The 117,062-nt window shown below is 34.9% G+C and overlaps 2 protein-coding genes across 2 annotated transcripts; one reads left to right on the forward strand and one right to left on the reverse strand.

Moving 5' to 3' along the window:
• The first annotated feature begins 16,886 nt into the window (after window positions 1–16,886).
• LOC132553549 (alanine--glyoxylate aminotransferase-like) lies at window positions 16,887–33,071 on the forward strand. Its single transcript, XM_060217804.1, has 12 exons — window positions 16,887–17,189; window positions 19,977–20,055; window positions 21,228–21,341; window positions 21,753–21,817; window positions 22,193–22,293; window positions 24,950–25,020; window positions 25,651–25,735; window positions 29,050–29,145; window positions 30,255–30,324; window positions 31,305–31,400; window positions 32,345–32,427; window positions 32,912–33,071. The coding sequence occupies exons 1-12, from the start codon at window positions 16,887–16,889 to the stop codon at window positions 33,069–33,071; spliced, it is 1,323 nt and encodes a 440-aa protein (XP_060073787.1).
• A 6,545-nt stretch (window positions 33,072–39,616) lies between these two features.
• On the reverse strand, window positions 39,617–111,399 carry LOC132553522 (rootletin-like). The gene is made up of 32 exons (XM_060217769.1): window positions 111,316–111,399; window positions 102,340–102,621; window positions 78,101–78,289; window positions 75,393–75,473; window positions 70,867–70,952; window positions 68,506–68,671; window positions 68,108–68,320; window positions 67,823–67,944; window positions 66,216–66,785; window positions 65,144–65,395; window positions 63,201–63,328; window positions 62,791–62,954; window positions 62,232–62,355; window positions 62,002–62,108; window positions 61,565–61,886; window positions 61,234–61,403; window positions 60,576–60,755; window positions 59,693–59,889; window positions 58,990–59,165; window positions 58,676–58,861; window positions 58,050–58,294; window positions 57,492–57,924; window positions 56,783–57,009; window positions 56,240–56,360; window positions 50,494–50,657; window positions 48,889–49,068; window positions 47,266–47,406; window positions 46,552–46,821; window positions 45,126–45,326; window positions 44,361–44,530; window positions 41,980–42,121; window positions 39,617–41,606 (listed from the first exon to the last, which is right to left on the reverse strand). The coding sequence occupies exons 1-32, from the start codon at window positions 111,397–111,399 to the stop codon at window positions 41,262–41,264; spliced, it is 6,438 nt and encodes a 2,145-aa protein (XP_060073752.1). The 3' UTR covers window positions 39,617–41,261.
• Window positions 111,400–117,062: the final 5,663 nt, after the last annotated feature.

Genomic DNA, 117,062 nt, shown 5'->3' on the forward strand with positions numbered 1-117,062 from the left:
ACACGCCCCTACTATTTTCCTTGATATTAAGTTTTTCTTTCCAAACTTGGAAGCTATGTGTAGTATGGGATTTTTTACCCCTTAGAATATCATACATTTCCTTGTTACACATATTTTGCAATGACTTTGTTTTGCATGTTGTTGTATTAAACACACAAACATCCTTCCATAATATCTGAACGACCGATTTAGATTTTTCACTATGTAATTCTTCTATCCAACATCGTGGTATTGCTTGTTTTACAGATAAAATTTCAACTAACCAGTTACTTTTACAATGCAGTTTATCATATATAAGATTATCATCTATTTTTCCATAAATTCCCACAATATCGTTTATGTAAATCAAACCAGAATCTATCCATGTTTTAAACCATAGAGCCTTTCCACCCAATGTTATTTGTTTGTTGCCCCATATCACCTGTTGTTTTATTTCCCTGTAACTTTTTATATTACGATTTTCCTCCTGCAGTGTAAACCACGAACTAAGTAAATCAAAATAAAATTTCGGTAATTCCTGATATTTTGGCAGGAGTATAGTTGAACATGTATTCATTTTAAAAATTAAATTATTTGCTCCAAATTTATCATAATAATAGCGTGGCAAAATTTTCCAATTGGCTTCAGCGTGGTTAAGTAATCGCTTAATCCAAGAAATACGTAAGACATTAATATGACATTGGATGTCTCTTATTTTTAGCCCGCCATTATCAAAATCACAGATCATAGTATTTCGTTTTACTCTATCAGGCTTCCCATCCCAAATAAAAGTGTAAATCATCTTTTCTAAAACCTTAATCGTGTCATTATCGATTCCAATTGCACTAACGAGAAAAGTAATCATTGGAATATTTCCAATTTTTCATTAATTGGTCTATTGATACAATTTTGTCTTTCCAACAAAGATTGGAGCATACTTTACTGTTCATACCAAAGTGAACACCCAGTGATTTTGCCGTTTTCACCCATTTGATACCTGCATCACAATTGTCTTTATTTTTATTTGATCCAACAAAAATACCCTCTGTCTTATCCTTATTCAATTTTAATCCTGACATTTTTCCGAATTCCTCAACTAATTTCAATGCCCTTTTAACCTCACTATACCTCATGAACAATGTAGTATCATCTGCTAACTGGGATATCTTTACATATTTATTATTTAACTTTACACCTTTAATATTTGTATCAGAACGTAGTTTGCATGCCAAAATTTCTGCCGCTATGACAAATAGTAAACAAGAAAGAGGACAACCTTGCCTTATTCCACGTGATATTTTGTAGCTTCCGGTTAACCAGTTATTGTTCTTTACACAGCCTTTGATATCCGTATACAAAGTCTTAACCCACTTAATAAATGAGTTCCCCAAACCGAATTTTTCTAAACAAGTAAACATAAAATCCCACTCAATTGTATCGAAAGCCTTTGAAAAATCTAGAAAAATTATACATGAATCAATGTTGAACTTTTCCGAATAATCAATAATATCTTGAATAGGCCTGATGTTATACCCAATAAATCTATTGCGTATATACCCGTTCTGATCAGTATTTATGATTTTTGACATTACTGGTTTTATCCGATTAGCCAGAGAATAAGCAGCAATTTTGTGATCAGTATTGAGTTAAGAAATAGGCCTCCAATTTCGTAGATTGAGAGCATCATTTTTTTCATAAATTCGAGAGACGATTCCTTTTTTTTGAGAAGTACTCAATTCCCCCCTCCTGTATGAATCATTTAAAGCTTCAACTACCGTTTTACCTATCTTATTCCAAAATGTTTTATAGAATTCAGCCGTCAGCCCATCACTCCCTGGACTTTTATTTAATTTCATGTTTTGAACCGCGTCTTCGCACTCTTTCAAAGTTAACTCTCCTTCGCAACGGTTTTTCTCCTGCTCATTAATTACATAATCTATTTTGCAGTTTTTAATATACTCTTTTATACCAATCTTGTCAGGATTACATGATTTGTAAAGTTTTGAATAAAAATGTTCAATCTCTTTTAAAAATTTTTCATGATCCTTTTCTATTTCCCCATTCTCCATTCGAAGTTTTGTAATTGTATTTTTGACTTGTCTTTGTTTTTCGAGCCCTAAAACTAAAAAATATTTGGTATTCTTTTCCCCATTTTCTACCCAGTTGACCCTTGCTCTTATTTGAGCTCCCTTTGCTTTCTTTTGATATAACTCATGTAACTGATTTTCTAGAATATATTTCTTTTGTGATTTGGACTTATTTTTCGCAAAATAAACTTAAGTATTCATCTATTCAACTTTCTTCGAAAAGACAGCTCTCACACCATGAGGAGAAAAAAATTTTTTTTCCAATTAAGAATGGTTATTGGCGGTGTACAGAGTGAAAAATATTCTTATAGAAGACATGTTTTAGGAAGAGGGCGTGGAAGACTGGTCAAAAGATCTTCGGTAATTATATACATCCACATACTATTAATTCGTCTCCTTGACGACACAGTATCACAAAAAGACTTTAACCTACAGTTGCTAAGTACTAAGAATGTTATAGAGAACTTTTGACAAAGGTTTGGTTGAGCAGCTTGACGAGTCATTAATAAAATTATGTTTAAACTGATACTTTTAAAGTTTAGAAATCCGTTACAAACGAGGAAGGTCCGTATCCTTTTCATTAATTTGTCATCTAAATGGTTTTAATACTGCCGCATGGTTAGTTTAAGTTTTATATCTTAAGTTGTATTCTACTCGACATAAACGCACTGGAGCACTAAATTTGCGATGTAAAACATAAATTACATTTTATTATGTTTACCTTTTAACTCCCAAATACTTAATAAATAGCTTAGAAATGCTACGTACCTTGCAGGCTGAAAATTGTCCAATTATAACACTAATAGCGTTGCATTGAGAATTTGTAAGAACAGCCACTCCATTATACTCTCTTGTAAGTGCATTTGAAAAGCGAACTTAAAGCAGACTTAAAAGCAGTAAATATATAACAGTGTTTCTTCTTTGTCAATAACAATTACGAAAACGAAATATCTATCACAACAAAAAAGACAGACATGTTTTTTTTATTTTTAGAGGGGGGGTGTGTGGGGGGGTCAGGGGGCTGTGATGGGTAGTCAAGATTGATCACATGCCGTTTTATTCTGCGTGTGCAGGAAGCAATACTTACTTGTAGTTCGTGCAAAACTTGAAATATTTGAAGAATCTTTCAAATTCACCAATGTTGTCAGGTCTACGTAGTTTTGATGTATATATACACTTCAAAGTTAGTAGGTCTGATATAAAACGTTAAATCTATTGTCGTTGTTATGTCTACGTTATTGTGATGTATATGTTAATGTTAGTAGTTGCGATATAAAAGTTAAATCTATCGTCGTTGTTATGTCTACGTTGTAGTGATGTATTTATCACTTCAATGTTAATAGTCGCGATATAAAATTCGGTTAATAGCGTCAACAATTTCAACGTTTTTCCGGTTGCTATGGTACTTCTCTTGAGTATAACTCTGGAAGTCCTAAAAAGATTTCAACAACATTTTGAATGAATTATCACCACATATCACAGCTTTCAAATTCGTGAATCATGACCTGGTGACTATTTTTTCTGATTTTAGGACCCAAAATAAAATAGCAAAGAGACCCCCCTCTTTTTTCATCGAGGAAGGTTTCCTAAAAAAATTGCCAAAGAAAACATTAATGTCATTCAGGAACATTTCCTTTTTTGTGGTCTTTGTGCACATTTTAAAACTAGAATAAAAAATGACAATATTTTGACGTGTTGTTTGTTTAATGCCCAAGTAGCATAACCTTTGTAATGAAAGGTTAAAAAGGTTGCCGCGAATATAACAAAAAAAAATTCTGCTATTCAGGGAAAAAATGATAATGCTATATGGAAATTAATTATTTCCTTTTACACGTATCCTGACGCCTATACCAGTAAAAACAGTACATCAACATATTGATTATTTTGGCTTTATATCTGCTTTCTAAAATTTAAAAAAAAATCTGGAAAAAATTCATTATTTTTTAACTTCTCGGAGGAGCACATCCTTAAATATGTAATTTGGAAACGACCTGGACTATATCAATATACTACTGGTTACAACAGTCAAAAAAAATAAAATAAAGTGAAACAAAAATAGATTCGAATGACTGGATGTATCGACCCAGGTTTTAGATCATATTGTCTTAGCATGACTGGATGTATCGACCAAGGTTTAGATCATATTGTCTTAGGATGACTCATCCGGGTACCTCAGACAAAGACTTTAATACAATGATAGACCCCCATCAAAAAAATAAAAAAGATACTTAGGAATTTATCACCAATGTCGGTAGCATTTGCTTGATCGTTGCCAGTAATTCTATCACCTTTGTGTCCCTAACATACAGCTCATTTTCATTTTAGAATTCAGGAAATTAAATTAAAGAAAACTGAAGACGTTGCATTCCTACTGCGTATAATTTCCATGATATTGGTTCATATGTCACTGAAATGCAGTTATCTTGCTCCCTTTTAAATCAGACATTGTGACAAAGTCAGCTCTGTCCTGTGGATAAAACCTAGTGTATTTTCAATGAAATTATATTTATAGGATTAAAATGAACATGAACTGCTTTTTTTTTAAATATCGATCGTGTTTAATTCGATATGTGAGAGTTAGCCCCAAAACAAGTTATTTTCGAGCAAGAATTAGATAAAATATCGTTAAATAATGAAGTATTATGGTCCATGCAAACCTATTGCAGTGTCTACCACCTGCAGTAAAATGCATCATACAGTAGTCGAGGAATCGTTACTGAAGCTAACGGCATACTATATCATTTAATTAAGAAGAACCATTTTGTGGCATTAGAACACCTCCTAAGTACTCGAGAGTTGGAACTTGGAACTTCCGGAGCAAAAGCAGTTCGTAAACACAAGGCAAAAGCACCACAGTAACATAATTTTAAAAAAGCAACGCTGAAGGTGTATGGTGAAGTTGTTTCATCCACACTCGTCAGTGATGCTTAAGGACTAGTAAGCGAATAACGAGACTGTATCAATTTTAGACTGTAGAAAGGTTGGTGAATAATAAATATGTTGCGCGAAATTCAAACTCGGAATATTTTGAATTGAAAATTGCATTTTTCAATTTTCCCGTAACGGGTCTTTAGAACATACTAATATCAAATATAAGCTAGAGTAAGCTACAACTTAACATCAGCTGAACATAAAATACGGCAATTCAGCCTACTTTCCATTTGTTTGGTGGTCTAAATTACTATCTTCTTGCGTAAAATGTTTTCATTTCAATTGTCAAATCTAGTGTCATTGTTTTATACATTAATCTTTGATGAACCAGACCTTTTCATCCGCGAGTTTAATGTTTATCCGTTAAAATAAGATATCGAGGTAACTTTGTAAAGTCACGTTCGATTGCCCGATACGTCGAGGTAAGAAAGTCTGTCATATATGTAAACAATATTGCAATCTATCCTTAAATTATAAGGATTTTTTTTGTTTTGTTTATACCTTTGAACAATAATACAAAAAACGGAGTTTATTGTTGTTATTTAAAGTACACAATAACATTGATTTAATTTAATTCAGTCTAAAAATAATCCCATATTTTTTAAATGATAAATTTCATACATTAATGACATTGACTACCTATTTTTTTTTTTTTTTTTTTTTGTTAAATTAAGTGGATTATCATCGTTCATCAAAATGCTTATTTTAACTGATTTTTTTTTCAAAATATCAAGACGTCATTGATTCAGAAATAATGTATATATATATGATATACTAACAATGTCATTTAATACTTAAATATATAGAAATGAAAATAAACAAACATAATATGTACAATGTAAATTTTACTCATAATGAGTATATTATGTAAAAGGGACATATAGTCATGATATGGGAATAAATTTAGAAATTTACAAGTATGATTTTATCTGGTATGCGATTTAAATTGCGTGTGTCAGGGATGAAATAGACGACGATAACCTTTTTGAACACCTGGTCTTATTCTCCATTTTACTGCGTGAGTTTTTATTTCCTTTTTTTATTTAACAGTAATACTCTGTTATCTTGTTGATATTCTTGTGGTAGATGTAAATTGGAAATGTGATATGCACATGATTAAAAAAACAATTACTGATTTTATCAAAATATTATAGGTACTATACAAATATTGCCTAAATTGTAATTGATTCAGAGAATGAAGTTTAAGAACATTTTCGTAAAATGTTGTGAGCAGGATAATGGAAATTACCTCATGAATTCCAGTAGATAATAGGTTAAATTCCATTTGTAACTTTTTTTAAGTACTCACCACCACCTGTTGACTGAAAAACAGCAAGAAAATACCAACATGTGAACATAATCATAATTCAAACTCAAATTCAATTAAATCAGGGCAAAATAAGAACAAAAGAAAGATTTACATGGAGACGCTTGGAAAGTACAAGGGAATTAGACCTGATGTTCCGGAAGAGTAAGAGTCATCTGCTTCATAGACAACATCCGCCATGTAAATCTTGTTTAAATCAACTAAAGCTTCTTATCACACAAATAAATAGAATATTTCTCTATGAGATCACCATGACGAACATTTGTCTTTAATTGGATAGTCATGAGTTCGAGTTTTAGCGAAATCAGAGAAATAAATGATGAATGAATTTACAAATTTGCTCCGCGTGTACTTCTATAGAAGGATTTTACAACATAAACAAGGTTAACAGTACCTTTCAATACAAAATTAGCTTTAGATACAGCAAGATCTTCCTACAGATGTGTCGTCATTTAGGATTCGTAATTGATGCTAAGAGACTAGAGACAATCAGCAACAGAACAAACATGTTACAATTACAGTTATTTTTCAACATATCTTATAGAGATTAATGGATACAGAACGGATTGATTAAAATTAGAAATTATTTTGAAAATTATTGACGCCCGAGGAAAAATTTCCTACTCAATTAAAAACCGCTCCTCGATCATTTTTATTTCGATTCACTTGTTTGTTATGATCAAAATCTTATTCTTTTACAATGACTTAACATTTGCCCATTGTCACAGTATGTCGAGGTTATTCATCGAGAGTCCATTAGTTTTTCGTTCTTCCATTATAATAAATAGGGGACGAACAAATAACACAGTATTATCGTTCAATCGCCACATTTTGTCACAAAAATATTGTTTTATCGAAGCACTTATTAACGTTGATAGAGTGAATTAAACATCATTATTGTCTTTTTCTGTTATTAAGAACCTTCTATATTAAACCCAACACTCACTTTATCAAACTCCATTATATCTGAAAAGAAATCACCTACTAATGTAAACCTGAGAGAAATAGGAACGACATCCATAAATGTAATATAATTATATTTTCAGGAATTCTAGTTATAATCAGAAAACTGCGTAATTTAAGATTGCGATGCCGAGAGGCTTGTTCGATTACGTCAGTAATTGTTAGTTCTGAGCAAATAAATATAGCCATTCCTTGAAATCAATAATTCACAGGAAAAGGGACGAGTTAAATACATGCAACAAACTCATAAATGGCTTTTTAAATCGTGTTAAATACTTCGTATTAAGGTTAAATGCACTATACTGGCAGGTTGTATGTAAGATCATGTCCAATGAGGACTATTTCATTACTAGCGATCCGCTCTCCTCATAACTTCGGCTCTGGATATTAGCTTCAAATATTTTAAAATGATAGGGGTGCTATGGGTAGAGCGATTCCTTGATAGCTCATATCGCTTTAAAACATATTATAATCCACGATTCTTATTAATCTAATTGTGTTTGTAATTATTTCCTGAAAGCTAAAATTCTCAAGAATATTTACATTTAATTACTTTTTCATTCCGTATTTCATAATAATAGTTCACGAATTGAAGTTTAAGAAAATCTCTGGATCAGCTAAATGTTTACACTAATAATGGAGACATTTTTTATTTACAAGTTATTCACAAGAACACAATGGCATCGTTCTAGACAATTCAAAATATCCTGAAATGACACTGGACACGAGACAACCATGTTAGGTTTCACCGTGTCTCGTGTTCCAACGTCAATCATGTCGCTCCAGAATAACAAAAAGGTATAATAAGGGACGAAATATTTATAGCGAGATCACAACATAGAGACGTTAATCTCATTCATGAGGTTGTCAATTAAAATCATGTCGATAAGTTACTGACGCCAGCTTAGTCCTATAAATACCAGACTATACTGGAATGTTTGGACAATCCATCAAGGTATTTTATTTATAGGAATTTTAAGTCCCGACATCTGTCACTAAATCACAACTTAACTAGGGACAAGGGAGTGTTGTTATTTGGTATCCTGGTGTCAAGATGTATAGACGTCTGTTAGTTATTGCTCCCATAGCTGCGACCCGTCTAGACTCGGAAAAGCCCCATTGTGTGTACTTAGAGTTCACTTCCAAGAAATAAAACAAATATACCTCTTCACTGACAGGACTTGTCTGACATAATGTTAACAAAGATTCACGTAACTTTTGAACAAGTAAAAACAGGCTAGTGATAGATAAAATTGATTGATTGACTGATTGATTGATTGATTGATTAATTGATTGATTGATTAATTGTTTGATTGATTGATTGATTGATTGATTGATTGATTGATTGTTTGATTGATTGATTGATTGTTTGATTGATTGATTGATTGATTGATTGATTGATTGATTGATTGTTTGATTGATTGATTGATTGATTGATTGATTGATTGATTGATTGATTGATTGTTTGATTGATTGATTGATTGATTGATTGATTGATTGATTATGTAGTTATTACTTGCTTGAAAATTTGACAAAGAAAAAATCTTGTTTATGAATTTGATCTTTGAATTACATTTCTACTTACAGGGAAAAGTTTCTAAATTACATAAATGTTTCGCAGACATGTCATGCCATCGAAAGCCTTTCAACATATCTGCAAAAATCTTATATAGAAAAGAAAACTTCAGGGAAACCAAATCTATTCTGTCGCCATAAGGAAAACTTATAGCAGCACATATTGAATCTGTAGCGGTGTATAAGCCTTTTGTCTGCACATGACCTCAATGAAGCCAAGCTGACTCGTAAACACGGTCATATCTTGATTTCACACAGAAGAAACCCTTATGTTGTAAATATCTTATTGTTGGCTAAACAAACCCTCATTTACTGATCACATGATCGATATTTTGGTATAAAACATGTATTGTCTTTTTTTTTTTTTTTTACATTTTATTCAGGTTGGTGATGTCAAGAGAGTAGAAGTTCTTATACCACAACCAGCAGAAAATTTAAGTGTGAATTTGCGATGACTACACGGCCATCTTCACCAGACAAATGACCAGTTTGAAGCGTACTAGCACTGACGTATGCAGTGTATGAGATGGTACGGAATTGACCAAACGTAAGAACGCATTGCACTTACACAATTTGGCAAGGACAGATCTATCATTATTACCTGCTGACAAGGGGATAGCCACAGTCCTAATGGACACTATCAAAATATCAGACAAAGTCGTAGCTATGCTCGAAGACAGCAAAAACATATTAAAACTCAAAAGCAACCTTAGGCAACAGCTGTAAAAATTCCTGGGAGTTGTCTTATCAAAACTAAAGCAAGGAAATTATATCACTGAATAGCAAGATCACAATGTTGACATATGTATCCCAATGTATCCTAGAATGAACTGCACATCCAATATCTACAAAGAAAGGAACCCATTACATTTCATCGATTACAATATTTCCAGGTCACTAGCAGATCTTCTAGAACCCTTGGTGGGGAAATCAGAACTTCATGTTAGAAAACCTGAAAGACCTTGGAGAAAGTATGTCTATCCAAAACAAACAAGAGTTCATTTCACACGATGCAGTGTCTCTTTTCACCAACACGCCCACTGACTAAACACTTTGTATCATGTGGAGCCGACCAGGGAAAGAACTGTCATGGCAAAATATTATCAATCTCCAAATTCTCTATATTCAACCGATTATGGTCAACTTATTCATAGAACACACGGAGAAAGAGGCTTTAGTCATGGTCTACGTATATTACAAGCCTAGATTGTGGAAACGATATGTTAGTAACATTAAGATTTGGACACACATACCGTATATACCATCTACAGCATAGATTCAACTGTAAGACAAAAATCGCATTCTACTATTCCTTGACACTCTTCTTGTAAAGAAAGGTGACGGTACTCTCAAAGTTGGTCAATGCGAAAAAGACACCAAGGGACCAATACCTTACCTTCCAATCGTTGGGCGCTGTATGAACTTTGCGCAAAAGATATGAAATGATTGTCACAGAAAAACAAGAACAAAATCACATCTTTTGCGCTTGATTGGGCAATCCAGATTCTAATGAATTTGGTGAAAGCAAAGAAAAGACCAAGAAATGAAACACCAAGGAAAAGAACAGAATTAAAGGACATTTAGTCATCCCTTAAATCAAAGGCTTGTCAGGAACTTTTCCAAGAACTTATCCTGGTCATATTAATATAGCCATGAAACCCTTGTCTATGAAATAGCCAGCTAGTCCACGGCAAACGGTTTTTAGTCAGGTGCCTGAATGCGTTAACAGGTCGGTACGACTTGTTATCTTTTATAATAATTTTTTTATTTGTTTTTTCCCCACCATTATTTCACATTTAATAGAGGAACATAATTTCTGTTTGTCAGGCCCTGACCTTCTGAAGCTTGATGTTGGTACTGATATCACTGTATACCAGACAGAAACAGTTCAATTAGGCCGGGTGAGTAGCGGTGAACCGTTAGGCATTGTACATGACAAAGACATTTTGCCTCTCTATCATGGAGATAGTGAAGTTTAAAGGGTCTCGCGTTGTCTTATCTCTACTACATATTCATGTGATTGATTTTCCTGTCATGTATTTTATAATTTTCGAATTTCGAGCACGGAAGCTGTTGATGTCGATAGCGACAGGTCTACCGAGGCCGCTTATGTGTGTAAAACTGTTTCCGGTAATATTTCTTCTCTTGTAGCTGACGAAGCATTGCTCGATGTTATGAAGAGTGCCTTTAACGAGGGCATGTCGCTACCTGTGGTAGGGAAGATCGTTTGTTCAGCGAGACTAATTAAGGTATATTTAAAATGGTCAAGCAATTATAGAGGTTATGGAAAATAAGTGAACGGTCAATGTTATGTTGTCAGATCCTTGGGATCTGCCTAAGTTACAATGCAATGCGTCTGATTCAGAGAGCTCTGATTATATTTAGGTGATTAATAATAACAAATAGACCACCAAGTTAGTGTTGGCAAAAGACAAACTCGTCGGAAACGGGCTTGTAGTGATGCTAAGTTTTAGTGTCATTCCGATGCAATATTGGCGATATTGAAACATTTTCAGCCCGTTGTAGCTATATCTTTGTAAGAAAAGAAGGTAACTGTGGGCGATCAGCGAAGGTTTGAAATGATGATTTAATCAAACGCCGCGGTTGGTTACTGACAAGTTCTTATTTCATTGATTGAATTTTTCTAAGAAACTGACTTATTTGCTTTCTGCTAGTTATGTATATAGGAACTCCTAGAGAAAAGCTGAAAAGTCAGTTCGGGGGAATTTAATGGGCCAATGTTTGCCTGGATTTGTCAATATTTCCGAGGATTTTGGAGATATCAAAGAGTTATCCCCACGGTTTTTCCGATGATATTAAAAAAAAATAGATCAAGTTTTCAGAAAGTTTCTGTAGTAGGACAAATTTCACAAGGGTTATTGCATGTCATATACCAATTGTTACAGTTGGTGCTAGATATTTGAATGTCTCAGTATTAAATGATTGCATTTTGCGAGATATTCATGAAGCTAAAGAGGTGGTTGATGCAGTTTAATACGATATATCACGTCCATGTAATGTAGATAGAAATCATCACGCCTAAGAGAAACAGTATTTCTCAAAAATGTTTTTTTCCGGTTTAGATACCCTTTAGGGTAAAACAAAGTAGAGGCAACAAGGTCAAAGTTCATACTAAAGGAGAAAGTGGGTTTTCAAAATATCAGTGAGTCCCACAGGAAAAGCATGAATCCGTGGCTCTGCGTTAGTCCCAATAGTCACCGTTACGTGATATTTGATATATAGGCCTGGCTGTAAGTTTGATAAGGTCCAAACTTGCGTTTTATTTGTCTGTCGGTATTCCATTCACTAAGAGTGAGATTAACATTTCAAATACTAAGATGTCAGGGTTTTTTTCCCCATAATGGTATGATTCACCACTCTACAGGAACGCACGGTTTGCATCAAATTACTTTCTCGGGGAGCTGTGGACGATTTCTTGTGGTTGTATAGATATTTAAGTCTTGACAATGATCATGAATAGCCCTTGTTTATGAGGTCAGAAGTTTGATCGGGTTGTTCAGTCCGTGTTAGATAGACAGGTCACAAAATGCTGTCTGACATGATAGCTGAATCATAACACTGAAGGTATGATTACCTTAACCAATCAAAGTCCTTCAGAGAATAAATAGTATATGTATTTGTAGTTAACTTGTGTAGAAAATAAGAACAAAAAATCATGTCAACATAATTATAATCCAAACTCAGATTCAATAAAATTAAGACAAAAAAAGTACAAGGAGAATAAGACCAGGTGTTTCAAAAGTGTAAGTGTCTTCTGTTCCATCGCGACAACCGTCATGTAAATTTTTGTCAATCCTAGTAAGTAATGTTACGTTCTCAAATGAGAACAATGTAAACAACAACAGAACTAACAGGAAAACTAACGAGAATCAAACACGTCAAGCTTCACATCTTGCAAAAAAAAAAAAAAAAAACAGAATTTTCTTAATGAGATCTCTATGACGACCGTAAAACTTTCTCATAATTTCTATCAACCTGCATCTTTTAAAAACCCTGTGTTACGAGTGTGTCCGTCTGTTGACGATTAAATAGCTTTCAACATCTGACATAGTAATCTTGACGTCGTCTGGGATGCTGATGTATCAAGGTCAGCTTTGAAGCTTGATGGCCCTGTGATTATAGACAATGTGATATATGTATTGTTGCTGGAGTGACACGGTTATTGATCTCTAATCATTGTGTTCTTCTTCGAGAGATGTAGTCACATAGTACCCGTCAGTGCTCTCAATATGTATGCTGTCCCTTACATGAATAAACTATCTGTGAACTGAATATATAGGATTGTGATTAGATGCTGACAGTATCTCCCTAGATAATAGAAATCTTAAATAAAATGTAAATGGATTTTTAAAAAAAAATCCGATGCTGAGTAAATATTAAAGTGGAAGGTTAGACTGGTGCTTTGGGTCATCATTAAACATGGACAGTTTTTTTCATTTAATGTTTTCCTATACTGCAGACATTTTCATAATTCCCCTCTAGTGGGACCAATCATGGTTACCTAAATCATTAAATGTAGCGTTGGTAGATGGAGCAAGACTAATAAAATATCTTACCTGTAATTAAGCGAGATCGTAGTATCTCAGTCTCGGGCTAAGATCCTCAACAAAATCCCAAACGAGGTGTTAGCCGAGGTTAGGATGTTACAGGATCTAAGCCCGAGATTGAGATACCCCGTCTCGCTCAGATACAGATAATAGAATTTTTTTCTCGCACCTACTACTCTGATATTAATTCAATATTTCATCGGAGTTTTACTTATCCCGTGGGAGTCTCAACCTACCCACACAACCTCTTCACTTTTACACAACGTTTGGATAATGCCGCGTAAACAACGTATGCTGCACTTACAAAACAAAAACAACACATTTTACAGTGGAGGTTTTCTATTTTATTTCAAATATGATTAATTAGATAGAATATCGTTGAAATTTTAACAACGACATAACCTACGTTTTTTTTTTGTTGAAATGTTCAGGTGTAGGTGCCACCTATGCCTACATGCGAATGAATACATCGATGCGTAAAAATCCGTGAAAACGCAGGTAAGGGTACTAGACAGATCGGGCGAGATCGAAAAACCTAGGATGGGGAATTACGTGGTAATGGATAAGTTTTTTGTATGGGACAGACTTAGGTAGAGTTAAATATTTCCTTGATCGTCGTTACATCCATCTCCACAGAGACTTGGGCTGGATGAATGAAGGAGAAGAAGAGTCGGTACAGATTTTCAGTTTGAAGATCATCCTGTCCTTAGCACAGCATCACCTGTTGCTGCTGCTGCGGACGTGTACATTATGGTATATATAGATGTATGGAAGCTATCTGTATCATTTCTTATTGTTTCGTATTCTTGTATCTAGTAAATTTATAGATATTTGATTTTAATTTATGATTTGTTAAGTCATTTTGTCCTTTGTTTTGGCAATCACTTTGAAGTTGATTATTTAACGTAAACAGTCAGAGAACTGAAATGAGAGAGAGAGAGAACCCCCCCCCCACCCCCACCCCCCCCCCCCCCCCCCCCCCCCCCCCCCCCCCCCCTCTTATCGGAACATCTCTGATGTGATGGATTAGAGGAATCTTAATAAAGCCCGAAAGCTGGAGGGTTAAACACATTCCCTCCGCCGCTTGGCTCTTTCAACTGTCAGCAAAGCTTGCTTTTTGAAGTTGCAAGTGTTGCTGTTTGTCAGCGTTTTTATTGACATGAGTCATTTCCATGGTCGCTGTCTCGTACTGGTTGGTATTTTTAATGTCTTGAAAGATTAATGTCACGACATCGTAGATTGAGAGCTATACTCCACCGCTTTGTATTTTTCCCCAGAAATGTTCACATAAATCCGTTTAACTATCAAACACACAGCTTGCACTAAATCAACAACTTTGTGTCGTGTATTGGTGGTATTTATTTATAAAAACAGAAAGTAAATATAGGAAAGATTTCTTTACATGGTTATCCGGATATTAGTATATGGCGTCGGGTATTTCTATTACATCATATTCTTCTTATATGCAATTAAGACAATGAAATGGTAGACAAAACCGGCCAATCAACACAGAGAAAGACATTCGGACCAAGTAATGGTAGATAACACAGGCCCATTAACACAAAGACACAGAGAAAGACATTCGGACCAAGTATTGGTAGATAACACAAGCCCATTAACACAGAGAAAGACATTCGGACCAAGAAATGGTAGATAACACAGGCCCATTAACACAAAGAAAGACATTCGGACCAAGAAATGGTAGACAAAACCGGCCAATCAACACAGAGAAAGACATTCGGACCAAGTAATGGTAGATAGCACAGGCCCATCAACACAGAGAAAGACATTCGGACCAAGTAATGGTAGACAAAACCGGCCAATCAACACAGAGAAAGACATTAGTACCAAGTAATGGTAGATAACACAGGCCCATCAACACACAGACACAGAGAAAGACATTCGGACCAAGAAATGGTAGATAACACAGGCCCATCAACACAGAGAAAGACATTCGGACCAAGTAATGGTAGATAACACAGGCCCATCAACACAGAGAAAGACATTCGGACCAAGTAATGGTAGATAACACAGGCCCATCAACACAAAGACACAGAGCCCATCAACACAAAGACATTCGGACCAAGTAATGGTAGATAACACAGGCCCATCAACACAGAGAAAGACATTAACACAGGCCCATCAACACAGAGAAAGACATACGGACCAAGTAATGGTAGATAACACAGGCCCATCAACACACAGACACAGAGAAAGACATTCGGACCAAGTAATGGTAGATAACACAGGCCCATCAACACAGAGAAAGACATTCGGACCAAGAAATGGTAGATAACACAGGCCCATCAACACAGAGAAAGACATTCGGACCAAGTAATGGTAGATAACACAGGCCCATCAGCACAGAGAAAGACATTCGGACCAAGAAATGGTAGATAACACAGGCCCATCAACACACAGACACAGAGAAAGACATTCGGACCAAGTAATGGTAGATAACACAGGCCCATCAACACAGAGAAAGACATTCGGACCAAGAAATGGTAGATAACACAGGCCCATCAACACAGAGAAAGACATTCGGACCAAGTAATGGTAGATAACACAGGCCCATTAACACAAAGACACAGAGAAAGACATTCGGACCAAGAAATGGTAGATAACACAGGCCCATCAACACAGAGAAAGACATTCGAACCAAGAAATTGTGGATAACACAGGCCCATTAGCACAGAGAAAGACATTCGGACCAAGAAATGGTAGATAACACAGGCCCATCAACACAGAGAAAGACATTCGGACCAAGAAATGGTAGATAACACAGGCCCATCAACACTGAGACACAGAGAAAGTCATTAAGATCAGGAATTGGTAGACAAATTCGCCCCATCAACACAGTCATTGGGGTCAAGAGATGGTAGACATGCTCGCTCCATTAACAGTCATTGGGTCAAGAATTTGTAGACATACTCGCCCCATCAACACAGTCATTGGGGTCAAGAAATGGTCATTGTTTCTGATATTTCGATTTTTGGATTTCCCTGTTAATTTTTATTTTCAAAGCATAGAATTTCATAATTTTATTCCATATTGGAAATAGCAAAGAAATAATTTTCGAAAAGACAGTAACGCTCGTTCACCACCACTGGAAAATCAACATATATTCTCCATGGTTTATAACCCAAGGTTGTTTGTTGTAACAATATTGTACAATGTAACAGCCTCGGTAAAAAAACAGCCTACACTCCTAATCTAGATTTGAGATGAGAAAACTTACTGTAGCTAGAGACCCTCTGTATCTTCTTACCTGTCAACGAAATTTGATATCTGCTGTTATCAATTTTATCCCTTATCACGGGTCACCATACACCTGTATATCTCGTTTAAAATAATACACGGACACTATCTGCCAATGAGTGACCCATATTATGCCCACTATCTCCAGGAGACAGTAAGTTAGGAACTTAAATATAGTTGTCCGGAGAGAAATCAAAAATGGAGTCACTGAGATTTATTAGTATGCCTCGCACATACTCCGTGATGCGGAAATTGTCAACACGTCACACTACCGTATTCCGACATGGACTGCTGACCCCAAACAACCCTCAATTACCAGCAATTACTTGGATACTAGGGGCCAAGATGAGTTCCCTGTCAGCCCCTCCAGAAAGCCTTCTCCATCCAATGAATTTTCCTCGGAAGTTGCTGATGGGACCTGGTCCCTCAAACTGTCCTCCAAGGATTCTCAACGCCAGCGCCCTACCCGTCCTGGGCCACCTCCACCCGGAGTTTACCAAGGTGAGAGAAACGATACCCCTAAGATTGGGGGCTTTACATGTCGGTCAGTTAACATCAAATATTGACATATATTAATGGAAATTTGGTCAAGACGCATATTAAGCAGTTTAAGCTATTGTAAGCATATCAATTAATTGATATAATTATGGAATGTAATTTTTACGACCGAGGCGATTCAATAATCCAGTAAATGTAATTTTCTTTATTAATCGGTTAGTAAACATTCGAATGACGAGATTGAAACCAAATTCGACATACTGCAGTATATTCGTGATGTACAAGTATTATGTGATAATACGTTTGTGTATCTACTCGGATTTATTCATAAACACGAAAGTTTGAATCCGTAAAGCATTGTTATTCCCGCTTTGATTATTAAATCAAAATGGTATATAAACCTCTGCACTCAAACACTAATGAAATATAATCATGTACTCAATGATTGCTCATTTTTTCTTACCTGTCAAGATAATCTTGTAAACATGTTAATAATTCCTCTGTATGGCTGGCAATAAAGCATTAAGCTTACCAGGCATTTCGACAATGGACTCCTGTTGTTGACAGTGTCACGAAAACAGTCTCCTTCCAACAAATACTTCTGGATACGCCTTTTATTTATTATTGTTTCAATTTACAGATTTTATTGCAACATTTATTTAATTATACATTTCCCGAACTTTGAGATTATGAATGCAATGCTTTAATACTTGAATATAATATCGGTGGGAATGATGCACACCGTGGATGAGGGTAGCCACCCATATCCCTCGATCCACGCATACATCTCCACTCAACTGTTACCGTGGCCCGGCTGTTCGTGAAAACATTTTCAACGATAACTATGTCAACAGATTTATTTACTTACATGTAGATAAAGTTGACACAAATTTATGCACCAAACTTGAAGTTTATATAATTTGATACTTAGCAAAGTTGCCGTAAGTTGTAGAGAATCTACCCATGCAGTGCTTTTTAAGCTCAGTTTCCATATCTACCGTGTCGTATTAGGTTAAATCTTTACAATGTTTGACGTCATTATGAAAATAGGTGGTTTGCAGGGATTGACGTGTGATATACATTACCTACTTAACACAATAGGTATAAGATGCAGGCTACCCAGAACAGCAATAAGACATATGATCTGTTTTCATCTGAGAATAAGGATTAATTTTTCCTTGGGAATTAATTCTTTAGAATTACAGTAGAGATATGCAAATAAATTTATCATAATTTTAAAACAGTTTTAGATATCACCAAACCATCACACTCAGCTGTCTGTTTACAATTTTGTACAGAGCTGCCTACAGCTCAGTGACCCCAGACAGCAAAATATCGTGGCCCATACGCTTTGTGTTTTTAATGTATCTGTTGCTGAGGAGATAGATCAACCTACAAACTCAAATGGCTAGAAAAGATATTTGTTAAAATATCTAAACAAACAACATATCACTTCGAAATAATTGCTGGTCATGGAATGCTTTTTTTTTTAAAAAGATATGTCTCCACTGCCTTTGTTGCATTAGATGAACAATAATGAAAGTAAAAAAAATATGTCAACAGAATTATAATCCAACTTCAGTACAATAAAAATAAGACCAGATGTTCCGGAAGAGTAAGCGTCTTCTGTTTTATCGAGACAGTCAAGACAGTGTATTAACAGTTCAACAGAGAAAGCCACTTCCTAATTACTTGATGGATAAATGTATAAAATTTAGATTATGCTATCAGGAAAGGATATTGGTATGGAGAAAACGACGACGAAACAAATCCCTGTTTTGAGGACAAATACGTCATGACGGGATATTTCCGAATGTAAACAGAATGGTTGAATACCAGGTTGAAGGCTGTACGTTTCACAATCAACATGTGAATAAGGCATTGAAATTAAAAATAATATAGAAATGTTTCGTTAAGAATTCAAATTAAAATCAAAGGACTAAGCAGAATATTTTCATGTTTAATATAAGGATTGAAATGTTAGGTAAATGGAAATCAATGCACCAGGCAGAAATTTCAAGCGTCGAAACGATTGTGATGTTATTATATGATTGAAACAAATATTAATGGACTGAGCAGGATATTTGAATGCAAAAATAATGATTATGAATGAATGTACGTCTTGCGTTCTGAAATATAAGTATTTAAACGTAAATTGAAATATTGAAATTTAAAGATAATGGCTTGAATGATCAAATATTAGGGCTGAGCTGCATGTATATTTTATAAATTGTAAATTGAATGAACACTGAACTGGTTACTTTAAATCTTTTTTAAAAAAAAAACTCGCCGCTTTCGTGTTTGAAATGTGTATCATGATTAAAAAATCAAAAATATATCAAACTAAAAAATAAAGGAAAGATAATGGCATACCTACACCATCGAGTAACGGATACAGGTAACAAACCGTGAAACTATTGTTCAATATAGGATGTATAAATGTATTTATACGTGTATCATGTGTGGAATGTATTTCCATAGTAATGGCATTCTATCATTACGTATTTGTATGAAAATGTATTTGAATAATGTAGCTTTTGTTTGGCTCTCAATGAAAAAATGTGTTTTTCCTTGTGGTATATAATAATGTTAGATGTGTGTGATGCTTGTAAGTGTGCATTGTGTTTTCCATTCTCGATATGTCATTATTTGGAGTGACCTAAATTTACCCTGTATGTGTTGTCAATGAACCAGCAGACGCTTATCCTGCTGGAACACCTGGTCTTATTGGTGTCAGTGTATGTTACACTCACTTTATGGATCTTAAGTATCAACATGTTATCTTTTCAGATAATGGACGAGGTTAAAAACGGTATCATGTATGCCTTTCAGACCAACAATAAGTGGACAGTGTGTGTATCTGGGACAGGTAAGTTACCACTGGTTATAGCTACCACCATGTTTTGATGATCTAATTATAATATCAAATGTGTTGAATGTGTCGTTCGGTAACTTCCTGTCACCTCAAAGGATTGCTGTTGTGATAAGAAATGAGATGTTAGGTTACATGCAGGTACAGTGTTTAGTAACATTAAGTTACCGATAAGCATTATTATGTCCCGTTAGAGTGATAAGTAGTAATGAATTGTCTATATCCCGTTAGGGTTACCAGTAGTAATGAATGCTCTATATCCCGTTAGGGTTACCAGTAGTAATGAATTGTTTGTATTCCGTTAGGGTTACCAGTAGTAATGAATTGTCTATATCCCGTTAGGGTTACTAGTAGTAATGAATTGTCTATATCCTGTTAGGGTTACCAGTAGTAATGAATTGTCTATATCCCGTTAGGGTTACCAGTAGTAATGAATTGTCTATATCCCGTTAGGGTTACCAGTAGTAATGAATTGTCTATATCCCGTTAGGGTTACCAGTAGTAATGAATTGTCTATATCCCGTTAGGGTTACCAGTAGTAATGAATTGTCTATATCCCGTTAGGGTTACCAGTAGTAATGAATTGTCTATATCCCGTTAGGGTTACCAGTAGTAATTAATTGTCTATATCCCGTTAGGGTTACCAGTAGTAATGAATTGTCTATATCCCGTTAGGGTTACCAGTAGTAATGAATTGTCTATATCCTGTTAAGGTTACCAGTAGTAATGAATTATCTATGTCCTGTTAGGGTTACCAGTAGTAATGAATTGTCTATATTCCGTTAGGGTTACTAGTAGTAATGAATTGTCTATGTCCTGTTAGGGTTACCAGTAGTAATGAATTGTCTATATCCTGTTAGGGTTACCAGTAGTAATGAATATTCTGTATCCTGTTAGGGTTACCAGTAGTAATGAATATTCTGTATCCTGTTAGGGTTACCAGTAGTAATGAATTGTCTATATCCTGTTAGGGTTACCAGTAGTAATGAATTGTCTATATCCCGTTAGGGTTACCAGTAATAATGAATTGTCTATATCCCGTTAGGGTTACCAGTAGTAATGAATTGTCTATATCCCGTTAGGATTACCAGTAGTAATGAATTGTCTATATCCCGTTAGGGTTACCAGTAGTAATGAATTGTCTATATCCTGTCTATGTACCATTGAAGGTCATGCAGCCATGGAAGCAGCGTGTTGTAACTTACTACAGCCAGGGGAGACCACTCTAGTAAGTGTCAACGGCCTGTGGGGTGATCGCTTTGCTGACATGGCAGAAAGAAGTGGTGAGTGAAGACCTCATTCTTATTGATCATACTACACATGATGTCAGAACTAAGCAATGCATACCTAGCTCTCATGCTTAAAACTTAGTTCATCAGTCACTAGACGGCACAACATCTGCAAACAATCATCCTTTATTTTAGCCAGGCAGGTGAAGACCTTAAGACATGCACATTTGGACTAAAAGCAGATTTAAAATAATTCCGAAGTCGAAAATACCCTGTAGGCGGCCATGATTGTGACCTGTCATACTTATATTACTGTAAATTCACCGTTCTCGTATTCTTTGGGTAACCTTGATACAATCATACCGAGTGACAATTATTTTAAAGTTATCGCATTGTTAAAGATAGCCAAACATCATGGCCAATTAATGTAACGAGCATTGTGATGTCTCTACATCGTATTTGTAGGTGCTGTTGTTAAGAAAATGCACAAGCCCATGGGGCAAGTATTCAGTCTGGCAGACATTGAGCAGGTGAGGACAGTTACTCTACACCACAATAAATCTCACACTACCATAACTTACGTCAGCTAATGGTGACACTTCACAAGAATCACGAGACAGAATATGTAATGCCAACATGTATCATTATCTCTATAAAGCTTCTCTGTCCCTGAGAATTCATTATTTGTCTTACTCTAGCTAATTATCTTTCTAATGGAAGTTGATATCCACCTGTGTATCATTTGTACAATTTTCTATAAATAACGCAGAATACATGCGATGTTTTCTATACTTACTTAAGCATTCTAAATGTGTTTTCGAAACATCTAATAGATAAACGTTTCAGAGTACATTCCCTTAGAGATATCCAAAACTCAAATTCAAATTCTGAATTTTTTTTAAAAGGGCTTGCAAAAATATAAACCGGCGTTGCTGTTCATTACCCATGGTGAATCATCAGGTTCCACGTTACAGCCGCTAGAGGGCGTAGGAAAACTTTGTCACAAGTAAGTCTCATTCTTATATAGAGCATTTCTTCAGATAGGTATAGATGTTGGTATAGTCAGAAAAAAATACATATTGCTAAGAAATGTGGTCTATTTCTACAACTTGGACTGTCATTTATTCAGCAAGGCGAGTGCAGTTTAGACCAATCGACTCATCAGCTTAGTATAAAGCAGTTCTCATACACCATCCACTCTATCAAACAGTTTTTATAAATATCCGGAAGAAACTCTCCAAGAATACATTTTTTTTATTCTATCGTTGCTATTTGCATAAGTAGAAATACATGTAATGAAAACAGCTCTTAACTAGAGGACGTATAATCATTCTCACAAATGTACCTTGAATGACATTTTATCTAAATTAAAGAGCTTTGTTCCAGTGGAGTATGTACTTCAGAATGCTAATGTAGCACTGTTATCGGAAATTATTTGTACTGGGTATGGGCGTTTGTTACAATACCTCTTCACTCGATTGTCATGGTAACAGGGTAGTGACGCTGATGGTGGCAATACCAACTTCATTATTCCTGTTATAATTATACATGGGCTGTCATTTGACGATAATTTCGTGATATGATAAGTTTTTGTTACAACAGACTATTGAAAATTTGTCTTCATTATCATCAAATCCTATTTTATCAAATGTTATACTGAAGTCACTTACTGGTCCTTACTCGACTGCACCAACTGCGACATTTCAACACGAGGCTTGTTTCCGCGTCAGATTGTGGCAGTATTTGAACCCTTTTAGAGTGCAGATTCATGAACATAAAAAAAATGCCAACATGCCAAAAGTATTTACACGCAGATCAGTGAAAAAGCACAGGAAGAATCAGACCAGGTGTCCGTAAGGTAAAGCGTCTTCTGCTTGAACGAAGACACTCTCCATTTCAATCTTGGTCCATTGATACTGTCAGATTCCAAAAGGATTACAAGTCAATAACAACATCATTAGACAACAAGCATCAATCACGTCAAAACTTCATATCGTACAAGGACGTAGAGTGTTTCCCATTGTATCACTGAGTTTATCTGCACGAAAATCTGATGATAGGATCAAACTCTTGATTATCGACTCCTGCGCCTACCATAGTTGTGGACGCGGACATGTAACTACCAAGAAAAAACAACTTTCCAGTAACGTGAAATTATCACACTTATCAAACAGCTTGGAGGGGGCACCTCAATTGAAGATGTCTTTTAAAACCAATTCGGCGTATGTATGACAGCTCGTTTAGTATTGACTGACTTCAATAGCGTTGCTGTGATAATATTTAAACCAAATGTATGTAGCTACTATGTAATTTTCTCTCGAAAAATGGACAAAATGTATTCTACGTCTTTCAGCGATACATTTACGGCGTCAATACCAATCACGGCAAGTTCTGACAAATGAAAGGAAAGTTGACGAAATTGAAACTAAAGTATATTATTTCACGATAACTTTTTGAGTAGAGATTAGCATTTCTGAATTATAACATCCAATTTTAAGACAAGATTGTTAGGAAAATCTCATGGATTTATTTTTTTTTTATCATTTTATTTTCAAAACAAAATATCAGCCATGTCAAAATATCTATAGCAATGGCGTTGGCTGGTGTTGTCCTCATGATTTTTCTTCCTTTTTTATTATCGATCTGTAGAATTTACACTTGACGGTATTGGACGTGACATTTTCATCATCCGATATTAAGTTTAAGTCTTATATAATAAAAAGGAAATATAATACGGAAATCTAGACAGCCACATCGGTAAAGACCTGGGGCTATTTCCGGAAAAGAAAATGTCATTCGAAAATAACTCAATTTGAATTCCGGATCTATCATGCGACGATATGTGTACATTAATGAGGTGCTATTGTCAGGTCAGGTGGACGCCACAGATGAGTCTTTCACTTGAAATATACTGTTTACCTCGACAACATCTGCATCATACAAAGGTCAAATTTAGAAATCGTACTTGGCGAACTAGGTGTGTCTGTGGTCTTTTTCCATTTTGATCAGGTGCATATTTAAGCAATGAGAAAGGTCGACTTACCACTAAGATTAATTAACTTCTATAAAAGCACATAATTGTCATTCATTTTCTGTCTGACATTCGTAATGATAATACTCAGATACATTGTTTGCTGGCGAAACTGTTCATATTTCATACAGTTTCGAGAACACTGATCTTCGATAATGAATACATTGATAACCAGAGGGTCTGACTGACCTATCACAATCGTGCCTTGTCCGTCGTTCTGCGTGATTCGCTTGCGCCGTCCGTATACAAGACACTCCTCCAACACTCTAGGTTGAATCCCCTTAAGAGGAAATTCTAATACTGTACTTAATTTGCTACTCCTTCTAAATGACTGGCTGGATTTCAAACACATTTGCGTGAAACATTCCGAAATGAAGTATGATTCCAATAACAAGGTTAGGAGAGAAAGCTTGCTTTACTTCCTAGTCCTACACAACATTGTCTAAAATATCACTTTGGCAATATTTTGCATAAATGATGTTGTTCTGGCCAGGGGGCTGGAAGGGCTAGCCCTAATGAAATAATGAGCAATGACATTCGTCTTTAAGTTCTGCTTGTCTTGTTTATTGTTCAGATGTAATGTGGTTCTTCAATGTTCGGTTTTAATTCAGTCTTTTTGTTTATTTTTCAGATACAACTGCTTGCTTCTCGTGGACTCCGTGGCGGCGCTAGGTGGCGTCCCCATGTACATGGACGATTGGGGTAGGTAGTAAAACCCAAAGACTTACGTCACTGGTCAATTATATATCATTCCATACTTATAACAATCTTCCTTGAGTATTCGGTATTTTTGTAAAACTGATATGATATGATTAACCTGCGTTGATACATTAATAACTGTAAAAATAAGACTGACGAGGTCAAAGTTCATTAATGTCTGGCAAGGGCCTTCGTGTACTTAGATTTCCCATAGGATGATATTGAAAAATTTAACGAAAATGTCAGCATTTCTCCTGAACTCAAATAACACTTTCATATCGACAAGTTTATCAAATAATTTCCCGAATTCAGAAAACGTCCGTGCTACTGGGACAAGACCGTTTTGACATGTGTCGTAAACGTTATTTTACTTTCCAATCGTAAAAGTGATGAGACAGTGCAAATTTCTGTTATACATGTTATTCCTGTCACAACACCACTCTCTTGATAACGGATATGTTTTTTTTTCTGGTGAAAGTGTCTCTGTGATAATGAAGAGATACATTTAAATAAATAGCATTATGGTTACCAAAGGAAGCACTGATTGTGTTACCATGGCTGCCATGAAAAGGGTGCTGCATATCAGACGTGCTCGGAAAGCAAGCTAATACCGCCATGTCACTTCTTATTTAGAAATTGACGTGTTGTACACGGGATCACAGAAAGTGTTGAGTGCTCCCCCAGGAGCCAGTCCGATCTCCTTCTCGGAAAAGGCCAGGTACGACCCATGGTTATCTCCCTTATATTTTCTTCTGTCTGCGTTCATTCCTCTATTCACAATTTACCTGTCTGTCGAAATTTGCAAAACGCACACAGGCTTTCAAAATCCACAAAACATATTTTAGCTTCCTAAATCTACACAACACATATCAACTTTGTAAATCTAATCTACAAAACAAATAGCATCCTTCTAAATCCACAAGAAACATATCAGCTTTCTAAACCTGCAAAACATATATCAGCTTTTTAATTTTAAAAGAAATATATAAGTTTTCTAAATCTCCAAGACACATATCAGCTTTTAAAATAAAAAAAAAGTCATATCAGCTTTCTAAATCCACAGAAAACATTTCAACCTCATAAACAAATCTGCTTTCTACATCTAGAAAATACACATCAGCTTTCTAAATCTGCAAGAAACATTTCAGCTTTCTAAATCTACAAGAAACATTTCAGCTTTCTAAATCTACAAGAAACATTCCAGCTTTCTAAATCTACAAGAAACATTTCAGCTTTCTAAATCTACAAGAAACATTTCAGCTTTCTAAATCTACAAGAAACATTCCAGCTTTCTAAATCTACAAGAAATATTCCAGCTTTCTAAATCTACAAGAAATATTCCAGCTTTCTAAATCTACAAGAAACATTTCAGCTTTCTAAATCTACAAGAAACATTTCAGCTTTCTAAACCTACAAGAAATATCTCAGCTTTCTTAATCTGCAAGAAACATTTCAGCTTTCTCGATCTACAAGAAACATTTCAGCTTTCTAAATCTACAAGAAACATTTCAGCTTTCTAAATCTACAAGAAACATTCCAGCTTTCTAAATCTACATTCCAGCTTTCTAAATCTACAAGAAATATTTCAGCTTTCTTAATCTGCAAGAAACATTTCAGCTTTCTCGATCTACAAGAAACATTTCAGCTTTCTCGATCTACAAGAAACATTTCAGCTTTCTAAATCTACAAGAAACATTTCAGCTTTCTCGATCTACAAGAAACATTTCAGCTTTATCAATCTACTAAAAACATTTCATCTTTCTAAATCTGCAAGAAACATTTCAGCTTTCTCAATCTACAAGAAACATTTCAGTTTTCTAAATCTCCACAACATACAAATCGTCAAAGATTTGACTTGGGTTCATTAATATATTTCTATTGTGTACCGGCGATATCCTTGCTTACAAGAAATGTCCTTGTTTACAGGAGATGTCCTTGTTTACAGGAGATGTTTACATGAGATATCCTTGCTTACAAGAAATGTCCTTGTTTACAGGAGATGTCCTTGTTTACAGGAGATGTCCTTGTTTACAAGAGATGTTTACATGAGATATCCTTGCTTACAAGAAATGTCCTTGTTTACAGGAGTTGTCCTTGTTTACAGGAGATGTCCTTGTTAACAGGAGATGTCCTTGTTTACAGGAGATGTCCTTGCTTACAAGAAATGTCCTTGTTTACAGGAGATGTCCTTGTTTACAGGAGATGTCCTTGCTTACAAGAAATGTCCTTGTTTACAGGAGATGTCCTTGTTTACAGGAGATATCCTTGCTTACAAGAAATGTCCTTGTTTACAGGGGATGTCCTTGTTTACAGGGGATGTCCTTGTTTACAGGAGATGTCCTTGCTTACAAGAAATGTCCTTGTTTACAGGAGATATCCTTGTTTACATGATATGTCCTTGTTTACAGGAGATGTCCTTGTTTACAGGAGATGTCCTTGCTTACAAGAAATGTCTTTGTTTACAGGAGATGTCCTTGTTTACAGGAGATGTGCTTGTTTACAGGAGATGTCCTTGCTTACAAGAAATGTCCTTGTTTACAGGAGATGTCCTTGTTTACAGGAGATGTCCTCGTTTACAGGAGATGTCCTTGTTTACATGAGATGTCCTTGTTTACAGGAGATGTCCTTGCTTACAAGAAATGTCCTTGTTTACAGGAGATGTCCTTGTTTACAGGAGATGTCCTTGCTTACAAGAAATGTCCTTGTTTACAGGAGATGTCCTTGTTTACAGGAGATGTCCTTGTTTACAGGAGATGTCCTTGCTTACAAGAAATGTCCTTGTTTACAGGAGATGTCCTTGTTTACAGGAGATGTCCTTGCTTACAAGAAATGTCCTTGTTTACAGGAGATGTCCTTGTTTACATGAGATATCCTTGTTTACAGGAGATGTCCTTGTTTACAGGAGATGTCCTTGTTTACAGGAGATGTTTACATGAGATATCCTTGTTTACAGGAGATGTCCTTGTTTACAGGAGATGTCCTTGCTTACAAGAAATGTCCTTGTTTACAGGAGATGTCCTTGTTTACAGGAGATGTCCTTGCTTACAAGAAATGTCCTTGTTTACAGGAGATGTCCTTGTTTACAGGAGATGTCCTTGTTTACAGGAGATGTCCTTGTTTACAGGAGATGTTTACATGAGATATCCTTGTTTACAGGAGATGTCCTTGTTTACAGGAGATGTCCTTGTTTACAGGGGATGTCCTTGTTTGAAGGAGATGTCCTTGTTTACAGGGGATGTCCTTGTTTACAGGATATGTCCTTGTTAACAGGAGATATCCTTGTTAACATGAGATGTCCTTGTTTACAGGGGATGTCCTTGTTTACAGGGGATGTCCTTGTTTACATGAGATATCATTGTTTACAGGAGATGTCCTTGTTTACAGGAGATGTCCTTGTTTACATGAGATATCCTTGTTTACATGAGATATCATTGTTTACAGGAGATATCCTTGTTTACAGGAGATGTTTACATGAGATGTCCTTGTTTACAGGAGATGTCCTTGCATACAGGAGATATCCTTGTTTACATGAGATGTCCTTGTTTACAGGGGATGTCCTTGTTTAAAGGAGATGTCCTTGTTTACAGGAGATGTCCTTGTTTACAGGAGATATCCTTGTTTACAGGAGATGTCCTTGTTTACATGAGATGTCCTTGTTTACAGGAGATGTCCTTGTTTACAGGAGATGTTTACATGAGATATCCTTGTTTACAGGAGATGTCCTTGTTTACAGGAGATATCCTTGTTTACAGGAGATGTCCTTGTTTACATGAGATATCCTTGTTTACATGATATATCATTGTTTACAGGAGATATCCTTGTTTGCAGGAGATGTTCTTGCGACGAAATCTTTTTCTCCGGAAATGTAAATCTACCCCTTTCACCATCACTTCCCCATCCTGCTCACTTCATTCGTCGTCAATTTTTCCACGTTGATATCTCATTATGTTCATTACCAATGAAATTCTATGATAGCAAGGTAGGTGAAATGTTGTTTTTAATCTTAATATGTTTTATTTGTTTCTTTCCCAGAGCTAAAGTGTTAAGTCGAACCGTTCCTGTGAGATCATTTTACTTCGATATGAACCATCTTGCTAACTACTGGGGGTGTGACGAGGGACCCCGAAGGTATATACAGTTTCAGTTTTCCGAAAGGATTTAGTTCTTGTGAAGTACATCATCAGATGGTTATTCGGCAGAGTAGATGAAAGAAAAGACATGAGGTTATTCACTGGAAAATTCCTCACACAGAATAAATCACGCATGGTTCCATTTGGACGAACAAGAGTAATTTCTATATGTCGATATAAGTCATGTGACAATCTTTGTAAACTAGGTTTATAGTGTGTTTGATTGATTGGTTGGTTGGTTTTACTATAGGAAACACTATTAAACAGGTCGAATATTACATTTTCATAGTTTGTAATTTACCTTTATATTTTTCTCTGTATATATACTCTATACATATATAACCATATGAGGAGAAATCAAATAGGGCGATAATAACTCAAAATTCTAAATAAAAGATGGATAACATCAAAATATCAGTTTGAGTCAAGTGAAGAGGATATCCTTAAATATTACATTACATAGCCTTAACTATTATATTACATAGCCTTAACTATTATATTCATAGCCTTAACTATTACATTACATAGCCTTAACTATTATATTAAATATCCTTAACTATTACATTACATAGCCTTAACTATTACATTACATAGCCTTAACTATTATATTAAATAGCCTTATCTATTACATTACATAGCCTTAACTATTATATTAAATATCCTTATCTATTACATTACATAGCCTTAACTATTATATTAAATATCCTTAACTATTACATTACATAGCCTTAACTATTACATTACATAGCCTTAACTATTACATTACATAGCCTTAACTATTATATTAAATAGCCTTATCTATTACATTAAATATCCTTATCTATTACATTAAATATCCTTATCTATTACATTAAATCCTTGTCTATTACATGAAATATCCTTATCTATTACATTAAATATCCTTATCTATTACATTAAATATCTTTTCCTATTACATTATATATCCTTATCTATTACATTAAATATCCTTGTCTATTACATTAAATATCCTTATCTATTACATTAAATATCCTTGTCTATTACATTAAATATCTTTACCTATTACATTATATATCCTTCCTATTTACATTACATATGTTTACCTCTAACGTTGACTTATTCGACCAGGTATCACCACACAGGCCCTATCGCAAGTGTGTACGCCCTGAGGGAGGGTCTATCCCGATTGGCTGAGGAGGTAAGATTTGATAATCTTCTGTCCTCTTGGTCACTGATTATACTACCCTTCGTTGGTGTGTGGGCGCAAAACACGAACAAGTTTCATACGTATTTGTTGTTGTGTTAGCTTACAACTAATATGTATTGGTCGCTGATTTCTTTAATTCTTCCTTCACCTAGAATTATCCCAAAAACAAGCGGAATAAAGATATTTTTGATTGCCTTCCTAGAAAAAAAGTCGCTAGCAATTTATAAGTGGAAAATTCGTGTGATTTGTGTGCTATGCATTCATCTGAAGAGCCCCGGTGTCGTGTTTTCTATTGATATAAAAACTATATTAAAATTTAATGAAATCAAATCATGCACATTAAAACAGCAATGGCGACCGATGTTTGCCCTTCTGTCGAATGAGGACACGTGCATCAGTTCACGTGAATTTGCATGACGTTACCATAGAAATCGCATTGTTTGCACGGAGACATCCGACTTTCTGTATCACAGGGAAAAGAAAAAAACTCGTCGTAAACAACATTTGATATTAGAATTAGATCATTGAGAGACGTAGGAGAAGCAAAGGGTATCAATTTCGTAGTAACAACAATGCTGATTAGAGTCTAGACTAGTTAGGGTTTCTCTTCGGACAAGACATCAATCTGAGAAAATCCTCGCACACAAATGACTCGAAGACTTGATTGTATTTGTCATTTTTCATGTCCTTATTTTGCCAACTTTTGTCGATTTTTTCAGTTTGATTTACGAATGTATTTAACATGTATTTATTTGTTATCTCATATATAAACAGTCGACAAATAAATGGACAGTCTGGGCAGGGAGAGATGATATCTATAATATCGTCAGCTGGTATATACTGAATTGATACATATATAGATAAGATGTTAGGTTCTACAGCTCAAACATGATGTATACTTCGGTTTTGTAATAATCTTTCTTTTGGCCGCCGCTTCTTCATGTTGTATGTCGCTACATATTTTGTCTCAGGGGTTAGAAGAAAGCTGGAACAACCACAAACGATGTGCGGAGATGTTACACGATGGCTTGGCTAGTCTTGGTCTAGAACTACTCGTCACAGACAAGGTAAAATGTTAGTTTGGTTCACCCTGGTCTTGAACTGTGTGTCACACACAAGGTAAGATGTATGTGATGTCTGTTGAGTAACACAAGTTTTGTCCACCCTGTCCGAGAAGTATGTGTCATATACAAGGTAAGATGTATGTGATGTCTGTTGAGTAACACAAGTTTTGTCCACCCTGTCCGAGAAGTATGTGTCACACACAAGGTAAGATGTATGTGATGTCTGTTGAGTAACACAAGTTTTGTCCACCCTGTCCGAGAAGTATGTGTCATATACAAGGTAAGATGTATGTGATGTCTGTTGAGTAACACAAGTTTTGTCCACCCTGTTCCAGAACTTTGTGTCACACACAAGGTAAGATGTTTGTGATGTCTGTTGAGTAACACAAGTTTTGTCCACCCTGTCCCAGAAGTATGTGTCATATACAAGGTAAGATGTATGTGATGTCTGTTGAGTAACACAAGTTTTGTCCACCCTGTTCCAGAACTTTGTGTCACACACAAGGTAAGATGTTTGTGATGTCTGTTGAGTAACACAAGTTTTGTCCACCCTGTCCCAGAAGTATGTGTCATATACAAGGTAAGATGTTTGTGATGTCTGTTGGGTAACACAAGTTTTGTTCATCTTGGTCTAGAGCATGCTGTGTCTGATTAAGCTCTATCTTAATTCTGTGCACGAATTGGAAGACAGGGAACAAGTGAGATTGACATTGTGAATAGAAAATGAATCCTTGTAGTAAACATATTGATAAAAATGTTCATAAAGCAACATTGTATTTAAAGTAATTAAACTCTCAATTAAGAGTGATAATATAGAAGAAGTACTTCGGGATGTATTAAAATAAAGAATCTATTTGACTTCAGCGTCCATATACCTCCATCAGTGTCACCATCAGTGTCGCCATCATTGTCACATTAATCTAGATTTTTATATTCTATTTCTGCAGTCAGTTCGCCTTCCCTGTGTAACCGCTATCTGGGTTCCCTCTGATGTCAATTGGAAGCACGTGGCAGATTACGCTATGAACACGTGAGATTATATAATATTGATACGTTTACAATAATCAAGTTATCGACATCACTACTGAACAGCTGTCTGGTGTAGTTTAAATTAATCAGTAGACTTGTTGTATCTTATTCTAAATTTGTGTTGAAAGGTGACATTATGGTTCTCATCTTGTAATATCTTTTTGCATATGACAGCACACCATGGCAAGGTCGCCTACACTCGTAATAAGATTGAAACTCTCAACTAAAAATATATGATGATACACTGTCCAGATAGAGCTCAGCATCCAGTGTTTAACTTCCTATTTTCGATGATAGACATGCCATACAAAAAAAAGAGGAGCCAGTTTTTTTTTTTTTTTTACATGGCTACGAAACCCGTTATTTCTGCAGACAGAAATACAATAAAGTTTCACACAAATTATGTGACAAAGCGTCTGAAAGATTTGAGTGTATGATCGTAAACCTTGTATACATGTATATATTTTTTCTGTGTTAACCTACAGGTACAGGGTTGAGATATCCGGCGGACTCGGAGATTTAGCCGGGAAAATTTGGCGAATAGGAATCATGGGATACAATGCTACCCCTGACAACGTAAAACTGGTGCTGCGGGCATTGAAGGAAGGGATCCAACAGGACAGACAGAAGCAGTCAAAACTGTAATCTCAAAGATCAAAGAATGTACTCTCACTAAAAGAGAGCGATTTGTGCCAGGAAAGTTAGCTGTCTTTGGCACATAGCTGTAACAATATTTTCTGTTGAAGATATTTGATATATACTGCAGATTAGAGACAAGGTCTTGGCTAATTTCAATACGGTATCATAGCAATATAAAATGATATAATACCTCACAGTAACTGAGGGGATACATGTACTCATATCCACATTTATATGTATTGTATTACCCTGACAACAAGGTAGTTATGGGTGTTATCACCCTGACAACAAGGTAGTTATGGGTGTTATTACCCGGACAACAAGGTAGTTATGGGTGTTATTACCCTGACAAAAAGGTAGTTATGGGTGTTATTACCCTGACAACAAGGTAGTTATGGGTGTTATTACCCTGACAACAAGGTAGTTATGGGTGTTATTACCCTGACAACAAGGTAGTTATGGGTGTTATTACCCTGACAACAAGGTAGTTATGGGTGTTATTACCCTGAAAACAAGGTAGTTATGGGTGTTATTACCCTGACAACAAGGTAGTTATGGGTGTTATTACCCGGACAACAAGGTAGTTATGGGTGTTATTACCCTGACAAAAAGGTAGTTATGGGTGTTATTACCCTGACAACAAGGTAGTTATGGGTGTTATTACCCTGACAACAAGGTAGTTATGGTGTTATTACCTTGACAACAGGGTAGTTATGGGTGTTATCACCCTGACAACAAGGTAGTTATGGGTGTTATTACCTTGACAACAGGGTAGTTATGGGTGTTATCACCCTGACAACAAGGTAGTTATGGGTGTTATTACCCTGACAACAAGGTAGTTATGGTGTTATTACCTTGACAACAGGGTAGTTATGGGTGTTATCATCCTGACAACAAGGTAGTTATGAGTGTTATTACCCTGACAACAAGGTAGTTATGGGTGTTATTACCCTGACAACAAGGTAGTTATGTAATGGGTGTTATTACCCTGACAACAAGGTAGTTATGGTGTTATTACCTTGACAACAGGGTAGTTATGGGTGTTATCATCCTGACAACAAGGTAGTTATGAGTGTTATTACCCTGACAACAAGGTAGTTATGGGTGTTATTACCCTGACAACAAGGTAGTTATGTAATGGGTGTTATTACCCTGACAACAAGGTTGTTATGTAATGGGTGTAATCATCCTGACAACAAGGTATTTAATGGGTCTTATTACCATGACAACAAGGTAGTTATGGGTCTTATTACCCTGACAACAAGGATGTTATGTAATGGATGTTATTGTCCTGACAACAAAGTAGGTACGTAATGGGTGTTATCACCCTGGCAACAAGGTAGTTATGTAATGGGTGTTATCACCCTGACAACAAGGTAGTTATGTAATGGGTGTTATCACCATGACAACAAGGTAGTTATGGGTGTTATTACCCTGACAACAAGGTAGTTATGGGTGTTATTACCCTGACAATAAGGTAGTTATGGGTCTTATTACCCTGACAACAAGGTAGTTATGTAATGGGTGTTATCACCCTGACAACAAGGTAGTTATGTAATGGGTGTTATCACCATGACAACAAGGTAGTTATGGGTGTTATTACCCTGACAACAAGGTAGTTATGGGTGTTATTACCCTGACAACAAGGTAGTTATGGGTGTTATTACCCTGGCAACAAGGTAGTTATGTAATGGGTGTTATTACCCTGACAACAAGGTAGTTATGTAATGGGTGTTATCACCCTTACAACAAGGTAGTTATGGGTGTTATTACCCTGACAACAATGGTAGTTATGTAATGGGTGTTATCACCCTGACAACAAGGTAGTTATGTAATGGGTGTTATCACCATGACAACAAGGTAGTTATGGGTGTTATTACCCTGACAACAAGGTAGTTATGGGTGTTATTACCCTGACAACAAGGTAGTTATGGGTGTTATTACCCTGGCAACAAGGTAGTTATGTAATGGGTATTATCACCCTTACAACAAGGTAGTTATGGGTGTTATTACCCTGACAACAATGGTAGTTATGTTATTGGTGTTATATCATTGATAACAGGGATGTTATGTAATAAATATTTAACATAGTGGGGGGGGGCTTTGTATAATTATGGGAATCATGTTTAATAAAATGAGAATTTTCTGATGAAATCATAGACATATCAACATTTATACTGTATGATGTTTAGTGAAGGTTATTTCAACAATAACAGCATCCTACCAAAGACCGCCAGCATAATAGCCTACAAAGTAATATTGTTACGTCATGTATATGCCATTACGTATGAGGAATATATTACAAAGTTCTATATTTATATATTTACATTATTCCAGTGCTAACTGCAGAATTTGTATTTAACGCAAAAAACAGTAACAAGAAGTTTGTTTAATTATATAAAATACATCTTCTGATGATATATTTTGTTTCAAAATTTTGAAAATGTTGAATAAAACTTTTTTGAATGATCAATGTCTCATGTTGTGATGCAGGAAAACACAGTCGAACGTTACTAAAGGGAGATAACTCTTATAATTAACCTTGTTCGAAGGTAGCGAACTGATGAACCTTTATAACTGCCAACGTCGGATGAACTAAGATGTTCTACAAACATGAACAATATCATTTTTCCATGTAATTATCAATTGAATATTACTAAAGGTCTGTCCTTTTCCCGACCTTGGGAATGTTAGGTAAGTCTAAATACATTTATAAGACAAAAAATTGAATGTTATTGCTAAAAATTGCATTCATGAGAAATAAATAAATAAATAAATAAATAAATAAATAAATAAGCTGTAGCACGTTCTGCAGCTATATCGCACATCTCCGATTCTATCATGGTTGATATAAATTTAGAAATGACTGAAGATAAAAATTTCACACGGTCAGAACTTTATTTTCATTACTTCTGTATTATTCTAATTTTTCAATCATTTGTCAACAAAAATATGTATTAAGGTACATATTAATTGTTGTTTATTATACGGGGGACCTAACCGGTACGGGTCTGGAACTGTCACATATATACCCGTATACAAATGATTGTGTTTTTTGTTACTCGAGGTTAAATGGCGGAATGTGAACAGTTACATGATGCCAGGAACTAGAGAAAGTCTGGACATTGTTAAAGCCGACTGTAAACAGACTTACAGATGGTCACTAAAATGATATCAACACCAGCACCTTACTAACAATTAAACATTAACACTCCGTCCGTCGGATGGGACTTAAATTGAAGGTCCGTCTGAGAATGTCCAAACTCGCACGATAAAGATCCCTCTGCGGTTCTTCGAAAAAAAAAAAGCGGGCGTGATAACGCCAACCTAGAGGTAAGGATTAAATAAGCAATATGGACTATTTATTAAGTAATTTTTATGGACTTCCAAAATATTATAAACATATCGGAAGATAGTCATATAAAATCGAGATATTTCTGCAATGTTCTACACAGGTCACTGTCTTCACCGATCTTGCTAGTTCCTATCATATTTCTAGACACATCGACCTGATTTTGGATATTGTCGACTCCAATAGTCGGTATTAATATATACAGTAATTATTTATTCTTGTTGCTCATACATTTGTGTGTACCGGATAATCCTGAAAATCCATAATGGCAATCTGATTCCTTTACGTGCTGAACTTTACGGTAGCGAAAAAATCCAATTTACGATATGTTGTAAGGTTTTATCATGGGTTCATTACTCAATACCAATGCCAGTGGCAATCTCTTGACTATAAATTACTGGCGTAAATGGTACATTTATAACAAACTTCACTGATTTGATGGGAGATGTATACAAAATACCGGTAATAGTAATCTTCTATGATAGAGTTTGATTGCTTTGCATGTCATGGATTATATCTCACGTTTACAGTTACAAACATTATCAACTTGTTAAGCCTTTTTCAAAAATTTCAGTACTTTGATTATACCAAGGACCCTGTCCAGCGCCATATGGACACAGTCGCGAAAATTTTGTGTTTTTCAATGTCCATTTTATACTAGAGGACCTGCCCAGCGCCATATCGACAAAGTCGCGACAGTTTTGTGGCTTCAATGTCCATTTTATACTAGAGACCCTGCCCAGCGCCATATCGACACAGTCGCGATAGTTTTGTGGCTTTCAATGTCCATTTTATACTAGAGACCCTGCCCAGCGCCATATCGACACAGTCGGGACAGTTTTTTTTGTGTGTTTTTCAATGTCCATTTTATACTAGAGACCCTGCCCAGCGCAATATCGACACAGTCGCGATAGTTTTGTGGCTTTCAATGTTCATTTTATACTAGAGACCCTGCCCAGTGCCATATCGACACAGTCGCGACAGTTTTTTTGTGTGTTTTTTAATGTCCATTTCATGATAGAGGTCCTACCAACCCCCTTATCGACAATTTAGTGTTATGAAACAATTGGACATTTTTCATGCTAGGTCTTCAGTTTCGTCAGACTTTCTGTTACTTCCTGTTACCAACTCACGTCCATACTTGGTGAGTATTGGGTACTATTTCCTTGTACTAGTGTTTATCAAGGGTTGGGTGAGGTGGGGATGGAAAGGTTATTGTCTGGGGTTTTTGGGTGTAGGTTCAACATGATATTTCAGTGGGGTAGCACTATACGTTGGAGCTTTCCCCTTTAAACGTGTTAAATTTGTTTACTCACATTTTACCAGATCACTGCTGGTTTATTCAATGGCTATATTTCAGAGTATAGGATAGACAGAGATTCTCTCCTCACGCACATTCGAGCTTAGTACAAATACAAACCACACGTCTGTACATTGTTGTAGGTCACATAGCGCGAGCTATCATATCAGAACTCTCGTCGATCGAACTTTAAAAAGAAAATTTCAGCCATAAATTAATAAAGCATAACGATCTTTTAATATGATATTAGGTCTTTGATCTACTTTTCGGCTTCGTGCTGTATGTCATCATTCAAGATTGTGGATATGGAATGTATTTATAACTAAGTTTGGTGACTGGTTAAAGACGATACATGAGCGATGTTTGAGCCAGAACCACAGAAAAAAAACGCTTTGGTCTCGATTATATCAGAGACTCGACACTCAGCAGGGAGATATTTAAACACATTTCTATTTATCATTAAAGATATTTTTAAAAAGTTGATTTCGTTCATTCAACAAAATTTTAAAAAAAGCAGTTACATTAGCTATACTGTGCTGGTACAGACAATAGATTTATAATGCTATGCTAACTTAAGTATCTTGCTTAAAGTCGAACCGCTGTGAATGTAATACATTGTCTGATCTGTCCATGGTTATCTGCAGGCATGTGAGTGGTATTTTTTGAAAAACATACGAGCGCGAAGGCGCATATATCAGAAAATTTTTGAAAATATCGGGAAGCCACAGGGGTAGATATTTTGGCATGCATTTCTTGTTTCTTTTTATTATGATTTTGATTTAGGTGGGAAAAAAATTGTGACGCTTGGTGTCACAGGGGAGACAACTTCTATATGTCAAGTATCCAAGTCTGCATATGGAAAGATCTCCCTGCCAAAATTGAGGTATTTTTCTTTTATTTATTATTTCCTCTATCTGATATGACTCCAATACCGTCTTAAAACCATTTAACTCTTCCAAAATACATCTTCAAAATCTCCAAGTAATATCGTTTATCTATGACAAAAAGCAGTTTAATATTGTATATGAAAGTAATTTCAGCACCGCTTAATACAGAGTGACTTAAGAATTATGAAAATTATTCTGACATCTCCAAAAATCATTCTCAGTCCCCATAGGCTATCAAGCTTATCACTATACCATCTGACAGTAAAATGAAGGACAGTAACTCTGGGAGATCAGAACGGTAGGTATTAGTGTTATATATAACAATTGTAACATGTATATGTATCGAAACGAGTTCCATACCAAACAGCTTTAATGAATAGTAACTTTACTAATAAAACATAGTTAAATGCTTTAGATCAGTGACCTTAGTTAAGTGTCTCAGTTTTGATAAATACAATTGCTTTAATTGATTAAGGGAGATAACTCAATCTTGTAAGATTTTTTAAAAGTTGTTTGAATATTTTACTCAATCCACTGCTAAGAAAGTGCTCATTCTTACCATTGGAAAATTTTATAATTTAAGGGCAGATTAAGGAATTTAGATACAATTAATGAATAAATTTAATACATAGTTAAATGTTTAGATGTTGACCTTTTTAAGTTTCTCTTTTGATAAATACAGTAATTGATTAAGGGAGTTTACTCATTCACCAAAAGATTTTTTAAAAGTTGTATATCCTGAATCCACTGCAAACACAAGTCTGACACATGAAAATTTTATAATTTCAGATTAAGGAACCAAACACAATTCTGAAACATTGAGAGTTTACATGTTGTTTTCCTTTCTCTTCTGTCATCAGTAGATAAGGGTTCAGTTTACTTCATTCACCAAAAGTATTAAGGTATATCCTGAAGGTCACCAAACACAAGTCTGACACATGAGATTTAATGGGCTGCATACGTTTCCTGAAGGTCACCAAACACAAGTCTGACACATGATGTTTAATGGCATGCACACGTTTTATTCATGTCATTTGTTTGTGATAAGATACAGACAGTGTGGGTCACAGTGTGATCAGTGAGAAACTCCACATAAAAATTCTAGAAAGAAAAACAGTTTTCTCCATTATGTAGAAATTATAACTATTATAGCAAAAACAGCAAAACAAACAAGCTCGGTGATAAAAAAAAAACTGATACAAAAATTTGTCTGGACGGACGCTGATATCTACTAACTTGACTACAGATCCCAAGTGGAGGGAATAACTCATCACAGCTGCTTATAATAATAAACATCATACCATTAATGTGTAAACACAGAAACATCTACTCCTCCCAACACACTAACAATAGCCTGAGGGCCACGCCCTTCCTCCGAACCTGCCTACACCAGACTCGCATGGTGCTGTAGGGGGCAAAATTATCCAAGAAAAAAATAACATCTATCACAGAAAAATCCTTCTACCCCACGTTTTCCTAATTGTTTGTTGTTTTCTCAATTAAGATGTGGACAGAGAGGAGGAAGGGCAGGTATGGATTATAATCACAATAAATTAGAGGTTGTAACAAATCTAGTTCATTAAAGCATAATATCTATGCATACTAATGAAAATATGGCTAAATTTTATAAGTCAACAAATAGGTTAAAGTTCAACATAGAAAAAAAATCCATAACATCAATTGTGCCATCATGTTTTAAGTAGCATTATGTAGCCAACCAATCAGTGACATTAGATCACAGATACTCATGTTCCTTGGTTTCCATAATGGACACTTATAGCTGGGGACCTAGACCCTTGTGGGATTAGAAATAATCTGGATTTACTGTAGAGAAAACAAAAAAATCATAAACCATATGACCTCACGATTTCCTGTTAATAATATGTGATAATTATCAATAACGACATTCACACTCATATAGATATCACAGCAGTGTAATTTATCTGGTGACGTGGCTGACACACCATTCACTGTACAAATAATACTGATACCTTACGGTAAACACTAAACATGTAAACACTAAACTAGTAAATAGAATTTGATTTCTTCGGTATGAACACCAGTAAACACAAAAGATATCTAGGAAAATTTCCAAAATCTTTGGTCACTGTGTCAACCTTGTAACCCCACACACAAAATAAAAAAAAAACAAACAAATTGCCACATTGCCATTTAAAAATGGACACTTATGATAATAAAAATAGTGTGAATTATTCATAAAATAAATATGTAATATATATATACCTCTAACAACATGTATTCTTTCATCACTAGCTAATCATCAAATACTACATGATTATATATTGTAAAATCGCAACTTTATAGTATAAAACTGGTGTTCCTTTTCTCCACATGCTGTCTCTCACAGACTTATGACTTATCTAATGCTGGTAATACAGATGGGAATGTTCTGAAGCAATTGGAATGAAATTGAAAATATAAATAATATTTCATCACGCAAATCAACATTTTTTTTCCTTATACTCTAACTCACAAAAGTAATTCCAAACTTTTTTTCCCCAAATGTTCTTGTAAAAAGATGATGTTGCATAGTTCACTCATGATACTGAATGTCTGTTCTTTTCTGTATTGGTCGTTATATGCTTCCTAAACGACCAACAGCTGTAACACGCAGCTCAAGGCAGTAGTGTACAATGTTAGTGTTTCTGTGCAATCTTTTTGCGGAGAGATAAAGGACTCATGCTCCGTCTGAGAGGGGTAGATGTCTGGCCACCGTATCGGGTGCGGCCTGGGCTACGGCGACGAGAAGGTTGACCTGCGGGATAAGGTGAGGTGGAGCGGAAGTCCATAGAGTCATCCAGCTTGCGGGTCTCAGTTTCCAACAGCAGGGGGTCAAGGGATGGGTCACGGGTGACTGCAGTCAAGGAGCTGTCAAGTATATTTCTAATGTCACGGATTTCATCTCCGGTACGGCTGCTGCGAGAAATATACTGTTGGCGCTTACGCATCTCAGTGGACAGTTGGTCCTTTAGGGTAGCTACCTGTAATCATAAACATTATAGTGAGTAAGACATGACTCGAGAGAATTAAGAAGAGTTCTCAAAAGTTATTGTGTTATATCTTATCATTTTTCTGTATCATTATAATACACAAAAATTAATCACTATTCAGGTTGATCATGTAACAATCTATAATTTAGTCCAAGTTTCAACTTCACGTGAATTTTTTCTCAGTTAAGTGAAATGGTACATGATTTTTTGTATGCTAGTATATAATAACATGATTTTTTGTATATATAATAACACGATTTTTCGTATATATAATAACATGATTTTTCGTATATATAAACTCATAATCAATCTTTGATGTTGTAGCTATAAAAGACTTTACTTGAATGTTGGTAGTTTGACTTACCGTCTCCTCAAGGCCTTTCACCTTCTGTCTATGGGCTCGCTCTCTAGCCTCCAGCATCCTCTCTGCCTGCTGCTGGGCTGACCTCAATCTCTCAGTTTCCATCTCAGTCTCAGCACGGTGACGAGTGGTCAGATCAATCAGTCTAAGACGTAAAAGTTAGTCGATTAGTATCACACCACAATTCAGCTCTAAAAGGTGTAACGTACATCATATAACAATGAGATGTTTTAAGTGATCATAGAAACACGAGTCCAAGTGGCCTTGTAGAGCTGTTCTAGACTTAACTTGTATAAGACTATATAAAGTTTAGTTCATTAAATCACACTCTTGAACTGATCCTGTCACAACATTCAATACTAGGGATTGTTGATACCAAACTATAGCCAAAGTGGACCAGTTTCCAACAAGACACATGAAAATAGATAATCATTTTTACAATTATACAACAAGTATGTCTAGTCACACATGGATTGGATTTCTAAGGTTTCTTCATGCACTAGATATATAGGGTTGAACAACTGTAGTTTTAAATGATTCTACAAAATGTGGAAATAACATGACATGCACTGGTATAAGGTAAGTTATATATATCCCAACACCATACATCTACTTTATATGTACAGATGAAAAACAGATGTTGGTAAATTTAGAAAATAACGTATCACACATGTATACCAGGTACATATTTTAAGTTTATACAAATCCTTGTTAAAAGTAGTACACAAATGGTTATATATTTAGTGTGATATATCATTTACTTTGTCACATTAATTTTGAATACAGTTTTAAGAATTTTATCATTAAACATCAAAGCATTATCAGAAAGATGTTTAGTTCCTTATGAATTAAGACATAGAACACCTACATAAGAACATGCATTGTCTCATTACTGTTACAGATATGTTGTAATTCTGGTCAGTAAGTATTAATATATGTATTTATAAGGACAAATTAATCCTGATACATCTACACTAAACTTTCTTACATGCATATATTATAAATATATTAACTAATTTCCTTATTTTTAAAAAAAATACAGAAAATGCCACGTATTTTTACCATTTATCTTTTTTTTTTTGTCTCATATCCATGGATACAAAGGATATTTCACATTCAAAAATTTGAATAAAAAAGTGTCGTAAGTTTACTATGAATCAGGATATCCCATACAACAGTTAGAAGCCACCAAGCTGGTAGTATACCGTAGTAGAGATTTGATGGAGAATACAAATATTAACTGTGACAAATACCAAACCAGGATATGTACCTGGTGTTACATTGACGGGTAACTGATAAATACTAGGTATATACTAATTAATATTACAGAGGTAAGGTATCAGTGATGATTTCAAACAATATTCATTTTTTTTTCATTTCAAGGCACATTTCTCTTAGAGTTTGTAAAAAAATATATAACTAGAAAAAAATTATCAATATAAACAGAGCTAATACAAAACTATTAACATTTCTGGTTGACATACCGATACTTATAAGACATGGAGGTTGATATGATGCTAAAACAAAGATATAGATATCCTTAATGGGGCGTTAATGACAGAATGATAATCTCACAAAGGCAATATTCTATGTATACTTCAAAAAATAATTGATAACCTCCAAACCTAATAGTTTCAGAAATATTGTTCCTGCAAATTTTCTAGATAAAATATTAAGAAATGAATAATGTTTGACAGGATGAGGTAGGTAAGGATATTAGAGTTACAGCCTGGCCACCCCGTATGTCCACAACAGAATGACCACAATGAATATTCTGGTCTAGCTTATTGTGCACGAAAGGGGTGGCAGCTCCTTATACACACCTTCGAATATGTGACTGGTGTACAGCGTTAAGTCTGATTAGTAAAACAAGGAAAATTGGGTGTTCACCACACGCAATAAACTTTTAATAAAACAACTACCGCATTGACGATGAAAGATGAGGTTAAAGATTTAAAAAAAAAAATTATCCCATCAATAGCTAGACTACTGTGACTAAAATATCATATTACCTTTTTGTATTTTTAAATTAACAAAACAAAACGCCAATTAAAAATCTTCATACAATATTGAAAGAAAAAAACTGACTTATAAAAAACAATATATAAAAAATAACAATACAAGCTTACAAAATTTTTGTATTTTGTTATCTAATGTATATACTACCTAACATAACTTCCCTGTCAACAAGTTCAAACATTTAACTATTTATTTCTTAATGCATAGCAAAACATGACTTGAATCTCTAAGGTGGACAACTGTAAAGATTCTTACTTAATGTGACAAAACCAATAAACAAACACTGGGAAAAATACATAACAAATTGAGGCATTTCCTAATTGGTGGGAGTTGTCTCCCCTGTTGTGAAGAGTTGTGCCCCTTACCTCTGGGCATGCTGCTGTTCAGCCTCTGCAAGCTGAGCCTGGAGCTGCTGGCACTGTTTCTGCATGTCAATGTTATCCTCATCCAGTTTCTCCAATGTGCGGTCAAGATTTGAACGCTCATAAGCTGTCTTACTGGCTATCTCATCTGACCTCAGCTTTTCTCTCTCGACCTGACACAGAAATCAGTGAAGAATAGTATATTTTATCATCCATTCTTTTGTATAAAGACAGGCAGGAGAAAGTAGTTTCTTTTTATTTCAGCCACATTTTGCCAAGCTAGTGATGTGTGGAGCCTCTATCTACATACCATTATTGCCTGGCTACACATACTTACATTCAATTCCATCTCCTGTGAGTGAATCACATTATAAGATAAAGGTATTTCAGCAATAAAAAGATATATACTCTTTTTGTTATTTCTTCAGCAAAGTTGTTCTCTTTAAGTACAGTAAATTTATTCGGTATGTACACATTGTTTTCTGTCTTTTTTCTCTTAGAGTGAATTCAATTTTCAGTTTCATTTTGAAAATGTATCTCATCATCTCCTCTTACATTTTAAATCTTATATTTAATGGAAACAAGATAATGTATACTTGATCATATGTCAATATGTCTAACACTAAGATCAATCCCCATCATTCCAGTACCCTTGAACATATTTCCTGACTGCTCCATACATATAAAGTATCCAAGCATTTCAAAATACCAATTGACCTGAAAAAAACCTGTTTTCAATTACGACTGCCCTCCTCAGATAAAACCTACCTTATCCAGAGTTTTCTTAAGGGCAGTCTTATCCTTCTCAAGTCTTATCTGAGATCTCTCAATCTCACGCTTCTCATTTTCCATTCCTGCGAGCTGCCTGGACAAAGCCTGAACACGTTCGTGTAGACTCTGTTTCTCAAGCTGGATCTTCTGTATGGTCTGGTTCAGCTCCTGTTCAGCCTCCTGTCTCTGAACCAGCATCTATAATGGAGAGGCAAGACTCTTACATAATGTAGCAATTAAGATTTTTTTATCCATGAGTTCAGACTAAAGACAATCTATCATAGACCTAACATCTATCATAGACCAAACATCAACATAGACCCAACATCTATCATAGATCCATCATCTATCATAGACCAAACATCAACATAGACCCAACATCTATCATAGACCCAACATCTATCATAGACCCAACATCAACACAGACCCAAAATCTATCATAGACCTAACATCTATCATAGACCAAACATCAACATAGACCTAACATCTATCACAGACCTAACATCTATCATAGACCTAACATCAACATAGACCCAACATCTATCATAGACCTAACATCTATCATAGACCAAACATCTATCATAGACCTAACATCAACATAGACCCAACATCTATCACAGACCCAACATCTATCATAGACCTAACATCTATCATAGACCTAACATCTATCATAGACCTAACATCTATCATAGACCAAACATCAACATAGACCTAACATCTATCATAGACCAAACATCTATCATAGACCAAACATCAACATAGACCTAACATCTATCATAGACCTAACATCTATCATAGACCAAACATCAACATAGACCCAACATCTATCATAGACCTAACATCTATCATAGACCCAACATCAACACAGACCCAACATCAACACAGACCCAACATCTATCATAGACCTAACATCTATCATAGACCCAACATCAACATAGACCTAACATCTATCATAGACCTAACATCTATCATAGACCAAACATCAACATAGACCCAACATCTATCATAGACCTAACATCTATCATAGACCAAACATCAACATAGACCAAACATCAACATAGACCCAACATCTATCATAGACCTAACATCTATCATAGACCTAACATCTATCATAGACCAAACATCTATCATAGACCCAACATCTATCATAGACCAAACATCTATCATAGACCCAACATCTATCATGGATATTACAACAAAACTTATTGTGTTACATGCAGCAGCTACAAAGATTATCAACTTAATTTTTTTCAATATGAACTCTATTTATACTCATTATTTGATAAAGATCACAAGATTTACACTTGGGGACACAACCAGTGCAGGACTTTTTATTCACACGTACATGTGTACAAAAAACTAGCTTTCTGACATAAAGAGTAATTTGTTTAAAGTGACATGTAAGTATAAAATCAAAACTTACAGCATGTGACTGTCTCAGTTGACCTTCAACTTCTGACCTCCTGACCTCTGTGTCAGAAATATCATTCTGCATGCCCTGGCAACGCTCCATAAGGCTGTGGTTCTGTTTCTTAGCCTCGTTCAATCCTGATCTGGTTGTGTCAAGTCTCTCCTGGAGAACACGACGGTCGTGCTCGCTGCTGGTCAATGCACGTTGCAGCTGAGAAATACGTTCCTGGAGTTCACTAATGGTGGCATTGGTGTCTGACAGAGTCATATTCAGGGCCTGAACCTAAACAAATAAACACACAAATATTCATTAGTATAATTTTCAAATTACTTGAATGGTTTGGATAAGTGATATCATCTTGCTCTACAATAAACACCGGTCTACCATGTCTAAATATACAAAGTAGTCTCTATATTCCTTCTAACCATAAACAAAATCCACTTTTTTCGAATAAATTACTACACAGACCAAAATGTGATATAAAATTATGACAGAAATTACTTTAAACTGTTTAGAAGTATAGTTTTGAAGACATAAGTCATATGGATATTTGAAATGAAATACTTCGAGTCTAATCAGGGATAGACACCTTAAAATATTAAAACAGGCAAAAAAGACTTAGTTAGCCAGCCTTATTTCATATTGGAATAATCCTGGTCTAATTAGTCATACTGATAAATGAAAACGGACTGTGATTACAATTTACATTCAGGAAAGACAACTGACCTTGTCCTTCTGCGAGTTCTCTTCCTCTTCCACCTTGGCAAGGGCCAGACTGAGGCGGTCAATGGTCAGCTGTAGGGACTGTGACTTAGAGTCCAGTTCCTGTACCTGTTTCACAAGGCCATCCACACGATCCTGTAGAACCTAGAACACAAAAAAGGGGGGAAAATGGAAATCAGAAAAACATTCAAGAAACATGATAATGGCCAAAGTAAAAGTGTTCGTGAGGATGGAAACATTAGTCAGTACAGCTACCTACGTTTATTATACTGACTTACCTGTATTAACCAAATAGGGACAACCAACAAACTCTTATCAAGACAGGTAAAAATAACACCAAGGATAACCATTAGTTGCCAGAGTGAAGCAGGTCAACTCAGATTAAACCACTGGTGTTTCAAACCCTGAATGTTGCCAAACAACAAGATATAACGGCAATTTTTACTGTCAAAGCTAGATTTGTGAAAATCCCTTTTTAACACTAAAATGTAAACTTATGAATCTGTTTTCCTTAATGTATCTTCAATTTCTTATAAGTAACCAATACTTGACTTTTATATTGTTTTCTCACCTTAACAACTTTACTTTCTGAAAAGGATTTATCACCACTGTCAACCAGAATCATCTGAAACTGATCTTTTCCGAGATGTTTAAACATAATGTCCAACATTGGCTGTTTCACTTTGTGTTTTTTCTCAGTATTTCCAGAAAGATTGGACTCCATTTCTATCAGGTCTTGTGATTTCTCACTTATATTTGAATCTATTTGAGCCTTTTCTACAATTTGTGTTTCTAATGATCTGTTCTGATTTTCCATGTGTGCCTTGTACATGTCAATGTACGATGAAGACGATGACTTTCTAGATGACACAGATGAAGATATATTCCCATCACTGCCTTTTCTTTCTACATCATTCTTTTTCCCATTTGCACCACCCTCAAGACGTAACGAGGCTGATCCATTATTTTGATAACTTGTCCCATTCACCGAGTTTTTGTCAGATTTCTGTGAAACTACAGACTGGCTATCAGAAATTTGACTGTCTTGTCGCCTTTTACTCATTTTGATTTCTCAAACAGAAAAATCCCCAAATTACAATTCATGAATTTTGTGGCCACAATTTCTCAAATATTTTCTGCAATTTCCAAAGCAGTAGGAACTCACTTCACTGTCACAATAAAACACAGATAATTAGAATCTTCTAAAATCTCCATTCACAAAACAATAGCTATTTTCAATTTTCCAACAATACATCCTGAATCCAGTCACAAAAAGGTGTCCAGCAAGTGTATGTTATCTCCCAGACATGACCCTACTATCTTGGAACGTATGAAAAGCATATGGCTAAGCCCTCATCAATGTGGTTCCAACAGTAACATTACCTCTAATGAAATCTACTTCATAATTTATTCATCAGTATCTTGATTAAGGCTACCTCTAGTTGTCTCCCCTGGAGAATTACAATATGTTTTATAGTACTCTTAACAATGAATTTGAGGGTAAAGTGTCAATAACATCTTCACATCCCTTTATTATTGTATTAGACCAACCTTTGCTCTCACATGGACTGGTCCATTTGGTTTCAAAGGTTATTATAGCTCCTTGAGCTTTCTATGGTTCTGTACCTGGTTTTCTGTCTCCTTGTCATTCATGACAAGTTTGAAACGCTGCAGTTCTCCTTCGAGTGAGCGACGGGACAGTTCCAGCTTGGTGCACCTGTTCTCTGCCTCATCCAAGGCCATCCTAACTCCTTTTTTGTCTTCCTCAAGCTTGGCCTCTGTCTGCTTCATCTTGGCAAGTTTCTCCTGGAATAAAGGTCAAAGGTAAATTCAAACAACTTAATAATGAATAATGAAAGTTAAAAGTCAGCTTGAATCATTTAGTGTTGGCCTTATTTGAATGATAAGTAACAATTAAATAACCCTTAAACTCTGTAAACTATGAACTGAATAAATAACATTCTTATTTCAAACTTTGCAAATGATGAAGGTAAATTGTTGATTCTGTAAATAAGAAATCTACAGAATCATATTATAAAAATTTGAATTTAGTAGAAAATTCTGGGACAGGAAAACAACAATGTTAATCTGAAATCAACTTTTGTCTCCAACCTTCTGAACTCCCATTTTTCTTCCAGTTTTTAATCTTTTTTGTTGATAAAAGAGCACATAAGTTCCAAAAGCAAGAGACAAAAAAATACACTAAGTTATGCTTGATACAAATATCATATAACAGAGATAACAGAATGCTGAAGTAAAACTTTATCCACAGGTTACTTGAATGAGAGATCATCAAGTGTAAACATTGCAGGTAAATAGAATTTACCACAATCTGATCAAAAGGATAGGTCACAGAGGAAGCCAGGTGAGAATAAGTAAATATATCTATATTGGAGATAACTCTGATTAAATTACATTATTTTGTTAATTAAAACTATTTTAGGTTATTGATTCAATCTCATTAACACATGTGACCGCCAGACATTTCTGTACATTACAGATAAGCCCACTACATATAGTCATTACAGAAATAACTACAACAACATTCCCCAGTGACCATAAATCCTCAAGGTAAATTTTCTAGTTAAGGTATATCAAAGAAATATTTAATTGGAAATCTTGCCTTGTAGTATGCTATAAAGTATTGGCTATAATGACTTCTGGTCAGGTTAAACACAATCGATGAGAGAGTGTTCTGATTCTTCTCTACACAACTGATCAACCTGGCCAGTACACCGATCTAATGACAGCTGTATTACAGAGGCTCAGAATTACATCCCGTCACACACAGGTGGAACTCTATTGATTAAAGTCAGCCGACATGTAAATCCAGCTAAGTCATCAATTATTGATGAGGAAGGTATGAAATAACACCTAGGATAACCATCTGTTTCTATAGAAAAGCGGGTAAACCTGGAAAAGACCACAGGTAAATCTCAGGTATGACATAAAACCTAGGATAACCATCTATTTTTATATACAAGCAGGTAAACTTTGATTAAACCACTGATAAATCTCAGGTAAGATATAACACCTAGGATAACCTTCTGTTTCTATAGACAGGCAGGTAAACCTCAAAAAGACCACAGGTAAATCTCAGGTATGACATAAAACCTAGGACAACCATCTTTTCCCATAGAGAAGCAGGTAAACTCAGACTTAACCACAGGTGACTCCATCTCTGAATGTTTCATACAAGAATTCATCAACCTGTTGATTAACCTGTCATACCTGCTGTTGCCTCTTTTCTGTCTCATTGGCTGCTACAGTGCGTTCCAAGGCAAGGATCTTGTCTGACATTGTCTTACGGTCACGTTCATTACGTCGGATTGTCTCCTCCTGCAGCATAAGAGCAGTCTGGGCACTGGCAAGACGTCCATCAATTCCACGCTTGTCTGGAAAGATGATTGTTATAAAATATTAAATATACCAGAGAGTTTGTTTGAATATAAACAAAAGGAAGAAATCTATATTTATACAAAATTTAATCAATTTCAAATTTCCCGATTATCAAGACACTTACATTATAATTATAAATCACAAACTATAAGAAAGATCTGAAATTCTTAATTTAAAATTTTATAAAACCTTATCATGTATCTCCCTGTCTCTGGTAAAAATATAATCACAAAATGTTTTCTATTTAATTTGAACAATAGCAACATGGACATTGTGGGTAAACTGTATGTTCGTTACAAGATTAAGATAATTTCATAATGTGTTTGTACTTCATCTGCATACCTAAAATTTTACAATATGTGTAAGTAACAAGTCCTTTTCAAACCAAACACAATACAGGATCTACACAATACTGTCGGGTAAACAAATCCAAGGTTTTACAACTGAATGGAGACTAGGTATGTGTATGTATACAAAACACACAGTTCTTGTCATCATTCAAATGAAACATAAGTAAAATATTGTAACAAAACCAATCACAACCCTTCAAAGCTATTGTAACCTGCCGTTATAAAAATGCTGGGTATACATAGGGAACCAAATGTCAATTACAACAATACAAAGGGCAGCAACTCTGTCTATAAAAGACTAAAAATGTATTAAAATAGAAACACATGTAAAAATAAACCTAAAATTGTAATTATACTTAATCATATAATTTTGACATTTTTCTTCGCTAAATTAACAAAACATATGAACATTTCTTTGACGTTCTGTAAATATACGTGTACAAAGTACATGTTTATCCATAAGGAAATATGCTGACATATGTAAAATAAAAATTACAGTAACAACTTTCACGCCTATACAAGATAGCTGCCAAGTTCCATTGTAAAGCGATCAACTATAAGTTAACATTGTTAAAATGGTAATGTTAATTAAGCCTATTAGAGTAAATCCACTGTTTGAATACACAATGCACCCTTTATAGTTGAAAAGTTGAGAAGGATTATGCTCTTGGCATTCTTGTTTTTAATGAGCGCCCTCCTATATGTGTATATGCACAGTCATGTACCCAGGGCCTAGATCCACTAGGTAGTATAGAAGCTTTCACTTTTCCACTGTAACAAACACTGACACAGGGTCATGTGATTACTGACCATCCTAAACAATGACACGGGGACATGTGGATACAGAGCCTGTAGAGAACTAACCATTGTCACTGTTGTCGAGGATGTAGGAGGACAGAGATGGGGTGGCAGACAAACAAATCACCTCACACGACAGCTTCTCCTGCTTGGAACATGATTTAGCTGGTGGCATATATATTCTGTAGGCCATCTCAGCAAAGTGTCACCAAGACATGAAAGTGCTCAAAATCTGATGACAAGACTCCAATGAATGAGGGGCCCCAATGTGGGGCGTCGTTAAAGTGGGCGTGTCCCCCACACTGAGATTCTAAGTTCCTTGATAGATAAGCACCACAACTCCTACAGACATGCTACCATGCTTGCTGGAATGTACACAGCATGACACCAACAAATCGGCCACACTCAATCACTCCCTACACCTGAGATATATTGATTGCTGACAGGAATTTTTTACAGGTTATGACACGTCAGAGTTGTGCGAGGGAATACACAGATCGGATACATACAATATACCGATCTCAATTCTTCTTAAGTCCCAATAAAAGACGAGCTTTACCTAATCTCCTGGTCGTATAGATAAAAATAGGATCAAGTATCTGACAGTAAACATTCAGGCTAGTATGTAGCGTCGACAAAAAATCTGATTAGTTGGTCATTTATCATGTGACCTATATCTTATCAAATATCTAGTCCACAATTTTGTTGAGCGGAAAGTTTTTCTTTCAGGACTTTGATGAGGTTGTTCCGGTTGTAATGGCCAAGAGAATTATAGGGGACATTTAATGCTATTGAAGTCACATCTACTATAATAATGTCAATAATTCTAACATCTCTGGGTATTTTAAATACAATTGAATGCTCCAGGTCTCCAGTCAGCCATTCATTAAGTTGTAAATGTTGATCTATCACCATTTACATGATCGTGACGCCCAGCCTTTAAAACTCTCTGGGTTTCCCTTTAATCAAAGTCATAGACCACAAGAATAAATAAATCACAAATTATTTAACATTGCCGAAATCTAATTGTACATGTTATATATAATCTGATGTCAAAAGAAATCAATTTACTGTATCATAAATCTTTGCTTATTAAAAACCTGTATTTTGGAGCAGACCTTTCTATTTGTGTTTGTTGTATAAAAGTCAACCAAGTTTCCTTTCCAAGTTCCAATGTTTGAAATTCAATACAATAATCAGATCTTCAGCAGAAATTCTACCTTTAAAACCTTTCAGTCTTTGTAGAAAGATTTTACTGATAAATCTCAATATTTTATAAAATCTAACCCACATTTGAAAGTGTATTCCTACAGGGCACTGTGGGCTAACCCAGCACTGTTACAGTGTGGTACAATCAGCAGACTTACTGCTCTTCAACACACCATGTCACAACATGTATTCAAACTTGTCCAGGAATTAAAAAACTCAACCAGCATGACCCCCAACATGATCAAACAAATGACGTCTTTATTTCTCAAATTTCTGACAAAATTCATGTATACAGAAGTTGAGAATCCGATTACATTTTAATGTTGACTGTGAAAATATAAATATATGTTCATCAACAAATTTCATGTTGTGTTAAAATATTTCAAATTATTTACTAATCAACTTATTAAAATCTCTCAGAAAAGAATTTTCTATATACTTCTCGATCTGGTTGAACTATATCAATGGTAACTGCAGACTCAGACTCATTGCCTGGTAACAATCAACTTTAAACAGATGGCTACATTTTACATTCATTATACAGGCTAGTTTTTAACTGTCTAGACACTTCACTGCTGTTTGTTTCATTAAAACATGTTTTAAAGATTTGTGAAGGTAATAAAGAACAAAAGAAAATCTGAAAACAGTTTACAATTTATTTATAATTAATTATCATTCACCTTTAACCTAGGGCAGCAGACGAGCACCGTCCCTGTCCCAAGATATATACCAAACCCTATAAAATTATAACAAGTCCTTTATATGCTACCATTATGATAAATAATTCATTGTCACTGATCAGTCCTTAGAGAAGTCGCTGTAACAATGGTCAGATATAAGTAAGTAGCCATTTGGGATTACATCACTGATCCTATCAGAAGTGAATAAATCCTTTATCAGTCAAATACTGGGACACACAATAAGTGTCTGTATTAGCTTATTAACCCATTGATGTACATTTTAAAATTTCAAAAGTTGTATACCTTATTCAAAAGATATAAATAAATATTCATGGCTTGCACCTAAGAGATCAAAAGTACACAATTTAAATCTGAACATAAAACATCAATGCTAAGGTACCTGTTAATATCCTGGTATTATGGTGAAGGAGAAATCCTGGTATTATGGTGAAGGAGAAATCACAGTAGGTTGTTTGTAGAGAATAATTTACCCTATCTTAACCAACAGTAACCAGGCACCCACAAAGAGTACAAACCACTGACCCTGTCATTCCGGGGCAGTTCAAAGGAAGTGCATTAAATACCAGATCTTATTACCTAAGTATATTACTTTTCACAGGTACTTACTGGGGTCTACATCTAGGTGTTATAACATTATCTAGCAGAATATTGGTTCTGCAGCTGTCAAATGAGATAGAGTTATCTCCCTTCAAGAACAAGTTAATACCTAGTTTGACAATCAAACATTAATATTTCAGGCCTAAATTGTGTTGGAACTGCACAGGTAGATACATGCCTGAAAAATGTTTTTCAAGGCTAGTCAGAAAGAATAATATTATAAGTTTGTAGGATTGTCCTTAATTTACAAACAAACAATCCTTTTCCAACCATAAAACCAATAAATTAAAATATCCCAAGACCAAAACAATTGTTTCTCATTCCTATCCTATCTTAATTTGTTTATATATATATATTGATATTTGTACCTGCGTATATCCTGGTATTATGGTGTGAGTTTTAATTGATATAAAAAGAACACCAAAACATATTTCAATATTCTATTTTCAATCCCAGAAAAGTTCCCATTTTATAGAATTAAAATTGCAGTCATTACTAGATTATCTAACGATAATTAGTGGTTATGTGAGTATATGATGATAATGGAAGTAAATACATGAAGGATGTATGTTAAATACATGAGAGGCTCAAGCTTGTTTACAAATTAATTGTCAATGATCACAGACACCTAATAATGGTAAACACTTCATAAACCAAGATTCAATCACAAACAAATTGTCATCATTTTCATAATTTAAGAAAAATGTTTGTAATTTCTGACAATCAAACCCATTTTTCATATATATGTACAAAGCAAGAAAAACTGGTATTAAAATTTCTGAAGCATTTTGCTCATCCTCACTATCATCCAATGTACTTTGTACCCTATGTATCTATTACGTTCATTCCATAAAAAGATTAGAGTTCCTTTTATGTCAATAATGTTGACTTACAAAATAATTTCAGTTCCTCTCTGACGTAAGACAGGTTTACAGACACCCTAACATTACAATCGGTTCCAATGAAGGCGGATAATCAATTAAATTGAAAATAAAATTTTTTTTCACCGAAGACAAAATACCAGATCTGTGCCATACACATGTAGGCATAGTTTCCACTACCAGTTTCCCCATTAAGAAACTATTTGTATAGAAGACATGTATCCTTCACCAAACGTTGGTTAATCTTATGCATCAGATAATTACGAGAAGCAGAAAAAAACCCTGCTTTACTAGCCCAGGACAGTTATAAGTCCATTTACACTGAGAAAGTTATAAGTACACAAACATCAGACTGTGTTGGGATATGATCCTTTATCTTCCCAACCGGAATAGTCAGAACTACACATACACCAGCCAAGGATAAATATTATACACGAATGTTACCAGTCCATACTTACATCTATAATAGTAACTGCCATTATTATATCCTTCCACTGAAGTTAGAATTACCAAGTAGTAGATCTAGTCAGGTTCTCACATTCACAATCTTATTACGGTTCTAAAGACAAAGCTTTTTAGTTATATTACATTCTCTAACATGGGTGTGTATTGATGAATAAAATGCTAAAACTACCATCCAGTTAAACCTTGTTATCTCAAACTTGTATAACTCAAAACAAAAACTTAATTTCGAGCATTTCATCGCTCCTGACCTAATATAACTTTACACAAAACATACAAACTCATTCAAATCAAAGTTTCCCCCATGGTCCCGCCAAGTTCCAGATAATGAGGTTTGACTGTATGAGGAAGTGTCAGGCAGGTGTAACTATAAGCTTGAGCCAATCATGAATTTATTCACTGAACAATTCATAAAATGAATCAGGTATTTTTGAGGAAACTGATATCAAATTCATATCAGTTAAAAATTTAAAACTAAAAACTTAATATCTTTCGACAATTTTCTTAAAAGGTCAGTGAATAATGAAGTGATGAAGATGATAAAATGATGAAGTGATTTGTGATATGAAGAGTTATCTACCTTCTTCAACCTCTCCAAGAGATTTCTGGAGTTGTCCGTGCCTGGCCTGAATCCTCTCACGTTCCTCTTCAATTTCCCTCAGCTGGGTGGCAAGTGATCTGTTCTGTTGGATAGCATCGTCCTGAAACATACAAAACATAAAGTTTAGGGAATATTCTGCTTATAAACACCACATAAAAAGGGAATATTCAGCTTATAAACACCACATGAAAAGGGAATATAGAGCTTATAATCACAACATAAAATGTATACTTGAGTCTGACAAGCAGAGTATTTCTGTTTACCAATGGCAAGGAACTTGACTGTGTGCTGTTTGTGCATATGCATTAACTGCATGTGCCGTTACAATAAGTGCATTGGTTCTTTGAGACGGGCAAAATGCCTTTCTTGAATGTAACATGGTGGCTACTAACTTAGCTCCATAAATCTTCAAATTAGTAAGTATGAATGGACTTTGCATAATGTAACAGTGTTCAGAGGTTATCTAACTCAAACTGAAAAGTTTTCCATGTACATTTGATTAAATAATGAAGCTAAACTGACCCTCTCACGCTCAGCTCCAGCCAGCTGCTGTACGAAGTCCCTAAGGGCCATCCTGACTGCCTCAGGATCCACATCGGTGGGAGCCACTTCTCGAGAGTACTCTAACCTCATGGGTGAAGCCCCACGGGAGCCAATACGGGTGGGGCTGCCCATACGTTCTGGGGATCCAGTTCTAGGAATGGGACTGCCTCGGCCTTCTGTGGTGGTGGCAAAGGTGTTGTCAAATCCTGTAACAGAGAGAACTTGTAGGCCTGAACAACAGGAATACCATCACAAAATCATTCTAACACCATCAGAATAATTATCAAAAAATATTTAATTGTATATGATGATATTGTAAATCATACTGGATCATCTTTTTTTTCATGGTCTTAAAACGATTATTCGATGACTTTACATTGCTATAATACACAAGGAAAGTAAAGTTTGTTTTCAGCTGATCACAAAAAACAAGAGATTTCAAATACGTATTGTAACACATTCAAATGTTTCATAGTTTCTGTAATATCAGTAGTAAAACTAGAAAATGTTTATAAGACAGGAATGGCTCAAACACACATGTCAATGTTAAATGAATTTACACAATATATAAAATGTAAACGGAAAGTCAATTTGTTGGACATTTTGACATCTTGTAATTGCTTGAATGTTATGTGGAAGTGAGAAGCAAGGAATTGGCAAGCAATTGTTTCAAACATGAGTAACTTACCTTTAGTGGGTGAATTGGGCCGAGATCGGCGAGGGCTTGGTGTACGTGATCTGACAGGGCTGCGTGCACGTGGCATTTCCTGCCGGAATCCAATGGTCCTTCGCAAACTGGACACAATGCTGCTAAGCTTGAACTCCACATCACGCTTTGCTCCCTCCAATCTAGCCAAGGTTGCTTCAAGGGCATTTACCCGACCTTCAGCACCGCTTAGCCTCAGTTTCAACTCAGCTTCATCAGCGTTGCTTTGCTCCAGGGTGATTTCCAAGTTACGTGCCCTGTCCTCAAGTTTCTTTTCAGCACGTCGACTGTCCTCAAGTGCCATCTGGTAATCCTTTTCCTTCAGATGAGTCTCGTCTGCGAGCTCGCCCATCTTACGTTGAAGGTTGGCAAGTTCTTTACGTAGGGCATCCCTACTTGCCTCTGTCTCTACAACCTGTCCACAGATATGCAAACATTCTTATCTCAAATGGAATTGTACTTATCTTGTTTTACTGGACAATGGAATAATTAAGACATTATATTTCGATATTTACACAATATAATCTATGTTTGACCTACCTTCTGTTTGAGGTCGAATGAGTGTCTGCGAGACTCCTCCTCCTTCTCTTCATCACGGGCGACCCTCACTTGAAGGTCAGATACCTCATTTCCTAGTTTATTTCTCTCACCGTCCAACATCTTGATCTGGCGACGTAGATCCTGTAACTCACGGCGAGCCTCCAAACGAGCTCTCTCAACCTCACGTAGACTGGCACGTAGGTCACCAGCCTCCTTTTGGACAACAGCCTTCTGTTCTTCCAATACTGCATCATTATAGATATAACATTATAATTTTACTACTTATGGAAATTACACTGGTAAATCAAACATATCCAACTTCAGGAAATTTAGTAATTTAAAGGTTTTCTTTTCTTCATGGTTTTTAATTGCCAGTTTTTAAAAAATGTAGATGTCCCTGAAAACCCTATGAACTGATGCGATAAAATTGATCATTTTGTAATATAATTTGTAGTATTTTAACCTCTAAGTAATGCAAGCCTTGCATATACATTTTTTATAATTTACAAACTTGTGATGAATTCAACATTCCAACCAAAGCGAAAAATAGGATAAATGAACGCAAAACTTCTCGAAGGAACACAAGAATTAATGCAATTTGTTAGAGTACAAGGTTGAGTACTTACCTGCGCTCTTCTGTCTCTGGTCACAGAGAGACCTGTTGAGCTCAATCTTGTCGCATTCATTCTTCTTGACGGTGTTCCTGAGATCTTCCGCTGTCTTGATGACAGTGTCCTTCTCACGGATCTCATCATTCATATTTCTCTTCAGCTCTACCATGTCCTTCCTCATCAGCTCCTTGATCTCATCACCTGTAATAAAGAGGTCAAGGTCAAGTGTTGTATACAAAGGTCAAATTTGGGTCAAAGGTCGTAAACAGGGGTTGAACTAAGGCCAGATTTGTACACAGGAATCAAAACAACTTCAATTGTTCTCTCACCCTCTCTGATCTTCCTGTTTGCATCAATGAGGTCCCTACGAATGTTGTCCCGATTTTCTTCCACCAGTTTCAGTTGGGTCTTCAGCTCTGCTACCTCACCCAGGGCAGCCTCTCTCTGGCGATCCAGATCGCGGATAGCATTGTTGAGGTCCTTCACTTCCTTCTCATGTAACTCGCTATAAAGAAAATCCCACCAAATTTTATCAGGCAATACACTAAGAGTAGATCAGCAGCACTATTTTGTGAGAAAAATGATCATAACCAGTCCTATGTAGACACCTGAAATTCCTTGAATAGGTGATCACATCATCCAATCAGATTACCTGATTTTTCAGATTATCTAATTTTAATACTATATAAGACAGGCTAGGAATTAAGAATATACTTATATATTTACAGTATAAGAGATTACTTTGACCAAATTGTTATATTTTTAAGCATTTTTCCAGAATGAATTAAATCATAAATAATAAATATTTTGAAAATACAGAGACAGAGATATCCATCGATTTTTCTGGACTTCCATGATTGATACACCCCTTTAAACTTCAACCTTAAAAAATTTGACCCTTTGAAAAATTAAACCATTCAATAAGGGTAAAAACATGATCAACTACATGAGAGTGAAGAAATCTTAGGAAGCATTTCAAGGGATTTCTCAATCACATAATGGTTTAAAAAAGTGTAGTGAAAAGGACCTTACCACTTCTCCTCAAACTGAGACCTGAAGTTCTTGAGCTCACTGTTGAGGGCGTTGATGTTGGTACGGTCCTGTTCCTGTCGTGACTGATGTTCACGCTTCAGACGTTCATACTCAACATTAGCAGCAGCCAGATCCATGTTGAGGTTGTTGTTCTTCTCAGCCAGAGTGCTCTTTTCTTGTTCCAGTAGGGACATAGTCTGTAAGTTTAGGAATAATGTATAAACAGGTTACCTGATTTTTCTCTTTGAGAAAAGTATTATAGGAAAAATAGAACAACTCTGACAAATATCAGTAAAACATCTGAGAATCCATCCTCTCAAGAAACAAAGCTAAGACAACAAGGCAGACAATTTTTAAGGCTAACAAACATTTTACACTATTTTTTGATTTGGCACAACTTAAGATAGTAATTTTTTGTCAAATCACATATATGTAACAACCTGACCATGAACCACAGTCTATGCTGAGTAGTGTTTAATGATAGTAAATCCTATTTTGATACACATAAAATACACATCAGTTCAGTTGTGTGTACACAGATTTGTTCTTCACAGTAAGAATTAGCATTTGAAATTTGATATTCTTTAAATTAGAATCCAAATTTTCATTTTGTTATGTTACTTTACATAGAATGTCTATTTGGTATTACGATTGTGTAACAATGTGCTTCAGACATGAAATGAGAGCTAACATTATTCTGATGTTTCATTCCAATGACAACCTTCTGAAAGTTATTATTGGTCTTGCCATTGCTTAGAAAGTGGATATTATTTAACTTTACAATTTTTCCTGAAATTTTCCAATCAAAGTATTTGTATGCAGAAATATTGCAATCTTATTGGCAACATTGATTCATAAAAGCAGACATTGCTGAATCCTTTACCTGCTGTTTGTCATTCTCGGCCATGAGTAGGGAGTTATCACGGTCCCTCTGAAGGTTAGCCAGTTCCTCCTGGAGTTCTTCACGTTCACGGTCATTTCTCATCACCTGATCTTCTTTCTCCATGGCGTGTTGGTGAAGCAGTTCATCACGCTCGTTTTCATACTCCTGGCGCTGGACTTCCTATAAAACCGAAATCCAAAAATCTTTAAAATGAAATTATATAAAACAGTTGAGGTCATTCGTTTTCTAATGCCTATCTACAGAGACTGTCAACAAAACAAAATCACAGGTGCTATTTCCTTTGCTTTTAAGTTCTCGGATGTTAATAACTGTAAATCAAGACAGAGATATTAACGTTAGCACAATTTAATTAAACCTGTTGCCAGAGAGTCAATTACCACAGATTTGTTATGGTATGGAAATCATAAAACTTCAGAGCAACAAAAGAGGATTGGTTTTCGATAAAGTTCTGAACCTCTGCCTCGTTTGACTAACATTCCTTTGGAGGAACCAAATAAAATTTCTCCCTAACCATGTCAGGGGGAAGTTAGCATTTCATTAAAACAAAATATGTAAATACTCAGAATATACTGGGAATTATAAACATTTGTACTATATTCAAGATTTCTACACCTTTAGCTATAAAACCTAAACCTACCCTTTCCCTGGTGAGTCTCTCTACGTCCTCCTCGTGAGTCTGTTTCTCCTGTGTCAGAGCCATCTGCATGTCACGCTCCAGTTGTGCCAAACGCTTGTTGAGCTCCTCTTTCTGGTGTTCGAACTTCTCGATATCTGCCTCCTTCTCCTTCATCAGGCGGTTGATTTCAGCTGGAATATTTTGTACACAATCGTCAATTTTCGAAATTGTCAACTGGGTCACAAAAGGTGAAATCATCACAGGAATGCAGTAATGCCAGAAAGTAGGTATAAACAACACAGATGTTTGATTTTATTGTATATATTTACATTATTTAAAACATTCTGCCTACCCTGTAAGTTCTCCTTCCTGATGATGAGTTCCTGGTTCTCACCCTCCAGTTGTTCCTTACGGGCGTCCAGACCCTGAGCCTGCTGGGTCACCTCGTACAGGGCACTTTCTAAGCTGTCCTTCTCGCTGCGGAGTGCTGCGATCATCTCGCTCTGCTGGCGGTTCTCGCGCTCGGTGGCAGTGACCTGTACAATGAGTTCTCCCTTGTCTTGTGTAAGGATTTCCTTCTCCTTTGCTACGCGGACATAGTTACCAGTCTGGCGTTCTACCTCTTTCCTTGTAGCTACCAGTTCTTCAGCCAAAGCTTGCTTCTGTCTGCTTGTCTGTAACATAAATTCCAAACATCATAATTATCTGTTATAATGTAATATGCATTAAGTCAAAAGACACAAGTAATTTCAATGTGTTACATTATTGCCAACTCAATACATGACTTACAGCGTTAAGGTTTTCTGTCACCTCTCCCTTCTCTCTGTTCAGGGCTCCAATCTCATCCTCTAGCTGTTGCCTTGTCATCTCACTCAACTCCAAAGTCTGGTTCAAGCCTGAAATTGTCAAGGTCAGATTCCAATCATCACAAGAGAATGGAATCAACAGTCGTCTACCTATGTAATCGGTATTAAAACATCTTCTAAATAATTAGTACAATGAATTAAATGGACGCTTACCCATCTTCTCGGTGTCCAGATCCATCTTCTCCTGTTCCACACGAACAAGTTCCTCACGGATTCCTGTCTTTTCTTGCTCCAGCAATTGTTTCTCTCCAGCCAAGCTTGCCTTCTCAGATTCCATCTGTGATGAATGACATAGTATATATAGAGAGGGCTTCTGGACATAGTATGCATAATCAGGGCCACAGGACATAGTATATATAGATAGGAATTCTGGATAAAGTATACATTATCAGGGCCTGAAGACATAGTATACATAATCAAGGCCACAGGACATAGCATACATAACCAGGGCCAAAGGACATAGTATACATAATCCAGACCAGTGCACACAGTAGACATATAGTCAGAGCTAAATGAAATAGTATATATAGTCAGGGCTTAAGGACATCGTGTACAGAACCAGGGCCTAAAAGACAACATACACATATAGTTCATATATATAGTCTGGGCCACAAGGACACCACATACATGTTGGAGAAATAGAACATTGCTAACATTCAGGCCCTGCTATATCATCCCAGTAGCTGTCATGTATAAGTATATAAATTCATACCTGCATGATGATTTTGTTGAGCTCAATCTTGTCCTGACCAAGTCCTTCATTAAGAGCCTGCATCTTGAGCAGGGCATCCCTGAGGCCGGCATCCTCTGTGTTAGTACGGTTAATTTCTAGCTCCAGGTCTGCCTTCTGTAACTCTGCCTTGGACAGAGTGTCCGCTGTTATGACAGAAAGATTTCTTATCATCAGTGCTTATTTAATAGTGAAATCATATTTTCTCATTCAACCTTACCTCAAAATACAATTAAACTGACATTTCAGAATGTATGCATGAATATTCTTTAAAATCTTACTGCTCTCTTTAATCTTCAATCATCTATCATGGTTAATCATTTTTTAAAAAATCATATTTTCCCTTCAGTTTTATTTTTAATGAAGATTTGAATACAAGATGTGCCACTCACAAATTTCTCCCTTCTGCTGCTCAAGAACTTCTTTGTCCAGAAGAGCACGGTTCAGTGCTTCCTTTGTGGAAACCAATTCTTCCTTTAGTGTACTGTTCTTGTGCTCCAACTGGTCAATCATACGGTGACTGTAATTTCAAAAGTTCATTCTGTTGAAGTTCAAACTCAATGATTCGAAAATAAGTTTAGAATGCTTATAAAAGAGTTATGTTAAACCAATTTCTGGAAGGTTCTTAAAATTTCTTGATTTCAGATAATTCAATCATCTGATTTAGTTAGTAATTCATTAACTTTAACCTAAATTACTTTGTAATCATAAATGTAAAGATCTGCATTATAAAACTTGATATTGATTGCAAGCAGCATTCATATACATAGCAGTGTATAGATTTTTCTTAAAGGAAATGACTCAATGTGAAATACAAATCTGATTACATAGATTTGTACACTGTGAACCAACTTTCATTTATGTGTAATTTACTGTATGAATTTCACAACAAAAACAAATTTGCCAATTGTCTGTGATGTGAAAATCACAAAAGCTGACAGCTGCCACAGAAAATAATTTAACAGCACTGGTATTTTACACTAATGAATCACACTGACAATTATATCATTACTGATCGTAAAACATACAGATTGATTTACTTTACTTCAGTCCAAAACATAATGTGTAATATTTGCATTAATCCAAGTATATATGTTTGACAAATATTTTGACCATATATTGAGATGTGAATATTTGTGCCTTGAAAGTCAACACCTGCAAATATCAAAATATCTTCAATCATTTTATATTTTAATTTACAATTTCCCTTCTCTCTTTCCCAAAATCAAAACTTGTGATATCAAATACAGAAAATCTGATGCCAAGTTGAAGATCAGGTACACATTCAATTTACACCTGTATAACAATTCACCTGCAGGTTTCCCTACCTGAAATTTTAAATGCCATTTATATTTCAATCTCTGGATGTTAATAAGTTTGGCCTTTCACCTTACAATGCATATGATTTTGCATTTGATCTCAACTAACTTGATATGATAAAGTAGCTTTGGGTTGAATTTTCAATAGGCTGTGTGTTGACTTTCTGGCTGAACAGTCGACTCACAATGGACATATTCTTATCAAGTTTTATTTGATCTTAACTGGGAATCTCTTTTATCAAGATAAAATCCATCCTTATGTAATATGTGATTTTGGACTAGTGACGTTAAATTGAATGTAAATATGAAACTGTTGATTTGCCCAACTGTAGGTAAATGCAACATGTGACATTATCATAACACTCGTTCTCAGAAGTCAAGTATGAACATAGATCATTTATCAGTGTGGATTTCCCACCATCTCTGTGATACATTAGATCCGAGTGCTTTGCATTTCTAACAAAGACAATCCTTCTCCTTCATTTGATACTGGCTTTGTCAAGCGTTACAGGACTTCTATAGAGCATTACACTACTGAGTGGGCACTTTCCTTCTCATAACACTTTGTGTAATGTCAGGTTGTCAGACTGACAGTCAACAATAATTACATTCATTACAATTATTTCCATCAAACATTCTCTTTCCACACTTAAATACACATTATTTTCATGTTTTTAAAATATGACAACATCAATTTACTTCAATTCATCTCCATTTTTATTTCCTTGGGATAATCAATAGATTGTGGACTACTGTGTAATATCTGACGACCTCTGACCTACCTCATCTCATTCTCCTTGTCCTGAGAATTATAAATAAACCATGGACTACTGTGTAATTTCTGACGACCTCTGACCTACCTCATCTCATTCTCCTTGTCCTGAGAATTATAAATAAATCATGGACTACTGTGTAATTTCTGACGACCTCTGACCTACCTCATCTCATTCTCCTTGTCCTGAGAATTATAAATAAATCATGGACTACTGTATATTTTCTGACGACCTCTGACCTACCTCCTTTCGTTCTCCTTGACCTGGCGGTCCTTATCTTTGGAGACATCATCGCGTTCATCCTCCATATTGTCACGTTGCCGTTGGAGATCTGTGTTGGCTGCCTGTAGTTTCTCATTCTCCTGTTGTAGACCCTCGATCTGGTCATTGAGTTCCTGACGAACCTTCTCCAGCTGTGACTTCTCATTACCTGTCAGACTAAGGACGTTCTTGATTCTGTTACGGTCGCGGTTGGAATCTTCATGGTCTCTCCTCCTGGATCACCAAAGGGCAGATATTGTACATACATCATCATCAATACACTGTGTAATCTTGGTAATGTGGTGTTCAACAGGCACAAGCAAGATTACAACATGGCAAATATTACAATTAGTATTCTTTAGCTTCAATTAATCACACCCATATTCTGCAAAAAGCTCACCCAGATTTAGAATTATCATGTTTTTTTGTCCTATAATAAGCCTGCCCCTATATGTTAAAAATATTCTCTTGTCCTGTAATAATCCTACCCATATACATTATATAGAAATATTCTCTTGTCCTGTAAGAAGCCAGCCCCTTTATATTATAAAGAAATATTTTCTAATCCTATAAGTAATAGTAATAACACTTATGCATATACATTATATAATAACACTTCTGCATTGATCCTGACAGTAATATATTCTCTTGATCCTGACAGTAATAACATACACATCCCATATATATTAATAACACTTATTCATCCCTGTAATAATCCTACAGTAATAACACTATATGCATCCCTGATCCTGACAGTAATAACACATGCATCCCTTTATATGACAGTAATAACACTTATGCATCCCTATCCTGACAGTAATAACACTTATGCATCCCTGATCCTGACAGTAATAACACTTATGCATCCCTGATCCTGACAGTAATAACACTTATGCATCCCTGATCCTGACAGTAATAACACTTATGCATCCCTGATCCTGACAGTAATAACACTTATGCATCCCTGATTCTGACAGTAATAACACTTACACATCCCTGATCCTGACAGTAATAACACTTACACATCCCTGATCCTGACAGTAATAACACTTACGCTATGTCCAGCTCTTCCTTAAGATTAAGGATCTGAACCTCCATTCTACGGCGTTCATTATCAAGGTCATCAAGGTTTTTCCGGATGACACAGTTATGATCGCGCGTCGCGTTAAGCTTCGCACGAAGTTCTGCCACCTGGAGTTGACGCTTGTTCAGAGCAGCTTGAACCGCTGAGAATGTAGCGTCGGCGAAAGCTGGTGACCTTGTACCAGACAGAGGAGATTTGGACCGACTTCTGATGTAGGGTGACCTTGCCCTTGCAGTGGGGGAGATTGACCTTGCCCTTGTTGGAGATGTGCGACCTCCAGCAGCCTCAGCTGCCTCTTCATCCAGAGGAACCTCATCTACATCATTCATCACTGCCTCAGCAATGTTACGGAGAGCAAGGTGGATGGTGTCGGTTTCCTCTCTCATTTGGCGGGCAGTGTCGGTCTCCGGAAGGTCATAGCTGCGCTCACCAAGGCGTGTTTCCATGTTACCAATGTTGCGTTGGAGGTTAGAAATGGTCTTCTCTCGCTCCTCCAGTTGGATCTTGAGCTTCTCATTCATCATGGTCAGTTCATTCACCCTGCAGATCAATACACATACCAATGTTTAGACAGGTATATACACTTTTGTATATCGGTGTCCTGCATCCTTACATAGCTAAAAATAGGTCCATTCCCAGAAGTCTGGACAGGTATATAATACCTGTATGTTACACCTGTATACCTGGACAATAGTAACCCTCCTAGACCACTACAGTCTCACTTATAGTAAACAACAGTGTACTGGAGAACCCTGTCTATCAATAATATATAGCTAAAGAATTCCAGTCATATCAAAATAAACACACCTTCATGTCTGACGCCAGAAATTAAAAATTTATCAAAAATCTGATCACAACATGACCAAAAACTGCTGAAGACTGGAGATTCCTGAGAGTGTGTCTTACCTACATGAAGAATAGAAATATGACGTATATGGAGAAAATTAGGTCACATACATAATTAAATATATATTATGTAAGAGATTGTGGATTGTGTACTGCTACTTTAAGGGATACCTTGAAAGACCATCAGATGTGATGACAAAGCTGGATGATATATTTCTACTATGTCTAAGACACAGTTCTCGTACTCAATAGATTTTCTCTGGTATATATTATTTATAAAGAGGCACAGAAATAGTATACAAACATTCCTGTCTATACAATGAGACTCTCGTGGTTACAGACTAGATCCGTATTCTCTGATCTAGGATATCACAATATTTCCTTGTTTATGTATTCTGTAAACAAGACATAGGGTGTAAGCTTTACTGAGGTTTCTGTACAGTGTTTGTGTGTAAAACCAGAGAGGGACATTCAGCTAAACTAAATAAAATGTACAAAAAAACCCTTGTAAGTCTGAAAATATGGCCTGACCATTATATATATATATATATATATATATATATAGAATGAAATCTTGTTCCACTGATCAAAACTACTAAATCTTGTCCCTCTGTCCATCCACACGTTAAGTCAGAATGTTAAACAAAAATGATCTAATTCTTATAAGACCATGGCAAGTTTTAGACTCTGACTCTCCCCTCTCAAAGCTTACACAAAGACTAGAAACTCACTTGGCATTGAGCTCAGAGCTGTGGATGTCATAGCGACTCTGGACCTCTCCAACCTCACGGATCTTGTCCCTCAACTGTGACTCAAGCGATGTACGGTCAGCTCGCTCACGGTCAAGAAGAACCTGTAGGATTAAGAAGAAATCAGTTGAGTTTAGAATTCCAATACATACGAGACCAGAAGAGAGAAAAAAGGAAATATCTTTAAAAGTGAAGAGTGGTATTCAACTCTGTAGCTTGGGAAAGAATTAATATATTACACGTCAACAAAAAAGAAGGTAAACATACCTGGGAGGAGGTTTCCGAGTTACGCATGTTAGCACTGAGGTTGAGACAGGCAGAGTGAACACTGCGTGAGGCCTTGACCACATCAGCACGAACATGTGACATGTCACGCTCAGTGGCTGTTTTCAGCTCACCAAAACTGCGCCGAAAAGCGACAACTTGTCGCCACAGATTCAAAAGACGTCCATGCTCAGCACTGAAGTACTCATTGAAGGACTGGAATCAAAGCAAATTTCTTTCTAAATCTGGTTGTTTAGATCACAGAAAATGTACAGTAACAGTGCAATCTTCCCAACACTAAGGTAAAAATGTCGATATGTTATCTGACAAGAAAATCATCACTTCCACTGAATACACCTGATCATACATCCCTACAAACAGAAGTTAAACAATTAACCTACCTGTTCCTCTTCCCTCCATTCATTCTCCTTGGCGTCAAGCTCCTCACGTGCCCTCTGCCAGTCCTGGGTAAGTTTATGGATGTCGTTGGTGAGAGATTGATTTGCTGCTGTGGCCTGGTCTAGCTGTTCTCTCAGCATAGCATTCACATGGGCCAGACTGGCACTCCTATAACATCAAACAATCAGAGGGCATAAATTTCAAAACAATCAAGAGTTGTCAACATCATTAATACATCAATGTTCATAGGGGTCATACAATGACAAAGGTCATTAGGGTCATACAATGACAAAGGTCATTAGGGTTATATAATAACCTAAGGTTATAAGAGGTCATACAATAACCTAAGGTTAAAGAGGTCATACAAGCAACAAGGATCATTGGGGTCATATGATCAACAAGGGTCAAAGGGGTCATACAATTAGTAAAGGCCATAGGGGTTCTACATCCAAAAACAGTCCTAAGTGTCAAAGGGGTTATACAATCAACAAGGGTCATGGGACAGGGGTCAATCAACAAGGATAATAAGGTCAGACTTTCATACAATGGTAAACCGAAATTTAGAATTTAATGAATTCATCAGATCACAGATTGCACATATCATTTACAAATATTAAATATCCCTCCGTTATACAGCAGTAACACTATGATCAACCTTTCCTTAAAATCATTAAGTATTCCTACTTTATTTCATCTTCTTGTTTTGTGTAATCGTCGATGCTTAGCTTTGATCTGTTTTAAATATCAAAGATGTCTGACTATAATCCAATGTTCCAGGCGAGTACATGTATGTGACAGAGGTATATCATTTCTGATCAAAGCCTGTTATCCCTTATACAGGGAATCTCTACAATGTACAGCTACATATTTATTTATTCTCAATGCTAAACACAATTTTCCCATCCATCATTCATCCAAGCAACCATTCTCCGTTTCCACTGACAAACAATGAATATTTAAACAAGGCCATTTCCATTTTCTCACAAAAGAACTCATTCACCATGTAAATAACTGGATATTAAGATCATGATTTCTACCATGATAGAAAACCTACATAACCTATAACAGACCTGACACATATGTAACAGTAATTCATTTAATGCACAATAAATAACACATGATCTATTATTGTTTGTGACTAATTATGACAGAGTTCATCAAGATGTACAATACTTGTTGATGGGATATGCTGATTCAGCATCCTGTTCTCCATGCTTGGGTGATTTTGCATCATCCATATTTGATCATGCAGGACGTCCCAGGAGATTTTATGTCAGGTTTATATATCAGATCTATAATACTGTGTAGGTTTGTGGATTTTTTATGGAAGAGATCATTTTTTGCCACACAGATAAAATCTATAGCTAATGTTATGTGAGTTATTTCCATCAATATGTGTACACTTCTTCATTAGCTTTTAAATCTAATTACCAATAAATCATTTTGATTTGTGGGTTATTACGATCCGATCACTTCTTACACAGGTCTAGGTGCTGCATCATTATATTGATAATCTATCACATTTTATCATACACCAGTGTTTCTAGAGCTGTTTTACCCCGTAAAGTACACCAATAACTCTGTCATGAAGTATTTAACGATGATAAAACCCAGCTTCCATTATACCCCTCTAAATTGACCTATTTACCTATAGAATATTGACCTATATCTAAAGTATTGTACTAATTGTACTGTGTTGTCACTCCCATAGTTGTTTTCAAGCCCGAAATAACACGGATCATTGAGTCCAATTCTGTAGCGAAAATAAAATATTTATGTTGCTGTCCTATACTTAAAAAAAATACTATTGTCATACTGAAATTGACTGACATTTATCCATGCAACACAGATGTTGAAAATGATAGTAAAATTTGACAAACTGACACACAGCCCTCCCCTGAGTGAGCTGGTATGAAATATGAAATAGAACAAACAGAATTTACATCATACCATACTTCTTTCCTTGTATGAATTTATCACAGTGATAACAAAATAGGCATCCTTTATATTGAAACAGGAATTCACTAGATTTTTTCTAATGCATATACTTAATTATACCTGTGAGTGAATGTATCATACGATTGAGATAATATTAGCTACGCAGTAAACTATATATTAGTATATTAGTATAGACCCCCCCCCCCCCCCCCCCCCCCCCCCCTCTCCATCCCCAATACTTCTCTGTCACTACCATTATGACATAAGTAAAGTCGCTATCTGTAACAGGGGACTGGAATTGTGCCTCCCCCAGGAATTGAACCTGTGACCATTGGTTCACTGTTCTACCACTACAGATGGAGGGGAATTCCCTCTAGAAGGTGACCATATTCCTATACAATTAAAGCCTAACACACTTTCCGTACCTCTGCTGTTCCTCCTCCAGCTTGATGGATACTTGTTCGATATCCATATTTTTTTCAGTTTCTTGCTGTTTAGAACTCTCTGTCGACTGAAATAACAAAAAAAAATGTCCCTTATTATGATTCATGTTATATATCCAAACTCTATCTATCTGACAAAGTTAAAACAATCTATAATACAGAACAATGTTAAACTACCATAAATGATAAACAAACAAAAATATCAACAAAACTTCAATATTTTCCATGTAAAATATGTTATTGAATTTAAGGATTTAAATAATACTATATACATACATTGTACATATATATCAATTATTGCATAATAAACATTTTACAAATTTCATCAATTTCCAAAATTTCATCTCGCATTATAAAGCTGAGGTCAGATCTGATATATACCTACAGTGGCCATATTGAACATTACAGTGGTCAGTAAATTTTAATTGTCTGACCACTGGCTGTAGAGACACGTTAATGACCTTATCATGGTCAATACAGTGGTCATTACTGGATTAAATGACCACAGCAGGAGAAAGTGTCAATACTGATCACATAGTCAGGTGTGACAAGTTCAGACTGGTCTGTTGGTAGGTCAAATACATTCACGATTATATATGTTTGTGTAAATAATTCAATGGTTCTGTCCAACTGTTTACTACATCAATGTTAACACTTCAACATGAAATCACAATAGAGAACTTTATTTTATTTCTTTTAATGTGTGTAAAAGCGAGAGAGATAAAAAACAAACACCTCAGATAATGATTTTTTTGGTAATGTGAAAACAAATCCTGATTATTTTTTTAGTTAGTTGTCAGTATTTAAGAAAAAAAAAATCAAACAATTTAGTTCATGACAAAATATTGTGGGTTAATTGCATTTGAAGAGAGATTTAAACAAAGCCGTTGTTAACTATTAATAGTTTTATTTTAGAATAAATCAGGAAACATCCGACAACAAATGAATCATCAGTGATGTCTGCAAATACTTTTATATAGATTGTGTTGATGTATAGAACCTACCTTGTTATATAAGAATTTAAAGTCGGCATATTAATGGGTAGAAAATCTGACTAAATGCCAACAAAACAATACAGAGAGTCTTGAATTTACTTAATACAAGAACTTTTATCAGTAATCTGATATTAATATATATTAATGTTACATACATAGAAATGTTTGTCTAAATCAAACAAGGTCACATCGTACCAGGAACTAAAATGGATGCGACTCCTAAAACTCTATGTATTGGTAACTTCTAACTCAAAAAATATTCAAAAACAAATTTTTAAATATATAAAATATGGTGAAAATAGTCTTTGAGACAAAAATGGCATCGAGTGATATTGAGATATAAATGAAATGTTTGATTTCTTTTAGATAAATTAGATTAGGTAATTTTGTACTGATTTAAGTAACAGTGCAGTCTTTGTTACACAGCGAACGTGTGTGATATTGAATGTGTCACTTAACTAGAAAGTCATCATGGTAGCAGTGCTTTACAGGTATGAGGTAATATAATGAGGATTGCCTGTTCGTGATCGCACAAGTTTGTTCTCAGCCTCTGTGTGGTAGTTATTTGATCTTCTGTGGTTTTAATTCCCCGTGATAATTGAACCTACCTGATTAAACATGCCGGTATTGTATAACTTTCTAATTTTGTTCAACAACTATTGACATGCTATTGTTAAATTAAACCTTATCAAGTATACATTACACTAACAATTATAGAACATTTACAGGAGAAAATATTTATATGTTTTACAGCCAGCAAAAAAATGTCCTATTATAGAAATTAGATGAAGTTTACACAGAGTGATAAATTGTCATGCCATGAAACAATTATTAAATTTGTCTAATTGGACCTACCAGATTTAAGTATTTTAAATTTCATTAATATGCCAACTCAACTGCTTACACATTTTCAAATTAATTTTAAATCTACTTTATACAATGTTGCGTTTGTGTTAGATTTTTTAGATTATATAACAGAATTTCTTGCTGATTGACGGAGAAAACAATCTGACCAATAAGGTGAGAACGATTAGACCGTACAGGTGTTACATACTCCAGACTATAAAGTAGTCATCCTTCTCATACATTTAATAAAACCAAGTGAAGTGGACTTCAGATTCAAACTGGAGTGGGCAATATTTGACCATTGGAACAAACAAACAAACAATCAAAGCAAACAGCTTTGATCACTAATCCATTACAGTGAATTTACAGTAACAGATACTGGTTAACACTGGAACTTCTCCGTCTCATCCAAGGACCACACCTTAAATCAGTACGCACCAGCTTAAAATTTCTGTACCTGTGGATGTACAGGATTTCTTTCACTTTTATCTAGATCAGCCAATTCTACGAGTATTGATTGCTGGTGAGAGGTATTTTCTGGCATATTGATATAAGCATTTCTCCTATAATGGTCACAATATAGCCATTATTGTGTCAGGTCATGTCCGAACCTGTCCCCTGATTCTGGGGTTTGAAGCGTGGAATAGATCTTTATACCAAATGATTTTCAGCAAACAAATGTGCATCACCATGAGAGTCACTGATAACATTTACAAATAAATTGGGGTCACAGCACATGGTTTCTTTTATTTTAAAAAGCAAAGGCTTAATCAGCGATCTTGATTTTTATTTTGTTACTCTGCAGTAAGTAAGGACAAGAGTTTCTTATCTTGGCAGCCATCAAGATGAATAAAGATAAGAAATTTGATAAATCCTAACCTTTTAAACAATGTGAAAACTTTCCCCCATTTCTGTTATCAAACTTCACCATTACTAAGTGATTTGATGACCAGTAAGGTTAAAGGTAGAATTTGTTAATGCATGTGTGTAACAATTAAAACCCACTGAATGGCCCTTTTTACATGGATTTGAAATTTGATAAATCATAACTGTGGGACAATGTATAAACTTGTCCCTATTTCTGTTATCAGACTTCAACATTACGCACTGGTTTGATGACCGTAAGGGTAGATGTAGAATCCATTATTGCATATATGTGTATGATCATTATAAATGGTTTGCTGTGACTCAGAGAGGTATACAAAGGGGAGGGGAGTAGTAACGGAGTCAATATGTAACATATGATTAGTTTTCTTTCCGTTTATTCAAATTAAGGTCCGAAGAGTGTTATGACAACAGTTAGTGTTACATAATCATCCATACAATAATTACTGTGATTATACAACACACATTACACGAACTGACCAGTACAAACATCACCTTAACATTCCATCATAATAAACATTACACAAATTGACCAGAACAAATATCACGAAGGCATTTATCCAATTTCCCTCTGTCCACAATCCCATTAAACCCAAAGCGAGGAACTTTCATCATTGATACATATTAATTAAGTATACCATTTAATTAAAAGAACCCTGCTCACCCTATTTTCAATAATGGACATTGCCGTCTAAGTTAATGGATGATCCTATTTTTTGAGTTGAGGGATAATGTAATTGAAAACCATGCATACATTAGACTCTGTCATTAAATAGGATCGTTTAGAATTCACACAGAACTAGTAGAGTGATCTTTAATATAATCTTAACTAAAGCAATCACAAGCATGTCTGATTTTGTCTATTTTTTAAAATAATTTTCACTTATTCTAATTTTTAATTCTAGGATCTTGCAATCTTACATAGTGCATTATCTCCCCTTGAATTCTGTATTATCCTTTCTCTAGAGGATTTCGTCAACTAATTTGTGAAAAATAAAGGAATTTATAATGATGCTGTGAGACTGTATGGTATCAGCAATACTTAAATGTTTCTTGACTAGTCAATGCTAAATTCAAAATCCTGTACCAGAAAATGTCACTGTGTCATTGTTGCTTCTCTAGCATAAACACTGGCACTCGTCACAACCTCTCCCTTAAGTGGTTTTGGTTTCCAATGAATATGGTCATTTGTTCTTGGTTTAAACTTTAAAAGAAATATTTTTCAGTTCCTCATGTACTTGAGTAATGTCTGTTATCTGTTATTAATGTTGTCAACATATTAAGTGACAATGGTATTGGTTGCTAGCATGACATTGTGCTCACGACCCAACACAAATGAGGAAAAGACAAAGTCAAACAAAGGTGCAGAACAGATAAAAACTAAAATTTGTAGACACAAAAAAAACACAGGCAGAAAATCAAAATTCTTGTGAAAAACAAAACAAAATCAGAAATTGTTTAGGGATAGAAAAAAAACAGTAGCTCAACGTGCATAATCATTTCAAAATATCAAATAATGCTTGAGAGACAATGTATGGGTCATGTTTTGCCTCTGGAACACTTTAAGTCTACTACCAGTATGGCTTTTGCTTTGAGATTATTTTTTTTGAAAATTTTACTTGAAATTTTTCAAAATTCTTTCTTTACAGAATGCCATTGTTTTGCCATATGTAAGCAGTGCTGAGCTACTGTAGGAAGGACACAGGAAACACCACCTATTAGAAAGAATGCATTAATTCACACTAGGCTGAAGGGTGCGGCACACAATCACGCTACCCTTACCGACTTTAGATGATCGTAACGTGTTTTTACGTCGCCAAGGTCAAGTTCTAGATCTTCACACTTCCTCTTGTACTGCAAAACCTAGGGAATGGATTGAACGAAGAAAAGGTCATAACTAAGGTCAAAGTTTAGAGATCACATGCATATACAGCTGTTAATTACCTGATATTGCAAACGATGTATTTGAGAATCCTTGGATCGTACTATTCTCTCCATCTCTGTACATTTTGTCTTGTATTGTAAAAGCTGTGAATGAAGCAGAATCTCGCACAGATAAAAGTAACACTACAATAGGCAATAACAGACAGCCTACCAGGAGAACAATAAGCCTAGATATTGTCCAGACAGCCTACCAGGAGAACAATAAGCCTAGATATCATCCAGACAGCTTACCAGGAAAACAATAAGCCTAGATATCGTCCAGACAGCTTACCAGGAGAACAATAAGCCTAGATATCGTCCAGACAGCTTACCAGGAAAACAGCAAGTGAAGAAACTTCAGGGATTCATCTTTGTTCAACATTTTGGTCATAATTTTTTTATCTTTCAAATAATATGTTCAACCAACTTTATACTTTTTTGGTACTGAACATATATGTATATCGTTGAAATATCCATTTGAATTTGTTAATATAGAAAGAATCCCTGAACTTATATCTATAATAACATTCAAAGAATGTTGACTTTTCTGGACTTGTTTGAATTCTTATCTACACTTCCCGTATGGAATAATGAACACTTATTTATAAAATCTCTAATTTCTTTTGAATTCTAGCATTTTTTATAATGGTGATTCCCTCTGCACCGTAACATGATTTAATCCAACAATATCAAACATTTTATTCTATCACAATATTTTAAACAACAAATCTTTATTGATGATCTGTAAGATGTAAATTACAAATGTTGTTCTATAAATCTACTAAAGTCTAACTAGTTATAAAAAAACCCTAACGAAGCAAGAATGCTTCAGGATTTAATGACGTGCCTGCATTCTGTTTATGACTGACGTTGTGATTTTCATAGTGCGTGAATCTTCATATTTTGTTGTTATAATTTGCTTGACTAATTAATGTAATTAACATGCATATTAATCAGTTAAAGAACCCATGCAATGCAACAGTTTAATATCTATACTTTTCCAAATAATGAAAAACAAACATTTAAAATCAAAATCTGTGTCTACCAAGCAGCAAGCTGATTGCTGATATTAAGGATCTCAGTGACTGAAAGCTCATTGGGCATTGGTTTCAGTACTTCAGGCTTCGTAACTAGCCTGAGTTGACCTAGGGTACACAGAGTTGGTAGCTCACTAGGGGTAAATCGTAACTTCTCAGGTTAAGAGACTAGTCTGAACTGACAAGGGGTATACAGCTTTGATAGTTCACTGGGGGGGGGGTTAGGTCATAACTTATCAGGTTATGAGACTAGTCTGAACTGACAAGGGGTATACATCTTTGATAGCTCACTGGGGGGGTAGGTCATAACTTATCAGGTTATGAGACTAGTCTGAGCTGACAAGGGGTATACATCTTTGATAGCTCACTGGGGTGTAGGTCGTAACTTCTCAGGTTAAGAGACTAGTCAGAATTGACAAGAGGTATACAGCTTTGATAGCTCAGTGGGGGCTAGGTCGTAACTTCTCAGGTTAAGTGACTAGTCTGAGCTGACTTAGCTACACGCTTTGTGACTATAATCTAGCAAATGAGTAGGCCTAGGCCCTATTCTACAGGGGATGCAATGTGATAGAAATGGAGAGAACAAAGAGAAACTAACATTCACCTGTTTATGTTCCATCTGAACATCAAAACCAGACAAACATGGATAATTTATGAAGGATTTTTAATGGGTTTTTCATTAAATTTTTCTGCTACTAAGGAAAAAATCTGTATATATTCTTTTAAATAAAATATATCGTTATTTCTGTGCTACCAAAAATTTCCTGATCTATCAAAAATTCTTATAAATGGTCATCAAATTATTTGTTTTTCTCCTTCTTTTTTTCCCCATTATAAGTCATTTAAAAACTTTTGGGCGTCTTAATAAACTTTAAAATTCAGAAGAATATCACAGCATAGTCATCTCAGTAGAACTGTTGAAATTATAAAACTGAAAATTAAACTTAATTCAAAATGCACATTAATCAAAAAGTTCTGATTTGAAAAGATCAACACAAAGTACAATGTTTTCAGCGACCTTGACCTTCAGAGATTTAAACTCATTCAATTTTCAGAAAAATTCAGTTATTTCATACTGTGAAAACAGTTGGGTTTCATTGTGTGAAGGTCACAAAAGCTCTTGTATCTAATCAAGAATTTGAATGTATGAACCAAGATCAGAGTCCTGTATACAAAAGCTACTAAGGTACAAGAAAAATGATTCTGTAAAAGAAATGGTTGATAATAAAATGACATGAGATTAGCATCAGGCTTTCTGTCCTTAATCCAACTTATTTCTCCCTCATCATCTTTTCTTTGCCTGGAGATATGTATGTCACTGACCCAATAAGTCAGCTATTATTAACACAAATATTCTATATTGTCTAAGGAGAGGTCTGATTACCTTGTCTCTTGATGACACTCCCTCACTTTCATACTATATTTAGGTCAGAAGATGACCTTTCATTATTCCCTGACTTAGATACAGTTTACAAATGACCTTTGATCTACCAGTGGAGCGAGATGTTACTATAGAGGTATATATCCTACCTTGGCCTGCAGTTTCTGTACAAGTTGTGCCTGGCGAGACTGACCGTCCTGGTACGCCTGTAGCTTACGTTTGTAACTTCCGTGCTCGTCCTCCAACTTACGTCTCAGCTCAATGTTCTGCTGGACGAGGTTCTTAGAGGGAGCGTCCACCGACTGGTCAGCGTTGTCTCCCTTTAGTGACTGCTCAAGCTGTAACACAAATCAAATACATTACTTATCTTGTCACAAACTTCTTCTATAAAACTACAGGATAAGAGTTTACATTCTGGAATACAAAGACACCTAGTCGTCATCACCTCGAACGGTAAAGTAAAAACTTAAAAACACAAACCAGGAATGTGACCTTGAATATGTAAGTGGAATAAATTGAGATTGGATTTTAATGTTTCAATATCCTATCTCTCATTTTTTTATTGGCACAACCTATCAAGGGACGGAAACCGTCGTCCTGACAATTTATTAATGGAAGATGGTGATTAATCTATATATTTGTAATTTTTAATGATAGCTATATATAAACAACCAATGTTTAATACTCTACGTCAGCATGTATATGAAATTTATAAATATTTTCCAGTAATTTTTTTCTGAGCCTAATTTTTTTCCACCTTGTTTACTTTATAGTAATACGAATTTAGTACAAGTGGCTGGGATCTAATATGGCTGTCAGATTCTTGTATGCCTGAGACCTTTATCACATTATGTTTTAAAAAAAAATGTGTACAAGCTTATTACTAGGGTTTAAAGATTTTATGAGAATTTGTTGTCAAATAAAGCCTATTATATAGACATGTTTGCTAGAGCTGTGTTTGTGTAATCCTTAGGTTTTACAACACAGCTGCAGGACATGATTAAATATGTAACTCCTTACAGAAGAATATATACAATCATTCTACTGGGAAACTGACGATAGAAACAAGCATAGAAGTATAAAAAGTTGATAATAAAAATCAGCTGTGTTCTAAACCTCTTGTGATAACTGTCAATAACTTGATCCCCGCTATTTCATTCTGTTTCCCTTCGTGTTGATTTAAACAACAACAAATACTCGGAGACCTCATTCTTATATAGCTGGTACCTTGTCAGGTAAATCTCGTTAAATCGGCAGAATATTGCTACACTACAGATCAGCTAATCAGCATGCTATCGAACTAATTTTTCAATTACTATATGCAAATGATATTTTTGTGTTTCCTCATTTCCAATGAATTAATTGGTTTCTCAAACAGTATTGACAACAAACATTACTGTGATTTCCTAGCAATATTTCTCAATGTTTTCCCAAACAAAGGAAAGCATACTATGAGCAGGGACAAAGGCTATTGTACTAACAATTATCTCAAATGTACCATGAAATACAGAAAATCCTAGAAATCAATTAAGCCCTAACTAGTATATAAATATTGTCAGCGAAATTTATTAGTACAAGTACAAGTTTAATTAATACACGGGTCCTTCATCACTGTTGCTGAGTCAGGGAAATTATGTTCTGGTACAAAACTATAAAACCATCAGGCAGAAAGCCACTATAAATTTTTCCCAGTTACTGTATTAATACTTAATGACCAAAATGAAAACCACTTTGTAAATGTGATGTGCCTTAATATCATAAAAACTGGAAAATGACCATCTGTGGGAATAGATAGTGATAACAAATAGCCATGAAAATAACCCTCATAGCTCTTCTGTTAATCTAAAGTAGAATTTGGCTGCTAATCCACTTTTTTGAAATTTATGATAAACCAGCTGAGGTGGAATATTTTTGATAGTACAAGCCTAATGTTGTACAGAAATGGTCTATATAGATAAGCAAATGTTTTTTCTATACATGATCAACAGTGCCAGGTCTGTTGTGTGACTTCAGTAAAGTACATGTACCTACATAGATCCTGGTCTCTGATTGGTCAGATACATAAGATCTTCTGACACGAAACACACAATCACTAGTCGATCATTAAGATGTACACTATGTCCAGTTAGATTATGTCCGGGATATTTTAAGACGACTAGAAAATCATATACCTGTACCGAAATCATTTCAGTCATTGCATTTCAAACTCTGCAGTACTTTTAAAAGAAATTAACCCTTTGATGTAAGATTTTCCTGATCCTTCTCAAGTAAAATACCACTAACATAAAATAAAGGTGTTACTTCGCTTCTTGACAGTAAGGTTTACAAAATTTAACAAAATTCTTAGTAATGTGTATCTCTAAACTACAAACTAGAATATGAAAATTGAAAAATACTTCCCCAACAGAACAATTTACATTTTAATAACCCTTCATTGTTGACTTTGGCCCGGTATATAAGTAATTGTCTCCTTCCAGGTGCTATATATCTCTATAATCCCAAACTCAATAGTATCACCTTGTGTTACTTATTGCAGTCAAAGGACTAAAAACTCTCCACATAAGATTCAATATTCATTTTACTATACCACAACAAAAGCTTCATCAAATTTCACTGATATATAATTCACAAACATGATTGAACAAAATGGTATTAAATTGAAAAAGAGCCCATCTTATCACTTAGATAAGTTTCTTTACAAATTTCCAATTGTGATAAAAATTATTGTACAGGGAACAAGTAACTAGACTTTGAATAACATTAATCCAGAGTCGATAGGTACGTTTACTCTGTTTAAAATCCAGTTTTTAATGTATAACTATACAATTATTGGCCTTCACAAAAACACACAAAAAGAGCAGAGAAAATGCATTCCCTGTTAAAACAGACAATGACAGCTTTAAAATGTGAGTAAAACTGTCACGGAGAGAAATTTGACAATAACTAAAACGTCTATTGTATAACATGGACTATCAAATCTAAAATACGTACAAGTAGGCAGAGGATCAGGAAATTATGTAACTGTAGTCTGTTAGTTTTTTCAGTAATGCTCTTCACGAAGTTTTGTCCACTTATGTACAATGTTTTTCCTGAGGGTCTAACACACTACTTATCTCAGTCCGTGAGTGGACATTACAGAATAATGATGTAGCATTAGTCCATAATTTTACTGAACATTAATATATCAGGGTGGGCTTATTACCAGACATGGGCACAAAGCTGGATATATAGGGTAAGATTGTAACAAGTGACATATGTTTTAAGTATGTAAATGTAGCACCCATCTTATGTTCCCTCTGACTGAGTGATTCTTGCTAACCATTCCCTTTCATCAGATTGAAATATCAAACAATACCTCCCTACTATCAAGTAACTTAAACTAAGCATGAACACCAGTCAGAAGAAAAGTTTGCTCCATTAAACAGAACAACATGATTCAGTAAAAAAAATGTAGATGAAGTTGTAGAGGTCATCAGAGAGTCATTATTACTATATTGTGTAATTATTTATAACAAGAACCTGTCACAAATATAGCTATCAATATTGTACTCTATCATTGATCTCATTGTTAATCTCAAAATATTACAACTCAATACATTTGCCGATAAAATGTGCAAATACTGACAGCAGACACTTTGGACTTGACAAAACCTGCAGGCGGTGTGAAGTATTTGGGTTCATCTTCTGCCATCCTGATTTAACACCTGTCCAGATAGGTTGTTAACTTGGGTAGTTCAATTCAAGACTGCAAACTCAGCAATCAAGTCCGACAATACCGCTTCGCACAGTGCAAATTTCTCAATGACAGTTATTGTAAAGCTATGTACAGCTCACAATCATAAAATTGTACCACAAATCTATCAAGGACCAGTTCCATATGCATTAAATAAATAAATCCTTTACAAACGCTTTCACTACAGGCCTATTGCATGCCTCAGCAGCAGCAGCTTTTCCTGTACAAGGTCAACAGAGCATGTCGTCAACACTACCTGTCCCATTCACACCTGAACAAATATCTGTGTTACCTGTCACAGGTAAAATCGTGTCCTCCGTGGAATTGATCTCCACTCTCCACTATCGATTTGTTAGCTCTCCTGATAATACCTGCTACTTGTATATTACAACTCAATCCCTCTCTGCCAATCAGCAACACAAGAGTTCCTTGTTCAAGTCTTGCCAATACATAACACTTCAAAAGCCAACACAAATGACCTTGCAAATAAAGTTTAGAAATAAAAGGAAAACTTTGTTGCAAAAAAAAAAAAAAATCTAATGTAAATTTGTTTAAATTTCAAAACTCTTTTTCCAGAATGAGAAAAAAACAGCTCCTTTAATACCTATTTCCCTCTATGTAAGATTGATGTTGTTCTAATTTGAATATTTTCCAGGTCACAACAACTAACTCAGTCATCCATTGGAAATTCCTGTTTCTATCTCCTGTAGCAAACACTTTAGATTTGCAGATTGCAAAATAAAGATTTCGAAAGATATTTCCCAGACCTTCGAAATCACTGAACCATGGAAGCGTTTGCGAATGTTCACTGTGTATTGGGTTCAGTGTGTCACAAATCAGCGGAATACCTTAATAAAAGTATTGTGAATTAATACGGAATCCTACAATCCAAAGAACAACACAAATGGTGATTCTCAGAAAGGGTATTCCATCAAAAAATATGGATAATTTTGTATGTTGCACTTAAGTCTGGCAACAATGGTAAATAAATATTTCTGATACAACACTACGTTCAAAAATGACAACACCACTGTCTGAAATTCAAAGTACCGTAATGTAACAGCTAAGACTGATCACCTGGTCTTACGTTCAACCAAGCATTGACCACAACTGTACGAAACATATTGTAAAAGAAAACATGTACTACTTTATAGCTTTACAGAACCTATAAACCTTCCAGCTTAAGTCTTACACAGATTTTAAAATTTAAATGAACACTTTCAGGTTTCTTAGATTATATGAGATTAGAACTGGATTTACTGACCGTCGGCTAGTTTTGTGTTCCTAGTACTGAATGATTGAGTTGAACATTCCTTTAGTCTTATGTAAAAATGTTCTAAATTATAAAGATTGGCAGGTCTTTTATCAAAATAATGCACTCTGCTAAAATTTTGCGTCATTGTCTGACTTCAATTTCATTTTTGCAAAAGTTCACTACAATAGATTTAAAAACCTCAAAGCTATCTGCATAATAGAGAAAAAAAGCTGAGGTTTCAAACTTTGTAAAACTGTCTATTACTATACTCAACAGACTGATACGGCATGCATGTAAGCTATTTTCAACAATCAATATTTGTTTTGTTTTTAAATTGACAACTTCCTTAAAACATTTTACAGAAATCAATGTTTATTTTATCTAGACTGACATTTTAAACCTATGTAAACTAATTTAAGCCTTCATCCTTAGCATATCTACAACCAAAAAGAACTGAAATCTATCGTAAAATACATGGTACACAATTCAAAAGATTGGAAATCAGCTGAATTAGGGAGTGAATTTCTGGGGTCCTGGATATTTGATCGAAAGACAGGTATGGAAGGACGATAAGAAGACAGGTATACAGGTACGTGTCGATCACCTGGAGACAAGGGTTTACCTGATCAAATACACCAACACGTACAAAATAGGTATGCAGTGTGACAAATGGCTTCAGGTTGTACCTACATTTTACATAATTTCCCAATATCAACCACTCCACCAAACATGTAGTAACAGGATGGACCAAATGGTGGCAAAGTGACATATCACCGAATTTACAGCCCTCAGCTATAAAACTCTATCGAAAGTTACTTCCCCAATTGGTACTTGTGAAATATTCTGCAGCCAATATTGTTTTAGACCATTTCAGAGACATGTGTTAACAGGATAACAGAAATGGAGGGAAAATTACACCGAACCAATAAATACTTGAAAAGAAAAATTCCAATAACCAAGATTTGTCCACACTTATGTAAACAGACTATCGAAACTTGGTCAATTTCCAAATTTGTAATATAGCTGTTATTTGTCTAGAATACAAGGCTAATGTTTCAACATTTGTTTCATCAAATCACAAAAGAGTTTAAGATTTTTCACTAGTCACATGTGTATATAATCAGTGTATACTTGGAAATATAATAACTTATTTATTCTCAATTCATAAAACGAAACAATGAAGAGGTTCCGGTCCTCCTATCTCAGTTAGAAACATAATACTGTAATGTTTCTGTATAATTAGCCTGGACATCTGTCTGTCTGCATATAACCTGTCCAAATACAATTATTTTTCACATTTGTAAGAACACATTATACACACCAGAAATCTGGACATGTTCCAGAAATACCTTATTAAGGAATACATAAAGACAGCTCATACAATCCTACAATTTGCTTGTGTAGTAGATTTTTTTTGCAGTACAGAACCAAAATGATTGTTTCAGCAAAACTCTAATCCTATTGTGACCGGATTACTGACAACATAATCTCAGCCAGTCCCTTATCAATATTTACTGTATTTCATAATCTTTTCTGAACTGGAAATGTGAAACAACAAATGCCTCAGATCTATACTCTCACATATCAGGAAAGTTTTCACCGAAGGATCATCTTTTTCAGTTTGATCTGTAAAGGTCAGATAACCAAAAATTTCTGTTTTTTTTTAATCCTTGACAACTTCATATTTGTAAATTGTAGCAACTGCATTGAGAAAATAACATGGCCATTGCAACAGATGAAGAGATTTCTTAACGCTGAGCTCTGAAAGGTTGCTAACTACTTTGGCATACTATAAAGGTTTCAATCAATTTTATTAAATTATCTGGAGACTGATTTGCAGAACAATTTTTTAATTTTTATTTTTTTTTCTATGAGCCATTAAAATTTCAAGAAAAGTCCTTGTGAAATGTTTCCTTATAACTGACACAAACTAGGATTATATACTCTATCACTGTAGTGTTTGGTAGTGTGTGACACACTAATACAACCCTCCAACCCTTGTATGATTGGCTATTACTGACTTTATCAGTGTCCAGATAGGCCCCACACAGGCCAAACCAAACACTCTGGACTTTCAAACAAGTCAATTGCCTTCTTGTCTCCTGTATCTCCAACTCAGTAAACACATACATCCAATTTAAGGCAGCCTAAACAGATAAGAGCTCCGCCAAGTCCCTTAACTCCAATCATCTGACTATTTCAACAGTTATAGCGACAAAATCTCTGATAAAATATGCATTAATGAACTTACTTAGCTGATTGTAAGTCTGAACATATGGAAATGATTTATTGAACATAGAAAGTTGTGGATATTTGAATAAACATTACCTGTAGCTACGCCTAAAATGTTAAAGTTGTACATGTGATTCTACATGCCTTAAACCAATTGCATGTCACAAACACATACAAAGACAAGATTTAGAGTAGAGAACAGCACCAGACATATCATACAGCTTGGGCTGTTTTGGTTTTCAACATTTCTTATTATTTTTATTTGCAGATTTTCAATAAATTTCCTTGTTTCTTTTTTCATTTTTCAGTTAAAAAATAAAATCACAGACATTTAACAGAACTACACATCTGTAATTACTAAGGGTTTAGTGTATAGACTGGCATATCAGTCCTTTACAGAAATGCTCTCTCTTATTACACAGACAAGTTTGACAAGTTTATTATCTCCATGACCGAAAAAAAAAATCTAAATTCCATCCTATAGATAAGCTTCTCATACCCATCAAGTGATAAAATTTCTAGTTCACTGTCCGATTGTCCTTCAGGACCTATTTGGAATATACAATAGGACTGGTCAATACACAATCGGAACACCAGCAAGGCTGGTCAATACACCATCAGACCAGTCAATACACACACTGTAAGCTACTTATCAGGTGGGTCCAACACTGTGAGGGTGCTGACCAAGTTCACTTCTACCTCACAGAGAGTCTAAAATGTCGAGAGGATCAGATGAGAGAGGTTGTCTCCCTCTGACAAAGACAGGTGAATCTTTATTGCCAGGTGTTTAGTGTATTGCTAGGTAGATGTTGAGGAGGTGTGTCCAACAATGTTAAGAAGTTAATATGTTATAGAGGGCACAGACACTTTGTGTCAATATGTCCTAAGCTCCTTAATCCCCAATCGACAACTCTGTAGGTGTGTAAAGCCAATAAATTGACTGGTCAGTGAACAAATCGATACAGACAGTGGTCAGTTCACGGTCACTAAGGTCAAACTCTGGAATCTGTTAGTGGACAGTAGTAATTGAAGCTGGCTATTAAGGAATCATATCAAATTTAATATCATTGTTGCCATCTGTTTGTAATCACTTGTATTAAGTTAAAAGTCTTATTTCAAACATTACTTTATATGACAAGAGGTGCAAAAATATCCAGTAGTTCATAAATATATCCTGATTATACAAAACTACATCCTTTAAATTACAGATTTGTAAATTACCACAATCCCTATTACATAAGACCCGTGCAATGCCAGGCAATATTCTTCTGTAAAGTCACACGTGTATTACATAAGGTCACATAGCCACTTCCGTATCAATGTTTTAACAGTTGATACAAAAAGACATCACCAGTAATATAGACGATTATAAGGAATTTCGTCTTACAATGAATTAAATTATCAAGTCCAAATGATTCAGTACCCAAATGCTTTTTTACAGCAAGTCTTATGAACAGGACTGAGAGTAAAGTGAAGATATTTCTCTCAAGCTAGTTTGTAGCTAACAATATATACCTTGTAGTGATAATCAAGATTCGATGATTCAACAAATAAGGGACTTGAAAGGTGTATAAAATGCATTAGCAACTGCTGAGTACAGCTACTTCAAGGGAGGTAACTCTACACAGCTCGTAAAACAATGTGCCAATACTACATGGTACCATAAATGACACCAGTATCTTATCTATAGCATGGTGATCAAACCCTGAGGAGTTTCCTATCCACTTCTCTAGTAATTCTTTATTGCTGAGGACCTTGCTATACCCTGTAAACATATCTGTCAAGATTTGATTCCAGAGTTTCTTCCACTTGTCAATGTCATCCCCACTTGTCATTTGCTCTATACACAGAGATCATTTGACAAGTGTTCCACAAGCACGTTAAACATACACTCATTAGTAGCGATTTCTATTTCTGATTCAATTCTTTATTAGAACTGCATGATTAAGAAATTGATCAAAATCATTATACTGTTTGTGAGGTCCTGTCAACAGTGTAACACTGTCAATACCTTTTCTGCAATCTGGTATAATCTTTACATACCATAACAGTAGGATTTGGTCTGATTATTTCCAACAAATAGTGTGTCATATTCAATTATACCAATCTGACCCCACATCAAGAAGTACACTCTTCACATAATCGGAATCACTCGTTTAAAAACACTCCAATCATTTTATAAATTTTCTAGACCTTGCGACATTCCAAGCTACATAACTAACCTGGTTTAAACTCTATTAAGCAGTCAATTTCTATTGTTTTTTTTAAACTATGTATCTCACAAAGGTCAAATAGACACACACTTGAGTAACAAAAAATTAAAATCTTTTAAACTTCTGAAGATTTTATTTCTATATCGTTTTACCTTTAAATTTGACACATTTAAATAGATCAGATGTTGAGTTTAAGATAGGCATACAGCTGTCAACGGTCACCACTCAATGGAATTTAATTCTTGTTGTTATTTACATGTTTCTAACCTATAAACAGCCCCTAATAAACAATTAGACAGAATCTACCATTAAATAGTTACCACTCTATTCTACATTAATTCACAATCAAGACCTTTAAACTTTAAGATAAGGACATATTTCATTCAAACTTCTAAAACTTTTTTACGGTAAAGTTCCTTTGTAAAATATTTTATTATAATTTATTTACTAAAATGTCTTCTGACCATCTGTTTTGCAATTCAAAATATCTATTAATTTCAAGTTTGAATTACAATCCGTTGTTTATAATTATTCATGATAGTTTTTTTTTTATTCCTTTTTGCCTCAGTAAATATTTCATAATTCAGTTTAGAAGCCAGTTACATGTATTTAGAATCTGAGAATATCTACTACAGTAAACCTGATTAGGTGTACTGTAGTAAATAAAAGAATAGATATTGCCACACCTTGGAGCCGGCTTCTGATCATAGACAAAAAATACACCTGACCAGGAAATATGATCTTTACCAAATAAGGTAACAATTCCATTACAATATGTAAGCGTTGTTGGCTTAAGTTTTGCATGTATGTAAATCTTTATAAATACATAAATTTAATGTTTGAAAAAATACCATACTACACTTTGCATAATAACACTGAAATTCAACGTTTCTCTAAGATGAAAAAAAAAATCCTAAAGGAGGATTAGGACTCTTTACCCAATAAATACACTACAAATTATAGACCTGTGTCAGCCTGCCAGGGTATACTTTGTCCTTTTATTCCGAGTGTGTGATCCTACAGTTCGCTTCAAAGATAACGTAAATTTACAACTTCTTATCAGTAAACTTCAAAATGTGTTAAGATTTTAAATCCTGGGGTAAATCTGATTTTAAAGGAGTAACTTAGAATGTCAAATTATTATTTATATTTATCTAAAGTAAAATATGATCTTTTTAAAAGTTCTCTCAGTTGAGTATCTTAGAATGTCAAATTATTATCTACATTTATTTAAAGTAAAATACAATCTTTTTAAAAGCTTTCAGTTCTATCAGTAAGAAAAGTGCACACACAAGTATAAAAGCAATATTTTAATAGGCATACTGGCAAAATCATGAAATAAAAAGAGCTCACACCTAATATATATATTATATACACACATGTCAAATATGAAACATCTTCATTAAAACTATAACACTGACACTGTTCAGCCTGATGAATGTGAAATCTATCCATCTTCCTATCAACTTTCTGATACCCAAGAAGCATTATTACTGAACCACACAAAAATTATACTCGTATCAATTCATTCATCTTTGATTTCTTCACTATTGATATAAATACTGCCATTTACATTGTACAAAACAAATTACGCAGATCATTGTGGACTTAACCTCAATGTGAAGCATAACTTCACAGCTAGAGGTAATGACACATGGATAACTTTGATGAGAGCCTCTGATCGGCTGTGAGAGGAAAGTGTAACAACTACAAGCAAGGATGGTAGGGTGCAATTCAAACCACACAGAGGAAGAAATGGTGCATTTAACAGGATTCAATCAGCCAGACAGCAATAATATCTACCTGTGGTGTTGACATCAAAGAACTAGCAAAATAACTAGTAAGGTAAAAAATTGCAACATTAACAGGTGGGAGTGCTTCAAACCTTTAATACTGATAATGAAAACATTCTCTAAAGAGAAGTTTCAAAAGCAGGGAATATACCTCGTATATCAATACCACACAATCCAAGCTGTCAATTATGAAATAGAACGTCACAAGTTTTAACGATCAGCTGTCAAAAGCTACCAGCCATAAATGTGTGTAATTCTAAAATTACTTGTATCAAGCATTCTAATCTAGATCTACTAAACCATGAAAAACCTCCACCAAAAACTTTACCCTGAGGTGTCCTTCTACCAGGGGATCCCTGGGGTGTGGGGAGAGTTAGGAGGGTTAACACACACTATAATCACCTGAGCGTATGTCCAATACCACTTTCACTAGATCACCGAGAGACCAACCATGTCTGAGATGTCATATACAGGTATATCCCCCACACATGTTAACAGGTAGCCTACCTACACACCGGTATATCTCAACCCTCGACACGTCAAAACTTGTCAAATAAATTTGCCGCGGAGATATCTGATTGGCGAGATCTAAGCACCGTGGCCAATCTACAGCTGCACTGAAGGACAATGGCTGAACAGAAACTAAACTCTTTTTAAATGAATAGTTCTATAGATTAATAATGGTCAACACAATCAACATACAACAATGATTAATTTTACTTTCCTTCTATTCATGTAGGTCCGCCTGGGTATATTGTATACGTAGCTGTGCATTCTAAGTAGAATAGAGAGGCTTATTGTGCTGGATTAGGCCCATTGTAACGTACATTATGACCGTAACCCAGTAAAGGATTACGATCCCTGAGTAAAATTAACGTCCAGAAGTGAATATTTCACGACAGAATCAGAGACTAATGCATGGCTATTTAAATAGCCCAACCCCTCTGTTTATATGTATCCTGTACCTTGCTTGTGTAACTACACCTAACTCACTCTGACCTTTAGAAATATTATCTACAACATATTTACCATCGATATATAACATTTCAATAGATTTTTATATCATACTTTCATCCCAACATTGTCAGAAAATTGCTCCAAATAACAAACCCTAGTTTCATTTTGTCCCCTATAAGAAAACTATGTAGTAACAAAATATTACTGATTAAGGCCAAAATTATATGTAGCTTATTATTAGATATACTTTTACAAACAAAATTTTTTTTACTCCAAAACATTACTTTTCTGCTAACTAGTATAAGCCTTGATAAAATGTGAAACAAGTCTACATATCACCTTAACAGATATGTGTCTATTTATTACATCTCACAACAAAGCATCATAGGTATCTAATATCTCATGGTTAAACATTCTATTTTGCTTTAAGTTTCTTAGTTAACATTACATTTGTTATTAAAACTGACATTAAATTATCATGAGATAAAGTTCTCTCCTTGACAAAGTCTCCTTGGAACCCATCCTAACAGTTCTATCCCTGAGGTAGAATGTTTCATTTTATAGAATTTGATGTCTGTTTAGGTGACCAAGTGAACAATTCCTCTGGCTATTTAAACTTGATTTTAAATTTAAATATTCTATAAACAAATTGTTCTACGACAGACAAGGCAACACTATTTTCAATACAGTAATTTTCTGAATCTTAAATATATGATAAAAATTATAAATATCTCAGGGTGTCAGCAAACTAAAGGGTAATTTACGATGAAGTTTGAATGGAGTTTTAGATAAATTTTATCATAATATGTAATTTTGAGCAAGACTTAAAATACATCAAATCATTGTATGTTGACCATGGTTAAATGTGTTTCTGTAAAATAAAAACAGAAATAACAACCCTCTGACATTGACTTTCTTAATCATCCTTTTATGGATTTGGTCACCTTGGTTAATTAGAGGTAAATAATTGTTATAAGTCTGGTATCACAATAAATCCTATAAAATTAATCATCAAACCAAATCTATAATTTATCATGTCAGAATTATAGTGAAAAAGTATCTAATTGACTTAGATGAAATTAAAAGACATTTACAAGTCATACAACAAGAATAAAGTTGTAATCAACATTCTACCAGCTTACTGATCAATTTTCCCCAAGGAAGGATAATCACAAATTCCCTTATCAGCCAATACATTCAGAACTTAATAAATTTGACACGATCTGAATATCCTGGAAACTCCTGATGGAAATAATTTAATATTTTAATTTACAAGTAATTGGATCAGATGTATTCTAAATCTGTCATAAGAAGACATTAAGGTAATAACCATATTCCTGGGATAAGTGTTTTTTTATATATATCTTAGAAACTAATCAGTGTATGTAACTGGATGGTGAATTTGTGCCAAATTATCAACATCAAAGTGTTTTTATTTTATATATAAGTAAACCCACATGACCCTACATGTTGTGATCAGAATTCCATTGCCATAAACAAGTACATACTATAATGAAATATTTCCCCTAGAGAGTAGGTAGCAGTGATCTGCTAAGTGGAGTCCACAGTAAACACTATACATGTGTTGTAAACTCTCCCACTACTTCAATACTGTCAGCATAAATCAGCAAAAAACCAATAGAAAAGTTTTGATGACTCGGCACTTATATGTCACAGCACTATGTAAAACAAATCAATTTTTAAAGCTGAAAAGGGCCATAAATAACATTTGTATTGCAGCACAATTAGAAAACGTCTCCTACAGAAGTTCATACAGCCTGTATATTTGTAACATTTTCAAATGAGAACAAGGTTAGCAACAGCGGAACCAACAGACAAACTAACAAGCATCAAACACAACCATCTTCATATCACACAAAGAAATAGAATAATTCTCAATGAAATCACCATGACGACCATATAACTTCCCTGCGATTTTCATCAACTTGCATTTTTTAATCCCTGTTACGAGTTTGGCGGTCAGTTGATAATATCCTGCCAGAAAATCATGATAATGGGAACAGACCCTTGACTATTGAATCAATTGTAACATGTAAACACCACAGGTTAAAGATGAAGGGATGCTGCCATCCAGAAATGGAAAATTGCATGTAACTTACATAAAGTGCAATTGGTGTAAATGCAGGTCAACTGGGTACAAACGAATATTGTCAATTTTGCTGACAAGCAAAAATTGTTTTCTGTCTACCATATCCAGAGAGGGAAATGGCGTCGTTCAGTTATGAAATATGCAGCAGTATTACAGGTATCATAGGTACCTCAACATATGTTATATAATATACAAAACAATACCATGACATTAAACTGACTCAGTAATCAAATATCTGAGATACACTACATTTATTATAGATAACAAATAGGCAAACTTGCATCTACATCTATAACTTCAAAGAAATTTTTAACATCTATGTACATAATAGTGTGTTCATTATTAATCCTTATAGCCTAATTGCAATGAAAATGGAGCAACTCTGGAAATAAACCTGGTCAACCGGAATTAAATGTTTCCAACTGAAAGACTGCAATCGCACTAACAACCTGACAATAAATATTTATCAGACCTGCCAAGGACCGTTATACAAGTGGTTCATTACCATCCCTATTAACATCATCATAGATTTATTATCATATCTTTGATCACGCTGAATTTTGTGGCAATACACCTGCAACCCTTTTACCTTTTGGATAAGTACATGTATACTAACAATATACCTGTAACATACTTACCAATCAGACATGTACAGTAACAATATACTTTTAACCTCCAAACCAGTTGTTTTACATTTTAATACATCTGTAACCCCCCTACATCTATGTTATAATATACCTGTAACCCCCCTTACATATCAGACATCTATGTTATAATATACCTGTAACCCCCCTTACCTATCAGACATATATGTTATAATACTCCTGTAACCCCCCCCTTACCTATCAGACATCTATGTTATAATACTCCTGTAACCCCCCTTACCTATCAGACATCTATGTTATAATATACCTGTAACCCCCCTTACCTATCAGACATCTATGTTATAATATACCTGTAACCCCCCTTACCTATCAGACATCTATGTTATAATATTCCTGTAACCCCCCCCCCCCCTTACCTATCAGACATATATGTTATAATACTCCTGTATCCTCCTTACCTGTCAGATGAACACCTTGAGTTACGGATCTGTCTGACAGGATTAACTCTAGATTTACTCAGATAACCATATATGGTAGGGATAATTACTATGGGATGGTCAGCAGTACTATGTCAATATATCTGATCCAGCTATAGAAGCAGGTAATCTTGTTATAGGTAAATTAATTACTAGACTGCAACATTAATAACAATTTCCACGAGAAATTCTCCTACAGGAATTAAGTTTGTTTCCACAAATATAAAAGGACAGTACGCCAATAGCTCACTGATCATAAAAGCGTCACCAAATATAGTAGAATGCTGTTTGTAATAAAAAAGATTTTCAAAACAATTCTACAGCTATTTGGTCATTTGAGTCATGAAATAATTATTTTTAAGAATGTATGGCACCAAAATTGCCACTGCTATATGTATCATACTTTGTACATGTGGCTTTATCTTTAAGATATAAGATAATTCTCTACCATTGTCTTCACCAGACAGAAATATACTAATCAGCAGGTTTCAAACGCTTTGAAAAAAAATCTGAAGCATATTTTGTGAAAGACTATGTGTATTATGGTTGACGAGATTACAGTAATGAATGGGTGTACTTTACACCACAGATTTGGCTACTGTAAAAGATCAGGGTGTCCTCTACCCAACTGTATTGTTATCCTATAAAGGAATATACTATTTTAAAGAGGTTTATTAATAATGAGTATCAGATAAATGAGATGATTGTACTGGCTGACCGGGAAGTATGGTTATAGATGACAGGTACCCCCACTAAGTCAGGACTGGTCATAGGTCATGTCACATCCACCTGGGAATAGGACATACAAGGGAAGTAACTCTAAATAGTGTCTGGGAGGCCAGCAATAAAATCATACAATAATAAATGTTCGAAAAATGCAAAACAAGTATTAAGTTAAGCAAAACTTATTAAATAACTTTTTTCACACATTTTACTTTCATTTTAAAAAAATCTTCTAAAATGGTTTCTCAATTATGAATCATTCCAACTTATGTACTTTAGAGAAAAGACAACACCCAGTAACTTCTACTGCTGTTTATATACATATACTGGTAGCAAAAAGCACACTGGTCTCCAATAACCAAACATGAAACTTTTATAATATAACCATACATCCAATCAAGTGGAAATCAATAATATTTTCTAGCTGAAAATGAACTAGAATGACTTATTTTATCAACTGAGTGATTTAGAACACGTAACTTTACACTATCTAAAATCACAGCAAAACTTGTCACAGAAGTACAGCTCATAACCAATACATTTTAAATTACAAAAAATGGACACATTGTTTTCAGAACTTAAATGCTTAAATAAATGTTACCTGAGTTTGACAGCTCCTGCTTCAACAATGATGTAGTGCAAATCAAAATCTCCTGAACAAGTCACACACTCAAACACAGTCACATGACCTTGTGGGTCACAGATAGGTACACAACATTATTACTGATTACGTCTGTGACTGTGATGTAACGACAAATTCAATATTTTCCACAATGTATAAACACATACAGATTTTCTGATAGGCTGTCTTGGATAGGTAGTGTATTGTTGAAATATGCCTGTACAAAGTAGTGCCTTCTCAGACTCTGATAATCTCCCCCTGTCAAACCCTTACTTCATTCAGCGTAACAAACACCAATTGTAATGTGGGAAAAAAATTGTGAAAAATAGGGACAAACAGGACTTTTTATCAAAGGTATACTAAGGTATTATAACTACTTGGCTACTTACCAATAGAAATAATGGCAACTCATCAAAAACTGTGTGATTGCATTTATAGTTAGAGAAGTCTAAACTAGAACATATAATCTGTTTACCGACATTCAGGTAATAATTCATTGATCAATACATTGTAACAGTGTCCACAAAAACTCAATATTCTTATAACTATACATTATGTGCTCTGTGATACCGGGAACTTCTTTATGATTAAAATGCTGATATAAATATTCCAAAGTTCAAAGCTATGATCAAGATGCTACAATGTTCTTTTATAGCCAGACCTTCTGGCTACGGCTACAATATTCGTTCATAGCCAGACCTTCTGACTACGAGTAAAAAAAATAAATCAATTTCGTAAGTTTATTTAGTTACTTCAAATCATATCCTATTTGGTTAAAATTATTCTTTTTGATTTAAAATACGTATATCTGGCATGTTCATTTGACATCTACAATAAGGCTGTGTATAGCTAGCGTCCCTTTAACAAATCATACTTTCTACAGTCCATCCCACCTTTACATTATATTAATCAATACAGTAGGATTTTGCAAAAGAGGCCTTTTAAATTATATTACTATGCCTATTTGTGCTCTGCCACCTGGCTAATATACCTGCGTGCATGTTGGAAATCATCTCACTGCATTGGGTCTACACTTCCCGTAACACCTTTTTTCACTGGTGATGTGTAGCACTAGGGTCACCAGATAAATTTACAGTACTCCTAGATTAACAGCATTTGCTAAAAAACATGCTACCCAACTTTAGGGAATGAACTAGGAACAGCTACATAGTCTTGTGTATATCCTTATTTGGCCCTAATGCAGTTTAAAGTTGACATTAAATGCAAGTGCTATACACATATCATGAATTTTTCTCTTTAGATTAGAAATGTTATTTTCTCTGTAGACAACAATTTGTAGCCTACAGTAAGGCAGAATAACTTTAAAACAGTTCACTTAATCCAGAATTGTAACAGTTGACAATGCAATAGTGAAAATTTTAGCAGACATGCATTCATTTAAAATATAACTCACTCAAAATTTTCAAACTTTTTTTTCTGAAATACCTGTTCCTGATCGATATCCATATCCTCATCTCCCAACAATACTTGGGTGTCCATTTTGTCTTGTACACCAGAAATTCTGTGTCAAGAGTCCAATATTCTGCTCAGTCAGATATATATGTCTGTGCCAATCACCAGTTTTAAACAAAGGAACATTCACATGTAGGAGACTTTTGCATTTGTCTGCAAACCAACTTATCTACACTGCACTTTCTCTTACATATGTTTGCTTACCTATACTGATAAATTACTTCCATGTCAAGAGCCCAGGTGACCTTCATGTATGTAACTAAGTTACCCAATGAGCTGTCACGAAAGATTACCAGTACATGCACGATCGTTAAAAGAATAAGAATGGATTGTCTTTACATCACTAATACTATTTAAATAGATCACACGGCAGGTTTTTTACACAATACCATGATTCATATTAACTTATATCAATCAGTATTCTGCTGTTTGATAATAAACCAAAATGTGGCAGTTATTTGTTATTAGTAATATTGCCAGATTATCACAAGTGTTTTTACACCAATTGTTATTAACAGTGATCTTATGTAATATATTTTTATCACATGGAAGGGAAAAATTGATCTCAATGACTTGTGCCGTTATTCCTTGACAAACAAAGGTAGCAAAACCTTTTCTGTCTTCCTAGCAACCTAATGGTAACTGTTATACTGGTAGGCTATGTCAAGATTACATAAACCATGGCTGATATTAAGTATATGGCTGTTCCTGCTTTATCAAACAAATTTGAAGAATGATTATCAGAAAAAATCATCAGGCAAAATATTGTTTAAGATGAATGAAAATCAGTCTTTTACATGTAAAAGACATCTTTAAGACTAGCTGTTAACCTCATTCCAAACGTGAAATTTCTATACAAAAATTGACCAAATTAAGACTCGGAATTTACTTCCTGGATCAATCAGCTTAGAAGTAAAGTAATGAGAGTTGAGTTACCTTTGAGTTGCTTTAGAGAAATATCCACATCAAATACCTTCATCACTTGTTGATTACTGTGAGATTTTCTCTCAGTTTTTGATAAATCCAATAGAGATTTCACTGTTTTCTTTGAACTTTAGATAGAATTTACTTCTGGAATATGTATTCTCAGTATATACAACGTGACCTTATCAATGTGATTTCATTATTAGAAAAAGCTTACAGCACAGAGTGAATTTAAATGAGGAATCAAGTTTTATAATGATCAACACTAAATGCTATATCCTTCTGGTCCACTTTTGAAGTTCAATACTATCTCCCAGTTATCGAGTACATTAGAGCAGACTTCATTATCGACAAGTCCATTTCATTCTATAATGATATTTTTTTTCACAATAAGAAACATATTACATCACAGATATATATAAATGAATGATTGCCTTACAAAATAAACTGATTTTATTGATAAATTAAAATTCCTCGTTAAATAATTTTCAAGAACAGATATTGAAGTTTATCTAAATAATGAGACTTTTCCATTTTATATCAATTGCACAAACATTTAAATAAAAGTTTTTTGTTTTTTTTTTGTAATTTCTTACCTGAACCAATGCACAAGTCCAAGGTGAGTTAACAGTCTGGTGCCTGAACGGCGATTTCCTTCACAGATAACCAACTTATACACAGTCACAAAGATTCAACAATCACTAAGTAGTCTAACACTTACATTTTGCAGGTATTGTAATTTTTGATACTTTGCCAAAGAAATATTTAACAACAGAAATTTTCAAAGTAATTATGTGGTTTTTACAAAGACTAATTGTACAAGTAACAAAAATTTGACTATCTTGGTGGTAATGAACATTCTTTTATAATCTTATTTTGAAAAAAAATTGGTTCTGTTTGTGATTTATGGACAATTTGTAAAACTATAACAAAATTACACGCTTCACTTTTCATTTCTATCAGTTTGTTATACCATAATTTGATATTATTCCAGTATATGTTAGTAACTTTGTGATGGCTTTGAGGTCTCCAAGGGGTAGAAAAGTTTAAAATTTCAATATTTTACAATATGCTGCTCTGAACTGACATCTTCTGATTCGATTTGTGCAGAGGTTCTCCGAACAGATTTAGCATCCACAGTCAAATCAATAATGACATAAAGAGAAAAAATAAGCACACAAATAGCCTTCTATAATTTTCATTACACAGAGTCAATGCTCCAATATCAGAAATCCCTTTGTTAGAATACTTGGTATTCACCACACTCAATTCAAGCATTCACAATTCATCATATTGGAAATGACTTTAGAAATTGCTATTACTGACTTTTGGCCTTTCAGCAAACAAGGGGGATAATTTTTCAGGAACTTCTTTCAGCAACAAAGGTGATTAATTACTTAGAAAAGGGAAATAATACTTAGAAAACGCCTTTCTTTGGCAGATAAGGTAGATAGTTACTTTAGAAACTCTTCTAACCAGACCAAAACAAGGGAGATAATTAGTTGGAAATGTACAACCATAGTAAGCTAAACTTGAAAAAACAAACTGAAGATTTTAACTTAAAAACATACAAATGTAATTAGCGATACTACATCCTCAGTGACAAAGATATGTATATAAGAAGTGAAGTTGCTTTTACTGTTCTGTATGCTAAAGTAGATAGATACAAAATATTTCAACCAGACATAGGAGAAAAGCTTTTGTTGTATTTGATAACCATAAGAGAGTACTGACACAACAAAACAGTCTTGCATCTTACTAATAAGGTTCCTTAAGAGTATCTCAGGGTACGGCCTTGTCATTGTGTACAACATCACCTGGACTTCATAGTCAGCTAACAAACAAGACTTCAGGAATATTTTGTTTTACATGCATAATGCTTTAATTAACCAACCCTTTGTGTATTCTAGCAATTGTTTACCTTAAAACAATATAAAATATCCAGTAAACACAGATTTTTTTTTTGACAAGACAGAGATGTAACGATATTGGAAAGAATGACAAATTATATTAGTAATGTATGTATGTTTGTGTAAATTGATCCTCCCAGGGGTCATTTAAACCCCCAGCTGTCATACACTGCCTTGTGGGGCATATGTTGTTCTATTTCTCCTATACACCTCATGATAATAAATATTGAACGGGTGCAGTCTTACATAGATACCCCAACAATACATCGTATTGGTAACACAGAACATAGCCATGTGTTTGTCTCTCTTTTATCATGAGTTCTACTAGGAACCACTATAACAATGATATTGAGTAAGACAACACATGAGTTGCAGAGAAGAGCTCTAATGTTGCAAAATTCTATGAGAGTCTATTTTAAGCAAACAATAATTGTAACAATGCCATATACATAACAAGGACACAATGACCTCTATAAAACCTATTACATTTACCTGGAGTCTATCTAAAAAACTCCTAGTCAAGCCTGCTGAAGGAAACCTTCTAAGATCCTTGTGAGCAACATAGTATCAAATATAAATGGGTATGGGGAGTTTTACGAGCCTTAAAAGGATATAACACAATATCGCCTGTATGCACCACCAAAGGTATCCAAAGAAGAAAAAATGAATTGGAAAAACACATATCTCAATTAAAAAACTTGCATTGAAAGGAATCTTTAACATCGTAACAATTTGTAGGAACAACCCTGCCATTCATCCTTTCTGATATAGAAGTATTCAGTAGACTATAAATCACAACCAATTTAACGGTTCTCTATACATGAGCCATTCAATCTTAGCTTCAATAGTCTCAATGAATTTCTAGTCACACAAAAAATCAGTACCATGACATTGATAACAAAAGTTTTATCAAACTCTTTAAAAATTCAATTAATAGTGACCGTTACTTGTTGACCACAAATGTGACTTGAAGAGAGGATAGACCTGTGCAGGCTTAAATTACAGACCAGTAATAAGGAATCTGAGGCTGACCTACAAAGGGTAACACTTTAGGGAATCAATATGAGTTTTGAAATAAATAAGAATTTCAATGTCAATGCTATATTAATTTTATCAACAAGATAAATTGTTTTTACGCTCATGTGAGATTTTCTACCTCATACAAGTACAGATTCTATGCCTGTTTACAGTGTCAATGAGAATATGTGAAGACCCTGTAAGTTTAATTGATAAACCAGACAGACCAGCCAGTATAAAACATGGAGGACATCATTCCTAGGACAGAATCATCAGATAAACCGGACAGAACAGCCAGTATAAAACATGGAGGGTAATGCCATTCCTAGGACAGTATCATCAGATAAACCAGACAGAACAGCCAGTATAAAACATGGAGGGTAATGCCATTCCTAGGACAGTATCATCAGATAAACCGGACAGAACAGCCAGTATAAAACATGGAGGACAACGTCATTCCTAGGACAGATAAACCGGACAGAACAGCCAGTATAAAACATGGAGGACAACGTCATTCCTAGGACAGTATCATCAGATAAACCGGACAGAACAGCCAGTATAAAACATGGAGGACAACGTCATTCCTTGGGCAGAATCATCAGATAAACCAGACAGACCAGCCAGTATAAAACATAGAGGACAACGTCATTCCTAGGGCAGAATCATCAGATAACATGGAGGACAACGTCATTCCTAGGGCAGAATCATCAGATAAACCAGACAGACCAGCCAGTATAAAACATGGAGGACAACATCATTCCTTGGACAGAATCATCAGATAAACCAGACAGACCAGCCAATATAAAACATGGAGGACAACATCATTCCTTGGACAGAATCATCAGATAAACCAGACAGACCAGCCAGTATAAAACATGGAGGACAACGTCATTCCTAGGGCAGAATCATCAGATAAACCAGACAGACCAGCCAATATAAAACATGGAGGACAACGTCATTCCTAGGACAGAATCATCCATATGGTATGAAAGGTTTGTTCCAAGTGTACATTATGCTTTCAAAGGAGTGTAATACGTGGGTAAATAGGGCCATATAGAACAGATATGGTACATTACATACAAAACCTACACACAAGGTAGGGGACTTCCCTTCACAAATGGCCTGAGTATTGAAGTACAACCCCATAACTAATGCAGTCATGCATCTCTGGTCAGATTTAACAACAATCAGCAAAGTCTGGTCAGATTTTAAACTGTGTTGTAAATCAATATTAAATCTTGTATCTCTTATTAAACTTTAAAAACTGCATTAAATTTTAATTAAAGTTTGATAAATGGAGCAATTATCTTAAAACATCATATGTCATCAGAGAAACTTAGTGTGATGATTGTTTGCTAGATTTACCATGTTAAGTTGACAGTATAAAGACACCTGTGTATATGACTCAGGAAGGAACATTGAATCATAAATGGTTCAGGTTCCCATTAACACACCAATAAAGTCTATAGGGCAACATACAGGACACAACTCAATCCTTCAGTAACCAGTAACCCTGCCCAAGTCGAACAAATGGCTTCACATTTCAATCGAACCAGCTCCAACCCAGTATAATTCATTGATCTATTCTCTATTTTTACACCAAAAAGGAGCATTTTATCTCTAGAAGTGTTATTCATTTTACATTTAGATATAACAATGATCCAGAGGTGTAATAAAGGCCAGGATCTTTTGTCCCAGATCTTGCATCCAATATTGTGAGTTTCATCTGCACTGTATCAATTACTTCAAGTTCATGAAATGCTTGCTAGAGCAGACTTAAGTCAAATCAACTAAAAATAAGATGAATAGCTATAAAATGAGATGGAAATTTGTTAATTCAAATAATTTAATGTAACTGAAATTATCGAGTAATCGACCACTCCTGAACCCTTAAAACTGCACACAAGATTTTATTGAGGAAAGGCAAGGGAGATAAAAAATACAATTAAAAGACAAGAAAGAATGTTAACCACATGACAGCATCAGAAAAGGTTTCTCAATTTGTTCCATGTCATATGAAGGGGTTATTCTGATTTGATTTCCTCTTCTGCTCAATCATCTTGCATACTTCCAGGTATCCTATTAAAGAGTTAAGGACCCTTAGATACGCCTAAGCATAAACAATCTGTGTTGGTTCCACTCCCTGCTCCTCTCTTTATAAAGTACAATGTATACCTCTATAGGGAAATCCTTACCATTACTTCCTGGTTATTTCAACATTTTTCTACATATGAAATAGTACTAGCTACTACATTTCATTTCCAAATCATAGCAAAGTAAAAAAAAAAAAGGAGGATGAGGAAGATTTAGAAGAAAAAGATAACAGAACTAGATGCAACACAAACCTTTTCACTCATGGCGTTGTACTTGATGCCGAGTTCATCCCTCTCTGCCCGACTAGCCGCCAATAGGTCCTCAACACGGTTTAGTTCTGAGGCAAGGAGTTGGTTCTCCTCCTGGACCTGAGCCAAACTTGATGACGAAGCCATCCTTCCAGGACTAGGGTCTTCAGAGGTCAAGTTCTTTGTGATTATCTCCCTTATGCGGGCAGGTATCTTAGAGGGGTTGCTGTCCTCCCCTCGTACTGTGTAGTCCTCGCTGTCCCTCAGCACAGAGTCTTCCAATTTCTAAAATATACAATTTATCTTTATTAATAGCGAATTATTTCTAGATTAGTTCCTCAGCACTTCGTCTTCAAATGTCTGCATAAACAATGTTTCTTTATCTATTGAAATATTTCTAGATTTGATAAAGTTATAGTCAGTTGATTTTTCTGTGTTTAAAGCAAGATCTGCTTGATTTACCTACTGAAGTACTATAAAACAATTATTACAGAATGCAAGAGTCACAGGTCAACTGTATGTACTCAACATTGAAAATCCCACCAGAAAACACATAAAAAGGAACTCTTTTTGTAGTCCTCAGTTCACAACTATAGGAATTTGTCAATATTTCACAACCACCTTCATCTTGGTAACATGAATAATTCTTAAATCATTATTCTTGGCCAGTCCAAGTCAAAGCCATAGAAAAGTCATGTAGAAAAAGAATAAGTAAATTTGAGTGCCTGCTTAGATATTCTGTAAAAATCAATTTTGTCAAAGAAAGTCAACAATTTTAACCAAATTACCTTTACAGATATTTTCTTATCATTAACATACAAAAGCTAAAATAAAAAAAAAAGAAACAAGAAAAAATTCCCATCAATACATATGAATTACACTTTATTATAAGTATGAACATTATACAGTAACTATATCAACAGGCAGGTTACCTATAGTTACTAAGACCTGACACCCCTACACTTCACAAATAGATTCTACTACTAATTAAACAGTCCATACCATGAAGGCATGTAGGGGTAAAACTCAGATAGTACATCACAATTATTGACTTCATTATAATTAGTCAGAGCACTTTGCACTATAACATAAGATTCTGTCGACTAACTTCCGGCTACAGGACCGGTCAATAGCTCTGTCAATAAGTTTGATGGAATACTGCTCACTTAGCAATTCAGTCACCGTAGTGCTGCGACAGCACAATTTACCATGGTCAATAATTTAGTGTGTTACTTTAGTACAACAGGAAATTTGACATGTTATATACATATACCTGGGGTTAGATTGTGTTTATTCAACAAGAAAAATCATTGATGGACCATTTTAAAGTGAATTCTGCGACCCAATGGAATGTTAATGCTAACTGTGAGTGTGTAATAGAATGGTTCATACACAATAGTGCCGAGGGAAATATTGGTCCACATGTGTACAATACTAGGATTTATCACAACAGCTTCACCTCTTACATAAACGTAGAAATACGCACATGACTAATGGAAACAGACAAACCTTATGTGTATAACTTCAGTTCACTGCTCTCAGATCTGACACATTTTCCTTTTCCAGGATCCATATATATATATATAACCGCTCAGTAAATGCCGATTGAACATTTCACAAGTTTACACTAGAACTACCTCAGAACATTGAGTATTACCAAAACCATTACTTCCGAACATTTAATATGACCAATAACGTTACTTTAGAACATTTGGTATGACCAAAGCACTTCAGAACATAGGGTACCACTAATTGTTCTACTTCAGAACATAGGGTACCACAAATAGCCCTACTTCAGAACATCGAGTACCACCAATAGCACTATTTCAGAACATACGGTACCACCAATAGCCCTACTTCAGAACATAAGGTACCACCAATAGTCCTACTTCAGAACATAAGGTACCACCAATAGCCCTACTTCAGAACATAGGGTACCACCAATAGTCCTACTTCAGAACATGGGGTACCACCAATAGCCCTACTTCAGAACATAGAGTACCACCAATAGCAGTATTTCAGAACATAAGGTACCACCAATAGCCCTACTTCAGAACATTGGATACCACCAATTGCCCTACTTCAGAACATTGGGTACCACCAATAGCCCTACTTCAGAACATAAGGTACCACCAATAGCTCTACTTCAAAACATTGGGTACCACCAATAGCACTACTTCAGACCAATGCAATATTAATACTGTACCAATACAGTTAGCATTGTTTCTGAATATCTGGCAATTTTACTTATCACTACTTCAGGATGTTGAGTATTTTCAGAAAACAGTAAAATGATCATGACTTATGAAACCTCAATTGATGTGAAAAATGTTATTTCCTATCTGTATTTATAGAGTACAGTACTGTAGCTGTTTTTGTTACCTGTACATCAGTAGAATTACAAAAAAAAATTCAAATTTATACACTAAAACTTATCCTAATACACAACATTGTGTGAGAATGCTAGGGATTATTACATTACTACAATTATATCTGTATCTTTGGTTAATGAAATAAAAAAGACATGATATATAGTTATGTAATAAAGTTACAGATCTCCCTTACATAATCAAACCGTATATAAAGGAGATGAGCTAATCGAGGAAATGTCTTGGTTGCAGAAATGGCTGCGAGTTGAGACAAGAATGTCTACAAATTATCTAAAATCCCAAGGCCTACAACTGTGAATGACATAAATAAATACAGAGTAAGAAGAATATGCTTCACACCAGCATGTGAAGTCACTCCTTTTATTAAAGGAACATGAGTGAAGAACATTCGATTAAATTCTACGTTGTAAAGAAATGTAAGATCTTTTTCAAAATAAGATGGAAGTCGAAAGTAGAATTTCTGCCAAGTTTTAAACGTTGACACCAATTGAACTGTGGTTTACTCTACTTAAACTAGTAAAAAATATTTGAAATTGAATTTGTATATGTATATCTACGTCCTATAGATGTGATATCCTAGATGTGTATGATGATATATCTAACATCTGTATGATGATATAATAGATCAATAATGTCATTCACTTCATTAGCGACTTATCCAGGATAAAATATATACTAAATAGGGTGTTTATTGATCATACACTGCCTGGATCATCATTACACAGTGGTGATGTTACAAGCCATTCTAACACCCACCATGTAACAGATACACTGATCACGATATTGACATCAATAAAAATGACAAGAATCTAGCAAAATTTTCAACCGTTGATTACAATAAAAAAAATTAATGATCAAACCATTCAAAATACCTTGATGTCAAAGTAAATATTTAATTAATCAGAAAATCAATTGCTGAACATCATTTAATGTTACATGTTAAAGCCTGCAGACCAGGAACAGGATGCATGTGAACATTATACATGTAACTAAATCGCCTGTCAATATTAATACTTAAAATCTGTGTTTTTATTAACTGGCTTTGACGGTACATAAGTTCAATGAGTACGAATTATTAAATAGGAATATCTAGCCTTAACAGGGAGAAAACAGCTCTTACAGCAGATTTCATCTCATTTAAATAAATCTTCTATTGCAAAAATCCTTCCATTAATAAGATCTAGTTACAGAGTAAAACTTTGTAATTCTATTGAATATTTATCTCTGAATAATTAATTCTGAAATCAAAGTGATGGTACAGAAAAAATTACCTTGTATACTTTAAAAAATATCACACAGATATCTTTAAAGCTAGTGAACATTGGAAGGTCAAACTTTACACAAAAAAGAAGTAGGTTGAATTTTCAATAAATTTAATTTATCTATCATATCACATGACCTTCTAAAAAACAGAATTTGTCACAATAACCAAGCATACCATTAAGTAAAAACTTGCAGATTTCCTTTTAAAACTTAAAATATTATCATAAATCAGTTGAATTGGTAAACAGGTTGATGGTGCCTGGTGTGATAGTATGTATTTTCATTTCACTAAAATGTCTCACATAAGAATTTTCAGTCAAGAAACATGTATTTAACAGTGAAAACTCAGTAGTTTTTTTATTGTAAACTGTAATTATAGCCCTGACAGAGTACCTTTCTACACCCCATACTGCCATAATGATTACACACACAAGTCCACATAGGTCCTGACTTGTCGCTCGCAGTGAGTGTCTTCTGACAGTATTTACCAACACATATAACCAGTATTGACATTGGTCACAAGTTTATATACAGATCTGTAACCTAACCTAAGGCAATCACAAAGGAATTTGTAAAACGAAACTCCAGAAAACATTAAACACAGAGCACTGCAAGAAATTTTAGACGAAGCATATCGAGAGCTGGAATAAATTTTAGAAGACCTCTAAAGTTTCTGAGTCCAATAAATAGATCATATTACAACAATGTCCAATACCCTGATATTACTTACTCTTTATAAACAACCTCCAAATAAATCAAAATAACAAACAAAGATATTTATATCTATCTCATAAATTAATACAATTATTTCTTAAACAGCATACTATATGACTCAAAAATTCAAATATTTTCAATTAAATGTAAATGATACAACAGATTCATCAAAATATTTTGAAAATGGTTTTGTCGATGTTTCAAATTTTTGAAATTCAATCAAAAGGTTTAAGTAAACTGGATCTATTTTTTAATGAATACATGTTATATTGAATATATTATGATAACATGTTTTCATTTTTTTCTTCTAATTTTGTAAGCTTCTTCATGTCTGAAGTTGAGATTTTCAACCATCAATATTTTCTTTCTCTGAAGTATAAAATTTACTTATCATCTAATATGACAATCAGAACAATTACCAGTATATTGAATAAAGAGCATTTGTTGCAACAAATATATTTCAGGTTAGATGATCTAAACTTTATACAAAAGACCTTTTTTTGTCATTTATGCCAAGAAACACATTTGAAATAAAAGCCTTTTATTGAAAGTCAATTAAAACTTAATTTGAACTATGTATGATGCATAAGGTAAACATAACTGGTAAAATTTTCTCCAAATCAGATTTTATAACAATACTGGTGTTTGTATGGTCTTTGTGTACACCTGTTTCATTAAATTATGAAACATATTTTTCAAAGACATCAGCATGATATACAATCATCAAACATTGACACTATTTTGATTTTACAGAAAATTGTTTTAACAGGTGGTCAAAACTTGTCTTCATCAACATGAGATCAGAACTCTGATTTATGAAGTAATATGAAACATCAATCAAAATGATTCTTGGACAATTTAGTATGAGAAGCAGAACATCTTAATATGTGTTATTGCAAACTGCTGAGGATTATTTCCTATCTTTGAATCTTGTGTACCAAATTTTCGAAAATTTCTGCAATCTTATCACTATATCTTGAAATCCCCTGGGCAAATAACTTAGTGAAATACGTGTCTATTTACAACTTATACAGTCAGATGCTGAAGACATATTCCAACTTATACAGTCAGATGCTGAAGACGTATTCCAACTTATACAGTCAGATGCTGAAGACGTATTCCAAACTAAACAAAAAGAAACATTTGATAGAATTTTTGTCATTTTGTACTTGTCCTTACTTTTCAATATTCTTAGATCATCACTTTAAATCTCCATTTATAGAAACTTTTCCTACTAAAATCAGGTATACGTGAAGAAACAATGATAATGTTAAGATTGTTCATCCTCACTAACCAGAATTTTTAAAATTGCCATGATGGTTAATGTCTTAAGAATTGCTCTAATGACATGTTTAAAAATGCCTCTATTTCAAAAGAGTTCCTAATCACAATATTCATAGTGCAAAACACTTATAATTTAGATGTCAGTCATTAAATGCTACTGAAAAGGCCATTATAAAGTTACAATTTTACATCTTTCAGATTAAATCCAATTGAAAGCTGATATGCTGATCTTTGGTGTCCTTCTGAAAGTTTCATATTCCAGAAGGATGTGTTAAATATGCTTTCAGAGGATAATGGAAAAACTTAAACATAAATACTTATCATATTAAAGCGATATTAAGCATCAAACCTAGAGGACTGATAATGCAGGGCATGTATACAATATAAGTCAATTTAAAACCCTTAGAGAACAACTAGAACATTTCAGATGCATTATATACCATTAAAAACTTGAAATAAAACAAATAGTGTTACTGTGTGTAGTACTCAGCAACCAGTAGAGTGGTGCTGTAGAATCCTTTATCAATAATGAAACAATGATTTTACTATGTAATACTATGTGTATGGTTTGCCAATATGGATCCCATTAATTATTGATGATAATAATGAAATTCAAATCCATTTCAGGAATGACATCCAGTCTGACACTGAACATATGGGGGATTATTGAACTGATGATAACAGAGGAACAAAGCCGATATTCAGTGTACCAGGTCGTATACTACAGTAGTAACAATAGTTGTCACAATTTGGTACTGTGTATAAAGCATTGAAATTTGTACACAAACTTTTTTCATCATATGAACACAACTAACATATGTCCTTGATTTGTGTTTATTCCCCTTAGTGCTATACATATAGGTTATAGTTTTAATCTACATGTCACTACACTCGGAGAGTTTCAGGGGGCTGCAACAGCTCAATCGGTAAAGCAATGAACTTAACAGGGGCCATGATAGTTCAGTCAGTAAAACATTGAGAATTGCAAAGTCAGTTAAGGAACCAAGGTTTGAAGTTTGATCCTACTTTTCGTACTCCAGGTTTGTTTTTCTCAGAAAGCTCTGTAATTAGACAGTCCTCAATTGTCTTGGTTGTGTTACTGGGTAAGACCACCTTTCACTCTACTCTGGATTTACAAAAGAAGTCTTTTACATGCTACATGTATATATATGTAATTGTAATTCATATCACTGTCTCTCCTGATTCTGAACTGGTTCTTCAAACTTGGTTTTTGAGTTGTTATGTATGCAGTGCTACAGTAAAAACACAACTGAAACACTGCTTTCATTCATTCTAAAATAGGTAACATACTGAACAATTTACATAGCACCTTAATGAAACCACTACAATAGAAAACCAGTACCTTAAGTGTAATTTTAATTAACAAGGATATAGCAATACATTTCAAGTCATTTTTTGGGGGGGGAGGGGGAATTTTAGGTCTGAATGGGACCTCCTCCCAATTTATTTTATTTCATATGCAAGACAAATTTCTAAAATTTGCAATAAACTTTCCCTTAACAATTCACTAATTTACTTCCATAAATCCCGTCAAAACCAGTGAAAAAAATCCTGCATTATGCAGCTAATTTGGTCAAATATGTATTTTATGACGTTTCAGTACATTGACTGTCCATATCCTTTCTAGCCCCCTTTAAACGTTCAGATAAGATATCTGGTTCAGGAAATGAAACATTGATTACAGCACAACACATTCAAATTTCCAATATTTCTAATTTCTCCACTTAAGTGAAATCCTTCTCCCACAATATCATATTAAGAGGATGCAAAGTTCATCTAAATATATATGAGATATGCAGTGATACCATATATAATACAGTCTTGCTACAACTACAGTATCAATACCATACCCTCTACAATTACTGCTCTATCAATGGATGGTTTAAATTATCAGGGTCATATTTCAAGGAATTCTGGCAGATTTTCAATATCGTCTATATCTACTTTGTAAAGATCAGCCAATGATTAAAGTATTGAAATACAGGTAACCATTTAGTCAAATAAGCTTATCAGCATTTCTCACAAAATAAAACATGCAAATTGAAACAAAATGCTTTTCTTCGAAACGAGAACAAATTTGGTTGTGTCCAATTACTGAGTACAGGATGTTAGAGGTAGAATTTTTTATTAAGTGTAAATTTTTTGTATGACTTGTTAGGATGATCAACTTGTTGTGTCCCAGAAATTGATATAAATGTATGATGTAACAATAAATCACTATTTCACATAATTTCAAATCCAAAGTTTGGAACAAAATTTTAAATACAAATTACATACATATTTATAAGGCAAACTGGCCAATCTCATGTCTAGTGGCTTTCATTGAGGAAGTATAAATTGCTTGAAAAGTGAAAGGTTAAAAATAGAAGATCTATATCTTCATATTGAATATGTAGATTGTACTGTATCAAGCACTATGTTCGAGTCTTTGAAACTCACATTGTGACTAGGACTATGACACTCTCCCTGTGCCACATCATAGTTCAGTTGGAAATCTTTGATTTATCAATACAGATTGAGATTGTTTCATCCACACATTAGAAAACTGTTCTCTTGAGTTAAGAGTGGAATATTAACAAAAGAAGTGAGCATTATGCAACATATACACTTGATCTACAGAGACACAAGTGTTTTATTATTCTCAGAGACAAGTTTCAGCATCTTGGCATACAATATACCCTATAGGTATCAGAACATATTGTCAGCTTTTGACAGGAATACATAACGTCAGTTTAGCGTCTCATGTTGGTGTCACACTATTTGTTCTACCCAGTATTTGTATTTGAAGAAAAATATTTGATTATTAAAATCTACAGCACAAATGTTCTTATAGCCCCGGTATAAACAAACGATGAGCTAGGGTGGATAGCAGGTTTATTTAGACTGGGGAAACCGAGACAAGAAGTTGGGACAAAACTACATAATACCAAAGTAATAAATCAAAAGTTGGTTCAGTTATAGCATTGTTTTTTTGTTTTCTTTTTTTTTTCAATAACTTAATGTTGTTTGTTATGTTGCTTCTGTTGTAAAGGTGTACCCAATGTGATAAATCTTCTAACAAGACGATAAAAATATAAGTTCCTGATGTTTTCCAAAATAAGATATCTCTTGCAATATCTGACATTATCTACCAATATTTTTACTTATCATTTACCATCATTATAACATTTTTCTTTCGAAATAGCGACTTTTTACACTTGGCAATAAAGCTGACAGTGGCAGCCGATTACATGCTCATTTTGACCTCAGGAATGTCTACATTTCGTCAATCTCATATCTATGTTTTTCAGTAAAACTGCAGCTGTACCCATAATGCTAATTTCTCTGCAAGTCGGTCTCGTTCACTGACGCTGTGTAGCCTAGAACGATCTCTGACGGGAGGTGAGTTCATCCTGATGCCAGCCGAAAACATGATACATTCTTCAAGTTTACAACTAATAACAGGAAATGCTAACTTTGTCCTACTTTCTCATTTCCGGTTTGTAAATATCAGTTCCGCAGCAACAGTATAAATTCGTTGCCACGGTTACCGCGTCTTTCGCGATAGTGCACGACTGCTGTGTGTGTATTGAAAGCACGTGCACATGTGTTATATGCGTGAAGCGTTAGATACATCGTACAAAATCCTGTCACTCCATTGCTACAATGTTTATGAAACGGTAAATCTATATTGATAAAGTATTACAATGTAACCAATTGTGAAAAGCATTGTTCTACATATGATATGAAGGCCCATAACATCTACAGCAGTACCTGCGTTAATTAATATCGGGCTGTCGTGACCAGCGGGTATAACAAGAGTGAAACAGAAAGTGTTAAAAACAAAATTTATATACAGTACAGAACATGTGTACGGAGACAATTAAATCAAAGGCTGACGGTGCGTTAAACATCTGTACAAGCGTGCTATATAGTACGGCAATTCACAAATATAAACAAATATAAATAGCCACCTGTATCACCCGTTCCAAGCGTTGATCACGATCTTCAAGTGACATTTGTCCTGCTTGAAGCACCTCAAAACTGGCAGTCGAGGGTCCCCAACATGTGAGTCAAATGTATCAGAGAAATCCCCACAGCAGATGTTGGGTATGCCCCACCTTCCTATATAAGATAGGAAGACCCGTCAATATCTCGAGTTATCTCCTATCGTTAACGTGTACGGTGAATATTCCAGGTGGCGTACATGACACATAGGTATAACTTTACCGATCTGCAAGTCTACGCACGCTGACTGAGCCAGCGGGACAAATGTATACCTACTCGGGGACCTTTAACGAGAGCCAATACACAACCACTAATTAAATACACTGCTTTCACTTAGTCAATCTCTGTACGAATAATTTTTTCCCATTTACAAGCCGATCCATATTTGGAGTGTGTATGTATTATACCCAATCACTGGAGTCAGGCGAAGTGCGCATAAAGATGGAAACAAGCACTACAAACTAGCCATAACATATAACTTCAAAGGAAATTTTCAAAAAGCATTTTCTGATAAAAAATATCACGAATTGTTTTATTGAAATTGAACACAATGCGTCCATTGACCTTTGTTTTTATTCAACACACGCGTTTTTGTTACAAAGCACTGGTGCACGCACCATGCAGGTCTTATCGAACGTACAATTCATCACTTACTTACGTTCTTATCGATCGTGTATGTAGGTAAAATCGTTTGTCACAGGAAAGCTTTATTATACATACTGCCAGCTATACGATCACGGTTTTTATTAACTGATAAGGATTTCCCACTAATCAAATCATAAAACAATATAAGTAAACCTTACTAGTGATTTAACTACTAAAACTCATACAAGATATTGACAGGCAACTGACGGTCAGCATGCTATGATTATAAAACATTGTCTACAATACACAATTGTTATTTCATCTCGCATATGTGTAGTAACCCCCGTTATATACTGGGGATTATATCTTGTAATCCTATCGATAGTAATCTTGCTTTCATGAACAGCAGAAAATGTAATATTGGTGCGGCCAATCAAGCATTTTTGTATATATATTTCTCAGATATAAATATATCTTAAATATCTTTGAATATTCATAATTTATACTCTCCTTACGTAAGGGATTTGACAAACAAACATCCATGTACGTGATAACTACACCTCACCAAGATCATCAGAAGTTTACTAGTGAACTTTCTCTTGTAATATGCTTTACCATAAAGTTCAAAATTACAATAACGACGAACCACTGTAAACAGTAACACACTCGCTAGGTTTGTCAAGTCTAATATTTAATATTACAATTATGTTAAATCCTTACATTAGTTATTGGATATCGGTCTTTCCGGGACATATGTTTGTAATGTGGTAATGAATACGGTGTAAATCATATTAACAAAGGCTGCACGTTCCGTCACGATTAACTGGTTCACGTATCAGGTCATTATTACTGGCTTAATAATTCATCACTATTTACGTAACAAATCTCCACGGACCTCTACAAACGATCGACTCTGGAAGGTACCGAAGTGTGCTAGAGTGACCTCCCTTGACTGAGATTAAAAAAAAATGCTCGTAAAGAAATTTTCAGCTGCTGAAAGCTCCTCTCTTTATCTCCTCTACTAGCACCTCTTTCTCTCCTCTACTAGTATTTTTCTCTCCACTACTAGTACATCTTTCTCTCCTCTACTAGTACCTCTTTCTCCCCTCTGCTAACACATCTTTCTCTCTTCTATGAGCACAACTTTCTCCCCTCTACTAGTACCTTTCTCTCCTCTACTAGCAGCTCCTTCTCTCCTCTGCTAGCACCTCTTTCTCTCCTCTACTAGCACCTCTTACTCTCCTCTACTAGTATTTTTCTCTCCTCTACTAGTACATCTTTTTCTCCTCTACTAGTACCTCTTTATATCCTATAAATAAAGTTTTAGGGTCGTTTTTCCGATGATTTTTTTAACACTTGAGAACCATTAAAGACCATTCTGTGCTAGTCTGTTTGAAGCACTTAACACTAGTAGACTGTGTAGACAGACGGGAAGAATAATTCGGTTTCCAATTTAATCGATCGCTACAAACATATAATATCCCGGTGAAAGACAGAAAAAAAGTACACAGTTCTGTTATTTTCTAACATCTTTTCTATCTATTAATTGATTCCTTTCAATTCAAATATATATGTATAAACATTTAAAGTCAGGATAACATGATGACGGAAGCCAATTGAGACAAAGACGGCGAAAAGGGTTAAAATTTGATGAGGACAGCAGAAAATGGAGGAAAATTTCCAAATCAGCGGATATGAAAGATAAGGTAAGTAAGTATAAAGGTTTCCTATTACTAGCTAGGTTATGGAAGGACTTATTGCTGTTAAATAATATAACATTCTGGTAACAATTTTTTCCCCTGTAAGTAGATTGCAGTGCGAATTACTTAATAGATACCAGACACATTTGGGCAATCAATGGATATTCTGTGCTTAAATGTCATGCTTATGACGAAATGAGAAAGACATATCGACTAAATCCATTCAAATCGGCGCGCACACCCGGACGTGAATATGAAAAGCGCATTTAGCGTAGTACCTTTTATCGGTTATCCGCATTTTGGCGAAAGGTGTTTGGTCGCTTTCAATAACGCATATTCTTTTCAATATTGCAATAATATCACATGATGGTACGTTACCGTATATAGGGTTAACATTGTACCAACTTTCCGTACGATCCGCGTATCGCATTTCGTCATTCTACTAAGCTTTGTAAACAATTGAACTGCTGAGTCGCTGATCTAGCCCAACTTGGCAAGGTTCCCCGATTGGCTTCGTAAACCTAGTCAGCTGAACTGAATACACTAAAACAAAACCCCGTAAAACACGTTACTTTGTGGCAAACAACAGCGGGTTTTTATAGTGTTTCTATTCAACCATTTCGGAACACAAGTCTACTGCCTAAACACGGGTCACAAACCATCACGAGTTAACGATAGATCAGACCAATTCTGTGGGCAAATATTTGGCAATCACTTCTAATTCATAATTGATTACATCATACATCGGGTTTTGAAGGCAATTTTAAAAATATCAGCGCTGTATATGCGTTAATTGCAAAGAACGACAAACCACTGAGTCCCATTTTTTCCAATTGGAAACCACTGAGTACCATTTTTTTTCCAATTGGAAACCACTGAGTCCCAACCGAAGTTTGCGCCTTTGGATTTCCTCACATCAAACTTTTTTTCGTCATCTTCTCGTAAAATGTGTGGGGTTTTTTTTATCAATCTGACGAAAGTTTTGCCGTCCGTAAAAGTTTGTCGATTTCGGTTGGTTGTGCTTTGCAACACTTGTACGTACTTTACAATCCACTACGGTACTACCAAACCTTTCTGGTTAGCATTCCTAACAAATGTCTTGATAATAAATCATGTAATCTTGCAGAGTAGGTAAAGTTGCCGACACCACTAATACGGTGGCTAAAGCAGGACACTATACTGCCTATACAAACCTGTGTGGTGACCAGAGGCCCCTACTTTGAGAAAGATCTACAAAAACGCAGACATTTAAAAGGGTGGATTTATCGGGATTTAAATTTGACAATTTAGATTAAATAGTGATAAATCCTCGTGTTAAATACCGAGAACATTAACACTTCGGTCAGAAATGGTGAACTACTGATAAATATCACGGTCAATTGTGGCAGAGACATAACAAAATACATTTATGCATGACCCGAAAAAGTAACCGTAATATACATCGTACAAAATGAAAGAAACTTTATTTAATATCACATGTATAACAACAAAGGATATAAACATGCGATTTACTTATCTATTTATTTATCTATTTGTTTATTTATTTCAACAGATAAAGTTAACTTTTATTGCAAACTTATATAATGCCGTTTAGTAGTTTAGCAATCCAGTTGTATATGGATACATAATTCCTGATCATCGGAGAAGTTTATTCTGGCAGTATTCAAACTTACATGTTATTCTCACACACCGTATGCCCGATTAGTTCCCAAGATTTAAATCCGGATTATGTAGTCACTTGGATTTATGAGGAATGAAGAACCCCAATAAACATTTAAATCGTCTGACATTTTTGTCATCCACATAACACAAAGGATTATGAGATCATGTGATTGGGTAATATGAGTACTGCATGGAATTATATTTTGTTTGAAGGCATCATTCTCGATGTTGAAAAGTTATCTTATAAATTCTTACCGAACCATTTTCGTGTCATTCAATTTAGCATTGCGCGAAAAAACGTATAGCAACATAAAGCAAAGACAGAACAAATGCCATTCTGCATTGTACGTAGTCGGTATATAATAGGCAAATATATTTAATTAAAAAGGCTGCAAGTGAAAAGTTGAGATTTATATTGCAAATGTATTTAGTAGAACATATTTCATTCAAACGCTGGGGAATCCTGGGAGATGTGAGTAGTGGACAATTCACAACATTTTTAAAAGTAAAGAAAAGAATTAAAAAAAATAAAAATATGAAATGTAAATTGAAAGAAATTTGATATAAAGAGGATTTAATCTTATTTCTGAGAGCCGCTTGATCCCCTCCAGGTTTATTCGTGGAAACGCATTTTTAAACAAAGTCAAATTTCTACTGTACAGTTTTGTAATAAGTTATTTGATAGTCTTTCGTCGCTATTGTCCGGTCTACCTACTAGAACATTCAAACTAGCAATACACAAAACAAATATAAGACTATTGAAATTTGGCAAATGCCAATTTACTCGATCAATAGGCCTCGATCGATTGTATAGAGCCGAAACGTGACAAATGATAAACCTGGCCAGGTTTTGTCCTGTCGTCACCAGGCTCCACTATCTAATACTACTAACCTGCAAATTCAACCTTAAATTCATTTTAAAAATTATGTACTTCTGAGATTAACAAAAGCCCGATAAAATGCGAGAAAAAGTGTGTGCGATTAAAAGCGAGAAATGCACCAACACGAAAACATTTACTCACCCCTAAGATAGCAGACGCTTTTTCTTCGTCACCAAGTTTGTACAGATAATGTCACCTTCAAGACTAAAGAGCGCATGACAGTTGTTTCTGCATCGGTG

The sequence above is a fragment of the Ylistrum balloti genome, unplaced genomic scaffold (assembly GCF_031769215.1).
Source record: "Ylistrum balloti isolate Yb309-2 unplaced genomic scaffold, AGI_CSIRO_Ybal_v1 Utg370332, whole genome shotgun sequence".
NCBI lineage: Eukaryota > Metazoa > Mollusca > Bivalvia > Pectinida > Pectinidae > Ylistrum > Ylistrum balloti.

Excerpts from the sequence above, each read along its gene's own strand:
- LOC132553549 (XM_060217804.1), top strand. The coding sequence starts at position 16,887 with ATGGAGTCACTGAGATTTATTAGTATGCCTCGCACATACTCCGTGATG. Across the intron at positions 25,021-25,650 it reads CATGTACATGGACGATTGGG|AAATTGACGTGTTGTACACG; the intron begins GTAGGTAGTAAA and ends CTTCTTATTTAG. Across the intron at positions 31,401-32,344 it reads AACTACTCGTCACAGACAAG|TCAGTTCGCCTTCCCTGTGT; the intron begins GTAAAATGTTAG and ends CTATTTCTGCAG.
- LOC132553522 (XM_060217769.1), bottom strand. The coding sequence starts at position 111,399 with ATGAACTCACCTCCCGTCAGAGATCGTTCTAGGCTACACAGCGTCAGT. Across the intron at positions 78,290-102,339 it reads ACAACGCCATGAGTGAAAAG|CTTGAGCAGTCACTAAAGGG; the intron begins GTTTGTGTTGCA and ends TTTGTGTTACAG. Across the intron at positions 68,672-70,866 it reads CTGGAGGAGGAACAGCAGAG|GAGTGCCAGTCTGGCCCATG; the intron begins GTACGGAAAGTG and ends TTGATGTTATAG.